The sequence below is a fragment of the Kogia breviceps genome, chromosome 1 (assembly GCF_026419965.1).
Source record: "Kogia breviceps isolate mKogBre1 chromosome 1, mKogBre1 haplotype 1, whole genome shotgun sequence".
Taxonomy (NCBI): domain Eukaryota; kingdom Metazoa; phylum Chordata; class Mammalia; order Artiodactyla; family Physeteridae; genus Kogia; species Kogia breviceps.
In genome coordinates this window covers 1612608-1755596 of record NC_081310.1, presented here as the reverse complement: position 1 = coordinate 1755596, position 142989 = coordinate 1612608, and the positions used below count along the sequence as shown (strand labels likewise).

The window sequence follows — 142989 nt, the reverse complement described above, 5'->3', positions numbered from 1 at the left end:
TTTGTCTTCTATATATGTTCGTTCCATGTTGTTGCACTTGTTATTAGAAGCATGGACTACTGCTATAATGTTCAAAACATTTTTAAAAATTAAAAAAACCGAAACCCCAAGCGTTCCCACACGATACCTCAGATGCCGTAATCCGCGTGGAAAGCACACATCCGAGGGGAACGTACTGAAAACTCATGGTGGAGACGGGATACAGGCATTCGTGGCTGAAAACAGATTTACTTTAAGGAACATAACTCGGGAGAGAAAATAATACCCACATTTAGGTGCATAAATATTCATTTAGGCTCAGCTTGAAAGAATATTCGATAGCAGCTGCTCGAAAATAAAGCATCAGAACGATTCTTAATGCGAAGCAGGAAAGAGGTAGATGGACTCGTGTGGCTGGACATACGATACCGATGATGCAAAGAGACAAAACTGCAGGCTTTAGGGCCTATGAGTGCTCACTCAAGTTCAGTTCAGGCCGCCACAGCCCAACAAGCCAACAAGCCAATGGTATCATTTAGGACGGTTTAAAGAAGCTCACAGACAGACCACTAGAGTCCCAGGCAAATTGTAATGAAGAAAATTTAAATGTGTTCCCTTCCCTCGTGTCTTCCTCCTCCTTGGTCTCCCAATTCCCCTGTCACAGGATGTGGGGGGAGATTTTGTGTCAATATTTCAGTGAAAGCCTCAAGGCTTGGACGACGGGTGACAATGCACCCATATTTAAGAAAGAGACGAGACACATCCCTGCAGGACTAAGAGGTGACCAAACGGACCCATCACTCATCAATACCGTCCCCCATTTCCAGCCTTTGTAACAGAGGAGATTCATCAGTGAGCTTCTTGGCAGTAAGGAACTCAAATGTGACTAGAAAGTCTTGTAGTTTTGCTTCCCCTCCCACCTCCAAACCAAAAGAAGGGATCCCAGTTGACTCCTTTATAGAGATTGGAGCTATCTACAAGAGGCGAGATTGGAATCTCACTTTCCAGCCGGATGTTTTGCTACTAATGTGGAAACATAACGTCTGGGGGAGAAAATGTCCCCAGGAAATGGGGTCATACAGGAGGAAGGTAGGGGCTAGTGTCTAACTCTCCCCTGGAAAATTCATCGGGTGGGGTGGGGAGCCGAGCTGGAGTTGCCCATGGTGTCAGGGCAGGAAGAAGAGGCAGCAACGGGAACAGTCTGCTGTCCGTGGAGCTTTGTCCAATTCTGGAGCAAGGATGTGCGATGTTTCCAGTGGACAAAGTGAGTGCCATGGCGGGTAGCTGGGAAAGGATGGTCTTGGAAGAACCCCATCCGAGAGAACCGTCTGCCTAGATCCCTACAGAGGGACACTGTGGGTGACCCACCAGGGGATGGAGGTGATAAAGGCCAGGAACAGTGCTGTAACAGGACACCCAGTGGGGCTTCCAAAGAGCTCGCTACGTGCTGTGTGAAAGAGCCAGCATTTGGATGCCCGCCACACATTAGGTGGCCAAACGAGAATTACAGACATCACCAGATGTGAGAAATAGACTTTGCCACTTTCCCTCTAATCCCTACCTGCCCCTGTCTCCAACCCGAAAGAAGCCAAGAGCCGTAGTGGGGAGGCTATAGAGCAGGAACAGACCGGACGCCCACCCATTGCTGGCTCCCGAACCAGAGGTCTGGCCTGAGCTGAGGCCAAGAGAGGAGCTCTGACCGGATGGGGGGGTGACATGTTTATTTATATTTAGTCAGAGCCCTACGTTTGCCCTGAAAACTAGGAACCTTGCTAAAAAAGTCACTCAAGGGGTGAAGAGGAGAAATCCTATTTGGAGTATATTTTCAGCAAGTGGTGGTAAGTAAAATCACTTCCTAATTGCATCCACCCAAGTTCAGCCCGTTCGCTACCTGTGAACTCGTATGTCCTTAGCTGGCATTCAAAGCCCTCTACCACCTGGCCCTGAAGTGCTCTTCAAGTTTCCTTCTTTTAAATTTAGTTATTTTGTTTGTTTATTTTTGGCTGTGTTGGGTCTTCGTTGTTGCGCGCGGGCTTTCTCCAGTTGCGGTGAGGGCGGGCTACTTTTCGTTGTTGCGGTGCGTGGGCTTCTCATTGCAGAGCACGGGCTCTAGGAGCGCGGGCTTCAGTAGTTGTGGCGCACGGGCTCAGTAGTTGTGGCGCACGGGCTTAGCTGCTCCACGGCACGTGGGATCTTCCCGGACCGGGGCTCGAACCCGTGTCCCCTACCTTGGCAGGCGGATTCTGAACCACTGCGCCACCAGGGAAGCCCCCAAGTTTATTTCTTAATGACTTATTCCCTCTATTCCAACTAACATTACGTGGAAGTCCCGCACCCGTGCCATCTCCGGTTTTGTTGTTATGCCTTCCGTACCTCCTTCTGCGTGTCTATGCTCCAGTGTTCTTTGAAGGCTTCCCTTCAAGCCACGCCTCCTCCGCAAGGTCTAACCAACCAGCACAGGTGCTTAAGAACCACCCCTTCTTCTGAGCTTCATCTGCTGATTGGCAATGAAATAAGAGGTCCCGCCCCCATAAGTACCCTTAGTCCACAGCGCCCAAATTCCATTTGAAAAATGTGCTCACCGTACACCTAGCCTTATTACTTTACATTGTCATTTAGTTTACGTTGATGACCCACACCTCCTCGGAAACTCCTTGAGGGCAGTGTTTCCGTCATGATTATTTGTCTCTTTTGGTCTTCTGTCTCCAGACTTAGCCTGCAGTAGATTCTTGGGAGTGTTTGTTGGTGGTGTTGATGGTGCTGATAATTCAGTGCTTTCCCACCTCCTGGGAGTTTCCTGCTAGTCCTACTGCCCCGAAATTATCTTCTGGGCCGCCCAGCTCTGAAACGTCCCAACACAAACCGGAACACGGGGATCGGTCATTTTACAACCACTTCCAGAAGGTCAGAATGACGAAACTGTATTTCTAATGAAGGCATTTCCCAACTGACGGCATGAAGCGTTTCAACACAGAGAGCCAGGAAATAGGAAAAACGGTAGCACGTCACAACATGGGAGGCAGGGCTCCACCGCTCACTCCCTGTTGTAAACGCCAGTGATCTGTGGGCCGGGACTCTAAAAGGGCTTTGTGCCACTTTCTCTATTTCTGAGATGGGAACAACAATATATTTTCCTTTGCATAACCAGTAAGCATATTAGTAGAAGCAAATGAAATGATGTGAACTGATTTGCTCTGTAAATCTGATTATATATCATTAGCCTTTTGCAACATAATTTCTGGAGAGATACAGAAATGATCTGAAAGGATACCAGTTTCTCAAAGAAAGACTTTCACTTTTTACTGTTGTCAATTTAAAAATCAAGATGTCAGTCCTTTAGACATAAAATAGCTAGGGGACTTCCCTGGTGGCGCAGTGGTTAAGAATCCACCTGCCCGTGCAAGGGACACGTGTTTGAGCCCTGGTCGGGGAAGATCCGACACGCCGCGGAGCAACTAAGCCCATGTGCCACAACTACTGAGCCTGTGAGCCACAACTACTGAAACCCGCACACCTAAAGCCCGTGCTCCACAACAAGAGAAGCCACCACAGTGAGAAGCCCGTGCACCGCGATGAAGAGTAGCCCCTGCTCGCCGCAACTAGAGAGAGCCCGCGTGCAGCAACGAAGACCCAACACAGCCATAAATAAATAAATTAATTAAATACAGTTTAAAAATAAATAAATAAAATAAAATAGCTGGGCCATGAATCAGTCGTGATTCATTTCAAAGATTTAAATGATGTAAGGAGAGCCTTAACCCAAAGGCTCCTCATTCTCTAAAGGTTGAAACTTGTACCTAACTCCTGTTTTCCGATTCTTTCTCTGTTAGTCACCAGGAGTCTTCTGTGCCCTATGACAGGGCAGGTTAAGTACAAAATCAGCATTTGCTCCCAATGAAGCAAGTAGCCATGCTTTGTCTCGAAAAGCTGCCAAATGAAAGATGATGAGATTATCTGGTGAGCTTTAATTGCCGAGTTAATTGTCTGGCTAATTCAGGAAAACAAGTCCAGAAATGGAATTGTCTCGATTATCTGTCATCACCTGGATCTGAATTTGCCTATTCCACAGATAAGCCAGCCAAGCCTTCATCTTCCCCTCACTTGTTTAAAACTAATTTGGAGTGTTTAAAGCAACATGATCTTTGTCCCTGGTGGTGGAAAGCCCGGGCTCTGACCTCACCTCGTATCTCAGGAGGGACAGTTAAGAGTGGGCAGTGCTGCCTGGGATGCAGGCAAAGAGCCACGGGGGCCAGAGGCCGGGGGCTGATGAAGGGGTCCCGGGAAGAAGGGAAGGAGAGCAAGGCAGGGTCAATACACATGTGATGACAAGTATTTAATTTTTCCAATGAAAGATTTCTTTGTAAAATTGGAGCATGTCTTATATTTCCAAATATGGTGGTTTGGAAAAAGAAACCATCACATCCCTCAGACTTGCATTTAATCTCATGAAACTCCAGCGATAAACCAACTGGAAAATTGTTTCCTTCCTGAGTTTGGTGAATGAAAATAAGAATTCTAAACTTTTTAGATAATTGTTGAAAAAAATCACCTTTACTCCTGAGCCTTGAGCCTAGTTGTTAGATATGACTACCTGAAATTCATACATTTTCAGGTCTACGTTATGATTATACTTGAGAGCGAATGGGGGCCATCGTTTCACTATGAGCACAGGGAGGGAGGTCCGCAGAGACAAATGTGATGAACACAGGAGGCCACAGAGTCCCCAAGTAAGAATGCAGAGGCTTCGTTTTCTAATTTAGTTTTCTTGTTTAGTTGTCTAATTCTTCACACTGCCCCATTCTTGAGGTTCCTTGTGATACCCTAATTACTTATAATAAACCCTTTATATAGTATATTTTCAAGATGGCTTGAGTAGCTTTCTATTGCTCAAAACCAAAACAGTTCTGATTAAGAAACCCTGCCATGTCATTGTAGCTGAGTATTTAGAAGTTGATTTCACCCAAGCACCACTTAAAGGACTTATGACTGTTTTTATTGCTAGTGTAGATGTACATCGGCTCTTTCAAGGTTTTTGGTAGGCAAAGTTGAACCTAAATGCAAGTACTGGAAATTGGTTATTGAAAAAATGATTATCGTTTCAAGTATCTTATTTAAAACACTTTCTATAAAATATTTAAAGCAATATGTTATTGATTTGTCATCAAAATTTCCCTTTCTGAATATTGACTAAGAGTAGTAATTCTAGGACTTCCCTGATGGCGCAGTGGTTAAGAATCCGCCTGCCAATGCAGGGGACACGGGTTTGAGCCCTGGTCCGGGAAGACCCCACATGCCACGTGCGGAGCAACTAAGCCCACGAGCCACAACTACTGAAGACCTTGCTCTGCAACAAAGAGGAGCCACCGCAGTGAGAAGCCCGTGCACCACGACGAAGAGTAGCCCCCGCTCTCCGCAACTAGAGAAAGCGCGTGCGCAGCAACGAAGACCCAACGCAGCCAAAGATAAACAAACAAGTAAATAAACTTGTTTTTTTAAAAAGAGTAGTAATTCCAAACTTCCTTTAAGAGACACTTTAGAATTTAGGCAAAACAATTATAATTGATATTTCATTTTAAGGAAGGAGTTACAGAATGAAGACCTCCTCATCTGCTTTGCTGTGCAGGATAGATGTTCTGCAAGATGAAACCCTTCTTGGCGAACATTAGAGTAATGCCAGGAGGATTAATGCTTCATGTGATAGTTGACTTAGCACGTGTTCAGATTTTCATGCCAAATTTATTAGGAGATATTTGACTAAATGTTGCTGATAAATTCTCTCAATTTAAATAAATATAAAAATAACCTTACGTCATTTACCTTACCTCTCACTGCTTATACTGGAGTTTTTCTCAAGCCTTTTGTATGGCTGTATTTGGAGGTGAGGTCTTTAAGGAAGAATTAAGGTTAAATGAGGTCATAAGGGTGGGGCCCTGATCTGATAGAATTAGTGTTCTTATAAGAAGAGACATTGGGGAGCTTGGTGCGTGTGTGCGCGCACGCGCGTGTGTGTGCGCGCACGCATGCGTGCATGTGCACATGTGCACACCAAGGAAAGGCCATGTGAAGACAGCGAGAAAACATCTGTCTGTAAGCCAGGAAGAGAGCTCTCACCACAAACTGAGTCATCTGGAGCCTTGATCATGGACTTTCAGCCTCCAGAACCAGGAGAAAATTAATTTCTGTTGTTTATGCCACCCGGTCTATGGTGTTTGTCCTGGCAGCCTGAGCAGACTAATATATACTACTAGGTACATGTGATGCAGAATTAAAGTGCTGTTTGTTGAGGAAACTTAGAGGCTGAGAACAACAGAGGGCACACAATCTTTCCATCTCTCATTATCCCTCAGAGAAATGTGCTCAAGTGGGGACTTTGTGATGTGTCACAGGATCCAAAAAGAGGCCCTCCCCCTGTATTGTTCTGCATATTTCTAAGGATGTTGGAAGGAGAGGCAAGGAACATCTATTTTGCAGCAAAACAGTGGGACCTTCTTGATGGAAGAAATGGACATATTAGGAAGAGGAAGCTGGCACTACTAGGATGTGGTATCAGCCTGTCCTTCCATCGAGTTAATCTGCTGAGCTACTTTCTCCTTAAGCTAACGTAGGAGGGAACGAGCCTCAAGGACGACGTGTTTGTCTCTCTTCAATAAGCAGGAAACTTAAAATGTAAGGACACCAAAAGGGTGAAAAGGTAAGATGGGAAAAGCTATGTTAGGTAAATTCTAACAAAAGAAAGCTCCATGATTAAGCCACAAAGCATAATCAAGGACAAAGAGGGTAACTATCCAAAGATAAGAGGAAACAATTTTCCAGAAAAATATAATAACTCTAAACTTGCAGGCACCTAATAACATAGCTTCAGAGTATACAAAGCCAAAATTGTCCAAAGTACAAGGAGAAACTGAAACATGAACAAGCATATTGTTGAGGTATGAATATTCCTCTCTCAGTAATTGACATGGAAAGCAGACAAAAATTGGAAAAGATACAGACGTTTGAAAAACATGTGTCAACCTTAATCAAATGCACATATAAAGAACCTTGCAACAAATAATTAGATAAAATCCAATCCGTCCAAGCATGCATGGAACATATATAAAATACATCACACAGGAGCACAATAAAAATCCTAACACATATCAAATAATCAATATCATACATAGGATGTGCTCTCTGAACATAATGCTTTGAAATTTTTCTTATTAAAAACGCAAATAATTATCATGTCAAGAAAGAAGTAATAATATAAACTAGACAATTTTTTTTTTTTTTTTTTTTAGCGGTACACGGGCCTCTCACTGTTGTGGCCTCTCCCGTTGTGGAGCACAGGCTCCGGACGCGCAGGCTCAGCAGCCATGGCTCACGGGCCCAGCCGCTCCGCGGCATGTGGGATCTTCCCGGACCGGGGCTCGAACCCGCGTCCCCTGCATCGGCAGGCGGACTCTCAACCACTGCGCCACCAGGGAAGCCCTAGACAATTCTTATAACTGAAAAATAATATACATCAACATTTGTGGGTCAAAGACTGAGGAGTTCTTAGAAATTTATGGCCTTAAATAGTCACATTAAAAAAGGAAAAAAAGTAAAGATTAGTGAGCTAGAATCAACTTTAGAAGTAATAAAGAGAACAGCACTGTAAACCCAAAGAAAACAGAATGAAGGAAATAAAGGTAAGAGCAGACATTAACAAGATAGGAAACAAAGGGAGACTAGATCAATAAAAACAAAAGTTAGCTTTTATTTTATTTTTATTTATTTACGTATATTTTGGGCTGGGCTGCATGGCTTGTGGGGTCCTTGTTTCCTGACCAGGAATCAAACCCGGGCCCTGGCAGTGAAAGTGCCGAGTCCTAACTACAGGACCACCAGGAATTCCCCAAAAGTTACTTTTAAAAACTATTAATGAGATAGACGTGCTTCTGGCAAGACTAATCAGAAAATAAGAGAAAAACACAAGGAAGAAATATTGGGAATGAGAAAAGGGAAATAACTAGGAGATTAAGCAGAAATTGAAATTATAATGAGAAAATGCTATGAGCAAGTCTATGTAAAAAATTTGAAAGTATAAATGAAAGGGAAAATTTTCCTAGAAAAAATTTAACTGATCAAAACTGACTCAAGAGAAGTAGGAAGCCTGAATAGACTTTTAACTTTAAATACATTAATTCAAAGGTTAAAATCCTTCCTACAAAAACACTGTCAGGACTGGACAGTTTCACAGGAAAGTTCAGTCAAACTGCCAACAAGGAGATAATCCTATTTTACAGAATCAATTTCAGTTACTAGAAAAAGAATGTGTACTGACAAAATTTATGAAGCTAGTGTAATCTTTATGTTGTGGAAAGAATATGAAGGAAACTTAGAGATAATCTCAATTATGAGCATAAGTGCAAAAATATATTAATCTAGCCCACACCACAAGTGATAATATTCACTTTTTTTTTTTTTTTTTTTTTGCAGTACGCGGGCCTCTCTCTGTTGTGGCCTCTCCCGTTGCGGAGCACAGGCTCCGGACGCGCAGGCTCAGCGGCCATGGCTCACGGGCCCAGCCGCTCCGCCGCATGTGGGATCTTCCCGGACCGGGGCGCGAACCCGCGTCCCCCGCATCGGCAGGCAGATTCTCAACCACTGCGCCACCAGGGAAGCCCCAATATTCACTTTTGATTAAAACAAAACAAAAAACTTTTTGAATAAAAAGGAACTTCCTTAATCTGGTAAAGGTTATCTACCAAAACCCTATGCAAACATGGTACTTAGTTGTGAATTGTTAGAAGCATGACTTTTAAAGTCAAGAACAAATCAAAGGTACCTGTTATCACAACTTACATTCATCATTGTATTAGCAGTTTAAGCCTCAGCCGTAAGAGATGAAAAAAGAAAAGTGCAGAAGTTGGAAAAAAAACTATAATAATTCCCAAATGACCAGTTATCACAGTTATCATAGAAAATCCAGAGAATCAATAAATTACTAGAACTAAAAATAGAGTTTTAGAAAACCAAATTGCATTTCTACATATCATCAATATAATAGTACCCAAACCCATAAGATTCTTAGGAGTAAATCTGACAAAACATATTGGGAACCTGTAAAAAAAAAAAAATCTGAGACTAATCAAAATAAATAAAAGGAGACATATAAATGTAGAGCTATATCTTGTTTATTGGAAGATTCCATATTGTAAAAATGTCCATTCTCTTCCAATGAATCTCTGAACTCACAGTATTTCCAACCAAAATCTCTACAGGGTTTTTGCAAATGAATTCTAAAATTTATATGAAGAGATGCTTTCAGAGAAAAAGAACAAGGTAAAAGAATTTTCCCTGCCATGTAAGAAAGCTTATTATAAGTTATGACTGTGGCTATTGTAATGAATATTGGTTCAGTGATGGGAAAATAGATCAAAAGCACCAAAAAAATTTTGCAGAATGAAACCATTTCTACATGGAAACTGCATATGACATTGCAAATTTGCGGGGAAAGGACAAATGCTTCAATAATTGATGGTGGCAAAACTGATCGATCATGTGGGAAAAAATAAAATAACATACCTATCACACACAATGCACAAAGGAAAAATCTAAATAAACTAAAGACAACTCAAAAGCAAAATGGGTAAAGGATGAAAATAGGCAAGTCACAGAAGAAATTCAATTAACATGAAACAAAAATGACCCAACTCACTTGCGATCAGAGCAATGCAAATTCTAACGAAAATGGTCTTTGCATCTCCATACATTGGATCAGAAAAAATGTAAACATCTGATGGTGTCAAGAGTTGGTATGGATGTGGACCAGGAGAAACGCACACACTTTTTTACAACCGAGGAGACATCTTTTTAAAAAAAAATTTATTTATTTATTTATTTATTTTTGTCTGTGTTTTATATATAAATTTATTTTATTTTTATTTATTATTTTTGGCTGTATTGGGTCTTCGTTGCTGCGCGCAGGCTTTTCTCTAGTTGCGGCGAGCAGGGGTTACTCTTCGTTGCGGTGCGCGGGCTTCTCATTGCGGTGGCTTCTCTTGTTGCGGAGCGCGGGCTCTAGGCAAATGGGATTCAGTAGTCGTGGCACACAGGCTCAGTAGCTGTGGCTCATGGGCTCTAGAGTGCAGGCTCAGTAGTTGTGACACACGGGCTTAGTTGCTCCGTGGCATGTGGGATCTTCCTGGACCAGGGCTCGAACCCATGTCCCCTGCATTGGCAGGCGGATTCCTAACCACTGCACCCGCCACCAGGGAAGTCCCCTGAAACTCACACACTTTTGCGACCCATTGAGAAATACATATTTAGGTTGAAAAGGTGCATCTTTGTAACCCCCAGCAACTCTCACACGCGTGCCCAAGAAAACAGGTACAAGAATATTTACTGTAACACTGTTTGCAATAGCAAATAATTAGAAACCACTAAATATCCACTAATAGTAAAGTGGATCAATAAACCGTAGTATATTCATATAAAAGGATGCTATACAACAATCAAAATGAAAGAACTTAAGTGGGTCAACATGGGTAAATGTTAACATTGAACGATGGTCTGATATCATTAATATAAAATTTAAAAGCATATGTCAGTAACGTGTTTTATTTGTTACACATTCATGTGTAATAAAATTATAAAAAGAAGTAAGGGAAAAAATGTTCAGTGCATAATGTATACATGGGAAGCAGAGGGTGAGGAAGGAGATGGGTTAAACATATAGAAGGTTTTAACTGTACCTGTAACATTTTATTTTTAAAAACTTGGAGCAAATATAGCAAAACATTCAGATTTGACAAAGATCAATGGTCAGTACTTTATGCTATTTTCTGTAACTTTCTGTAATGTTCTTGAAATATTCTAAGTAAGTTTCCTGAAATATTTTAAAACAAAGCAAAACCAGTCCTGCCTGATTTATACCTTCAAATAGTTGCGGTAGTTGCTGAATACAAGTCCTATTATTCTAACATTTTGAACTTGAGTAGGAATGTCTGATGATACATTGATTTAATACTAGCATTTTCTACTAATAACACAGCAAATGAATAAATCATTTAAAATCAAACAGTGTTTTCCGAAATTACTTTACTAGGGTGAAAGAGTGAAGACGCGGTCGTATTTAATAAAATTGGGAGAATGATGAAGGAAAAAGTGAACCAGGCTTGGCGGGGAACCCAGGGATAGAGAGGAATACAGCTGATCGACCACGAGGAGAAGGGAACCGGAGGAGAGGAAAATAACTTGTAAAGACGCAGGCCCAAGACCCAAAATAAAGGGAGCAACTTGAAAATAATACGACTGGGTAATTCTTTTTTAAAGTTCAGAACCTTAATTTTTTTTTTATTTTTCCAATTTTAATATTTTTTATTGAAGTATAGTTGATTTACAGTGTTAATTTCTGCTGTACAGCACCGTGATTCAGTTATATGTACATATACTTTTAAAAAAATATTCTTGTCCATTCTGGTTTATCATAGGATATTGACTATCGTTCCCTGTGGTCCACAGTAGGACCTTGTTATTATCCATTCTGTATGTACTAGTTTGCATCTGCTGAACCCAAACTCCCAGCCCGTCCCTGCCCCACCGCCTCCCCCTGGCAACCACCAGTCTGTTCTCTGTGTCTGTGAGTCAGCTTCTGCTTTGTAGATAAGTTCATTTGTGTCCTATTTTGAATTCCACATGGAAGTGATATCATATAATATTTGTCTCTCTCTCTGATTTACTTCACTTAGTATGATCATCTCTAGGTCCATCCTTGTTGCTGCAAATGGCGTTGTTTCATTCTTTTTTGTGGCTGAGTCGTATTTCACTGTATATCTGTATAGAGTGGGTAATTCTTTACGTAATTATAGGAACTATTTTATTCTTTTTTTTTTTTTTTTTTGTGGTACGTGTGCCTCTCACTGCCGTGGCCTCTCCTGTTGCGGAGCACAGGCTCCGGACGCGCAGGCTCAGCGGCCATGGCTCACGGGCCCAGCCGCTCCGCGGCACGTGGGATCTTCCCGGACCGGGGCACGAACCCGCGTCCCCTGCATCGGCAGGCGGACTCTCAACCACTGCGCCACCAGGGAAACACTAGGAACTATTTTAAAAGGCAGACTTAGATGCCAGATGTGATTTAATTTAACTTAGGCCATTCCTAACGCCTTCTTCAAGCCCCTACTTCGAAATGGGAAAACTGAGTCCCAGTGAGGTAAGTCACCCTGTGGTCAAGTGCAGAGCTGGAGGAACCCATGGCCCCGAGGGCACCTGGGTGCGGTGATTCTCTCTCTTCACAGCACCTCCTCATGCACCTGGGTCTCCACCTGCCACGAAGGGGTGCTGGCTGAGGGTGGGGTGCGAGGGCAGTTCAAGGGACACACCCAGGCTGAGAAAAACCCAAAAATGGCAGTAGAGGGACATAGTGAGTTAAACTTTTACATCTGTGTGGTCGTCTCCGTGTATTTTTAAGGCTTCTTTAAAAAGGCTAATTGGGCGTGCTTCTTCTGTTTTAGGTATTTAAATTGACACATGATATAGGGAATTAAAAATGGGCAGCTGAGAATAAAACAAGTTGAGAACCGTTACATTAATCCATTCTTATACTATTTTTATTTCTGCTTTTCCGGGAAAACATTCTCTGTAACTGATTCCTTGAAATCCAGTAAAGTATCAAAAAGGAATCTTCTCTAATTAGGCCCTAAAATAAAAGTATAACCTGCAGAGGAGAAGCTGGCCTCTGCACACCTCCAAGATGATTGCCTTTTTTAAATTTAAATTTTTTTTTTTAAGATTAGCTTTTTTTCTTTTTGCGGTGCGCGGGCCTCTCACCGCTGCGGCCTCTCCCGTTGCGGAGCACAGGCTCCGGACGCGCAGGCGCAGCGGCCACGGCTCACGGGCCCAGCCGCTCCGCGGTACGTGGGATCCTCCCGGACCGGGGCTCGAACCCGCGTCCCCCGCATCGGCAGGCGGACTCTCAACCACTGCGCCACCAGGGAAGCCCATGATTGCCTTTTTTTAAAAAAAGTGACATATCAAATATAAACAGTAAACTGTGGTTTTTGATGATTGTTTGGCGCTGATGGTTAGGAAGTGGTTCTGTGCTTTAAGACAGAATGTAAAGTTAAAGGAAAAAAGCAAACAAAAAGCCAATTGGGAGCATGATACACTGAGCTTGAAGTGTCTTAGTTTTGCTGAACGGTAAAAGCTCATTATTAGCTAATGAAATAATACATGTGCCAAAATAATTTTGGTCTATCAGAAGTGCAGGGCATGGGCAGATGCCAGGCACACTTCAGTGTGTTTCTTTGCATGCCTTTGCGTTTTCCAGGCAAAGCCCGCTAACAGCTCCAGCAGCCTCATGTTCAGCTGGTGACAGACTGGAGCGCGGGGTGGCCTGGAGGCTCCTGAATGCTTCTTTGTTCCAGGGGCTCCGCTGCCCTGAGGGCTCCGTCCTGTCCAGCACTTGCCATTCAGACCTCCCTTTGCAGAGATGTGTAACTTGGCTGGAACACTTCATTCGTCGTACAACTTTGCTTCAAGGGATTGTTGTGGTGGTAGGTTTTTCCTTTTGTTTTGTTTTGTTTTTTTACAAATTCTGAAAACACACACACCAGGTAAAGCAAACCGAACATGTTATGTGGAGCCTGACTTTCTCCCTTCATTAGTTATGTCCTCACTTTTTATTGTAAGAAGTTTCGGGAAACGATGCAATTAGGAAAGTGTGTGTTTCAAGAAGACCTTTGATCAAAACCCAATCATGCTCTTGGCAAGCCTCTTTTACATAATGTAGTTTTAGTTCCATTTGGGATTTAGAAAGAACTGAGATATTTGCCTGGAAAAAGTGGTAATTTGTTTTCTTTTAGAGAATTTCCTCTGCAGAAAAGTACCTGGGGTCCTACTGAATCAGTTAAAAAAAAAACACCTTGTAGTAAAGACCGTGTAATGTTGTCCTAAACTGAAATAAGTAATAGACCTTTCAAAAACGAGTATGACAAAACCATTTTTATTAACTTTCATGAACCTGTGAGAAGCCGCTGGCGTGTCACAGAGCTGGGGGTTGGACAAGCCCGCTGAGGCCGCTTTCGGTCTGTCTTTCCGCCCGGCTAGACTGTCCCCCTCATTGTTTTATTCAGCATATTGTTCTCTAGTCCCCTTGGAATGTCTAAAGCAACACAACCCAGTCCTTGCAGTTACAATTGTTATTCCAGCATTTCATCAACCGAAGCGGTGCTGAGTGGTTTTGCTCAATTGAATGCGGCCTCTAATCTTCGGTAAGAGATTTAAAATTAAGGCAATGACCCTCGTTTCTTCTGTTGGAATTCTGTTTGGGCCTGGATGTTAGGGTGGTATGCAACTTATAGATTAGCACGGTTCAAACATTTACTGTATTTGGTCACTGTGTTTCAGAAGAGACAGTTCTGTGTGGAGTCACACACTATAATGCGGTCCTGCTACCAACACATCATCATTCTGAGGTTTTATTGCTTTCTTACACACAGTTATTCTGTAAAGTGACACACCATCCTTTTGGATGTTTAGTTGGAAGTGTCTGGTGGAAAGCAGTTTATTGAAGGAAAGAACTTACCTCAAGACACAAAACATATTGTAGCTGAGGGCCCCCAAAGAATATTTGTCAAGGGACCTATTAAAAACAAGGAAGAGGCGGGACTTCCCTGGTGGCACAGTGGATGAGACTCTGCGCTCCCAATGCAGGGGGCCCGGGTTCGATCCCTGGTCAAGGAACTAGATCCCACATGCATGCCGCAACTCAGAGTTCACATGCCACAACTAAGGAGCCCATGAGCCACAACTAAGGAGCCCGCCTGCAGCAACTAAGACCCAAATAAATAAATAAATATTTTTTTAAAAAAGGAAGAGGCAGTTAAGGTGCTTTATTTATGTGAGTGACAGGAGTAAACAAATTGGAAATCTGATTATTCCGTACACTACAGAGGCGTCTTTTATAAGCATTGTGGTCTTGGGTCAGTTGCTCCAGGCGAATCCTGCTGCCGTGTTGTGAGGACACTGGAGCAGCCAAGGGAAGAACCGAGGCCAAGAGAGCTCTACGGCGAATGGACAAGTCTGTAAGCAGTTCCACCACACCAAATGCAAATCTCTTGAAAAGCGGTACAAATAGGCTTGACTTCTGAGCTTTCAGCTGTCCACCTCATCTCTGTGAGCGGATTTTCTTCTTGGCAAAAGACGCATAGGAGGGCTATGGTTCTATTCTTTTCGTCCTGTTCATCAGTAAAAACCAAGGGTCTCATTTGACCATTTAAGGGCCCTGTTTTTGTATTACACTTAATTTTAAACATCCCCTGAGCTATAAATAAGTATCTGTTTCCCCAACAGTTCCTTTGAAATCCTGCGCTGCCCACCCACAGTGGACACAAAGTGATGAACCTCTTAGGAGGATGAAGGGGGTGGGGAGTGCCCCTGCATCCCACGGGAATCTGCACCGTGGAAGTGAATGTTTTTAGCGGGGGTAACACATGATCATAAAAGCTGTGTTCTTCCTACCAAGAATCCAGAATGGTTTATCCAACCCTTCCCATTGCTGTGTGATTGGGAAGAGAAAGAAGGGGGAGAGCGTGACCAGGGAGGGGAAGAAGGGTAAGGACAGGAAGGTAGGGAGGTGAGGCTGAAAGGAGAGGTGGGCTGAAGGGTGGAGGAGCAGGACGGAGAAGGGCACCATCGGCTGTGACATCCCTGGTGGAGGGCACATAACTGCCCAGGTGCCACCTCCAGGAAGCCTCTTCTGACCCCTCCCCTCAACTCACTGTCATCTCCCCTTCCCAATGGCTGAGAACAAATTAACCCCAAACTATCTTACATAGTTTCAGAGGGTCAGGGGTCCGGGAGCAGTTTGGCTGAGTCCCCGTGGCTCGGCCCCCCAAGGAGGCTGGTGGCCTCTTCTGTTGGCTTCCTGGGGACCGGGGCCCAGAGGATCTGCTTCCAAGGTGGTGCCCGCACAGGGCTGCTGGCCCGTGGCCTCAGTTCTCCACCGAGGGGGCCTCTCCAGAGACCACACGCGTGTCCTCACGACATAGCGGCAGGATTTCCAGGAGCAAGTGATCGGAAAGCAGGCCGAAAGCTGCCATGCCTTTTGGGACCTCATCTCCAGGGGCTGGGCTGGTGGCTATGCGGCCCCCTGTGCTTCCTCCCTGTTCCTTAAAATTGAGTCCCTTTTTGCAGGCCACCCTCGAGGCATGGGAATCAGCCTCCAACTTTTGAAGGGCCCGTCACCTGAAGAAGAATTTGTGGGCATATTTTAAATCACGACATCACTTACTGTCCCTGGGCTGGCAAAGGGGTCCCGCTTTGTTCTCTCGTGTGCCGTAGTGAAACGTGGCATTTACAGACGTCGTCACCCACCGGTCCACTATCCGACTCATAGTGCAAACCACTGAAAGAAGTAATCCACACAAAATTAAGAAGACAACAGCCCAGATTACAGACAGTAAAAACAGTAATAAATAAACAGCTGCTTGGAGAACCCCGTTCTGTAAACAAACTTAGAGGTATAAAAATGTGACTCAGGAAAGCTGAACTTGTTAAGTAAAACTGTCGGCCACAAAAGAAAACTTACAACTGCAGGTCGCTGTTAGAATTTGATGTGGCCGACAAGGTCTTACAAAAAAATAAATAAATCTTGTAAATTTACATGGAAAATGGAAAAGAACTAATCCCAATAAAAATGACTTTAGGTAAAACAGCAAAAGAAAATGAACAAAGATGAGAGCGGTTTAACTTCACGGCACAGGAAACTGGCCCAAGATTTAGATGAGCCTAATGGCACTCCCTGTGAAAACACTAGCTTCATAATCAACACGGTTGGTATGCTTCTGACTAAAATGCTTGTGTTACTACATAGAGTAAAAATGCTCTCGAGATCAAAACAGTGCTGGCCCAATACCTCTGCAGACAAAATACCTGTGACAATTCATTCGTGTATTTTATTAATTTATATGTGCATTTATATAACCTTTTGGGTGGGGTGGCAGTGCAGGAACAGCTTTCTAAGTTTAACATCTGAGGTAGAAACTGGAAAAGAAAAGACTGACAGAGTTGACTACAGAAGAGCAAATACATCATAAAAATGCCATAAGTGGTGGGCTTCCCTGGTGGCGCAGTGGTTAAGAATCCGCCTGCCAACGCAGGGGACAAGGGTTCGATCGTTGGCCCAAGAAGATCCCACACGCCGCGGAGCACCGAAGCCCGTGCGCCACAACTACTGAGCCTGCGCTCTACAGCCCATGAGACACAACTACTGAGCCCCCGTGCCACAGCTACTGAAGCCCGTGTGCCTAGAGCCCACGCTCCACAATAAGAGAAGCCACCTGGGCTTCCCTGGTGGCGCAGTGGTTGAGAGTCCGCCTGCCGATGCAGGGGACACGGGTTCGTGCCCCGGTCCGGGAGGATCCCACGTGCCGCGGAGCGACTGGGCCCGTGAGCCATGGCCGCTGAGCCTGCGCGTCCGGAGCCTGTGCTCCACAACGGGAGAGGCCACAGCAGTGAGAGGCCCTTGTACCGCAAAAAAAAAAAAAAAAAAAAAAAAGAGAAGCCACCGCAATGAGAAGCCCTCACACTGCAACGAAGACCCAACGCAGCAAAAATAAATTAATTAATAAATTAAAAATAAATACATTTATATTTTTAAAAAATGCTATAAATGGGAATTCCCTGGCTGTCCATTGGTTAGGACTTGGTGCTTTCACTGCCAAGGGCTGGGGTTCAATCTCTGGTCGGGGAACTAAGATCCCAGAAGCCGTGTGGTGCGACAAAAAAAAAAAAAAAAAAATCTATAAGTAACATTAAAAGAGAAATGATACTACCACGTATAAAATAGACAGCTAGTGGGGACCTGCTGTACAGCACAGGGAGCTCAGCTCGGTGCTCTGTGATGACCTAGATGGGTGGGTGGGGGGAGGGGAGGTCCACGAGGGAGGGGATATTGGTATGCATAGAGCTGATTCACTTCGTTGTACAGCAGAAACTAACACAACATTGTAAAGCAATTATCCCCCAATAAAAAGTAAAATAAAATAAAATGGTGCACCCATTTGGAATAATTTTTTAAAAAGAAGTGATAAATTTGGAAAAATGACTATTTGAGAGACAAAACATATATTTAATATATAGTATGTCTCTCGCAAATCAATAGAAGAAGATGAATACTGTAATAGATAAATGGGAAACTAGTCTTATAAGAGAAAAAAGGCAAATAAAATTATGAAGAAATGTTTAACATCATTAGTTAGCAATTAAAGAAATGTAAATTTAAAAAACAATGTGTACTCTTACATATTGCTGGTATGCACGAAAATTTGTACGACTTCTGTGAAGAGCAGTATAGCATATATATCAAAAGACTTAACAAAAATGAATGGACAATTCACATTTAAGAACTTATCCATATCTAAGAATAATCAGTGAAGTAAGCAAAGATGTATGTTCAAGGGTATTCCTTACGGCTTTATCATAAAAACAAAAATTCTCGAAATAACAAAAGTATCCTGTAACAGGGGTTTGGTTACAAACAAACAAAAGTAATGCATCCAAACAATGGAATTCTACTATGCATTAAATTGATGTTTTAGATGAATAATTATTAATATCAAGGTATATTAATAATACTATTATGTGAAAGAAACAAGGTACAAATGGGATATACAATTGATCTCACTTTGGTACAAAATATATGGAAGTATGTACAAAGCATATCTCTGGGTGGTGAAATTACAGGTCTTTCGTTTTTCCATTTGCTTTTCTGTATTTTCTAAATCAAAGAAATAAATGTGGATTGCTTTCACCATGAGAAAAAATTGTGAGTTTTAAGTATAAAAAATATACTCAATTGCAATTTGAAGAACGTATTCTAAATTGTTTTTAGTATTAATGTAGGGTTCCTTAAGTCATTTGTACTGTTTTCCCTTTTCCTAATGAAAAAATACATACTTTAAAAAGTGCTGGCCAAGATGTGGGAACAGGCTGTGGTTCCGACCATTTATTTCCGAGCCCACACACCTCACCTCTGCTCCGTCTCTCACTTCCGTCCTCACCCCCAAAAGGCAGCCACACTAGCCAAGTGGCCTGTGGAAGGTAAACAGCAAAGCTCATTTCAAATGAAATCAAAAGCTCAATGATGTACAAGTATCCAACCTGCTTGAACCAGCCCCGCTCTGTGAATATTCATGTGGACAAACAAGATCGGAGGCGAGAAAATGGTTTGCTCCTCGCTCGTGTCCAGGTGGTTCCGATCCTATTTACCTGCAACTAAAAATCTCCTGATACTCTTTACAAATGGTTGTTATTATTCTGAATGGTGTCCACTAACGTAACAAAAAGTGTTTAAAATGCAATAACAAACAGGTTTAAGCAGATTTAAAATGGATTAGCTGAAGCTCCAGAGTCTTTCTTCTGTTTTCAAGGACACCTCTTTTGTTTGGGGAGGACGATCTCTGCACACTTTTAACCCACTGGGCCATTTGTTGCTTTTCCTGCCTTTTCAACTCCAGCTTTGACTTCTGTGTGTGTGTGTGTGTGTGTGTGTGTGTGTGTGTGTGTGTGTGTGTGTGTGTGTCACCAGGGAAGCCCCAGCTTTGATTTTGAAGACCCTAAGTGTTTCTCAAGTGGCAAAAATAATGTTGAGTTAGCCAAGCGCAATAAGCAATATCATTTTGGATGCCACAAGCTTTTGCCTTTTCAAATGCTCAAGCTCAAGCTGTAATTTTCCTCTTCCAGTTTTATCCAGAACCTTTAAATCAACACCAGAAGAAACTAAACAGGAAGCTGCATTTCTCTGATGTAGAAAATGAGGAGGAAGATGGGGACAGATGAGAGAACTAAATCCGGAGAAGGAAGCCACCGTATTTTGTTACTGTTAATCAAAATCATATATTCAGTATCCTCCTAGTAGCCTGGCCCAAAAGATCAAACGTCAGAGAGAGAGAGGGTAGTACATTTTTCTAGCTGTCTATAGGGCATCACGAAAGGAACGACCGTATCCTATCTTCAGCAACAGTTCGAAATCCATTTAGAAAGAGGTCCACAAAAGTTGAAGCGTAACTCCTAATGAGGTTTAAAGGAAGAATTGATTTATATTTTTAGTGACTAAAAAAGAAGGAAAATTTAGCCCATATGCCATCACTGGTTCAAATACGAACATATTTGAAACGAGAGTGATAACTGTTTCCATAGCAAATATGATAACACAAAAATAACACATTTGTGCTTTGTTTTTCTCAATGCTATTTGGAGCCATTTTTGTTTTTTTTTTTAACAGCAAAATAATTTTTTTTAAACATCTTTATTTGAGTATAACTGTTTTACAATAGTGTGTTCGTTTCTCCTTTACAACACAGTGAATCAGTTATACATATACATATGTTCCCATATCTCTTCCCTCTTGCGTCACCCTCCCTCCCACCCTCCCTATCCCACCCCTCTAGGTGGTCACAAAGCACCGAGCTGATCTCCCTGTGCTATGCGGCTGCTTCCCACTAGCTATCTAGTTTACATTTGGTAGTGTATATAAGTCCATGCCACTCTCTCACTTCATCACAGCTTACCCTTCCCCCTCCTCATATCCTCAAGTCCATTACTCTAGTAGGTCTGTATTTTATTCCCATCCTACCCCTAGTCTCTTCATGACATTTTTTTTTCTTAGATTCCATATATATGTGTTAGCATACGGTATTTGTTTTTCTCCTTCTGATGGAGCCAGTTTTGTTTAAGAAGCTAGGCAGGACTAATTCACTTAGTTCGGTCGATTAGAGCAGTGACCTCCAGACTGGGATTTCACAGAGCAGCGATGGTTCCCAAATAAGTGAATAAGTAAATAAACTGGAGAGGAGAAAATACAGGGTTGTGCACTTTTCATTTCTCTAAATGAGGATACAAAAAGCCCAGCCATCGTCAATAATCATGGTTATTCCCTGAGAGAAAGGACATTTTAACAGAAAACTATCAGGAAGGGAACAATCTCATAATAAAAAATAGTCCTTCAGAGGAAGAAAACTAGTTTATGGAAAAAATCACTACATTTTCTCACTATAAATTCTAATAAAAATAATAGACTGATATTTAGGAACTAATGGAAACGACTTAGTACAGTATTAAGGAGGTTAACCTTCCATTTTTAATTCCCGTATAAGCTAGTTAAGTTATATTGGTCTGTTTCACGGTCTTAGAATGTGTGTTAATGTGTATTTTTTGTTACCTGTTAATTCACTGATTCTTTCTTCTATTCAACAAATACTTCCTGTGGTCTATTACACATTAGGCACCGAGGGAGGTTATGAAGCAGAATAAGATTGTCTCTTCTCTTTTTTGTTTGTTTGTTTTTTAAAATTGTGTTTTATTTATTTTTTATGCAGCAGGTTCTTATTAGTCATCAGTTTTATACACATGTCGATTTCAATCGCCCAATTCATCCCACCACCGCCCCACCCCACCCCGCTTTCCCCCCTTGGTGTCCATACGTTTGTTCTCTACGTCTGTGTCTCTATTTCTGCCTTGCAAACCGGTTCATCTGTACCAGTTTTCTAGATTCGACATATATGCGTTAATCTACGATGTTTGTTTTTCTCTTTCTGACTGACTTCACTCTGTATGACAGTCTCTACATCCAACCACGTCTCTACAGATGACCCAATTTTGTTCCTTTTTATGGCTGAGTAATATTCCATTGTATATATGTACCACATCTTCTGTATCCATTCTTCTGTTGATGGGCATTTAGGTTGCTTCCATGTCCTGGCTATTGTAAATAGTGCTGCAGTGAACACTGGGGTGCATGTGTCTTTTTGAATTATGGTTTTCTCTGGGTATATGCCCAGTAGTGGGATTGCTGGGTCATATGGTAACTCTATTTTTAGTCTTTTAAGGAACCTCCATACTGTTCTCCATAGTGACTGTATCAGTTTACATTCCCACCAACAGTGCAAGAGGGTTCCCTTTTCTCCACACCCTCTCCAGCATTTATTGTTTGTAGATTTTCTGATGACGGGCATTCTGACCCGTGTCAGGTGACACCTCATTGCAGTGTTGGTCTGCGTTTCTCTAATGATTAGTGATACTGAGCATCCTTTCACGTGTTTGCTGGCCGTCTGTGTGTCTCCTTTGGAGAAATGTCTATTTAGGTCTTCTGCCCATTTTTGGATTGGGTTGTTTGTTTTTTTACTATTGAGCTGCATGAGAAGATTGTCTCTTATGTTGCACAGAAAGAATTATAATTCAAGACAAAACTTAACCATAAAAGGGCACAAATCGATCCGGGAAGCCAAGGGTGGGGCAGTAAAGGCTTCCTGGAGAAGGTGGCATTTGAGGTAGATATTGAAAGATGAGAGGGTTTTGATAGCTCATGTTGGTCTGGTGGAGGGTGTTATGGAAGGAGGTTAAAAAAAAATCATCCAAACCAATAAGCCTGGGAAAGGATTCAGTATGTTCGAGGTGTTGAGAGCGGGTTGGCTCGATTTGTCCTGGAGAGAGTACTGGGGAAATACAAACGTAGCGAAGGCCATTCTGTAGGCGATCCTCAGAGTCAAGGCAAATGTTTAGACCGCGTCTAGGAAGCCAGGCCGAGCACGCAAGCAGGTGTGTGCGGATAGAGAGCTTCCTGACCTTGAAATCAGGAGCCGTGACTTTGAGGGTCCACTCTGTTCTCCCCGTGAAACCTTGAGGAATTCTCTTACTCTCTCTGGGCCTCCATTTTCCAGCTGTAAAATGCGATGAACACCTCGATCACATGCTATCTCGTTATTCAATTCAATAAGCTGCAGAATGTGAAAGGCCTAGGACAGTATCAGACACATAGTCTGAAACCATGAAAGTCTGCTGGTTGTGGATATTTGTTGACTATCCGAATATTCAGGGTCAGGAAGATTCTCACGTTCACCTGCGGGCTCAGAAAGTGAGATGTGGTGGGAGTGGATGAGAGGGAACGGAAGTGAGAGATACTTGGATGGGTTGGGCGCAGGGCTCCAGGACGATGACACATGCTAGCAGCACGTGCGAGTCAGAAGCTGGGACGCGGATTAGGGAACTGCCTGGTCCAGTGATGACAGCTGAAGCCATAAGGACCTCCCTGTGCTGCCACGAGCAGGAGTGTAGAGGAAGGGGGGGCCCAAGGGCTGAATTTTGACCATCTCCTCTGCTGCGCTTGGAAGGACAGCAGGGAGAACACGGGCCTCCCGGAGCCCACAGAACCTGAGAGAGAAGATGGCCTCAGGAGCAAAGGGGCAGTTTAAGTGCCACACGCCACGGGGGCCAAAGAAACAGGAGCACAGGAGTCACAACAGGAGCTCCTGCAGGACTTTTTTTTTTTTTTTTGCGGTACGCAGGCCTCTCACTGTTGTGGCCTCTCCCGCTGCGGAGCACAGGCTCTGGACGCGCAGGCGCAGCGGCCACGGCTCACGGGCCCAGCCGCTCCGCGGCACGTGGGATCCTCCCGGACCGGGGCACGAACCCGTGTCCCCTGCACCGTCAGGTGGACTCTCAACCGCTGCGCCCCCAGGGAAGCGCTGAAGGACTTTTGCGAGCACAGTGTCAGTGGTTCGGGGGGGAGCCGAAGCCACATCGCAGGAAAGAGTGAAGAGGTGAGTTTAAAATAGATTAAGTTACTATTTGGAATAAGTAAAGACGCGTGTGAATCAAAAGGTACCAAAGCGTTTAAAGAGAAAGCTAGGTCTCACCTTCTCCCCCAATGTCTTGTTCAAACGTTCAGGAATAGCCATGGAGAGTCATGAATCTGTATTTTGGTTTTCGGTTTTTGGTTTTCGGGGTTTTTTAGTACTGAGAATTTTTTTATTGTTATTTTATGATAGATTCCCACATTTTAATATATACCCGATGCTTCATAATCTGAATTTATAGTAACATATCAGGCACGTTTTCGAAATACCAACTAAAACCTACTACTCTGCACCCCTCTTTCTACTTGACCATATGATGTCTTGGGGATCTCTCTATATGATCCTGATGTACAGCGTAATTTATTTGATCAGCCTTGACACAATCCTCTACTGGTGGATATGTGGGACGTTTCCATCAAGAACTTGATAAAAAGAACAAAATCTTCATGAGTGACTAGGGGATGTTCTAAAACTCTAGACCTTGGTGACTCTAGTAGCAGAACGACTGGATTTACCCACAAACAGCTGCACCCATTCCCTCTTGCTACACTCCTTCCAGTTTTTTTTTTGGCGGAGTCATGCAGCATGTGGGATCTTCCCCCACCAGGCATTGAGCCCGTGCCCCCTTCCCTGCTGCGTTGGGAATGCGGAGTCTTAACCACTGGGCCGCCAGGGACGTCCCCTTCCAGTTTTTATTTGGTCCTCGCCTTCCCTAGAGGGCCCCAGTTCTTGTCCTGTAACCTCCCCTAGCCTTTTTGCATTATCCTATCCTAATGCTTTCTGGAAATTAAACAAAGTAACTTCTGCTCTAAAGATTTAAATCTTGAACGCTAGCCAGCGGACTGACTAAACCTTCAGTTATGGTCTGGTAAAGTACAGAGATGTCACCCTCGCACTGTGGACTGTTGGCTTTGGCGGTACCTTAGAATTTGCCTAACTCCACCTCCTTTGTTTTACAGAAGTGGAAATCGGAGAGCAGAGAAGTGACATGTGTTCCCCCAAATCACGTGGCCAAACAGTAGTGGACCCCAGGGTCCTCACTCCTTTTTTTTTTTTTTTTTTCAAAATAAATTTATTTATTTATGGCCGCGTTGGGTCTTTGTCGCTGCACGCAGGCTTTCTCTAGTTGCGGCGAGCAGGGGCCACTCTTCGTTGCGGTGCGCGGGCTTCTCACTGCGGTGGCTTCTCTTGTTGCGGAGCATGGGCTCCAGCTGCACGAGCTTCGGTAGCTGTGCGCAGGCTTAGTTGCTCTGCGGCATGTGGGATCTTACCCGACCAGCGCTCGAACCCGTGTCGCCTGCATTGGCCGGTGGATTCTTAACCACTGCGCCACCAGGGGAGCCCTCACTCCCTTTCCTTGTTTTTTGTTTTGTTTGTTTGCTTTTTGGCCACACCATGCAGCTTGTGGGATCTTAGTTCCCTGACCAGGGATTGAACCCGGCCCCGGCAGTGAGAGCTCAGAGCCCTAACCACTGGACCACCAGGGAGTTCCCCCAGACTGGTGTTCTTTCTGTTTGCTCCAATATCCTTACCCGTCTTCAATGATTCTGAAAGTGGTAGAAGCATTGCCCGTTACTGGACACTCAGGTTTGAGCAGGGAGTAAATAAAGGACAAATGTCTTAGGTATCTGGGGAACGGGAGGCCGCCCCTGGGAAGCTGAGGGCCAGGCTTCACGGTTGGGTTTGGACACTGACTTACGGGGCCCCGCTGGGAGGTTTCAGGGGTCCCCGTGTCTCAGCTGCCCCAGCTCCACACTTGGCCTCAGAGCACACAGGCCTTGCTGGAGTCGTCGTGAAGGTTGATGAGGTAAAAATCCTTGTAAAACTGTCAGCTCTGCGGACACAAACCACAGCCGCGTCCAGAAACGATGGGGGCCCGCCGTCCGGCCACACTCTTCTACCCCAGCTTTTGGTTTATCAGATGCGGCTGCACTTCAGCTGGTTTAACGCCTTATTGTCATAGGTTAGCTTAGCATTCTCGTCTTTCTTAAACCTACCCCACCCCTGCCGGTCACTCTTAACCTGCTTGATGCAAAGGTGACTTATTCTATTTCCTTGAGCTTCAAAATAACATAAAAGTCTCCACCGCTTCCTTAAGTCCTCTGTACCTTGGTTACCCCATTTGCCAAATGAGGAAAATAGGGCTGTGGTGAAGGTTAAATAAGTTAATGTATGTGGAACAGGGCCTGATACACAGAGAGTGCTCAATAAGCATTAGCTCCTGTTAGGGTAACGGATTGAAAACGGATGACAGCATGTGAATACATGCGCTCAGTTAAAGAAGTAACGTGCGGGCTTCCCTGGTGGCGCAGTGGTTGAGAGTCCGCCTGCCGATGCAGGGGACGCGGGTTCGTGTCCCGGTCCGGGAGGATCCCACGTGCCGCGGAGCGGCTGGGCCCGTGAGCCGTGGCCGCTGCGCCTGCGCGTCCGGAGCCTGTGCTCCGCAACGGGAGGGGCCACAACAGTGAGAGGCCCGCGTACCGCAAAAAAAAAAAAAAAAAAAAAAGTACCGTGCATTCTTACAGTAGTGCTTAGTGTACTGTAGTGTTTCTCTGTTTCCAAGGGGACGCAGTGACGATTTCTGTGGGTGAAGTAACAAGGCTCTGAGCCTACGAAGATGTAATCATGGCAACGGGAGGAGAGCTGGGCTGCCCAGGCCCCGGGATCTCTCAGTTTTCCCATCAGAATTTGCTTTCTCAGCTGTCTTGCTCGACACTGCAGCCTTAGCACCCAGGTACTCAATCAATATTGGCTTATGAATGAATGAATAAATTTATGAGTCTATCCAAAGACAGAGAAATGGAGGATGGCCCCCAGGAAGGAAGTCTGGCTGACATTGTGGATTTTCCAGGAGAAAGGAGATCAACTTTTAAAACAGAGAGGAGGGGGAATAGACATGTAGGAATAGTGTAACTGTTGCCTGATGGATAGATTCCAAGCCTGGAGATAAAAAATAGAGGGATGGCTGTGCAGTCGGACAAGCTGGCCCAAAGAATCATTGGGTTTTGTTTCTGTTTTTTAATGAAGTCAGATACCTCAAGAAGGCAGCGGAGAGCGTTTCTTTTTGACAGCGGTACTCTGCAGAGATTTCCAGTTGTTAAAAGGGATCATTCGGAAGGTATCACAAAGAGCACCCTATTAGAGTGTCTGTCTCCCTGAAAGTAAATCCTTCTTCTTTGTACTCAGGGTGTTTCTCTGTTAATAATAGCCTCCTACTATGACCCCAAGTTTCACAGCCTCCCTGAAAGTAAAAGCTGCTCTTTGTGTAGGCATTTTTTTTTCCCCCATTCCTACACACACTCCTCCCCAATTGGGGTCAGAGTTACGCCATCGCTACTAAATGCATCACCAGCGAATCAAAGGACAAGCAGAGCAACTGTCTGTGCTTCCTTCTCTTCCTCATCGTGTTTATTTAGGTTGAAATTGTTTTCAGTAAAATTCAGCAAGCGTTCACCCAGCACCCTCTGTGAGCGAAGGTCACAAACACAGCATAGAGCTGGGTGGGCGTGGTTTCTGGCCTCGAGAATCTTGCGCTGGTTTGCAGATGGCCACGGTGCCTGGTGAAATGCTTTGGCATCTCTCTTCAACCTTTCCGGTATATGGGTTTCTCTTAATTTGACTTGTCACTTTAGGATTTCGTTGAAGGTGAACTTGAGGACATTCGGTTTAACAGAAGTCTCTACGAAACCCTCCTGATCCTTCTATCCGGATGTTCCCTCTGCACTTTTTGTGCAATTACCTCTTTTACGTCATTGTATTATATTTATTTATGTACATGTCAGCCTCCATAATCTGGGGAGGGAACAGGCACAGGGAAAGGAGCCCGGGGAGTGGAGCCAGAAGGCCTGTGCTTGTTTTTGTTTTTTGTGGGTTTTTTGCGGTGCAGGCCTCTCACTGTTGTGGCCTCTCCCGTTGCGGAGCACAGGCTCCGGACAGCGCAGGCTCAGCGCGGCCATGGCTCACGGGCCCATGTGGGATCTTCCCAGACCGGGGCACGAACCCGTGACCCCTGCATCGGCAGGCGGACTCTCAACCACGGCGCCACCAGGGAAGCCCCTGTGCTTGTTTTTGAAGCCAGACTCAGGTGTGAAGCAACCGTGAAATCTTTACCCACGCAGCTTAACCCTTCTGGCCCTCAGTCCTGTATGTAGAATTGGAAGATAGTAATAACGCCTATTTCACAGCACGGATGTGAGAATTAAGGTAGTTATCGTATGAATGTGCTGTGTCAACTATTATTCATACGCTAGTTTTATTATCCCCTGAATGAGCTCGCAAAAGGCCTTGCCCATGAGAAATACCTCATTAATATTCATTCACTTATTGAAGAATGACATCATCCACCCTGTGGTGTATTATTCTTGTCGCCCATATTGTTAGTAGGTTTATCTGTAATGCCCTACTAGGTTCCGGGGGAGTATTTGTAGGGATCAAAGGCGCCTGCTTGGCAGTGGAGCTGCCCTTTTAGATAGTAGGGTCCAAAGCCCCCTCCCCACCCCCAACCTGCTTCTATCTTAAGGGCAGGGGGCGCCGAGTAGTTAAAGCATGGGCTTTGGCGTAAGACAGTCCTGGGTTCAAATCTTGGGTCATCCAGCTTACGAGTTGTGTGATATGGGGTAATTTTCAAATTTTTCTGAGCTTTCCTCTTCTGTATGTGTGTGAAATGGAGATAACACAGGTTGGACATGATTAAAATTCGATAGTGTGTTGAGAGGAGATAATGCGAGGAATTCTGAGTTAAATAAGCTCCAAGAGTGAACTACAATGATATCCATCCCGAGTCCTTGTACATTAATTGAGCAGGTACTACGGGTTGGGCCCTACACGGGTGCGGGAGATATAGACGCTATCATCAGTGGGAAGACAGACGAGTCCTAGATGACTGCATGGACAGTATGTGCGCGAGAGCCGGGACGGAACAAGAGCACGGTGCTCTGGGAACAGGAGAGCAGCTGCCTGGCAGCCCTGACGGGGAGGACCAAGAGCTGTCAGGGAAGGCTTCCAGGAGGAGGTGATTCCTGTGAGAGCCTTGCGGGCCGAGTAGGAGTGAGCGAAGGGGACAGAAGGAGCACGGCCGAGCCGGGACACTGACATCTGAGAAGATACCCCTTCGGGAAAACGGAGCGGCTCTGACAAAATGCAGCCACAAGGGTTTGTGGACGCCAGGTCTTGCGGTTGGCTTCGTGCAGGAACTGATGCTTCGTTCGGAGGCGCTGATGGATGTGTCGCCTCCCGAGAGACGACATTTAAGTGGAGAGCATGGAGGAAAGTATCCTGAAGTCATGAAATCAACACTGCGGAGCTTCCCAGATCCTCAGTCCTGGTCAAGCCCCACGTGTGACTTAATCACCCCACTTGACCTCTATACCTCTGTGGCCAACCGGCGATCACACCCACCCCCTCGGGTTACTTCGAGGACTAGATGGACTTGCTTAGGCTCACGTTGGCAACAAAGTGTGTGTCACCGAATAAGCATTTTAATATATATCAGTTCTCTGTGCCTCAGCACTGCGTCGCGAAAACACGAAAGCCACGGCGAGGCCCGTCTCCCGCTCCCTCCCGGCCTCTCCAGCAGGGTCAGCGGCCGCCCCACGCCGGGCCAGGACGCCAGGACGTGCACCCGGCTGACCGGCAGAGCCGCCGCCGCCACCGCGCATGCTCCGCGGGCCGCCTGGACCCCCGCGGGGCGGCGGGCGGGGCGGGCCGCGCGAGGACGCATGCGCAGGCCCGCGCCGCCGCTCGGTCCAGTGCGGCAGCTGGAGGACCGCAGCTGCGGCGGCGGAGGCGGTACAGCGCGGGCGGCCGCAGGGGAAGCGCGGGGCAGGGCTGGCCGGGCGGGGCCCGAGCGCCGGGCTGACTGCGTCCGCGAGGCGGAGGGCGCGGGGCGGCAGCGCGGCGGCGGCGGCGGCGGCGGCGGGGAGCGGACGCCAGGAGGGACGGCTGTCGGCGCCCGCGCCGCAGGGACTTTGACGTTCTCCGCGGCGGCTTCGGCTGCGCCGGGTGGGGGCCGCCCGAGTCCCCCGGCCGCGTCTCCGGCGAGTCCCAGCGGCCCCGCGCTCCGGCCGGCGGGCGCCCCGAGGGCAGGGCCGCGAGCTGAGGGCGGCGCTGCGGGCGGCGCGATGGCGGGACGGCCCCCGCGACGTGACCGCTGAGGACGCCCCCGCCGCGCCCGGGCCCGGCCGCGCCGAGACAAAGGGGAGGCGCCCGCACGCGCGCTCGCGGGAGGCTCGCGGGACAGCCGGACGCGGCACCGCCTCATCCCGGGCCGGGCGCGCGGGGCCGATGCTCTGAGCGACCCGGACCCAGACCCCGACCCCCACCCCCCAGCGCCTCCCCCGCGGCCGGCAGCACCATGTGAAGGGCGGGCCGGCGCCCCGAGCGCGTGAAGATGGGGGATGCTGCAGACCCCCGGGACGGGAGGAGGACGTTCATTGTTCCAGACATCAAGCCCTTCGACCACTACGACTTCTCCAGGGCCAAAATCGCCTGCAATCTGGCCTGGCTGGTGGCCAAGGCCTTCGGGACAGGTACGTGGTGCCCGCCCCCCATCCCTCCGTCCCTCCGTCCCCGCAGGCTGCGCGCGTCCCCGTTTTGTTTCCCGTCCTCTGGTCCCCCTCTCGCGTGTCTCCGCGCACAGGCTCGGGGACGCGATGGGAGAAGAAAGGAGGGGGGATAACGCACGTTTGCTCTTCAATCAGGAGCCCTTGATTTGGGCAGGTGGGATGCGGCCAGATTTCCTTTATTGGATAGCAAAAGTGGGTGTTTTTTTGTTGTTCCCCCCCCCCAGTGACCAATTTTGTCATGTTTTTACGTGGGGTGGTTTTGATTTGTGGTATTTTCCTCATCGTGCTGCATTCACTTCCCCCACAGTCATAGTTGTGATTACACCACCGAGAAATCTCAATTGGTTTCGTTATTATTGGAAGGAGGTGGATGGCACACAGACTACGGTGATTTTGACATTTGTAACCATGGCTGCGATTCAGGATGCGTGGACTGTGCCGTGGCCTCTGTCGGAGCTCGGTATTAATTTTTGTCGTCATTCTTGAAGCCCGTGTCCTCCCGTACACGTTTCAGGCTCTGTTAAACCAGTTATTTAAACCCGATATTCAGCTTGCTGACTGTTACGTCCTATTTTTACTTCGTGTTCAGACACATTCCTTTTCCCAAACATTTTGGCTTCATAAATTAAGAAAAACAACAACTCCCAACTGTGGAATTTTTTTTTTTTTTTTTTAATAGAAGAGTTTTTTGAGGGCATGTGCTGTTGACACAAATTGTGTAGGACAGTAGGCGTCAGACGCTCCCGCCTTTACCCAGTCTTTGCAAAATGACAGGAAAAGGGCCTCCTGTTGTCCTTAGCTGTTGCTTTAGGAGCCCATGTTGTGGAGCTCTGAAAGCATTACCTTCTCACGTGGAGATGCTCCTGGAAGGTAATTTAATCTGTTAACTTTGAGTTGTTTTGTAAGATTTCTGTGGCCTACTTAATAAATGTTGGATGTGTAAAATATTCATTGAGAAGTTTCTTAGTATTTACAGACTTTTCTCCAGATGTTAAATACAGGGTTTTTGTTCTGTTTTGTTTTGAGGGGAAGAGGATGGCTTATTTCCGATTTTAGGACCGTGAAAATTTGTGGGTAAATGTTTTAATTCATTCTTACTGTTTAAACATACACAGCTGGATACATACACAGGTGACTATCAGGACTGCATATTTAGTTAACTAGCAAATGAATCTCAGTGTTTAGAAAACTCTTTGAATTAGTTTTGAGGGACACTTCACGTTACAGTGATTTTGTGCTTATGACACCTTTTGTTTTATTTGAATTATCATGCTTTGATATTGAAGTAGAAAGATGTTAAAGGTTTTATTTATTTATTTATTTTTGGCTGCATTGGGTCTTCGTTGCTGCGCGCAGGCTTTCTCTAGTTGCGGCGAGCGGGGGCTATTCTTCGTTGCAGTGCACGGGCTTCTCTTGTTGCGGAGCAGGGCCTCTAGGCATGCGGGCTTCAGTAGTTGTGGCACGTGGGCTCAGTAGTTGTGGCGCGTGGGCTTAGTTGCTCTGCAGCACGTGGGATCTTCCTGGACCAGGGCTCAAACCCGTGTCCCCTGCATTGGCAGGCGGATTCTTAACCACTGTGCCACCAGGGAAGTCCCAATGTTAAAGGTTTTAAAACTAGCATCAGGAGTAAGTATAATAAAAAATTTATTTTGAAATAATTCAGATTTTAAAGATTTCTTTGGAACTAAATGTGTAGAGAAACACCTCGGAGGAAACACAAAGTGTTAGTATATTTTTGTTTTCTGGCACCACTGATATCGGTGGTGAAAATAATTGATGTATTTTGGTTTTAACTTAAGCAGCATACTGAAGCTAATATCCATTTAGAGGAGAAATGAAAGCTATTTAAGTTTTTTTTTTTAAGAGTTTTCTTTTTGATGTGGACCATTTTTTAAAGTCTTTATTGAATTTGTTACAATATGGCTTCTGTTTTATGTTTTTGGTTTTTTGGCCGGGAGGCATAGGCATGTGGGATCTCAGCTCCCTGACCAGGGATCGAACCTGCACCCCCTGCATTGGAAGGCAAAGTCTTTTTTTTTTTTTTTTTTTTTTTTTTGCGGTATGCGGACCTCTCACTGTTGTGGCCTCTCCTGTTGCGGAGCACAGGCTCCGGACGCGCAAGCCCAGCGGCCATGGCTCACGGGCTTAGTTGCTCCGTGGCATGTGGGATCTTCCCGGACCGGGGCACGAACCCGTGTCCCCTGCATCGGCAGGCGGCTTCTCAACCACTGCGCCACCAGGGAAGCCCGGAAGGCAAAGTCTTAACCAGTGGACTGCCAGGGAAGTCCCTATTTAAGTATTTAGAAACGATGGAGAGAGTGAAATTGATGTAGTGACCTCTGTGGAAAAGCAATGTGTACAAAGTGGAAGGGAGAGGGAGTAGCAAAAGCATTTTCTTTCCTTCTGAAACTGAGAGGAAGCTCGTAGTACAGATGCCACAGTGTTGCCCTGGATTCACAAGGGTTCCTAACCAGAGAGCGGCCTACTCTCTGGATACGTGTCAGGCAAGTTTACTAGATCCTGGACCACTTGAGAAACAAGTGCTGAACACGCTCGGCAAAGAAGAGAAGAGGAAGGAAGAGAGCATCAGTGGAATGTGGGGTGTGCCTGGGTGCTGCGCTAGGTGCTCTGCCTTATGTTGTGTATTCGGGACTTACAGCAGCTCTGTGACGTAGGTAGCGTCCTCCCCATTTAAAAAAGAGAGGCCGCCAGAGCAGAGAGGTTAAACAACCTCCCCACGGCCACAGTTTTAGTACGGGCAGACGTGAGCTTTGACTTCATCGTCTGACTGAAGGGTGGGTATGGCGTTGGTGAGGGCAGGCATGCCTCTTGCATGCCCGATACCTCAAGCACATTGCTTCGTTTATTCCCACAGCCTCCCTCTGGAAGGATAACGTCCTCATTCTGCAGGTGAGGGAAGACGCTCAGGTGAATTTGCTCAAAGGTTGAACACCTGGCGAGTGGTGGATTGTGCGGACCAGCGCAGGTCTTTCCGACTCTTCAGCCTGCGCCGTTTACCCCGCCCTGCAGAGTAAGCCTCTCACGTGCCGGTGTGGAGCACGGGCATACGGCACGCGTGAGAAGTCTTACTGACTTCTTTTCTTTAAAGGATGGGCAGCTCTTAACACACTCTCAGATGGCTTAGATGAACTTTGTTGGTACTTACAGTTGTCTTGGCAACAGTTAGAGTGGATGAAAGTCATATTCAAAATGGAATGAAAATCAAGCTTAGAAGGCCTTACGAGTCCCTTAGTAACAAGAAATTATATTATTAAGAATGTTATCTTTGTACATTTTGTTTATTCTTTAACCAACAGTCTTTCAAAGTATACATTTATATGGAGTGAGTTGAAAAGATGTAATGTTCCATTTCTTTTGACGTAAATTTTCTGCATTTGCTCCAGACACTGTTACATGGCAGATGTTAGCAGACAACATATTTCAGGGATATTGCTAGTGGTATTCGGTTAATCATTCAAAACATCAGCCCGAATTTAAGTTAATGATTTACTAAAATCACTTCTTTAATGATGGCATGTCCGGTCCTCAGGCACCAATTTAGTCTTTTTCCGTGAGAAAGTTTCTAACTTTTGACATATTAAAAAGAAGTCAATTTTAAACGGTATGTTGGAAAATTCATTAAAAATGATAGCTAGAAATCAATTTTGGGCACAGAATGAAGTTACTGAACTATAAAAGGTAAATAAAGCGCCAGCATTGTAATACCTAGAAAGCAAATAGAGTATTAACTTAGTTTGAAGTCTTCTATCAGCGCTTGGAATCATATTCTTTTTCTTTACACTAAAAATATTCCAAATAACCCAAATCTTCATAGTTTATTTTGTGGAAGGATGCAGGTACAGTTTTGATCAAATGAAGAACAGGTTTGTTTAGGTGAATTTTAATCTGTAAACCAAATAGATACTTTAAGCAAATTGTGGAAGAGGGGGAAGTTAAACTGTGCTGTGTCTACTGTATTTGAACAGCTTAACCCATTTAGCAGTGATATTACCGCGTTTGCTTTAAGTGCTTTGGGGAGAACGGTGGGTACAAACCCTGATATGACCTTCTTCCTTACTAAGTTCTTGCATTTGGAGGCAGCTCTGTGAGGCTTGCAGGATCTCAGTTCCCCAGTCAGGGATTGAACCTAGGCCATGGCAGTGACCCCTGGACCGCCAGGGAACTCCCAGCATTTGGAGTTCGTAACATGGAACTTAAGGCCCGATTCCTAGTGTCACTTTATCATTTCAACCTTATCGACTATCGTTCTCCCTTTCATACCGTGTAGTTTGATACAAACTACAAAACATATAGCAGAATATAAAATCATGTGCTATTTTAAATACCCCTTATTTCATTTCTTTGTATATCCCAACACGTTTTCTCAAAATCTTGTCTCACACCTGACTCTGATGCACGTGTGAAGGATGTGCTGTCAGGGGACAGCACCGTGGTTAAGAGAGACTGATTGCAGAGAGAGAGGCCTGTTCGGGAAGTTCTTGGAGGGGTCTGGGCAAGAGACGGTGAGAGCTTGAAGCAGCTGCGCGGACATGCTGCTGGTATTTATTGAGCACTTACTGTGTGTTGGTCACTTTGCGTGGATCATCTCGTTCTAATCCTCATGACAGCCTTGAGAGCTGGAAACTGTCCATCACTCCGGTGCTACTGATGGGGAGATGAGGCCCGGAGGGTTAGGGACTCACCCAAAGCCACCCAGCTCATGGTGCTGTGTTCTGAACCTGATTTCAGGCTGCCCACTTTACCATGTGCTGTTTGGGGAGAAGTCAAATTAATGCAAAAGAGGCAAAAGGTAGAAAAAACATTACAAAGGTATAATCCCTAGTGTTTCTAAATGACTGAATTTGGGGTGCGTGGGGAGAGGATGAGGTCCCCTGAGGTTGTGAGGAGAATGAGGTTACCTGAGCGTCTGAGATTTGGTGCCTGGGAGGGTGAGTCCAGTGCCGTTGGCAGAGATGGAGCGCAGCAAGTTGAATGGCAAGTCAGCTTTGTTCTGGGGAACCTTGAGCTCGATGTGTTGGCCGGATACCCTGCCTGAGAAATCTGGCACGGCAGGAGCTGTGAATGTGGGGAGGCAGTATGACTGAGCAGGTGAGGCCACCAAGTAGCAATTTGGGAATCTTCTGCGCGTAAAGTGTAATGGAAATCAGAGGTGGGTGACCCCATAGGGCAATAGGAAAGATTTGAGACAGAATCTAGGGTGGTGAACACTTAGAATAGTTTTGAGAGGAGGCTGAGGAAAAGAAGGTGGAATTAGAGCAGAGCGTTAGGAAGAGAATTAAGAAAGCGTAAAGACACTGAGGCCCCTGGAAGGAGAAAGTTTCCAGGTGGGTGGCCTTATTCACAGTGTCAAAAACTACAGGTATTTAAACCATGCCCGAGTGGCAGATACGGGTGGGTGGCGGGTGCAGCACGTGGCCTGTGTGCCAGCGCAGAGCTCAGGGCCCGAGTGCCGTCAGGGCAGCAACACAGACCAGTAGGATTGCAGGGGGTTTATGTGACGTGTGCTGGGAGATGCAGCTTGGAAGGTAAATTGGGATTGTTTGAAGGGCCACGTTAGGGAATTTGGTATTTGTTTAGGAGATAAATAAATTATCCTAAGCACATTGGATTTTTGAAAAAGCTACTATGATTTATTGAGCACATACTTTGTGTTAAGTACAGTTTTGAACATTTTATATGCCTCATTTTAATTCTGAGAACGACCCTATTAAGTAGATATTATTTTATTTCTTCGTCTGCCACTCTAAGGGAGGGTTTCCCACTGCAGAACTACTGGCTGGCTCCTTCCCTGTCGAGGGGCCCGTCCTGTGCATTGCAGGATTTTAGCAGCATCCTGGCCTCTACCCACTAGGTGACAGTGGCATTCCCCACTCCTGCTTCTTCCCCAGCTGTAACACCCAGAAATGTCTCCAGACATTGCCGGTGTCTCCTGGGGCCAATAACGACCCCAGCTTAAGAATCACTGCTATGAAGACTGTGAGATACACCTTCAATTTAAAAAGGTTTTTCGGACATTAAAGTACAGATTTGTTACAACATGTCCTGATTTCACAGATGTTCAAATGGAAAATAAGAATTCAGGAAATATGATAGTTTGCCCTTTTTATAAACGAGGAAATGGGTTTGGAGGGGTTAAATAACTTGCCCTTGAGAGTCAAAACCTTTATGATGCTAAAGTTTGTATTTTGACCTCTGTGTTATACTCTTCCTAGAGTTCATTACAGTTTTGTAGTACTGGAAGTGAAGGCACAAAGAAAGCGTGAAAACCTTTCAAATGTAAGTCTTACATTTTTTGTGGAATTTAAAAGTATATTTACTTTTTCTTCAGCAAACCTGTTTGTATTTGATTGGTTAGTACAGAAATAGGAAACATTTTTAGTATCGGTCTGTCATTTCGGGGTCGTTTCCCCCCCGGCCCCCCAGTGGATCTAGTTTTTTAGGTACTAGGTTATGGACTTTTTCTATTGGTAAATTACAAGTAATGATCTTTAAATTGATATAACACATTTGTTAGTAGTCGCAGCGTGGTGCTTCTGCTGAGATAATAATTGTATTCGCTGATCACGTTTACCATTGTCCTTCCTATGCCTTTTGCATGTTTTCTCCTTTTCTTTTTAAACACGCGTTCTGCATCAGTGTAACATCCTGGGTTCAAGGGCGACACCCCGACACTGTAGTGTCTTCCCAGCTCTCCTTCTACCAGCTGCTCCCTTTTTCGGGGGCTTTTTCCTAAAGTCTTTGTCTCAGTTCCCCTGCTTGCCAAATAGGCATGATAATAAGCATCTGTTTTGCCTTCTTTAGAAGAAAAAGCGTATACGTTGAAACATGAATTGATCCATCTCACACTTAGGCTACCTTTGGATATTCTGTTTCCCATTGTGGAATGGGATCGTATTTCTTTAATAATTTCAAAGAATTCTTTTTATTACAAATACTTTTTTCAGGAACGAAATTGGGTCATTTGTAGAGACATGGATGGGCCTGCCTGTGAGCCTGTCATACAGAGCGAAGTCAGTCAGAAAGAGAAAAACAAATACCGTATATTAACGCCTATATGTGGAACCTAGAAAAATGGTACGGATGAACCGGTTTGCAGGACATAACTTGAGACACAGATGTAGAGAACAAACGTATGGACACCAAGGGGGGAAAGCGGGGCGGGGGCGGGGGTGGTGGTGGTGGTGGGATGAGTTGGGTGATTGGGATCGACATGTAGACACTCGTGTATAAAACGGATGACTAATAAGAACCTGCTGGATACAAAAATAAATAAAATACAATTCCAAAATTTTCTTAAAAATAAACTTTTTCAACTATGAACTGGGAAAAATAAAACAGAGGCTGGGAATCCAGCACCAGAGAGAAAACCGAACTCCCTCTGTAACCCTCTCGGTCGCACCCTGAGTGTTAGGCCTAGTCGTGTTTATGAAGCACCTGAAAATGGTTTTTTGAGGTAAAGACATAGAATTTCAGTTCACTGAAAAAGTGTTCGTCTCCTTTCCCCATGTTTAACAAATATAGGTTCCTGGGAATGTGTGTGTATGATCTTGAAAAGTTATTTTGAATCTACGCCCGTTCCCACTTGCAGCCCTCTCCTTCAAACCATTTTCTATCTCTAAAATGGGAATTACAAGGAAATTTTAAGTACTTTAGGCTCGTGGAATAAAAAATATTTGAAATGTTTGAAATACTTTAAAAGACATTTGTCCTCAGCAAAGGAAAGTTTCAAAGTAGATGGTTTCATTTTTTTCTGCTGGCATTTTAGTGCTACTTTCAAGATTCTCTGGTTTTCCATTCTCTTTTTTTATGACATTCATATTACGAGGGTGCTGACTTGTAAATTTTTCTCTAATTTACGCGTTTTGTAGAATTTTGTACTGTGACAGATTTTGAAACAGCAGAAATAACCTTTTTTCTTTTTCAGCTACCTCCATTTTTTTTTAACAGATTTTAGAGGTCTTGATTATAAGTTCTTGAAATTTTACTTTTGACACTTCATGGTTTTTGAAGAGGGGAGACAGGCACGGATTCAGAAGTCCAGAGGTATGAAAGGCTAGTCTAGTGGGAAGTCTCCTTCCCTCCTGGGCCCCGAGCCACTCGGTTTGTGTTTTAAACTTGGTAAGGTTGTTGCAAGACTGCTTCTCAAAAGGTCTCTGGGAGGGCACTTACAAGTGCTTGAAACGGTGATTTTAACGTTACGTGTATTTGACCACAACAAGGAGACAGGTCTCCTGGATACAGAGCAGAAAGTGCGCTGGAGGGAGACGAAGGGCTGTGAAGGGGGAACAGTTAGGAAGCTGTTACGGTCCAGGTGGGAGGGGGCGGCGGCTTGACGGTGGTTGGATTCGGAGGGCAGTGGATGCACGTCAGAGATGAGAGCTGGTCGTTGGCTGGACACGGCGGAGGAAAGATGATATTGTGCGGCGTGTGAAGACTGATTTTCCTAACCGAGGACCGGGACGGCGGGAGAGGGCCGGGTCGTGTGCACGCGGGAGAGAGGGCGGGAGAGGGCAGCGCCGGGACGGTGGTGTGTGCGTCGGGCCCTCGAAGGGTCCCGCGCGGGGCGCCGAAGATCTCGGGGATGAGAGGCGAGGTGGCGATGGAGACACACAGGGTGGGTCAGTGCCAGTCACCCCGCGGGAGGGCGTGGGGGGGCCCCGAGCAGGAGAGCCGCGGAGAGCGAGCAGAGGGGAAGCGAGGAGGCGGCACAGGAGCCCCAGCCCGGGGGGTGAAGTCGGAGCCCCCGGCCACCGGGGAGCCCCCAGGCGCTCCCTTTCCAGCCTTCGCTGTGGCCCTGCCGCCGTCTCGCCGCTCCGCGTCCGCAGTCATCTGTTTGTTTTCGCTGTTCTGCTCTACAGCTCGTTTGTTGCAGCCACCGTCTAAATAGGGGCCTCCTTTGCAACTTGCTATGTCTCTCCAAGGTGTTTAAACATATAGGCTCCCCTCCGTCTAATTGTGTCTTCCTTGCACTTGACCTACTGGAGAAACCACGGTACGTGTCCTGTCGTTTGCCACGGCCCGGGTCGCCATGCGATTGTTTAACAGGTTTCTTTGGTCCCCTGTGTTTCTTATACATCGACGGTTAAACGCAGAGAAGAGCACAGCTTCGAGGTTGATTTTTTTTTTTTTTTTTTTTGCGTACCCCATGGGTTTGTGCACTTCCACGGGGGGGGGGGGGAGGCACTTAACGTCTCGTTATTTCTCTTTGCGTCACGGCTTCTTTGTTTGTCAGTGGGAATTCTCTTCGCTGTGTTCAGTGTCCGGGCGGCCTGGGGGAGACGCTTCCACGGCGAACCGCCAGGCACCCACCGTGGGGGTCACGAGCAGGAAGACTCACAGACGACATCAGAGCGCGCAAACCGCGTGGGTTGTTCAGTCGGTTTACGGTGAGACGCGAGGGGAGCGAAAGAGGCGGCGTGAACGAACACACCCTCCGCGAACCCTGCAGCGCACCTCACCTCGCCCTTGGTCCGCGTGTCTCTGCCCCGTCAGCCGTGCCCGCAGGCGGCGCGCGTGCAGCAGCCAGCGCCGAGGTCTGAACGCGGAGGCCCCCGGTGACACGAGGCCGCCCGCGTGCGCGTCAGAGGCGCAGGGGACGGGCATTCGCCTGCCACGGCCGCGGCTCGCTGGGGAGCCTGACGGATAGCCTGGGGTCCCGTGCGCCCCGGCCAGAGCGTGCGTCGCCGACGGCGCGGCCCAGCTCAGCATTCGCGAGCGTCAGGTGTTCACGTGTGTTCAGCGCTCGTTGCCTGTTGTCTGTCTAGCCTCGTGTGTACTTAATATATCGTGACTATTTATTGCCCGCTGTATCTTGTGTATCACGAATAGTTTGCACCTTGGGACCTCACGAATATTAGGTATCTTTTGGTTTTTCCATTCCTTGTCACGTTTAACGTACGTATGCCGCTAACCACTTACCTTTTTTTGGTACATTCTTTGAGTTCTGTCCGTGATTAACAACTTTTTGCTTACTAGTACTTATCTATACTTCAAATATCTTAAACGGTTTCACATACATTTTACAGACTTGTGCATCTTTTATAACAGAATTGGATAGCCTCGGAAGTAAAAGTCCATTTTCTGAGGTACAGGAAAGGCAGGATAACTGTTCTGTTCTTTCCCTTTATTGGGGGGAAACTGGACCAAACGGAATGGATCACTGGCCCCCAAGAATCTGGAAGGGAGTAGAGAAGAGGGAGAAAGAGCATTTGAACGGTGGTGACGAGAATGCAAAGGCTTCGCAGGGGAAGGGAGCTGCGTGGTTGCAGGAACGGAACGGGCCCGCAGGGCCAGGGCCGGGTCTTTCTCGTGGGTCAGAGGAAGCCTCGGAGCCCTTGAAGAAGCCGAAGTCGTTGGAGACCCTGAGGTGAGGCAGCGTGTGTGACATGCTCAAGTCGCCTGCGGGAAATAAGCAGATTCTGGCTGCAGTAGAGAACGGTTTGGAGTGGGGACCGGTGTGAACATTGCAGAGACAAGTTGAGGAGTAATGCAGTAGTGCGGATGCAAAGTTCCGAGAGCCAGGACCAGGGGGTGTGAGTCGAGATGGCGAGAAGGGGAGGGTTTGGTCTGGGGCTTGAGGGACGCCTGGATGCCGCTGTGCTTCTGTGATGCGGGGAACCCTGGGGAGAAGATGGATTGCGGGCGTGTTGAGGGGTCATGACTCTCTTCAGCGTAATTTCAAATGTATAAGAACAGTACCAGGAATTCCTGCATACCCTTTCCCCACCGTTACCGGCTGCTAACCTTTTGTCCCATTTGCTTTGATTCTCTCCCTTTCCCTTCACCCACACAGATCCGTGTGTGTCCGTATACACACACACACACACACACACACACACACACACACACACACACACACACACACACACACACACACGTCATGTTTCCTGAGCTGTCTGAGAAAGAATAAGAGACATTGTACCCTCTACCCCTAAATACTTCAGGCTCTCTCCTGATGAGAGATGAACGATAAGTCTCAGATAATCTCAGTAAAATTATAAAGATAAGGAAATTTAACTTCGACGCCGTATTATCTAATCCACATCCCCTGTTCAGATTTGCCATTGTCTTAATGTCCTGCGTTGCTGCTTTCTTCCCCATTCCAAGGCGCAGCCCACGATCGTGCGTCACGTTTAGTGACGTTTAGCCGTCTCCGTCGGCTCCTTGTAACCTGGAACGGCGTTTCGGTCTGTCTCTGTCTCCCGCGATACTGACGTTGTGGCGCCTCAGCACCCCAGCCGCGTGCTGAGCCGGGTGGCAGGCCCCTGCCCTGGGCCCTGTCTTTGCCCTGTGGCCCTGGCACAGGCCTCAGTTCCCGGCAGGTGCCAGCTGGCCACCTCCTGCCCCGTGGTCCTCTGCCCTCTCTGGAGCGCTGGGCCCTCATCCCGCCCCTGGGCCCCGTGACTGCGACCACGATGAGATTCCGGTGTGGCTGCGGGCAGCGTCCCAACAAGAAAGCCCAGGCGGTCTGAAGGAACGGTGCACGGACCCCTGCCCCAGACAAGAGGTGATGGAGGCCCAGGAACCAGAGGTGTTTCCCGACCCCTCCCCCTCCTGCCCCCTGGTGCCACCCCATCTTCTCTGGCTTCCTTCCTTCCTGTCCTTTGACCACCACTCTCTACTCTCCCTCCTCCCCTCCCTGCTCACCTCCAGCTGACCCGCGCTCGCACCCCTCTCACCCCTGCCGCCTCCGTCACCTGTCTCTCCAGCAGCAGGTGTGCTTTGTTGCCCCCTGCCTGGCAGCACCCCCGCCTTCCTCGGGGGGCCTGGGCAGGGATGCCCAGGCGGCCCCAGAGGAGAAATATCTAGACGGGGCACAGTTCCTTACCCTCTGTTCCTCCCAGGATCAGACAGCTTGACATCCTCCCTCCTACGCCGAGATGCCAGGGAGGTGGGGGCAGGAAGTAGGGAATCCCAGTTCTGAGCGCCCCCAGGATGTCTGAGCCCGCAGTGTCGATTTGTTCCCTTAATTAACATGCATTTTTATCTTATGAAAGCAGTAGGCCAGTTATTTGATAGAATGTCCGTGTCTTCTTGACGGACGGATTCAAGTCATACAAACCTGGCGGGACGACCACAGAAGAGGCGCCATGTTTCCAGTGGGTTGTGTCAGGAGCACGCAGTGTGCGTTCAGTTGGTGACGCAGACTCTGATCGCTTGCTTCAGGCGGTACCTGCCACTTCTCTCCGCTATAAAGTTAACATTTTCCATCGTTAATTACGAAGCAGTTCGTGGGGAGATAATTTGAAATACCCTGTTCATCAGACCCACCAATTTAGCATCCAGAATGATTCTGGCTTGAATCACTTGTTATCCCATTTATTTTATCCCATTTTTAGTTGGTATTCTACTACAAGGAAGAGTTTTCCCTTCTTTTTCTTTCACGTACGTATTCATTTATTTGTTTACATCAGCGTGGACATTCTTGTTTTATCCAGTGGGTTATAATCTTTTATTGTCATTATTTATTTTGATGTTCAGGTTGTCTCAGATTTGGTCAATGGGAACACACACACACACACACACACACCCCTTAGCAATGGGAAAACACACACACACACACACACACCCCTTAGCAATGGGAAAACACACACACACACACCCCTTAGCAATGGGAACACACACACACACACACACACACACACACACACACACACACACACACACACACACACACACACACACACACACACACACACACACACACACACACACACACACACACACACACACACACACACACACACACACACACACACACACCCTTAGCTGATCTTGCAGTTTTCCTGCTCCAGCCCGGGATGAAACAGCCATTTCTGGATGGAGGAGTCCTGGTTCCCTTTAATGGGAGGCGTATTAGAAACTGAGATACAGGTGCGAGGCTTATCGCCGCTGGGATTTAGCAGACGGAGCCAGGAAACACGCACGTGCGGAGGTGGCATGCAGCCACGGCTCCCTCCCTCTCTGTCATAGACACGTGTTCATGCTGACACATCCCTTCTCAGTCCAGCTGCACAGAGCTCACTCTGATTCCCCCCTTCCCATGTTTCTTACTGCCCTTGTCTCTGAGAAACCAGGCTCTGCTTTTGGGTTTGGGGTTTCTTTGCGACTTGAAGGGTTGTGAGGATCTGGAGCTCAGGGGAGGTCTCTGCGCCTCTCAGGGCAGGGAGAGGAGTGGAGGAGGTGACTTCAGCAGGCGTCTTGGGTACGTGGAGGGAGCAGGGGCGCTAACTTCACTGGCACCTTCTTTGAAGGCCAGGCTCAGTTTAGCTACTTTACCTTGTGCATCCTTAAATATTGGAGTGCCTGCTGTGTTCCAGGCACTGTTCTAGGTGCTGTGACAGAGGACAGGAAAGTATCCTGCTCTCCTCGAGGCTGCGTCGTAGTGGGAGGGGGTAGAAATAAGCTAACCTGAACATTATGGGATAGTAGTAATTGAAACAGGACGACCGCCTGGGGTCAGGGAAGGCGTATCTGGGAGATGACCCCTGACTGAGCTCCCGATGGGAAGGGCCGGGGCCGCAGGAGGAGGCTGAGGGCAGGGGAGCAGCTGGCGCCCGGGCCCCGAGGGACAGACGTGGCATCCTGTAGCCTCTGCGGTGTGGTGGGCCCAGAGGTGGAGGAACTTGAAGTCAAGAGCGGCCACGGCTGCAGGCCTGTGCAGGCTGGGGAGCCTGAACCCAGGACAGACGATTCCTGCACTCACGGCCCCGGGCCGGGTAAGACACCGCTTTCAAATCCAGAGCCCCAGTCGGCCCCACCCCTTCATGCTGCCTCCGGACGGTAGTGAGTGTAGGTTAACTTTGGAAAAGGTTTGGTTTTGAGAGAGAGATTATTGCAGAAGTAGAGTGGCCTAGGGGAAAACTCGGGCTTTTCAAAGCAGGCACGAGGAGTAAATTAGGATTACTGGTACAGAATCTGGGAGTTGAGGGGAAATTTGAAATCTGGGAGTCCCTTTAGGACAGGACTAATGACTAAAATTTTAAAAAAATAACATTTTCATTCATCAAATATTTATTTCGTGCTCGCCATGTATCAGGTACTAAGATGCTACGGTTTGTTTTATGGGGAATAATTATGGTCCTTGCCCTCTGGTCACGTAGGAGGTACTCTTTTTTTCTTTCTTTAATTAATCTTTATGGGAGTATAGTTGCTTTACAACGTTGTGTTAGTTTCTACTCTATAGCAAAATGAATCAGCTATACGTATACATACATACCCTCTTTTTTGGATTTCTGTGAGGTACTCATTTTGAAACATCCTTGTCAACAGTGGGTTTAAAAATTATTTGCCATTTTGATAGGCAAAGTCTCATTGTAACTTTCTTTGATTACTGGTACTATGATTTTTTAAAAAATGTTAACTGACCATTTTTGTGTCTTTTGGTTAATTTAGAGTTCCAGGTGTAGGGCTTACTTTTACTTGGAGTTTTTGAAACTCACAAATTCTGTCTTAGTAATTGCCGTAGACATAACTTTTAGATTTGGAAAATAAGGCAGTGTCCCCGTGGTTGAGTGGTGATATTTCTGAATTGCATTCCCCTTGCACCCCCTGACCGTTCACGGTTGTAAGGGAATCTGTGTCATTTGCTGGTGTGTGGATGTAACTAGTACTAACTCAGCTTTATAGAAAAGTGCCTTGAGCAAGACTGTTTCTGTGCTCTCTGCCTGTGAGCAGGCAGTTCAGGTGATTGTTCATTTCAAAGCTTAGCTCTAGTCAGGATTTATAATAACATGAGTAAAGTAGGTTCTTGCTTAAGTCCTGGTGCACAAGAAAAACTTGTCCCTTATCCTTTGCAATTCTGGGAGTGGAGTTTCAGTTTCTTGAAGTATTAATTTCTTACCTCCTTGTACTCTGGAGGTGAGGGGGAGGGTGAAACCTCTTATCTTTGATTTTGCCTGTTTATTTTCTAATATGTGGTTTCAGTTCATTTGTTTTAAAAATGTGATACAACTCCAAACTGTTTGTCTTGTACTGTTGGCAAAGTGATAGACGTTTTCGAAGTCTTCTTTTTAAGCATATTTAGTTCTTGAACACTTGTTCTTAAAAGTGACCTACTTTACAATACTCAGTATGCAGTTTTGCATTCTTTTGGGGTGGAATAATCTGTTTTTGTCATATTCTTGAAACATTCTTTGACTTGCTGTGGATCCCTTCCCTTTTCCTTGCATTGAGATCTTTTTGAAACTTACGCTTTCATCACTTAGATTTGTGGGTTCATCGTCATAAAATGAAAATAGCCCCTAAGCTATATGTTTTCCACCTTCCAGCTTGGTGATCCTGGCAAAAAACCATTGTTATTTTTGAATCTGTTTAGCTACAAGGTTTAGAGCCAAGACTCTGCATTTGTCAGCTCTGTGTCCTTGGGCAAGGTAACCTTCCTTGAGCTCCTTATCTGTAAAATAGGGACAAGAGGGTGGTTAGTGTTGAACGACAGAACGCGTGTTTGTGACAGCGCCGGCACATAGAGGCCCTTTACTAAGTATTACACGGTCCTAATATTTTCCTGCGTGTTGTCTGGTTTGCCAGTTCTACCAAGTTGTAATAAAGATCACGGGTGAGGATGGATGTAAAAGCCGTAAATAAATGGAAGCGGATGTACAGGTGTGGTGACGTTTGCAGTCCTGATAATGAGCAGTCACTTTTCTTTGCACAGCTAACGGTCAGGTACCAAGTCACCTGCATTAGTCACTTTTTATTGTTATGGGGGAAAAAATCTGTCATGTATACATTTTATAATAATTATCTTAAAATCAGATGATTTCCCTTTGAAATTTGCTCTACGAGTAGCTTCCATGTAGCTCCCGTGATACTAAAATTTAAGTGAGTGCCCGCCCCGTGTTCTGTAGCTTACGACGGAGCTCCTGTATCACGCTGAGGCAGCTACTAAGTTTCAGGCTGGCTCACTACTGGTTAATGCAGCTATGAAGGAAGGAAAGCGTTTTCAGTTATTAAGTGAGGATGATATTTTTAGATGTCTCCAAAATCCCAAATTGGTACATCTACTCTTGACCTCTTTCCAGAGTCCTGTATTCCCAGCTGCTTTTTGGATATTTCCACTTGGATATTTTTGCTATTGTTTCAAACTCAGCATATGTAAAACTAAGTTTATAAGCTTGCTTCTGGAGTTGATGCTTCCTCTGATTTTCTTTTCTCTTTTTTTAAAAATTTTACATTTATTAATTTATTTTTGTCTGCGTTGGGTCTTTGTTGCTGCGCACGGGCTTTCTCTAGTTGCGGCGAGCGGGGGCTACTCTTTGTTGCGGTGCGCGGGCTTCTCACTGCGGTGGCTTCTCTTGTGGAGCAGGGGCTCTAGGCACGCAGGCTTCAGTAGTTGTGGCACGCAGGCTCAGTAGCTGTGGCTCACGGGCTCTAGAGCGCAGGCTCAGTAGTTGTGGCGCACGGTTTCTTTGCTCCGCGGCATGTGGGATCTTCGCAGACTTGGGCTCGAACCCGTGTCCCCTGCATCGGCAGGCGGACTCTCAACCGCTGCGCCACCCGGGAAGCCCCTTGATCATTTATTGCTTAGTGTTGTGTCCAGTTTCTGAATTGCTGATCTTTACCTGTCTGTCTAGATTATTTGTAGACTACTGGCTCCTTGAGGGTAAGGATTATTTCTAAATCCTTGAATTCCCCAGAACCATACATAAAGTGAACGTGCAGTCATTATGATACTATTATTTGATGAAAATATTTTTCTAAATGATAGGACTTGTCAAAAACTTCAAGGTAAGATTGCTACGGAGTACATTAATACCGGCGAGTGCACTTTTTGGACGGCTGGCGTCGCTGAGCGCTGTGGCCTTCTGGAGCTCATGCTGAAGCTGCCTGTTCAGGGGGCCCCTCGAAGCCGTGATGGGCGGCGGGTGGCCCCGAGCCCTCTTTGTCCGGAGGAGGCAGGCGCGGGCCCGGCTGGTGTCGGGCCGAGCTGCCGGGTTCTGTGACTGTGGCTCTACGCCAGCTTCCTGCTCAGACGCCCGCCTTTCCTCGTGGGGGGCGACGCCCATCCTTGCCTGGCGTTCTTCCCGGGGTGGGGGGGGGGGGGCGGGTGGCCTGGCCGCCAGAGAGAAACTCAGAGACGGTCCGATCGCCCAGCTGCCCTGTCTGTCTCGCTCGAAGGGAGCAGCTGGGGGCCCGGGAAGGCTTTGGGGAGGGGGGGAGGCGGAGGAAACAGGGCTTCCCGGTGTCCGGGACTTGTAAGGTAGGTTGTCCGTGAACCGCAGGCCAGCGGGGAGGGCGAGGCCCGGGCGCGCGGGAGGCACAGCGGAGGGACGGCGCACCGTGGGCGGGTTCGGCCGGCGAGCTGGGCGGCCTTGGGCAGAGCGTCTGATGCTCCCAGGCGTGGAGGCCTGGCGGGCCCCGGAAACAGCTGTCATCGTGCACTTCCCGCTGGCCCGCTGGGACGCGCCGTCTGTGTTCGAGCGCGCGCGCGCGTGGGAATACTTCCCGCAGCCTCCCTGGACTCAGGAGACGTCTCTCCTTGATCGCTTGGTGGTCGCTTTTTAGAATGTACTCGGAACCGTGTCTTCTGTAAAGGAAAATTCTGTCTCTTTCTCGTTCCGGATTACCTGCCAAGGTCGAATGCATCATCTTTTCAGTTAAAGGGTTATTGTTATCTTTAGAAGGGATCTTAACTTCTAAGACATGAATAATTATTAGATAAACTGTTTCTTTTATAAAAACCTTGTAAGAAATTGTTTCCCCTTAATCTTTGTAGAAAATGTGCCAGAGGAACTTCGAGAGCCATTTTACACCGATCAGTACGACCAGGAGCACATCAAGCCGCCTGTCGTTAATCTGCTGCTCTCGGCTGAGCTGTACTGTCGCGCTGGGAGCCTCATTCTCAAGAGCGACGCTGCAAAACCCCTCTTGGGACATGATGCCGTCATCCAGGCTTTAGCGCAGAAAGGTCTTTATGTCACTGACCAAGAAAAATTGGTAACAGAACGAGATCTCCACAAGAAACCCATACAGATGGTGAGTCTTTATACACCCAAGACTATTTTGTTTCCAGTGTGTACGTTTGTGGATTGTATTATAATACAGAGGGACGTAGGTTTACAGTTGGATTGCCATCTCTGCCTAGAGTTTAAAAAATACCTTTTTCCTTACAAGCCTCGTTTTCAGATTAAGGAAGTTTTTTAAAATTGAGCTATAGTTGATTTACAGTGTGGTGTTTCAGGTGTATAGCAAAGTGAACAAATTAAGGAAGATTTTAATAAACTATTTTGGAATGTTTGGTGCTATTCTAATACCTGGGAGAAACAATGACATAATTTCCAACTAAAGTAAAGTGCTTTCTTTTTTGATTTAAAAACGTTTTTCCATCATGGAGACTAGAAGAGATGTAAAGTGCATCCTTTTATTCTCATTAGGAAAGAGATGGGATTTGTAAGTGTTCATTTACATGCTTGAATGACCTCTTGGTAAATGTCTGTATATCAGATATTTTAGTTTATTTAACAACTTGAATTCTTTATTGTGGAAAACGCACAGTGAAGGGCTCCGCGCTGGCTTGGGACTAGCAGGCCGGCCTCTCTCATGATAGTCTCTGGAGACACACAGATCTGCTCAAGTTCATCGTACGCTGCTTCAATCTGCGGTACCGCTTTAGCTCAGGTGTACAAAACCCCGGGCATCGTCGAGAAAGGCATTAGAACAGCGGATTCGCACATTTAATTAAATCACGCTCCTGTATGAGACATTCCTTACTTCGGAGGAAGGAGAGAGATATACAAGAAGAATATATGCAATTTTGAAATTGAAGAATTTCAAAGAATGAACGAAAATTAGTTTACCAAATATAGTGCTGAACGATCGACCCACTTTTGCTTTCTGCCTATTTTCCTTCTTAAAAAAGAACACTGTTACTTTCAAGAAACGGAGAATAATGTCTAAAGAAAAATTTAATGAGTTTAGTAATAGATTCATAATATATATATTTTTTTTATTTTTTTTTTTGCGGTACGCGGGCCTCTCACTGTTGTGGCCTCTCCCGTTGCGCAGCGCAGGCTCCGGACGCGCAGGCGCAGCGGCCACGGCTCACGGGCCCAGTCGCTCCGCGGCACGTGGGATCCTCCCGGACCGGGGCACGAACCCGCGTCCCCTGCATCGGCAGGCGGACTCTCAACCGCTGCGCCACCAGGGAAGCCCTAGGTTATCTATTTTAGATCCTCTTTAATAAAGAGTGAAACAAACTTAGCACATTTTCTTCATTACTTTTCCTAGTGCAGCTTGTGTGTGTGAAGATACAGGTTTGGTAGACGACCAGTCGCATCCCTGTCAAGTTTCTTTCACTCTGTATCACTCCTGCTATTAAGTCTGACTCCAGTAGATGAGATTTAAGGAACGTGATATAAATGATACGGCCTCTGGTTCTCTGGGTCTGGCTTCCGTCTGTGGGCATCAGGCCCTCGTGCTTGACTATGTCACCTTCACCCTTGCAGTGTCACACCTACTGAACTGTGTTTTAATTGTATACTTTCAGTTGTTCTTACAGTTTGATTTAAAGTTTCCCAGTTGCTGTGAAATCTTGATTGATGATGCTATAACTATTTTTCTAAGACCTACGTGAGAAAATTTCTGAGAGTACTAGTAAAAGCTTTGTTTTCTGAGAAACTGGTCCGGTTTTAGAGTAGTAAGAATCAGTTTCCTGCCTTGTCCTGCTTTTTGAGAAGTATAATGAAAACTGGTATGTTTAACCATACTGAATATATTGACCCCTACCACACCTCCCACCTCTAAATTATCTTGGTATGTTTGAGATCTGTTATTGCTGTATGCTGCCTCCCAGCCTTTTGGGGGAAAGAAATGTGTGGTGGTAGCAGAAATATTCTAAGGCAAGTTTGACTAACCAGATTTTATTAACTTGGCGTGGGTGGGGATTGAAAGCAATGCCTTTTTTTAAAAAATGAGAACACCCGTTGGAGAGCATATGCTTTCTATCACAGTGCTTTTAAAGAGAGATTTTGAGAGTATAGCCTTTAAAACGTTTTCTTCTATATTTATATCCATAGGCAAGTATTTCCAGGCATTATGTTTCAAAGCCAGTTAATAGTTATGATGTATTAAAGTTTATTCAGCTCCGAATCATTATCTGTCAGATTGCTAGAAGGGGTTGTAGTTTTGGTCTGCCTGATGGCTGTCACACATACGTGAGTAAAGGACAGATGTGAACCAGGCACGGTTGCAGGGCTGGAAGCACAGGCTCTGAGAGCTGACACTAACATGTGAGTCAGCATTAAACGTACGGCGAGTTGTGTGCATAAAAACATGCAGCTCAATAACAAAAAAACAACCCAATCCAAAAATGGGCAGAAGACCTAAATAGACATTTCTCCAAAGAAGATATACAGATTGCCAACAAACACATGAAAGAATGCTCAACATCACTAATCATTAGAGAAATGCAAATCAAAACTACAATGAGATATCACCTCACACCAGTCAGAATGGCCATCATCAAAAAAATCTAGAAACAATATGGGGCTTCCCTGGTGGCGCAGTGGTTGGGAGTCCGCCTGCTGATGCGGGGGACACGGGTTCGCGCCCCGGTCCGGGAGGATCCCATGTACTGCGGAGCGGCTGGGCCCATGAGCCATGGCCTCTGGGCCTGCGCTTCTGCAGCCTGTGCTCCGCGACGGGAGAGGCCACAGCAGTGAGAAGACCGCGTACCGTGAAAAAAAAACAAAAACAAACAAATAAAAAATCTGGAAACAATAAATGCTGGAGAGGGTGTGGAGAAAAGGGAACACTCTTGCACTGCTGGTGGGAATGTAAACTGATACAGCCACTATGGAGAACAGAATGGAGGTTCCTTAAAAAACTACAAATAGAACTACCATACGACCCAGCAATCCCACTACTGGGCATATACCCTGAGAAAACCATAATTCAAAACGAGTCATGTACCAAAATGTTCATTGCAGCTCTATTTACAATAGCCAGGACATGGAAGCAACCTAAGTGTCCACTGACAGATGAATGGATAAAGAAGGTGTGGCACATATATACAATGGAATATTACTCAGCCATAAAAAGAAATGAAACTGAGTTATTTATAGTGAGGTGGATAGACCTGGAGTCTGTCATACAGAATGAAGTAAGTCAGAAGGAGAAAAACAAATACCGTATGTTAACACATATATGGAATCTAAAAAAAAATGTCATGAAGAGACTAGGGGTAGGACGGGAGTAAAACACAGACCTACTAGAGCATGGACTTGAGAACACGGGGAGGGGGAAGGGTAAGCTGGGACAAAGTGAGAGAGTGGCATGGACATATATACACTACCAAACGTAAAACACATAGCTAGTGGGAAGCAGCCGCATAGCACAGGGAGATCAGCTCGGTGCTCTGTGACCACCTAGAGGGGTGGGATAGGGAGGGTGGGAGGGAGGGTGACGCAAGAGGGAAGAGATATGGGAACATATGTATATGTATAACTGATTCACTGTGTTGTAAAGCAGAAACGAACACACCATTGTAAAGCAATTATACTCCAATAAAGATGTTTTAAAAATAAATTAAATAAATAAATAAATAAAAATTAAAAAACAAAACAAAACACAGGGGAGCACCTCCAACCAGAAGTGTGTTCTGGCCCAGATCGGGTTAGCTCTCAGATTATTTGTCAGCACAATACTGGTATGTAGGATGGCTTGAAAGTTGAGGGACTTGCACGGCGAATGGAGCCAGATGTTCAGAATGATAGCTTTTGAACTTTCCTCCACAGCAAAATGCAGTTGCATGTGGACTGTGTTCCGTGTCGTCAGGTCGGGCTGGGGGATTTGATCCATGTCCTAAAATCTTAACTTCGTAGAACTTTAGAGCCAGAAAGAGCATTAGAGATCAGAAACCAGTGTGTCGTAGAGAACTTCCCAGTCAGGGGGGGCCTGGGGGACACGAGTCCGTGGGGACTTTGAACACAGAGCCCCTGGCCCCCGAGGCAGAGCTGCTAGCTTAGAGCCTTTAGAAGAGGGGTCAGCACATGTGTTTTCAAACAAGTGTTCGAGGCGATTTGTATGATAAGAATGTGATCTGGGAAATTTGATCTAATCCAGAGTCATTTCAAATATGTAAAACTTAGAATTTAGAGAGGTTAAGTGATTTGCCTAGGGTAGCACTGTTATTTAGTAGCAAAAGTAGAATTAGAATCTGAATGAGCTAAAACTGTGACTTTCTAATTTAGAGTGCTGTAATTTGAAGCAAATTTGAGCACTTAAATATTTGGACTCATACCGTCTAAACCGTCGACTGCGTATGAATCAAACTCTTGGTTGTAAATCAGCTTTCCAGCCATGTTTGTATATGTAGGAAATAAGAGTTGATATTTATAAAACTCCACTAAAGTAAATGTATATAGTATGTGTGATATGAAATAAGGAGATGGATTTTCATATTTGATTTCTAAAATAATGTTTATCTAATCAGATCTTGTTTTGGAACAATCATCATCATATAACAAAAATTTTATTTTGAAGTGCTTTATTTTAATGAGTAGCAAAAAGATTTAATACTCTGCTTAATTAATGGAAATGAAAGTGGACTGATAAATCATTTGATAAGTAAGGCTTAAAATGTCCTCTCAGTGAACTGTCAGGATTGTTATAAGGGGTGTTTTTGGATATTCAGAAAACGTAAGCTAAAAAGTTAGTATGTATCACTGCTACCGTCTGTTACACTGCTTTGTAGTAGTGGCAGGCCAGTGAAGCCGTGTTTGAAACACAGAAAGATGATGGAAATATTTGTTTACCCTCAAGAAGGACATTCCTGTAGGTAAAGAAGTGTTACTTTATTTGGTTACGTTTTGTGGTCTGTGCATTCACCTGACCACTGACACCTCCAGTTGAATGATGTGGAACTTAGAATCCAGTGAGGAAGAAGATTGGAAAAAATGCTAATTAGCATGAAACAAGGGCTCTAAGTATGAGTTTAAGCAATAGGCATTGGGAACGTACAGATGGGCGTGATGATTTCTGCCGGGGAGGACGAGGAAAGGCTTCACAGAGGATGAATGATTAATGGGGTTTCAGTGGTTGGGAAAAGGGGTGGGTGACAGAGGTGACTGGCCTGAAGGAATTCTTGATCCAAGTTTGAACTGAAAGCATATATGTCACTAATTACAGTGTTGCCTGTGTGGAGGCATAAGTGTGAGATGAGGCTAAAAAATAGGGTGGGCTTCCTAGATGGGGAGGAGGCTATGAGCCGAAGTTGAGGGTCTGTAGCTTTTGTTGTGGTTACAGGATCATGGAATAAGTTTTCCTGGGGTTTGTCGGTGATGGTGGTGGTAGTGGTGGTTTGTTGACTTTTTTTTTCCAGCCTGCGTCAAGCAGACAGAACACGGCAGAACACTGTGAAGCGCTTAGTGTGCGGATTTGCTTATATCCATCTGTATACATGTTCACGTACCATCCCACCTGGAAGCCCGTTTGGTTTAGCTTATTCTGTGCCAGGCAGTGTGCCTCCACGTTTCATCCCCCGTCTCACATAATTTAAATCTTACAACAATCCTTAGAGGAAAGTGTACGGTCCCCGCTGCACGGATGAGGCTGCTGAGGCTTTGAGAACGCGGCCACCGGCCACGCCACGGAGCCGGCGCAGGGGCGGGGCGGAGCGCAGGGGCGTGGCGGAGGGGCGTGGCGTGGCGGAGGGGCGTGGCGTGGCGGAGGGGCGGGGCGGAGGCGGGATTCAGGCCTGTTGTGCTGCGGCTGGCTGTGGTTTCGTCTGTCCCTGGGTACGGGAAGTCCTGGGAGGAGGTGGGCCGACGGGAGCGGGTGGGAGGAGAGGGGGGCTGTAGGCGGGAGGGAGCCGGGCCGTGGGCCTCTGCAAGTCCGCGCCGCCCCCTGCCCCGGCTTCTGGTGCTGTAGCCCTGTGTGAAGGGCTGCGGACGGAGGGCGGGCGAAGCAGAGCTGTGCTCAGGTCTTCCTGGGGGGTGGTTCAAGACTGCTCTTGGTGATGCCCCGCTTACCCCCGATTCTGCCGGGCGTGCGGGAAGCGTGGAACGGACGAGCCGAGCTGGGGGGAGCATCGTGTAGTCCTCCCTCCTCCTCGTTCTCCCTCCCCCTCCCTGCCAACTGCCGACACACTGGTCCGGTCAGCAGCTGGTGTTGGGATTTCCTTGGCACCTCTGTCATTGGAGCTCAGGGTCCTGTACCCATGTAGAAGCTTTAAAAACTCTTTTTCCCGGGCTTCCCTGGCGGCGCAGTGGTTGAGAGTCCGCCTGCCGATGCAGGGGACACGGGTTTGTGCCCCGGTCCGGGAAGATCCCGGCTGGGCCCGTGAGCCATGGCCACTGAGCTTGTGCGTCCGGAGCCTGTGCTCCGCGACGGGAATCTTTTCCCCATGTAAGAAGGCTAAAAATTACACTTTAGAGGAAAAGTATTATATAAATGTAACATTATAGTAGTGGTTGAGAAGGTACTTACTTCTAGTCACCCTTGTATACTAATGCCTTACAAACTTATGAGCAGAGCTGGTCTGTGAAAAATTGTTTTCAATTCTCATAGCCGTTGTTGAGCAGGGTTTTTTCTTCATGCATAGTGCCGGGTCTTTCTGTTTCCCATGGATCGTGTACCTAGTTTGGGCTCCATTAGTATTTCGAGGTAACATATATGCCTCAGTTACAAATTCACATGATCTTTTGATATCTTACAACCGTGTTTATTGTGTCTGAGTTTATTTGTAGCAGTTATTTAGAACTCCAGATTACTTTCTCATAGAAATAACTTGATGACTGGTGCTTATTTTACCAGATGATCTCACAGTAACCTTTATAATAAAACTGAAGTCAGTCAGGCCGTTTATCAACTTATTCAGTTTAGTTACAGAGCTTCTGTCGTGTGCTCTGTATTACCTGCTGTGATGAAAAAGAGTCCGTGTCCTTCAGTGGCTCACTTTCTCCCGGAGATGATAGAAACATAAGCACACTGTAGTGCGTGCGTTTCAGGAGTTCAGAGGCACCAAACTCGGTCCTACTCTTAATCTGAGTCTTGAAGGCTCTGAAGGGGTTGCCAGGTGGGCACAGAAGTGCCTGTTGTAGGTGGTGCTTGAGCGCCAAGGGCGTGAGAGCCGTGTGCACCATCACAGCTTTAGCCCAGGGTACGTGTCGGGGCCGGTGAGAACCGAGGCCAGGGCGTTGGATGGGGACAGGGCACAGATGAGCTTCTGTGTCCCCCAAGTGTCACTTCGTCCTGGAAGTGATGGGGCTTTAAACCAGGGAAGAGGGCATCAGACTTGTGTTGCAGTCACTCTGCTGTGGGAGAGACACCGCTGGAGGCCGTGGAATTTCAGGAGAAGCGTTTTGGAGGTGGAGTTGAGATGATTTTCTTTTTTGAATCTGTCCCTACCCCCCACCCTTCCCCCCTGGTAACCGTAAGTTCCTTCTCTAAGTCTGTAAGTCTGTTTCTGTTTTGTAAATAAGATCATTTGTATCATTTTTTTTTAGATTCCACATGTAAGTTTTATCATATGGTATTTGTCTTTCTTTGTCTGACTGACTTCACTTAGTGTGATAATCTTCAGGTCCATCCCTGTTGCTGCAAATGGCATTATTTCATTCTTTTTAATGGCTGAGTAATATTCCATTGTATATATGTACCACATCTTCTTTATCCATTTCTCTGTTGAGACACTTAGGTTGCTTCCATGTCTTGGCTATTGTAAACAGTGCTGCAGTGAACATTGGGGTGCATGTATCCTTTTGAACCAAGTTTTTCTCCAGATATATGCCCAGTAGTGGGATTGCTGGGTCATATGGTAGTTCTATTTTTAGTTTTTTAAGGAACCTCCATATTGTTCTCCATAGTGGCTGTATCAATTTACATTCCCACCAAAAGTGTAGGAGGGTTCCCCTTTCTCCACATCCTCTCCAGCATTTATTGTTTGTAGATTTTTTTGATGATGGCCATTCTGACCTGTGTGAAGTGATACCTCACTGTAGTTTAAATATGCATTTCTCTAATAATTAGTAATGTTAAGCATCTTTTCATGTGTCTCTTGGCCATCTGTATGTCTTTGGAGAAATGTCTCTTTAGGTCATCTGCCTATTTTTTGATTGGATATTTGGGGTTTTTTTGGTATTGAGCTGCATGAGTTGTTTGAAAATTTTGGAGACTAATCCCTTGTAGGTTGCATTCTTTGCAAATATTTTCTCCCATTCTGTGGGTTGTCTTTTTGCTTTGTTTATGGTTTCCTTTGCTGTGCAAAAGCTTTTGAGTTTAATTGGGTCCCATTTGTTTGTTTTTGTTTTTACTTCCATTACTCTGGGAGATGGATTGAAAAATATATTGCTGAGATTTATGTCAGAGAGTGTTCGGCCTGTTTTCCTCTAAGAGTTTTATGGTATCAGGTCTTACATTGAGGTATTTAATCCATTTTGAGTTCATTTTTGTGTGTGGTGTTAAAGAGTGTTGTAATTTCATTTTTTGACATGTAGCTGTTCAGTTTTCCCAGCACTGTTTATTGAAGAGACTCTCTTTCCTCCATTTAATAGTCTTGCCTCGTTTGTTGTAGATTAATTGACTGTAAGTGTATGGGTTTATTTCTGGGCTTTCTGTCCTGTTCCATCGATCTATATGTTGGGTTTTATGCCAGTACCACACTGTTTTGATGACTGTAGCTTTGTAATATAGTCTGAGGTCAAGTCCTCAGTTGGGAAATGAAGAAGAGAACCTAGGATAAGGACTGGCCAAAAGATTTTAGCCCTTATATCAACTTCAAGTAATTAATTGTTGGCTAACTGCCAGAAGCTGGGAAAACCAGCCCTCTGGTTTCGCTTCGTTCTGGGAGCCTCAGGGTCTAGATTTTAGCTCCCCATCCTCTGTTGCTTCTGGTGGTTTTGAATGCTGATACTTTTATCTAATAGGTTAAAAAAAAAACCAAAATAAATGAAGGGACAGCCTTTTAGTTTAAAAATCTTGAGCTGATGGTCTTACGTCTTATTTTTGGTCAGAAAGATAAAGGTTACTCTAAGTCTCATCTTAAGCTTCTCTTTTCTTCTTAGCACCTGTTGAAAAACATAGGGATGTATGTATGTAAGTGAAAGTGGGTCTCTGTTGTACTAAGGAATGGAGTAAGATTGATATGCATTTTGTTAGAAATGTCTGGCTTTTTAGTTTATGTTACATTTATGTATTTACCAAGAAGATGGATGGGAATTCACTTCTTTAATGTACTTACTGAGTTCCCACTATGTACTCTAGGCTAGGCGTTGGTGATGAAATCTGTGGTCTCTGCCCTAAAGATGCTCCTGGAGACCTGCTGTGAGGAGTCACATGGATTGAAGGATCTGTAGTGTGAAAATGGGATAGGACCAAAGGTGGAGAGTTGTGGAGATGAAGTCAGGTATGAGGAGAGTTGAACATACTTTACAGATGTTAATTATCCATGCAATATGTGATACAGGTGTCAGTATCACTGTTTTATAGATGAAGAAACTGACACTCTGAAAGGTGAGTTAACTTGCCCGAGTCCAGACAGGTGAGAAATGCTGATGCTCGGGCTTAGCTTGTATCTGCTGACTCCCAAGCCCATGCCCCTCCCGTTTATACGTATGGCCTTCCAAAAACCCTAACGCACACACACAAAAAACCCCTACTATTTCTGTAGTGCTTAACAGCTTATAAAGCATTTACACTTTTTTTTTTTGGTAACAACTAGGAAAAGTAAATAGGGCAATTATTACCATCTCTTTTTATAACAAGTAAGGAAACTTTATGGATGGATGTTGTTTGTAACTACTTGTTCAGTTCCTACTGGAACAGGTGGGCAAAGAGGCAGTGAACAGATGGTGATTGTGTAGCCAGTTGGTGACAGAACAGTGACAGGCTCGGGCCTCCCTGACTCCTGACCCAGTGCTGGTTCTGCACTACACTGTGCTGCCACCTTTGTTTCTGTCCTTGTGGATTTTATTCTGCATGGATTCTGGGGAGGCCAGCAGAGAATGTCAGCATGAAGCAGGATGTGACACAGCGAGAGGATGTGCAGCAGACACACGGAACGGTGAGGGAGGGGGGTGGGAACCCCAGGAGCAGGGGAGCTCGGCGGGAAGGGGAGGTGTTCTGGTCGCACAACCGAGGGGCTGTCTTAGTCTCTTCAGGCTGCTATAACAGAGTTCCACAGACTCTGTGGTTTATGAACAAGCGAAATTTATCTCCCCCAGTTCTGGAGGCTGGGAAGGCCAAGGTCAAGGAGTCAGCATGGTTGGGTTTTGGTGAAGGCCTTTTCTGGGTTGTAGGCTGCCAGTTTCCCGCTGTGACCTCACGTGGGGGAACAGGCAGGGAGCTCTCCGGAGCCTCTCTTTCAAGGGCACGAATCCTGTTCACAAGGACCCCACCTGAGGACCTGACCACCTCCCAGAGGCTCCACCTCCTCGTACCATCACCTGAGGCTTTAGGGTTCAGCATAGGAGTTTGGGGGGAACACAGACATTCAGATCACAGCAGGTAATCTTCTTACATAGGGACGTCTCATTTAGTGACAGCTGACATATGAAGATACAGACTTTTAAAAATAGAGTGATTCGGGCTTCCCTGGTGGCGCAGTGGTTGAGAGTCCGCCTGCCGATGCAGGGGATACGGGTTCGTGCCCCGGTCCGGGAAGATCCCACATGCCGCGGAGTGGCTGGGCCCGTGAGCCGTGGCCGCTGAGCCTGTGCGTCCGGAGCCTGCGCTCCGCAACGGGAGAGGCCACGGCATTGAGAGGCCCGCGTACCACCAAAAAAAAAAAAAAAAAAAAAATAGAGTGATTCACTTTGCAAAATAATTTTTAAATTTTAAAAATGCTTTACACCAGGATTTATTTTCACAAATTGCTTTGGAAAAATATGACTTCTGATAACCCAAGTTTCTAAGAATATGTGAAATGAAAAATATCGTCCTTATTATAATGTTCTATGTAATGTTCATTATTTTAAAAGACTTGCTCTTACATATAGTGCACAGTCTCCTTTATCTGTTGAAAACATATTTTATATTTATTTTTCTCCAGCTTTATTGATAAAACTTGCATATATTTAAGGTATATGATTTAATGGTTTGTTTTTTTTTTTTTTTTTTTTGCGGTACGCGGGCCTCTCACTGTTGTGGCCTCTTCCGTTGCGGAGCACAGGCTCCGGACGCGCAGGCTCAGCAGCCACGGCTCATGGGCCCAGCCGCTCCGCGGCATGTGGGATCCTCCCGGACCGGGGCACGAACCCGCGTCCCCCGCATCGGCAGGCGGACTCCCAACCACTGCGCCACCAGGGAAGCCCTTAGTGTTTTAATATACACACACACTATGTATACTGATCATATCGAACCAAATATTATGCCTAGTACATAGTGCTTAAAAATGAAATGTTAATTTCTGGCCATAAAAATCAGATGTTTTAGACAAATTGGGATGGTGGAGAGTTTGTTTCCCCAGAGACCGTGTCTGCACTCCCTCCCTGCTGTTGCTGGTTTATCCGGGTGTCAGGCTGCCTGATGTAGGAGGGCTGATCGCATTGTGTGGCGAGAAACGCACAGCACTGTGGGGGAAGCCGAGGCCCCGGAGCCCTTGGGTTTCTGTCCTTCCGGAGCCCACGGGTCTGTGCTCTGCTTCAGTGTCCCGTCAGTGAGGCCCAGTTGTTGTTTAAATTAGCGTAATTACTTCAGCAGACTCCGTTGCCTGCCATTAAAAGAAACGTAGCTAAACATTAAATAAAGAAGCCACTCATTTCCCTCTATTTCCAGGTGAGGACAGATTTAACCGTAAAAGTAAAGTTTTAGAGCGAAAAGAGACCATCGCAGCCATCTCGCCTGGAGTTTTGAAACTCTCTGGACTGAGACTCACAGCTGGAAATACGTTCTGCCTCAGGACCCACGCCTGCTCTAGCTAGATACACGCGTGTGACAGTTAGCCTTGTCACTTGATTTTTTTCCTGCTCTACTTGGAAAAAATGTGGACTGCGGTTGACTGAACCTACTTCACACGTGCCCATGAGCGGGGCATAAACCCACGTTTAAAATCGCTTCTTTAGTTAAGTTGTTTTTTACAGGGAAGAATGGTGAACTGACAGTGTTGGTACTGAAAACTAAACAACCATATTCATGTTTTTCTTAAAAACGTATCCTAATATACAAGTTACCAACGTGTATCTGTTTTAATGAAAAGAACTGCGGGAATAGAGTTTGTATGTGGACTTGCCTCCTTAAGATTTCTGTTACCTGGGGGCTTCCCTGGCGGTCCAGGGGTTAGGAGTCAGCGTTCTCACTGCCGTGGGCCCAGATTCAATCCCAGCTCTGGGAACTAAGATCCCACAAGCCACACGGTGAGGCAAAAAAATCTCTATCTCTGTCTCTATCTATCTATCTATCTTATCTAATTTCTATGGTATACTCCTGCCAGATTAATTTTCCTGAAACAGCACTTTGATATGTCTTATTTTCCAATTAAAAAATTTTAATCATTTTATTTGACTTGAAATGCAGTATCTATTACAGATTCAGATGCGTATTCTTTTAAAAAAATTTGACTTTCAGAGCTAGTGTCTAAAGTGTGGTGTAACAAATTACTTCAAACTTTGTCTGTAAAATAGATAATTCACTTGTAAATAATGAAAGTTTTATTCTTTCTGTTTGTATTCTCGTCTCCATAACATATTCAAAGTAGCAAAAGCTAATATATTTTTAGGAAGTTGTCTGATATTACAGACCTGCCAGCAGTACTTTTTGATGATTATTGAAGGTGAAGTAAATGTATATTAACTAGGACTTTTCATCTTTTATTTTATTTTTTTATTTTTTATTTATTTATTTTTTTTGCGGTACGCGGGCCTCTCCCTGCCGTGGCCTCTCCCGTTGCGGAGCACAGGCTCCGGACGCGCAGGCGCAGCGGCCACGGCTCACGGGCCCAGCCGCTCCACGGCACGTGGGATCCTCCCGGACCGGGGCTCGAACCCGCGTCCTCTGCATCCGCAGGCGGACTCTCAACCACTGCGCCACCAGGGAAGCCCCTCATCTTTTAAAAAGAGAAGAAAGGTAACTATTCATTGTAGGTTACTAAACTTACATAGGTAGTACTGTAGAGGATGATTTTTCTTTATATGATAGGCAGCATTAGTATATGTAATCGGAGCACCGAGATTGAGCTGCCTTAGCAGGTTCGGTGTAGAAATGCGGATTTTTCTAATCTGCACGTTTGCAGCCCGGTGCTGTCCGGCGGCGCACGGTCCCAGCAGTGGTTCGCAGCCGCCGACACCCCAGTCTGCGTCGGATGGGTTCATCCCCCATCCCTGTCCCCGTGATACCGACCCATTTTTGTAGCTTGGTAGATTGTAGTCGTTTAGCAGATTGTCTTTAATTAATGTCAGTGATGAGATTTAAAGAAGGAAAATAGATGATGATTTAAAAACGTTACCAAACAAGAAACCAAACTTTACAGACTGTTCCATTTGAATGCTTGCCTGTGTTTTAGACACCTGGATAAATGAGCTTCTGTACTGGGGGAAAAAAAATCTTTGTAATACTCGGTTTCTTCTGAGCTCGCACTGTTCTGTGGTTGAAAAGAGGGTTTTAATGAGCTGTGTTACAAAGTGAGCTGTGTTACAAAGCTGTCCCTGGGGCCTGTCTTTTCAGGAAGTTCTTACATACTTTCAGGGATCTAAGAATGCTGATTACTGCTTTCCTGAAGCTAAAATATTTAGTCTGTGGTAAACAGTCCACCTAGTAAACAGATTAAAAAGGTACGTTTAGAGGGCGATGAGGACGGTGGAGCAGATAAAAGCGGGATAGTGTGACGGAGCCGCGAGGGAACTGTATGCTTGTCCGTCGTGGATACAGTGGTTGGGCAGCCTTGCGTGCGAGGATGCGCGGAGGTGTCCGTGAGGGGTCGGTGAGGCCGAGGTAAGGGGGAGAGCAGCGCTGACCGAGGGAGCCTCAAAATAAACCCGCTTCACGTCTGGACGCTAAAGTTCCCAGTAGGAGTTTCCTGGACGAAACATGTCCAGGAACTTGACATTTTAGGGCCACGTTTGTTTGACTTGTAATTTGTGCAGTATGAGCTGTGGACTCATTCGGTAATCCTGGCTGAGAATTACTGTGGGCCCAGGCGATAGCAGACAGTGATGAGAACACAGGCCAAGCGTTGCTCTTACAGAGCTAGTATTTTAGTAGCAAAGGTGAGCGATGAAAAGCCAAACAAATTTTAATAATTGCAGATGGTAGTAAATGCTCTGAAGAAACCAAATCAAAAGGAAAGAGGTAGAGGGAGTGAAGCGTGCTGTTTTCATAGGAGGTGGTCAGGGAAGGCTTGTCTAGAGAGTTGACATTTGAACTGAGACCTCAGTACCAGAAGGAAGCAGCATGTGTGACATCTGGGAAAAGAAAAGTCCAGGGAAAAGGGACAGCAAGCTAAAGGCCTGGGTGTGTGTTTCAGGAACAGCAAGAAGGCCACTGAGGTTGGACATGAGCAAGACGATGAGTGACGTTGAGCATCTTTTCATGATGCCCGTTGGCCGTCCGTACGTCTTCTTTGGAAAAATGTCTATTCAGGTCCTCTGCCCATTTTTAAATTTTTGTTTCTGGTTGCTTTTTTTTGGTCTTTTTTTTTTTTTTTTTTTTTTTTTGCGGTATGCGGGCCTCTCACTGTTGTGGCCTCTCCCGTTGCGGAGCACAGGCTCCGGACGCGCAGGCTCAGCGGCCACGGCTCACGGGCCCAGCCGCTCCGCGGCACGTGGGATCCTCCCGGACCGGGGCGCGAACCCGCGTCCCCTGCATCGGCAGGCGGACTCTCAACCACTGCGCCACCAGGGAAGCCCCTTTTTTTTTTTTTTTTTGTCTTTGTTTTGTTTTTGATTTGAGTTGTATGAGTTCTTTGTATATTTTGGGTATGAGCCCCTTATCATTTGCAAATACCTTCTCCCATTCAGTAGGTGGCCTTTTTGTTTTGTTGACGTTTCCTTCACTGTGCAAAAGCTTTTAAGTTTGATGAGGTCCCATTGGTTTATTTTTGCTTTTCTTTCCCTTGCCTGAGAAGACAGATCCAGAAAAAGATCACTAAGACCAGTGTCTAAGAGTTTTCTGCCTGTATTTCCTTCTACGAGTTCAGGTCTTTAAATGATTTTGAGGTTTGTTTTTGTGTACGATGTGAGAAAATGTTCTAATTTCATTCTCTTACATGAAGCTGTCCAGTTCTCCCAGCACCACTCACTGAAGACACCGTCTTTCCTCCGCTGTATTTCTTGCCTCCTTTGTTGTAGATTAATTGACTGTAGGTGTGTGGGTTTATTTCTGGGCTCGTCATTCTGTTCTATTGATCTGTATGTCTGTTTTTGTGCCAGTACTGTACTGTTTTGATGACAGTATAGTCTAGTCTGAAGTCAAGGATCGTGACACCTCCAGTTTTGTTCTTTTTTCTCACAATTGCTTTGGCTGGAGTCCATTTCTTATCAATATTTCTCTTTCCTGGGTATGGACTAAAGGGAAGGATGTGAGGGCTTAGAAGAGAGAGTGTATTTCCTTTTCCTTAAGCCAATTGTATGATTAAAAGGATTTAGTGTTTTTTTTTTTGGTCTGGATGATAAAGCTACTTCAGAAAAACACTTAAAACTAACTGGAAAAGCAATGGTGGAAAATCTTGGATAATAATCTGGAAGGAAATAGAATACCGTATTTATCTCCATTTTTTTCTTATGGTGCTTTATTGAGATACAATTGACATATGACATTGTGTTCGTTCTAGGTGTACAGCATAACGATACGCGTTTATATTGCAGTAGGTTCAGTTTTATCCCTGCTGTGGAGCCGCTGGTTGTCTCTGTTTTGGGAGATGCACATGCAGAGATAGTACTGACCGTCCACACAACAAGCAACAAGCAACGGCCTTATCTGCTCAAGCTTTTTTCTTTTTCTTTCTTTCTTTTTTTTTTTAACTCTGTGGGAAGTCATTTTTTTAGAAAGAGTGAATCACAGAGTTCAGCTAATTTTTGTATGCTGGAGCCAAAATGAAATTCCTCAGATGAAGTTTTAAATAGGGAAGAATCGTTCACTACTTCACAGTTCTCCGTCCAGCCGACAGAGGGCGCGCTTTTTGTGCAGAATCAGCTGCACAAAATCAGGGCCGTGCTCATCGTGTCGTACTCCCAGCTCTTGGCCCAGGGAAGATGCTGCCTCAGCGAAGGAAGGAGAGATGTTAGTGAACGTTTAAATTAGGAATTAAATCTAGGGCTTCCCTGGTGGCGCAGTGGTTGAGGGTCCGCCTGCCGATGCAGGGGACGCGGGTTCGTGCCCCGGTCCCAGAAGATCCCACGTGACGCGGAGCGGCTGGGCCAAGAATTAAATCTATTTTGAAAGAGAAGTCATTCAGAATTACAACTGAGAGAGTGGTAGAAATGTGGTTTTGGTTTTTGTTCGCCTGCAGATTTGAATAGCGTGAGCTGTAATGATTCATGACGCGACAGGCATGTTTACTGAGCTTCCAGATGAGGTCTTCTGGGGGAGGGAGGCCCTGAGAATCTAATGAAGTGATGAGATTGTTGGCTTTCTACTTTACCATTTTAATATAGTAAGTGCCTGTCTGCTTTCAGAAAATCGGCTGATGATCCTGTGTTGACTTCCCTCTCTACCTCTGCCTTCTGTATCCAGCTGTGCTGTTTAAAACTTCACAATTCATATTCATATATCAAATCACCAGGATGTACATTTTAAATGTCTTAACAATTTTATGTCAGCAATACCTCAGTAAAGCTGAAATTTTTTAAAAATTCACATTAATTAATTCTGTTTATAACACAGAATTATTAAAGCATTTTTACCAGTTTGTTTTCATGAAGTGAAGTATGCTTGAGATATAATTAGGTCTATTAATACCAAGGTTATATTTTAGAAACTAAATCCAGTTACAGTAGATTTTAGGTTGTTGCTCAGATTCTTTCATTATATAGTTACGTGGTATTTCTCTAGAAATATTTTAATTATAAAGTAACTTCAGAGGTTTATTGCGTTTGGCCAGAGCCAGTTTTGGGTAAGAGCAGATTAGACCCAAGGAGTCGTGGACCCCTAGCTTCTGCCTAGTTGCTTAGGCCAGGACGGCCAGGGAAGCCACCGAGAGTCTCTGCTTCAGAAATCTGAACAAACCGTGGAAGGAATTTGCTTGTTAGCAGATTGAGCAGCTAAGCAGGGAGTCCTGAGGAGGGAGAGTTGGGGCTGGGAAGGCGTGGCAGACGGTGGCGTTAGGGGCAGGGAGGGCGCCTGGAAAGGGTCATAACCGTCCTTCCATAGTGATGACTCTAGACCCAGGCCATCATTTTTGAAGACTGTACAATGCTCTGGTGTGAAAAGACCATAATTTATTTGCCCAGTTCCTTGATGGATGTTTAGAGCCTCCCTGCACTGAAAGGTTTGTAAGTATACCGGTGACATGACCAGAGTTCCATGTTTAAAACATAGAAATAATGAGACTGTGTAACTAAGACAGAGCAGGCTGGGTGCATATTGTAGTGACCTTTACTGAGACAGGGAGAAGGGGAGAGGAGGAATTGCCCTGCGGGAAATGGCCATGCTGCAGGGAATCGAGGCTTCGGTTTAAGATGCCTTCAGGACATCCAGGAAGAGACGCCCCTTGGGGTGTGTGCTGAAACTAGAGATTTGGGAGTCACCTGGATGGTTGAAGCCATGGGATTGAGATGACCGGGGAGGCATGTTTTAGAGGAAAGAGGGAAGGTTAGGGATGGAATTGTTAGAAGCAACAAATATTTAAGTAATGCACAGAAGACACTGTGGAGAACAGGCAAAGGTGTAAGATGAAGAACTGAACATTTCTTGAGAGTATCGAGAGTCTTCTTGTTCTGATGGCACGTGTTTTTCTTAATGATTTTTATCCTCATTTTGCTCGGTAATTATTTTCTGGTCTTATATCCCAGACTGGGAGAATATTTAAACCTGTCTGTGTAATATGTAGAGCATCATGATATATTAAGAATGATCTCATAGATTTTTCTAAAGTAGTTTTCAAAAAAAACCTTAAAACTTTCCTTTAAAAAATGATGAGGCATATAAGTTCAGAAGTGCTTTGGCTCTTTTGACATTTTATTAATTGCAGTATGTGGTGCACTGGTACCACTTGTTTATATTCAGCTTTTCCGTCCCATCTTTGGCAGAATTCACGCCGCACCGCTAGTTTCCATGTAGCTCTAAGAACGTTACTGAAGGGAGCCTGAAAACACAAGGAAAACTGATTTTTTTCTATCTTTCTTTTGTTAGACAGCATTGTTATTGATAAATAATAGCATTATTTCTTGAATTTTTTAATGATCTAAATTAGAATTTCGATTTGAATAATTTCAGTACTTAATGGGTCATTAAAAATTAATGTTGTAAAGGAGTTATGTTTAGGGGCTTCCCTGGTGGCGCAGTGGTTGGGAGCCCGCCTGCCGATGCAGGGGACGCGGGTTCGTGCCCCGGTCCGGGAGGATCCCACGTGCCGCGGAGCGGCTGGGCCCGTGAGCCGTGGCCGCTGAGCCTGCGCGTCCGGAGCCTGTGCTCCGCAACGGGAGGGGCCACAACAGTGAGAGGCCCGCGTACCGCAAAAAAAATAAATAAATAAAAAATAAAGGAGTTGTGTTTGTTATGATCTACCAAAATTATAGTGGTGGCATTTTATGTGGACAGTAAGGTATTGTATTACTAGCTCAGAGGGTTAACAGAAAAACTTGATATAGTCTTTTGATCCCTTTACACATTTCTTCACCTTAGAATGAGCACAGGGGAGATTCGACAGTTTTATCGTAGGTAGGAGCATGTCTTGAGAGTTGTGTCACCACATCAGTTTGGGGGTCTCGTGGCTGACAGCACCTGTTCTAAGTGCACTGGCTCCTATACATATTTAAACTCCTTTCACGTAAGCACTCGTTTCCCTGCCAGTTCCCTAGTGAGGTACCTCCCAGATCTACAGCTCTTTACCTCTGGCCAGTGTCTATGTGCAGAGGCCGTGATGCCGCCTCAGTGAAGTTTGGTGTCTTAGTTCGGCCGCCGTGGCACGTTTGTCTTGGCACTGCTTGCCAACAGGCCTTCATCGGGAAGGAAATGGTGACCTCTGCTCGGTGGGTTGGAGGAAACGTGTTCCTGCTTCTTACTTTGCTGTTTGAGTTTCTGCCGTAGCTGTGTCCAAATCTTGTGAAATTTTGCCCGCTGTGATTCACGTTTAACTTGTCTTTGTAGTTTCTAAAAACCTGGGTGGTAACCTTGCCTGTCAGCAGGGAGGGACGTCATGACCTTCCTTTGTCTCTCCCCCACGGGCAGTGCGTGGCCGATGAACCCCCACAGCACGGTGGGCAAACTAGGCAACAGCTGTGATTGTGTCAGAGCCTCGTGTGGTTCACCTTTTTTCTTCTGTTAAAGCTGGTACCGTCAGGTGCGTTTTTCATACACACCCAACTGAAAGAAATTTGCCGACACACCTCCTTTCGGGTGATTTTTTGAGCGTTAACGGGAGCTTTCACGGATGGTTATTTTTATGTGGTGAAGCGTATTTCCGTGTCTTTTATGCAACTTGTTTTAGATTCTGAGATTGGAAGCAGTTTTTGGCTCAGCATCCATGCGCCTGGGAAGGAAGCTCTAAAACACAAACATAGTCTGAAGCACACCATATGTGACTGGTTCGGCGATACTAGGCCTGTCACATTGGTTAGCAAATGAAAGAGCATAGCTGTCGTTTTGCGTTGTTGGCACGAGGTGGCAGCCGTTATGTTGAGGGGCGCTGGGCAAGCCTGAGCCGCCGTGTATAGCCGGCCGCAAAAATAAACCGCGCCCAGGCCGCTGGCTGGGACGTTTGAAAAACACCCATGTTCTGCACTTAAACCGTGATGTGTTGGATATAATCGCCTACTTGTGTGGGTTCTCCGCCCAGCGGCGCACGCTTCGTGGTCCCCGGCGGTTGTGTCTTTTCCTGCCTCCACCGTCTTCGGTGGCCCCTTGCAGCCCCACTCTTAGTGGGCCGGGCACGCCCCTAATTTCATTCCTTAAAGTATCGATCCACGTAGCATTTGTTTGGGGAAACGTAAAAATAAATGATTACGGTGAAGTTTGAAGATTATCTTTAGGTAATAAATTATTCTGCAGGCTAATCCCATAGTCATAACACTGGCTGTCTAATGCCTGAAGTAATAAAACACTATAAATCATTGTGTCACATAGCAGCCGCTAGAGTACTTTGATGTACTTTGGTCTCACCTGATGCCTTGCGGGGTGAGAAACTAAGTATTATCCACATTTAACAGACGAAGAAGAGGACGCTCAATGAAGTCCGAGTGACTTCCGGGTCAGAGCTTTCTTTTTAAAAATCAGCTTTGTTGAGGCATAATTTGAATAAAGTGTATCTATTTAAAGTAAATAGTCTGAGTCTTGACAGATGTATACACTCATGTAAATACTACTCCAGTGAAAATATAAAACGTTTTTACGGGCTCCCGAGATTCCTCTGTGCCTCTTTGCCGTCAGCGCCCGGTCTGCACCCCATGCTGGAGCTCCGTCAGTCTGTCCCGGTGGGTGAGTTTTGCCTGTTCTAGGATTTCATATAGATGAAAGCATAATGTATGAACTTTTATTTTTTTAATTTCTTTTTTTTAGAAATGTCGAATTTATTTATATGCGCCGTCAAACGGTGTCACATTTTGTACACGGTTACCAGAAGAGAAATAACACTTGGATGACACCGTATTGCTTATGCTGCAGAGTCGGGAAACACTTACTTTCCCCTTTAAAAAAATTTGAAGCTCAGTTTCCAAAAGGTAGTTTTACCACTTATTTTCCTGTTTAAGAAGCTGGGAAAATGCTGAAATAAAGGACGAAGGGTGCTTCCTTCACTCCTACCCCCGCTGAAGACACTCCGTGGGGTTTGCAGTCAAAAGGCTCCTCTTTGAAATGTGTTTGGTTACAAGGTCAAACGAATCAGTAGATGGGAGAGGCCTTAAGTATAGATCTTTAGCATACAAACAAGGAAGACTAAAAACTTGATCACCTGCTGCTGGCTAACTTCTTCGCAAGTTGCCTGTATGTGCGCATACGGTAACACGGGCTCATTTTCTTTGGCAAAGCTCACCAAATAGAAGGTCTCTTCTAACACGCTAGTAAAAAATATTTAATTTCCTTTCAACTTTCAGATCAAGTGGCCACAAATCTGTCCTTTCTCCTAAATACTGTCCTCCGTTTTTCTTTTCAACCTTGTAGGAGAGCAAAACCATAACAGTAGCTCGAGTGATGTGAAATCCACGTTTCAGTGATAGAAGGGAATGGGGGGAGGAGAGGGCGTGAGACAGCTAATCGCGAACACAGTTCGGGGTATTTTCTTGAGAATTACTGTATCAACGAGTTCCAGACACAACTGAGTTCTACAGATGTTTTAGAAGTACTTTTCCCGGTACAAATATGTCATTCAATTCACAATGACACAGAGTCGTTTTTACAAAAGGCAGTAAACTGCTGACAGCTCAGGAGGCTAATGCTGCAACGATAACAGAAGCCAAAAAGGGCGCCATGGATTCTGCCTCTGGCATAAAGAGGTAGAGACAGTCATCCTGTAGAAGAGATGAACAATAAAACAACAAAAACGGTAAAACAAAACAGTGCACACATGGGCTTCCCTGGTGGCGCAGTGGTTGAGAGTCCGCCTGCCGATGCAGGGGACGCAGGTTCGTGCCCCGGTCCGGGAGGATCCCACGTGCCGCGGAGCGGCTGGGCCCGTGAGCCATGGCCGCTGAGCCTGTGCGTCCGGAGCCTGTGCTCCGCAACGGGAGAGGCCACAGCGGTGAGAGGCCCGCGTACCGCAAAAAAAAAAAAAAAAAAAAAAACAGTGCACACACACGCACACCCCCCCAAAAAAGCAGGAAAAACTCCACCGCGTTCCATTTCCAAGGACTAGTTCTGGAAAGCCTGGGCGGCATTCAGTCGGCTCCCGTGTTGAGATACCCACTGCCCGCAGTCACCTTGCTGTACTCCTTGTGTGGCTCTTCCTTAAAGACGTCCCTCACCCCGGCGCTCCTCGGCCCTCCATCCCAAGGCAGCTCCGTCGACCCTCCTTGTACAGCAGTAGCAGACTTAACCCTATTAGCAAACTGGACTGCATCTTCTCCTTTCTCTCTGGTCACGGGGGGCGTGTACCACGCAGCACAGACAGTGGCCCAGCTGGGCGTCCCTCAGAGCAGGTAGCTCACCGTGTTGTATTTACTGCTGTTCCCGAATGCATCGCCGCACTGCGGGTTATACTTAATTGCAACTGGATGTATGGTTCCTCCAGTTTTAAAGCTTCCCTTTTTAAATACCACGACTGAAGTATTGTTGATGCAAGTTCCTTCAGGAAGGACGGGTATGGGTATTTTTCCTCATCAGCAATATGTTCTTTTAGTCTGTTGGTAACCAGGTGTCAGTCCTTCCTTTCTGAGCGTTCAGACCAGCCGCGTGGAGAAGCCTGGACCGTGGCCCTGAATAACTTCCGTCCACCATGCTTGCAGCTGGCCAGCCGTAGCGTAGCACCCATCCGTCGTCAAGAGGAAACACCTACAGGGAGGCCCGGTTGCAACACAGATGCCTGCCTCCCGGGGTCTGTACTGCCACTTTGAGAGGCACGGACGCAGATCCCGCGGGGGGGCAGCTCTCACTCAGCCGGCTTCTAAGGCCGCGCACTCGGGCGCTGGCCGTGGCGAGCCGCGGGCCGAAGTCTGGGAATTTACGCTGGTCCTTGTGAGGAGGGTCCGTGGCACTCGCTCCTCTGAGGAGGACCGCTGGGCCACTGCACCTTCCGTAATGGCCTCCGGTACCTTCTTGGAGCAATAGAACACGTCAGACAGCGCCAAGTGCCTTCCTCACAGGCCGCACAGCCCGCGCTCCGCGGGTGACTCATCTCTGGACAATACCAGCAGAAGCCGAGTTTTTACGAACTGACTCCTTTGAGGCTCCCTTTTCAGTCTGTGACGTGGTCCCCTCTCCAGTTTTCACCAAGGTCTTCACGCCGAGCTCGGAGATGCCCAGAGACACCCCAGAGGCCGGAGTTCCGAGCATCAGCGAGCCCGGTGTGAGGGATCTTCCCGGCCAGCCCCGCACCACCCGTGGTTCGGCGCGCCCAGAGGGGTCCACGGAGGAGGTCCGAGCGTGACAGCTGTCCCTGTGCCCGTGCCCGGCTCCCAGCAGTCAGCGCCGCCACCTCCCAGCTCTTACCGCTGCAGGGAAACATGAACTCTTCTGAGATCGGGTTCTTTCGCTCGTATTTTGTTCATTCAGTCATGCTGTTATGTGTCGTCTGTTCCTTTTTATCGCCTAGTATCATATTCCGTTTTATGAAAACCACGGTATTCATTCACCTATTGCTGTGCACTGATGTTCACAGGGTTTGACCTATTATAAATAAAGCGGCCGTGCACATTTGTGTACATTTTTGTGAGCACATATATTTTCATTCCTCTTGGGTAGATACCTAGGAGTTGAATTGGTGGGCCATATGTAAGCACGTGTTTAACTTTTAAGTAGCTGTCAAGCAGTTTCCCAAAGAGGCTGTATTTTTAATTTTGCCACCAGCAGCGTGTGACAATTCCAGTCGCTCCACATCCTTGTCAACACTTTTGGTGTTGCTTTTTCAACTTTAGCCATTCTAGTGTGAATCAGTGTCTCCGTATGGTTTTAATTTCCATTTTCTTGATGACTAATGTAGTTTAGTGTTTTTTATATGCTTATTGGTCATTCATATGTTGTCTTTTTTTTTTTTTTTTTTTTTGCGGTACGCGGGCCTCTCACTGTCGCGGCCTCTCCCGTTGCGGAGCACAGGCTCCGGACGCACAGGCGCAGCGGCCACGGCTCACTGGCCCAGCCGCTCCACAGTACGTGGGATCTTCCCGGACCGGGGCATGAACCCGCGTCCCCTGCATCGGCAGGCAGACTCCCAACCACTGAGCCACCAGGGAAGCCCCATACGTTGTCTTTTGTGTGTTAAATCTTTTTCTCATTTTCTTATTGGGCTTTTTATTTTCTTACTGTAAGAATTCTTTTATATTCTGATTATAAGTCCTTTGTCCATTGTATGTATTACAAATATTTTCTTCTAGTCTGTGGTTTACCTTTTTATTTTCTTAATAATGTCTTTCCAGAAATTTTAAATTTTGATGAAGACCAATTTATAATTTTTCTCTTTTATAGTTAGTGCTTTTATGTCCTAAGAAGTCTTTGCCTATGTCATGGTTGTAAGAGTTTTTTCTCTGTTTTTTCTTCGAGAATTTTATAGCTTTAGCTTTTACATTTAGTTCTGTGATTCATTTTGGATTGTTATTATTTTGTATAATGGGAGGGAAGCATCACGGTTTATTTATTTATTTAACCAGAATATTTAGTTGTTCCAGCATCATTTGTTGAAGACTGTCCTTTCCTCAGTGAAGTGACTTTGACACATGTGTCTGTTAGGCCAGTACCACTCAGTCTTGATCATGGTAGTTTTACAATAAGTCTTAAATCTGGTAGTGTCAGTCATTGAACTTTGTTGTTCTTTGTCAAAATTATTTTAGTTATCCTAGGTTCTTTGTATTTCCACATAAATTTTAGAGTCACTTGTCAATTTCTACAAAAAAAGCTTAGATTTAGCTTAGATATCGATTGGAATTTTATTGAATCTATACATCATTTTAGGAAGAATTGATATTTTAGCAATATTGTCTCCTCCTGTGTGAACATGCTGTCTCTTCCCAATTTACTTAGGTCTTCTTTATTTCAGCAGTGTTTGTAGTTTTTAGTGTATGAGTTCTACACATATTTTGTGAAATTTTACTTTATTTCATATTTTTATTTTGATTATAAATGGAATTTTAAAAAATTAATTTCCAATTGTTCATTGCTAATATGGAGGCATACAGTTGAATTTTGAACATTGATCTTTGTATGTTGCAACCTTGCATTTGTTCCTGGTAGGTTTTTTGTGGAGTAGTCAGAATTCCCTACATGCACAATCCTGTTGTTCATGAATAAACAGATTTACTTCTTCCTTTCCAGTATGTGTGCCTTCTTTTTCCTTCTCTTATTGAACTGCCTGAGATTTCCAGACAATGTTAAATAAAAGTGGTGAGACCAGACATCCTTGCCTATTCCTGGTCTTAAGGAGAGTGTATTTGGTTCTTGTTGTTAAGCATGATGTTATCTGTAGGAATTTTTGAATATCTGTAGGATGTTCTTTATCAAGTTTAGGAGGTTCTCTTCTATTCCTGGTTTGCTAGGAATTCTGTGTATGTGTGTGTTTTAAATCGTGAATAGGTGCTGTATTTTGTCAAATGCTTTTTTGGCCTCTGTTGATATGATCATATGGCTTCCTCATTTATTCTGCTAACATGTGAATTACATTGATTGATTCTCAAATATTATACCAGTCTTGAATTCCTGGAGTTAAATTCATTTGGTCGTGATGTATTATCTCTTTTATATATTGGTGGATTTCATTTGTTAATATTTTCTCAAGGATGTTTGCAGCCATTTTTATGAAAGATATTTTTCTTCTAATTTCTTTGCCTGGTTTCAGAATCAGAGTAATACTGACCTTACATGTTGAATTGCAAAATGTTCTTTCCTCTTCTGTTTTCTGAAAGACTTTGTCTAAGATTGGCATTGTTTCTTCCTTAAATGTTTGATAGAATTCACCGGTGAACCATCAGGGCTTGATGTTTTCTTTGTGGGAAAGTTTACAACTTCATTAAAAAAAAATAGGTTTAGGTAGGTGGTGAATGCTATAAATGCTGTAAATATAATTATTTATAAATATTTTTTTGTTTCTTATGTCAATTTTGGTTATTTTGTGTTTTTTCAAGGACTTTGTTCATTTCATCTAAATTTGTCAAATTTACTAGCACTAGGTTCATAATATTCCCTTATTATCCTTTTAATATCTGTAGAACCTGTAGTGATGCCCCCCTTTTTCTTTTCTGATATTATTAATTTGTGTAGAGGTTTATCAACTCTATTAATCTTTTCCAAGAACCAGCTTTCGTTTCATTATTTTTATTTTTTTTCTTTTTTACTGTTTCATTAATTTCTGTTCTTAGTTTTATTATTTCCTTTCTTCTCCTTCTTTTGATTTAATTTGCTCCTCTTTTTCTAGCTTTTTAAGGATGGAATCGTAGGTAATTGATTATAGAGTATTCTTTTCTGTTATAAACACTGAAAGCCATAAGTTGCCCTCTATGCTCTGCTTTAGCTGCAACCTGCAAATTTTGACATGGAGTCAAAAACCAATGAATGTTGTTCATTACCATTCAGTTCAAAATATTTTCTGAATTCCCTGGTGATTTCTTCTTTGCCTCATAGAAATTCAAATGATTTAATTTCCAAGTACCTAGATGTTTTCCAGATACCTTTTTAAAATTATTGATTCTAATTTACATCTGTTGTGGTTAGAGAACATACTTTGTATGATTTCAGTCCTTTTAAATATGTTGAGACGGTTTTATGGCTCAGCATTTGAATCTGTCTTGGTGAGTGTTTATGTATACTTGAAAAGAACTATTCTTTGGTATCGTGTTCTGTAAACATCAGGTCGTTTTGCTTGATGCTTTTCAAGTCTTCCATACCCCTTCTGATTTTCTGTTCAGTTATTCTACTGATTCTTGAAAAAGAAGTATTAAAAACTTCAACTAATTGTGGATTTCTCTTTTTAATTCTGTTTTTCTTCATATATTAATATTTTGGCTTCTTTCAAGATTTCCCCTTTTTTCAGAAGTTTGACTGTGAGATGCCTATGTGCGTTTTTCTTTATATATATTCTGCAAAGGGCTCACTTAAATTTTTGGTTCTATGGGTTGAAATCTTTCATTGATAATGGAAAAATCTTGGGGTTTTTTTTGGTTGTATGACCAGTTTATTTATCTATTGATCTGTTTATCATAAAATATATAAAACATAGAACTTACCATTTTAAAGAGTACAGTTCAGTGGCATTAAGTACAGTGTTGTGCAGTCATCGCCATTACTTAGCTCCAGAACTTTCCACCACATACCTGAAAGCCTATGCCCATCAACAGTTACTCCCGAACCTCCCCACTCCATTACCACAACCCACAGCAACCATTAGTCTCCTTTCTGTCTCTGTGGATTTGTTCATTCTAGACATTTTATATAAATGGACTCATACAATATGTGGCCTTCTTTTTTTTTTAGATGTTGGGGGTAGGAGTTTATTTATTTTATTATTTTTGGCTGTGTTGGGTCTTCGTTTCTGTGCGAGGACTTTCTGTAGTCATGGCAAGCGGGGGCCACTCACTATCGCGGCCTCTCTTGTTGCAGAGCACAGGCTGCAGACACGCAGGCTCAGGTAGTTGTGGCTCACGGGACTAGTTGCTCCGCGGCATGTGGGATCCTCCCAGACCAGGGCTCAAACCCGTGTCCCCTGCATTGGCAGGCAGATTCTCAACCACTGAGCCACCAGGGAAGCCCTGTGGCCTTCTTTTGATTGGCTCCTTTACTTTGCATAATACTTTCAAGGTTCTTCCATGCACATAGCCATACTTCATTCCTTTTTACTGCCAACAAGCATTCTATTGTAGGGATGGAACACATTCTATTTATCCATTCATAAATTGATGGACATTTAGGTTGTTTCTACTTTTTGGTTACTATGAACAATGCTGCTATGAATATTCATTTGCAAGTTTTTGTTGGAATACCTGTTTTCAGTTCTCTAGGGTGTGTCATGAGAGGACTGGTTCTTCCAGTCAGTGTTACACTGTATGTTTCCTTTTTTTTTTATGGTACGCGGGCCTCTCACTGTTGCGGAGCACAGGCTCCGGACGCGCAGGCTCAGCGGCCATGGCTCACAGGCCCAGCCGCCCCGCGGCACGTGGGATCTTCCCGGAATGGGACACAAACCCGTGTCCCCTGCATCGGCAGGCGGACTCTCAACCACTGCGCCACCAGGGAAGCCCCACTGTGTGTTTCTTGCATGCGCATTCATTCGGCAGGCACTTCTCTGTTGATCACCTAATGTGTATTAATACAGAGCTACGCCATGGGAACACTTAGAGTCCAGCAGGAGGGACAGACAAGGAAGAGGCAACTGCTTCATGGTACCTGCTGCTGCTAGGTGCTGTGGAACCTCCCAGAGAGGCACCTAAGCCTAATCTAGTCAGAGGTGGGGAGTAGTGATCAGGGAAACCTTTCTGGGTGATGCCATGTTTAGTCCATGACCTAAAGAAGAGTAGAAATTAGCTTAGATTCTTTTTCTCACGAGTTAAAAATAGTCAACTGAAGCTTATATACAACAGCTAAGATGTGCATCTTATTCATTGCCTGACAAGTACTTGTGAAATCTTTAAGGCCTGGCATTTTTCTGTCTACGTGTTCAGGTGCACCTGTGCGTGTGCTCGTCTGTTTGGGGCTGAGCACGCTTGGTAGGAAGTGGGTAACCCTTGCGTGTACGGGTACCTCTGAGCCGCCGCCTCCCGTCGCCACTGGGAGAGCCTGACATGCCACTGAGAGCTGGGGCGGTCTGTTACGGTTCTAGACTTCTTCCTGTGCTGCCCATCGAAGATGCGTTCCAGGGCAGCTACCACCTATAGTTATTCTCTCCTTAAACACCTTCACAGACATTTACCTTTCGTATAAGCTGCTTAGGTTAAGAATTCAGTTAAGGGCTTCCCTGGTGGCGCACTGGTTGAGAATCCGCCTGCCAATGCAGGAGACACGGGTTCGTGCCCTGGTCCAGGAAGATCCCACATGCCGCGGAGCAACTAAGCCCGTGAGCCATGGCCGCTGGGCCTGCGCGTCCGGAGCCTGCGCTCCGCAACGGGAGAGGCCACAGCAGTGAGAGGCCCGCATACCGCAAAAAAAAAAAAAAAAAAAAAAAAAAAAAAAAAAAAGAATTCAGTTAATACTGGGCTTCCCTGGTGGCGCAGTGGTTGAGAGTCCGGCTGCCGATGCGGGGGACACGGGTTCGTGCCCCGGTCCGGGAGGATCCCATTTCTCCACATCCTCACCAAGGGCTGTTACTATCTGACTTTTTAATTATAGCCTTCCTGGTGGGAAGTGGTATCTCAGTAGGGCTTTAAGTGCTGTTTTCCTTGTATCTCCATGTGAATGAAGGATAAATGAAAATTATGGTGAACTTGTTTATATAAATGACGTGTAAAATATTAATTTCTGAAGAATTAACTTTGACAGACTACAGTGTGATGTGTGTATGCTGTTGTGTGCCATTTTAGCAGAATAATTCCAATTCTTCGTGTTCGTGTCGGTGTGTTAATTAAGTCTGTTCCCTCCCGTGTCCCTCCAGGAGGGCTTGGACGCAGCTGGTGCACTGGCCACTGCGCCACAGGCCTGAGTTAAGTTTAGGAAATATTTTCTTAGTGCTACATCTGATAAAAGAATAAAAAAGCCATGAAATAGTAGAACTTGGATGTTATTAATCTGTGAGGCTCATCAATAGCCTTCTTACCTACAGCACTTCAGTGCTCTTCTTTATTTGATAGCCTTAACCTTCATTTCTGATACCTAAATGTAAATCACTTTTGTCTAGACTCCACTGGTCGGAGGTAACAAAGATGTAACCTGTAGGCCAGAGCTAGAAGCTAATGGAGGCCTCAGTGAGTTCCCGGGCCCCCTTGTCCTTGCCTTTGTCACTAAAATGCAGGAAGCCTTCCTGCGTCCCCTTCCTAACTAGCCTTTCTGCTGCAGCCCCTCGTGGGCGGCGCCCAGCCCTGGGGTCTGCAGGCTGCCGGTGGGGCGGGCCGTGGGAGCTCTGCCCCGGCTTCACGCCGCTCGCCGGCTCGCCTCCTGGCTCTGTAACCTCGGACCGGTGGCTCCCTTCTCTCATCTGTAAAATAGGTTTAACAACAGTGCCGTGTTATCGAGTGAGCTGACGCAAATGCGGGAAACGCAAATGCAGGAAACGTTGCCTGGAGCATAACATTCAGTGCTATTATTCTGACCTTAATGCTTTGGGTAAAAAATTAAAGGCGTGTATTTTATTTAGAGACATAAATCATTCCAAATTGATTGATTGTAGCCTACAGCTTGTTTTTCACTGTCGATGCTGTCTAGATTCATTATGTATATAGTTTCTGTTATACATAATTTTAAAATTTACTTCTACCTCATAAAGTTAAGGGGTAAAAAAAAATCATAATAAAATTTGAAGGTTCTTAGTTTAAAAGTGGGTGAATATCTTATAGAAATATCTGTAAACACAGCAGTGGAATTTTTTTAAATCTGTTTTTAGATTTAGGAAGTGAAGTAATCAGTGAGATGAGCTTTGTTCTGAAAATGTATTACTAATTATACTTAGTGCTTACTATCCTAGTTTTTGGAGTAAACTAGATTTTATATGTATTTTTTGTATATTATAACAAGGTCATTTCTAAGTAAGTTTTATTTTTATTCATTCCTTTTCCCTTCCTGTTTTTTATATATATTTTATATATATATATATATTCAAGATGTATATGTACATGCACTTATGTCTGCCCATTTATATGTATATATTTATTTTGAGCATTGTTTTTTCTAGTCAACATTGTCGTGTGCACATTTTCCCTGTTGTTAAACAGCTTAGGATGGCCTACATGGCCCATTGTGCTTGTAACATTGCTTCCTTTCTTGTTATATACAGTTCTGTAATGGTCAGTTTCATTCATACAGCTCCTTTTTCTCTCGTAAATTGTATCTGTAGAACAAATTGCCAAGAGAAAGAGTCTGAGTGGAGAGGAGGTGAATGGTTTTACAGCTCTTGAGGTGTTTTCCCACATTTTTGTTCAAAAGAGTTATGCTTTGTAATGCTGTATATACTAATTACTCAGACTTTCCCCTCAAAACCTTGTGCTGGGAACAAAGATGAGAAAGGCAGGACCCCGCTCCTTAGGGCTCGAGTGAATGGAGAGGACACAGAAATCGCCTGAGTGAAAGGGCGTGCTGCGGTTGATACCGTGTCCACTCTGAGTCTGAAGAAGGAATTGGGGTCTCTGGACAGTAGCCACCTGAAAAAGAGGGAGAATGTGAAAATATGACTTGAGGTCCAAATAATTATGATTCTTTTTCTTTCTTGCACATGATGTCTGTTTATCATTTCCGGAACATATTTCTTGCCTAACTATTGATACGTGACTTAGCTTCTGCCAACTGCGTGACACGGTAGAAGGAGCACGTGGGTTTGGACAAACCATTTCACTTCAGGAGCTTCAGCTTCCTCACCTTAAAAACATAAATGACGCTTCCTTCAGAGCTCTAAGGGGTATAACAAATGTATCTAATCTCCAGCCTGACTTCCGGAAAGATTTGAAAAGGAAGAGCTAGTCTGTTAATAAAGCCCTCAGCTCAGAACCTGGAGTCACCACTGGTTTTCCGATGGCCGTTATCAGGCCCTCTGCTCCAGACAGGGCACCTGCCTTCCCGTAAACACCGCCGAGGCCTCAGGACGCTGGCCCGCCACCTCCGGGTCAGAACCCACTTGCTCAGCCTCCACTCGTCACAGTGGGCGGCGGACCGGCTCCTTTCCTTCCTCTGGCCCTTGCTCGCGGTCAGGTACCGCGTGAGCTGTAGGGAGTGCGGAGGTGCTCAGACCGTGCCCTTACCGTGGGGTCTCACCGTCTCCCGGGGAGATGGTGCCTGTCCTGCAGCACGACGGTCTGGGGTCCTCCGCGAGCCGCTCCGCAGCCTCACCCGGGGAGCTGCTTACAGGCACCGCGTCCTGCGCCCTGCTTCGGAGAGTTAAGTCAGAACTCAGCGCGCGTGTCGCCATTTCACGTTCCCTGTATGTCCAGTCTTTAACTTGCACAGCGTGGTATTTCAGTTACGTCGCAGTCAAACTGAAAGAAAAAAAGAATCTCACGCAAGTCTAACTACTATACTCACTCGGTAGGAAGAATGACCCATTTTGATTGGAAAGGGGGTCGGAGAGAGGGTGACAGTCAGACCAACGCAGGACTTAGTCTGCAGTGTGAGGCGGCGACGGTGGGTGAGGGCCTGGGGGCTGGAAGCCTGGCGACAGGTTTGGGGAACAGCAGACGCTCGTCTGAGGCTGTCCTAAACGGAATGTAGCTTGGGGGGAAGGAAATGCAGGCTGTAAAACTGGGTTGATAGGGAGGGGCCTTAGACTTTCTTATATAGGAGATGAGGTAGACTTTATGGGAGCGTGCTATGATGACGTCTCTGATTTGGAAAAATAAATAGTCCCCAGTTGATAACATCTTCAAAAATAAATTCCACGTGCATTTAAAGTATCAATAATAGAAAAAGTAAAGGATACTATTTCTATATACTTGGGGGTGTGCGGGGGAGCCTTTTGTAAACTTGGGAGAAATTCCAGAGTCGCGAAGGAGAACGTAAAGATTGACAGGTTTTACCGAGTAAATACTTAGAACTTCTCTGCAGCACGCTACATTCCGAATAAAGTTGAAAGTCCAAAGACTGGCTAGGAAAAAGTATTTGCTACCTGAATGGTACAGAGCTAATGTACCTAATAAATAATGAGCCCTTACAAATCAAGAAATAAAGAAAGGTGAATATACCTAAGAGAAAAATAGGCCAAAGATATGAGCAGGCAGTTTTCCAAGGAAAAAATACAAATAGCCAAACACACAAAAGATGCCCATCCTGAATCAGAGAACGCGAAGTCTGAACAGGAGTGGGGTTTTAACCTTCAGACTGATACGGATGACAGACAGCAAGCGATGTCTAATGCTGGCGGCGTGGGCAAGCACCCTTGCTAACGGTCTTGGGGGACGTGAAGGTCGCTGCAGCCTTTCCAGAGAGCAGATGAGTGATGATTCGTCAAAACTTCGCGTGCGGTTGCTCTCGGGCCCGGAGCCCCGCGGTGGAGAATCGGCCCTGGAGAAACACAAGGTTGTAGCGTTGTTTGTGATGCCAGAGAATAGGAAGCGGTGTAAATTCTTAACCACAATTACACGTTTGGTAAGAATACGTACCAAACCGTGGACACTGCTTGGGAAATAGGAGGGGGAGAGGGTACTTTCGACTTTAGATACTTTGTATCTAAAGGGAAATGTTAAGAAACCCCCCCGCCCCCCATATAACGTTTCTGTTTGAAACCACCACTCCCAAAACGCAGCAACAAAGGAAAGACTAGAAGTCCCGTGCTGGATGAAGAGGATGAGGAAGAAGATGGAGCCAGGAAACTCAGGATTTTTGCCTTACTCGGGGGTGAGACGTGGTGACGTCTGCACGGGAGCAGAGGCCACCAGACCAGGAGGGCAGCCTTGAGAGACAGCGTACAGGCAGCATGTGTGGTGTACGTTTCCAGCACGTGGTGTACGTTTCCAGCACGTGGAGGAGAGGCCTGAGGAGAGCCCTTACTCAGCGACTCTGCTCTCAAGTTGGAGGTTGTGTTGCCGAGCCAATGGTTGCGACATTTTCAAAGGCAGGAAACGCAGGAAAGGGCGCGTCCTTTGAGCAGAAGATAATGAGTGTCTTGAGCATAGATCCTCAGTAAGTATCCGGGCGATAAGGAGTCAGTTGGGCTCCGTTAGCTCACCTCCGGCCGGCACCACTTAGGCCTCCTTATCAGGGCTTGTCCTCCGTAGCCTTTGGTTCTGCCCCTGTTTCTCGGGAAATGTTATTAATACGTGAACACGCCTAAGCAGCAGGGTCTAACGGTTGCTCCCGGCTTGTGTCTGCAGAGCGCCCACCTGGCCATGACGGACACGCTCATGATGGCGTACACCGCGGAGATGGTGAGTGTGGAGAAGGTGGCCGCGTGTGCCCAGCAGTACTCGGCTTTCTTCCAGGCCACAGACCTGCCCTATGACATTGAGGACGCCGTCACGTACTGGATAAATAAGGTACGGAGGTGCTCCCGCGGGTGGAAGACGTCTCAGAACCACAAAACCTCACACGCCCCCACTCTGCTGCGCACTGACTGTCTGTGTCCCCTGCCCCCCGGCTCTTACGTTGAAGTCCTAAGCCCCAGTGTGGTGGCGTTTTAGGAGGTGGTTACATGCGTGGGACCTGTGCCACTGTCTTTATAAAGGGACCCCGGAGAGCTCCCTCCCCCCTTCTGCCGCGTGACAAAGCAGGCCCACCGGACACAGTCTGCTGGCGCCTTGATCTCGGACTTCCCAGCCTCCAGAACTCTGAGAAATACGTTTCTGTTGCTTACAGACCACCCGGTCTGCGGTATTTTTGTTGTAGCAGCCTGAACGGACTGAGACAGATTCCATTACTCTTTTTTTTTTTTTTTTTTTTTTTGCGGTACGCGGGCCTCTCACTGTTGCGGCCTCTCCCACTGCGGAGCACAGGCTCCGGACGCGCAGGCGCAGCGGCCACGGCTCACGGGCCCAGCCGCTCCGCGGCACGTGGGATCCTCCCGGACCGGGGCGCGAACCCGCGTCCCCCGCATCGGCAGGCGGACTCCCAACCGCTGCGCCGCCACCAGGGAAGCCCTAAAAATGTTCACCTTTATCGTGAGTTCCAAACCACCGAGGCCTTTAGTTCTCCCGGTCTCACCTGACTTCACAGCTCTCCTTTCTGAACTTAGATTCTTGCCTGGACGGTCAGTTCTGCATCCTTCTCCTTCCCTTGCGCTCATTTGATAGAAGCCGCCGAGCCCGGTGGCCACCTTATCCCGTAGCTGTGCCTGCGAGGCTCACGCCGCTGGGCCGCCGGGGGAATTCACGCGGGGCGGCCAGTGTACGTTCCCGAGCGCCCGCTTCGGGCGGACACGCAGCCCGACAGGCGCGCCCCTGAGCGGATCCCTTCCCCGCGCGTCGGCCGAGGGCCTCACGGGTGCTTGACTCGTAGCGTGGGGACGGGAAGCCTTCCGGGGGGAGGCCCTCTCCTCGCCGCGAGTCTGTCTGTCGGCCTGTCCTCATCGGCACCGCTGCCCTCGCAGTGGAGGGCGTCCCCTTGCTGTCCAGGGCCAGCCCCCCTGCTGGCTGCTCTGCAGCTCCTCTCCCTTCCCCGCGCCACGGCCACTGGTCCTCGGCCGCGGTTTGTCTTTAATACACGTGAATGTGTATAAGGGTGTCCTGGGCGCTGGCCGCTCTGGGCTGGGGTGGAGAGTCTGCGTTTCTGAGGCGCTCCGGGCAGTGCTTCCGCCCTGGTCTGTGGGCCGCGCTCAGCTCCCCCGTCACCCGGCCGCCTCCCCGTCGCATCGTCCGCGGGAGAATAAGACGGCTCTGGTTGGCGTCTCCCGTCCTGGTCCACAAAGCCTCCCCGTCCAGGCGGGACCCTGGTTCTCTGTACACAGAAGAACCTCTCCGCCCCCTTCCCCACGCCCGCCCGCCCGCCCTGAAGCCGCTGCCGAGGCCACCGCAGGCTCCCGTCTGGACGGATCCAGTGACCGCTTTTCTGTCCGCGTCTCGAGTTCACGCGTGAGCCTCGTGAAGCCTCGGCCGGAGCGCCCGGAGCGCCACACCGCCCCCTGCCGGCCTCCCCGCCGCTGTCCCCTCCCCGGGCTCCGGGGCCCTTTCCCGCCCGCACGGTGCAGGCGGCCGAGGACCCGTGGCCGTTCCCGTGTGGGCCGGGGTCTCCCCCATTAACGGGTCCTGGCTGCCCCCCCTCCTCGGCGCCCGGCCACGCCCACAATTTCGCCCCCTTTGCGCCCCAAGCCGCAGAGGCGGGTCCGGCCACCCAGCCCCGCGCGGCTTGAGGGCGGAGCCACGCGGGCCGGCCGCCCTCCCGCTCCTGCTGCCGCGTCCAGAGCGGCCCCCGGTGTCCCCGGGAAGCTCCGGGTGACACCTGCTGCTCCAGCAGGACCAGAACCAGGGCCCCCAGAACGTTGCTTTCAGGCCCCTCGGGTCCTGCCGAGTTCACATTCTACACGGACAAGTCAGAGTGCCGTCCAGCCCGACCCCTGCGTGCACCTCCGTCCTAGGCCAGGACCTCTGTTCCTCTTCTTCCCTCTGTCCCTCCATCCCGGCCGTGGGGCTCGCCGCTGGGCCTTTGGACGCGGTGCTGCCCGTTCCTGGCCGGCCCGTCCGTCGTTGCCCAGCTGTCGGCGCGGCTCAGTGCCTCTGCGCTGTCGCTTCTCAGCTTGGATGGCGCTTTCTCCTCACAGCCTGTCTGAAGTGGGCACCTGGCAAGTCTTATTTTCTGTGATGCTCTGTTTCCTTTATAGCACTTTTCAGAGTTTAATCATTTAAACAAACGGGAATAATCGATATGAGGACAACTACTGTGCCCACTTTCTTTTTTGGGGGCTAGCGCTTGGGCCAGTGCCCTGTTTGGCAAAGCGATGGTGTTTAATACATCGAAGAGGGAGCTCAAGCCACAGAGTCGGGCTCGGCACCGTGGAACTCCGGGAGTCTAGACTCCGCTAGTCTACGGAAAGATAAGGAGATCACCTCGTTAGGAACGTCCAGCACCTTTAGGCAGCCGTGTCCGCCCGCTTCAGTTTTCAGATCATGATCGGAACCAGTTGATTGAACCTGCACCTCAGAGTAGCTCAGAGTAGCTTTTTCTCGCTTGGTCCCCCAGCCCCGGCATCGGTGTCTGTATTCTCTGGTTGTGACATCACCCTCTGCTCTCCAGTGGCGTGTGCACTGCTGCTTCTGGCTCTTACCTTGGCTCATCCTGACCTAGTTGCCTTTTCTTCTGGATAATACAAGTATTTTTTTTTATAAAAAAAGCTACCATAGAAAAATGGGAATTTCATGGCTAGAATAGTCGCCAGCATTGTTGACTGTAAATGAGTTTAAGCTTAAAACAGCGAGATCACAGAGGACAAGATTGTAGCTTCTGAGTCAGGCGGGGAACGCGAGGGCTATGAGTACAGGAGCCTTCTGTTACTTGGCCCTGCCGCTCTGTACTTCCGTCTGTAGCCTCCCTTGGGTTCACCAGGCTCCAGCCTTACTGGTCTTTCACTCCCTCGAGCACACCAGGTTTCCCCACCACAGGCCCTTTGCTTGTGTTTCATCCTCCTCTCTGTGTTGTGGCTGCAGCTTCAGAGGCTGCCTCTGGGACAGCGTCCCTGCCAAGATAGGTCTCCCCACTCCCGTGACTTTCTACTCACCTCTTTATTGATTTGCACCACTCCTTACAGATTGCTTTCGTGTGGGGGAGCTTTTTACCCTTTTTTCCTTTTTTGTTCCATCTCCCTTGTTCCGTGAGGACAGGGACTAGACTGTATTTATGTACCATTGTGTCCCTAGCCTCTTTTTTTTTTAACATCTTTACTGGAGTATAACTGTTTTACAATGGTGTGTTAGCTTTTGCTGTATAACAAAGTGAATCAGCTATACGTAAACATATATCCCCATATCCCCTCCCTCTTGCGTCTCCCTCCCTCCCTCCCTATCCCACCCCTCTAGGTGGTCACAGAGCACCTAGCTGATCTCCCTGTGCTATGCGGCAGCTTCCCACTAGCTATCTATTTTACATTTGGTAGTGAATATATGTCCATGCCACTCTCTCACTTTGTCCCAGCTTACCCTTCCCCCTCCCCGTGTCCTCAAGTCCATTCTCTACGTCTGCGTCTTTATTCCTCTCCTGCCCCTAGGTTCTTCAGAATCTTTTTTCTTTTAAGATTCCATATATATGTGTTATCATACGGTATCTGTTTTTCTCTTTCTGACTTACTTTACTCTGTATGACAGACTCTAGGGCCATCCACCTCACTATAAATAACTCAATTTCATTTCTTTTTATGGCTGAGTAACATTCCATTGTATATTTGTGCCACATCTTCTTTATCCATTCATCTGTCGATGGACACTTAGGTTGCTTCCATGTCCTGGCTATTGTAAATAGAGCTGCAATGAACATTTTGGTACATGACTCGTTTTGAATTATGGTTTTCTCAGGGTATATGCCCAGTAGTGGGATTGCTGGGTCGTATGGTAGTTCTATTTGTAGTTTTTTAAGGAACTTCCAATACAGTTCTCCATAGTGGCTGTATCAACTTACATTCCCACCAGCAGTGCAAGAGGGTTCCCTTTTCTCCACACCCTCTCCAGCATTTATTGTTTCTAGAGTTTTTGATCATGGCCAATCTGACCGGTGTGAGATGATATCTCATTGTAGTTTTGATTTGCATTTCTCTAATGATTAATGATGTTGAGCATTCTTTCATGTGTTTGTTGGCAATCTGTATATCTTCTTTGGAGAAATGTCTATTTAGTTCTTCTGCCCATTTTTGGATTGGGTTGTTTGTTTTTTTGATATTGAGCTGCATGAGTTGCTTATAAATTTTGGATATTAATCCTTTGTCAGTTGCTTCATTTGCAAATATTTTCTCCCATTCTGAGGGTTGTCTTTTGGTCTCGTTTATGGTATCCTTTGCTGTGCAAAAGCTTTTAATTTTCATTAGGTCCCATTTGTTTATTTTTGTGTTTATTTCCATTTCTCTAGGAGGTGGGTCAAAAAGGATCTTGCTGTGATTTATGTCATAGAGTGTTCTGCCTGTGTTTTCTTCTAAAAGTTTGATAGTGTCTGGCCTTACATGTAGGTCTTTAACTCATTTTGAGTTTATTTTTGTGTATGGTGTTAGGGAGTGTTCTAATTTCATACTTTTACCCTAGCCTCTTAATATAATGTCCGGAGTTCAGTAAATAGCTGTTGACTGTGTGGATGGGTAAGTGAAGGAGTAGTGGTTTAGAATGTTCACGTGTGACCAATTTGCTTTTCGCAGAGAATCAGATAAGGACTTGTTAAAAAATCATGAAGATATTTCCAAACTGACAGATCAGTTATAACTACCTGATATTGAATTCAAAAGTGTTTCTTTTTTAACTTAAAAAAAAAAGAAAAGAAAATGCTGAGAAAAAGGATCAAACCAAAAACCCAGAAAAAGTTACAGACTTTCCCAGGTTTGGGCCCTATCAACCCCTACCCCCCATAATTGGTAAATCCGTCAGAAAGCTTCAAGATGCATGGACGTTATGACGCCTTGTAACACACGGTGCCAGGACAGAACATTTTAGTTATTTTGGCAGCGTGTCAGATTCAGCAGTAGCCCTTCCTGTTACAAACTCCTGGACGTGTTTGATAAAATGCAGTTGGAAAGGTTTATGCTACAGAGCTGAGCATCAGGGACAGAAAAGGAAACTGTCGGGTGCCAGAAACAAAGCGGGGCTGCAGGCTTTGGTGGCCTCTCAGGGGCCGTTGAGCCTCTGCCGGGGCTGGAGAGTCGCTAGATGCCTGATGAGGCCGCTGGTTTTGCCGGTTACGGGAAGTTGGAACCGTGACCTCTGTGTAGACCCACCAGGAGCTGGCGCCCCCGGTGGAAACGACGAGCACACCGGCCGCGATGTCTGTGCTCTCAAGGGCCGCCCGGAGGCGGGCCGTGTCCCTGTTGGTGCCATCAGGAATGCAGGGGTTCCGGCTTTGCCGCGGGGCTACTTCCACGCGTGGTTTTACGACGGCTGCGGCGATTCCAGAGGTCGGGCGCGTGCGGTCGTAACGGTGTCCCCCGAAGATGAGCGTACGGTCTTCTGGGCGCTGCTAGTAGCAAAGGAGCCTCCCCCCAGAAGGTGAGTGGTCCTCAGGCCCACGCCTGAACCACCCCCTGGCGAGAAGACGCGGCCTGTCGGGTCGTCGTGGGCTGACTTTGCGTCTCCCTCCGGGTCTGGGGAGGAGGCCTCCTGGACCGAGCGTGGCGTGGGGGGCGCCAGATGACCAGAAAGCCCAGTGCCAGGCCAGCGGTATCTTCCTGGCCCCTGGCAGACCCGCAGAGGTAAAGTTGCTCTGAAGGTGACTTCTACACCCAAACCGTGAGCGTCCGCAGCAGTGCGGGAGGGATGCTCTTCTCGCAAATGCAGAAGTACCAACAGCCGGCGTTTAGGAAATGATGGAGAAGCCGCCACACACACGGGAGCGTCCGCAAACCTGACAAACAGGGCCCACGCGCCAAGAGCTGCAGAGAGCACAAAAGTAAATGCTTGCGTGGCTGAAAATAAAACACGGAATAAAGGCCATAGGAAAGAATGAGGCAGCGTGGAGGGCACATTGGAAAAAGAATAAAATACAACTTTAGAAATTGAAAATTGTTGTCATTGAAATAAAAAGATTAAACAGAAGATTAGACATAGCTGAAGAGGGGAGTTAATTAACGAGAAGAAATGACCCAGAATCAGCCCAGAGAGGTGAGATGGGATATATGACATTGAGGTGACGGGATATATGACATTGAGGTGACGGGATATGTGACATTGAGGTTAACAGACTTGCCTAGAGGCCTGATTGGAATTCCAGAAGGAGTTAACAGGGAGGGGGTAGGCCGGGGAGAGTACAGTTGAAGAGACAATGGATGAAAATGTTTTACAATAGATGAAAGGCATAGACGTTCAAATTCAGGAACCATCGTGAATTTGAAGCAGGATAAATTAAAATAAATCCACGCCTACATATATAGCAATGAAACTGCAGAATACAAAGATGAAAGACAGTCTCTCTCAAAGGAACGTGATGGTAGACATCTCAGCAGTAATAGTTGAGCCAGAAGACAGTGCAGCAAAATCACTAAAGTGCCGAAGAAAAGTAACGATGAGCCTAGAGTTCTGTACTTTCGCCCAGGACTACAGTTGTAATCGAGGTTTGTTCAGAGGTGTTTTATCATCAGACCTTTGCAGAAAGAAGTACTGAAAGGTTGTACTTCAGGAAGAAAGAAGTGGAACCTAGAGGAAAAGGTGGGGTGTAGGAAGCAGTGATAAAAAGGGGAGTCGGTGTGCACATGGGTGAATCCAAACAAGTTTTATTAAAAAATCATCATCGCGCCGCATTCTGAGGCCCTTAAAAAGGAAGAACTGTGTTGCTCGGTTAAAGTAACATGAGGGGTGAGAGGAGGTGATTTGAATTAAAGCCCTTCTAAGGTTTGTGTATTATTCAGGAGGAAGGAAAAAATATTGACTGACTTTAGACTTACATCAAGGCAAGGATACACATGACTCTTCCGTATTTTTAAATGAAAAAAATTAAATAAAAGCTAGTGTACATTTTTAAATTAATGGATATTTAAAAATGCATGTGAGGGTTTAGGACATTTATTTTTAATTCATATGCCGGCACCCGCTGTTTGCTGTATGTTCTCTAGTTCACCGGCCCTCAGTGCTTGTTCCAGCGGTGAACCTGCCTCCAAGGCGTGAGGGGCTGCCTGATACACACACATCTGTAACTTTTATCCGTGACTTGCACAAAGCATGTCATGACTCAACTTTAGTGCTAGAACTTTCTAACCGGCATCTGGGAACTGGCTTTAGAATTAACTAAGCTAATTATCTCATTTATCTGTCTCGTGTACCCAGGTAGGTTAAATAACTTGAAGTGACCATGTCTTGTACCTTTCATGTAATTTCCCTATTATGAAAATTAATGAATTATCAACGTGTAAAATTTCCTTATAATCATGAGTTTGGTATTTTGGATGATTTATGCCATTACATCAACTTAAAGTAGTTTGAGTAGGATTTGTTAAAGCCCTTACAGACATTTAACTATCTGGAATTACATTGGGGTTATATTGTTTCTAAGTAATGGCGGTAGTTTCTATTTATGGGGTCTGTGCTCTGTATTATGCACTTTACTTGGTACATTTTATACATTCTCTCTTTTATTCTCTGTATGAGTTGTTTTGCTGTAATAATTGCCACAAACCTAACTGCTTAAAGCTTCTGTTAGCTCAGTTATTTACGTACTTATTATAATCATCTCGGTGTTACCGGTGTCCGTGGGTCGGGGATCCAGACCTTGCTTTTACCTGCGTGCTCCATCTTCGGGGTCTGTCACAAGGTTGGGTCAAGGTGTTGCCCGGGCCGGGCGTCTTACTGGAAAGTTTGGGTGTGGAGGGTCCGCTCCAAGCCCACGTGGTTGTTGGCAGGGCTCAGGTCCAGCAGTTGGACGGGGAGCCTCGGTTCCTTACTGGCTGCTGGCTGGAGGCTGCCCGCAGCTCCTGACCACGCAGGCCTCTCCGTAGGGCAGCTCGGGGGATGGCTGCGTGCTTCCTCAAAGCCGGCGGGAGAGAGGGGCGTAGTGTGCCAGACGTAAGCGCCAAAGTGGCATCCCATCCGCTTAGCTCTGTCCTGTGGGTAGGAGCAAATTATGGGCCCTGCCCACACCCAGGGGGACCATTGGGGACCGTCCCAGAGCCATAGCCTCCAGACCTCTCGTGAAGCGGGTTTTACTCCAGCAGCGGAGGCTCAGGTGTCCGGAAGTTATTAAGGTCGTGACTTGTGAGTGGGGGTTTCGAGTCAGAGCCGGGTCCCTCCAGCTCCCGCTGTCTCTTCGGAAGAGTGCTCGACACCCCGCCAAGTCGGTGCCCTGAGGCCTTCGAGCGCCGCAGCCTACGTGGCAGTACAGACCAAGATGAGTCTGTGTGTTGGTTAAATGCCTTCTAACGCCTCGGAGCGTATCGTAGCTGGTAGTTAAGTTTATCATACATTCAAATTCTTCAGTCTTTTTTTCTTAGGCACTGAACTGAATTTTAAGCAGCAGAAGAGGTTAGAAAATTATTGATTTCGTTTAGAGTTACAGTGGTTGAAAATACCATTCAGATTTTCCAGAATGCCATTATTAATTAACTTGAACATTTGCTTATTATTACTGGACTGACCTTAAAATCAGTAACTCCGAATCCAAAATTGTCTAAACTATTCTGAAGAAATACTTTTGCACTAGACTGATTGTTTCTTAATCATCTTGAGTGATGGGCTGTTTGAACAATCTGATAGATAAATCAGACCTTCTCCCTAAGAGGTTCCCATATGCAAAAATTTTTCATGTATTTTAACCGTGGCCTTACGACGACACTAAAACCCACTCACGATCTGGGGACACGCCTATGAGATCACAGCCTCAGAATCTGATTCAGGGCTTCCCTGGTGGCGCAGTGATTAAGAATCCGCCTGCCAATGCAGGGGACACAGGTTTGAGCCCTGGTCCGGCTCAGAGATCCCACATGCCGCGGAGCCACTGAGCCTACGTGCCACAGCTACTGAGCCTGCGCTCTAGAGCCCCTAAGCCACAACTACTGAAGCCGGGGCGCTCAGAGCCCGTGCTCTGCAACAAGAGAAGACACTGCAATGAGAAGCCCGCGCACCGCAATGAAGAGTAGCCCCCGCTTGCTGCAACTAGAGAGAGCCCGCGCGCAGCAACAAAGACCCAGCGCAGCCAAAAATAAATAAATACATTTATTTTAAAGAAAAGAATAAAAGACAAGGAAGGTATTACAAAAAAGAAAAGAATTTGATTCAGAGTGTTTTTGAGGAAAATAATTTTCACTTAGTAGTCCTAAAAGAGATTGTAAACTTTTTACTGAAAAAAGTTTTATTGTTTCCCAAGCATTAAAACGGAAGTTATCAGGTACCTTTTTTTTCCCCCAGCACTCCAACTAGTACCTGACATGTACTAGGTACTCAGCAAGTATTTGGTAAAGTCATGAATTTTAGAATTTCAGACAAAACACCTGTAAAATACTTCTTTCTGGTTGGGAAAATGAAATTCTGTTCACTTCCGTGGTACTGGTGTTTGACATCAGAGGTCTGAACACAGGCATTGTAAGGTACATGTTATTTTACTGTTATATTTGGCTATAAATTCAAATTAATGTTTTTATATTTTAAGGTAAATGAACATTTGAAAGACATAATGGAACAAGAACAGAAATTGAAAGACCACCACACAGTGGAAGCTGCAGGAGGTCAAAAGGTACATGTTCCTAAGAAAAAAAGGTGCCTTTGTGAGACCCTGTGTTCATATGTGTGTGCCGTTTGGGGAAGCGTTAATAGTGTGTTTCATCAGATTGTTTTTTAGTGATCTTAACTGTATCCTAGAAAGCCTTTCCATAAATACCAAGTAAGTAGCAGTGCAAAATGAAGGTTAATTGGATGACGGTGTTTAGGAAAAATTGTTAATGACTAGAGCTCAGCTTCTGACATTCTTCTGGCAAAAAGTAATGGGTTTGCCTTTGTTTGGTAAAATATATGAAACAGGAAAACAGTTTTCAATGTATCAGCCTTATAATGACTTGTAGTAAGACCAGCCTCTAAAATTACATTCCAGGAATTATAAGTTGTACATATGGTTATTTTGTGGAGGAAGAAGAAACATTGACACGGATTAATTCTTTAAACTTCGTGAACAGCCTTTTAGAGGTTTTTTTTTCTCCAAACACTTGTGTGTTTGTGTTTGTTATACACCAAGACCTAAAGCATATTTCCTACATCTTTTAAAATATATCATAATGAGAGCCCTTTAAACATGGTGTCTAGCATTTGAATTGAGGTATAAGAAATTATCTTCTGCAGAGACTTTGTTTTCCGCCTGGGTTATTGTAAGTATCTTCATCATTATACAGCACTTCTGTTCATTTGGGGCGAATGCTGCTAGTCACTGATGCTCTGTAAGAGAGGAGGCCAGAGGAGGGAAAGGGAAAAAGCTGCTTTGTGCACCACCAGCTTCGCCAGGCGCGCTGTGCGGAACCACCTGCGCTGCTGTCTGCATCTGGCGCCTGGGGTCACAGCGGTTTCCCTGGGCTTGCCTCTCGTCTTGGCCGAGCACCTTCCCCGGTGGACACCCGCACCCGCTTCCCTGCTTCCCCCGGCTCCGCCCCCGCCCTGTCCCTCGGGTCCCCCAGCCCTTTCCTTCCAGTTTCCCCCCTTGCCTTGGAGATGGACTTAATCCTGCCCCCCCCGCCCCCAGCTTGCTCCTGGCTCTCATCAGGAAGAAGGTCCAGCAGCACCCTACGTTACAGGACTTCCACGGAAACCTCGTCCATTATATATATGATTTAATTCTGTAGTTTTGCACACACATTATGAACTAAATGGGGGTTTTATATGCTGACGTAGGATCCAGTAACCCTTGTTTCTGTGGGAAAAAATGCTATTTGTGTTCCAAACAACTGCACAGACTAAGTGACCTCTAAGAAAAACTGTATGGTATCCAAACACTACTGGGTCATGTCACTGTGACTTTTTCACGGCACTTGGCCCGTGGAATCGTACATACTAACCTCACAACCAGGATTTGCTGAGTCAGTGACTGAGTAAATGAATGAATGAGCGTGCTTCACTTAAATATTTGGGTTAGTACACGTTTTTTATTTTAGCACAAACATAGCATTTATACCTTCATTTTCTTTTTTTCCTCTTTTATTGTTTTTTTCATTTACTTTTTTATTGAAGTATAGTTGATGTACAAAATGTTGTGCTAACTTCTGCTGTACAGCAGACTGACTCAATTATACACGTGTATACATTCTCATTCATACTCTTTTCCATACGGTTTATCCCAGGGTATCGAATATAGTTCCCTGTGCTGTACCGTACGGCCGTGTTGTGTATCCATCCTATACGCGATAGTTTGCACGGCTAATCGCAAACTCCCAGTCCATCCCTCCCCCGTCTCCCCTCCTCCTTGGCAACCACAAGTCTCTTCTCCGTGTCTGTGAGACGCTTTCTGTTTCATAGATAAGTTCATCTGTGCCATGTTTTTGATACAATACCTTCATTTTCAGATAAATGTTATCCTTTTTCTCATTGTTAAAATCTTTGTGAAGGTAAGTGTTCATTTCGCGTAGTCTGTGAAGTACAGGGGCCCACACACAACACACCGCCAAGCACAGAGTAGGTTATGAAGTCTTGCTCTGTTACCCAACTGTGGGATTTTTGCCATTTGAACTGTTTGGTTTGGCTAGAAATACAATCATTTTATTCTTGATTTACATTCTTGTAAAAACAAAATTCTTCGTTATAAACTTTCACATTTATGTATATATTTAAACATTTTAAAAATGCAGAGATGGTACCGTAACTTTTTTTTCTCCAAGCAATATTTTATAAAGATGATTTGGTCTGAAGAAACTTACATATTAGTTAGATATCCTAGTACCGTGATTTTAATCTTTGCCTAAGAGTACTATAAAAATTAGATGGCTTCAGCAGCTTTATAGATCAATAGTCTTGTGCATTTGGATACAAGACCCTACAAAGATTTGGATTGGTATGGATTTAATATAACTTGTTAAGAACACTTATTTTGAAATATTTCTGATTTAACAAAAAGTTGCAAGGATAGTTCAAAGAACCCTTATATGTTCTTTCCCCAGATTCATCAGTGTAACATTTTGTGTGCTCTGTGCATTTCGTGTCGCACACACAGACGTATATGTGTGTAAATTTTTCTGAAGCATTTGAAAGAAGGTTGCATGTATCACACCCCTTCACCCCTTAATATTTCAATGTGTATTTCCTAGGAGGAAAGCTGTTCATTTACACGACCACAGGATAGGTAACTTAATGTCAATAGAGTGCTTTGATCAGACTTACAGCCTATGTTCCAGTTTTGTCAGTCATCCCAATTGAACTTTATATATTTTTCTAGTCCAGGATCTAGTCCAGGGTCATGTAAGGTATTTAGTTGTTGTATCTCTCGTCTTTAAACTGGAACCGTCCTTCTTTAAACTGGAACAGCTTTTCTTTTTCATTCGTGACCTTGATATTTTTTAAGAATACAGGTCATTTTCATAGACTATCCCTCAATTTCAGTTCTTCTGATATTTCCTCATAGTTAGAATAAGTTGTGCTTTTTTTTAGCCTGGAATACTATGTAAAGTGTGTCCTTTTCACAGTATTGTATCCAGAGGCATGTGATATCCATTTGCCCCTACTGGGTGATACTAATTTTGATCAGCTGGTTAAGGTATTGTTTGGGTTTTTTGACCGCGTGATTATTATTTTTCCTTTCGTAATAAGTAATTTGAGAGGAGGGTACTTTGAGACTGTAAATATCCTGTTCCTCTTCAATGCTTCCCCCCCTCCTAGATTTAGCATTTATTGATGACACCTACTTCAGGTACTTTTTACTATGGTGGTTACAAAATGGCAGTTCTCTAACTTTATCGTTTCTTCTACGTTTATTAGTTAGGATTCTGTTATAAGCAAATCTGACCTCCTCTACGTATCAATCTACCTATCATCTCTTTATTATCTGTATGAACTGATGGATTATTTTATTTCATGGGTTATAATCTGTTTCTGTCCGTCATTATTCATTTGTTCATTGATTCGTTCATTCCCAGTTTTATTGAGATCTAACTGACATACAGCCCCGTGTAAATTTAGGGTGTGCGCCATAATGCTTTGACTTACATACGTGATGAAATGATGACCACAGTAGGTTTAGTGAACATCCATCATCTCGTATAGATACAGCATTAAGGAAATAGAAAAACGTACTTGTCCCTTGTGGTGCGAACCCTTGGGATGTACCCGCTTAGCCGCTGTCCTGTATAACATGCAGCAGTGTTGACAGCACGCGCACGTCCCATCCCTGGTACTTATTATCTCGTAGCTGGAGGTTTGTGCCTTTTGCCACCTTCACCTAATTTCGTGTGTATTTATCTTTGAAATCAACTGTATTGTGGAATAATTTTAGATTTACAGAGAAGTTCCAAAGACAGTACGGCTTCCTCCAGTCTCCCCCAACGTTAACATCTTATGTAATCGTGGCCCAGTTGGCAACACCAAGAAAATAACATTGGTGCGTTGTCACTGAGTAAACTACAGACTTTATTTAGATTACACCAGTTTGTACTGGTGACCAGGTGTTTGACCAGTGTCCCTGAATTGGGGTTTGTCTCCTGTGTCCTGCGGTGAGATTGGGCCTGTGGGCCTTTGGAGAAGAACATCACAGAGGTGGCTTCACGCCTCATCACATCACATCAGGGAGCACGCGACGCGAACACGATTTGTCACAGACGGTGTCCACCTTGGTCACCGGGTTGAAGGGGTCTCCTGCGTGTTGTACGGTTTGTTTCCCCCTCCGGTGCTCTTCTCTTTGGAAGTGGGTCACTAAATCCACCGCACGTTCCAGGGGAGGGAAGTTAAGCTCCCTCCCCGAAGCGAAGGGTATATATAGCCTCTGGAATTCTTCTGTAAGTGAGATTTGTGCCTTCTCCGTTGATTTATACCCTTCAGCCTTTTATTTGCCTCAGTAGGGGTTGGTGTGTGTGTGCTCTGTGCTTGGGGTTACAACTCGGTCCGTGTTCATTTGTATTGATAATGGGCTCCTGTGTATGTACCGTATGGTTTGGATTACAGTCCAATCTGTGATATTGGCTTGTTGCTCAGTGTTTCCAGCTGCAGCCATTGGGAGCTCTTTCAGGGTTGTCTGAACTGGTGAAAAGTTCAAGTATTGAGTATTTGCAAGAAATGTGGACTAATTGGAACCACGAGAGACTCGTTTGCTCATCTCCTGTGTTGTATAATCCATAGTAATTTCTTATTATCCTCAGTTTCTGTGTTATGGATTCTTCTAGTCTCAAAAACAAGAAAACTCGTGTTTTTGAAATTTCTGTTATTCTTTGGGAACCCTGATGCATTCACCGGGGCTTCCTGCTCTCGCACTTTTGATGGCTACTGGAACTGCAGCTGCCAACAACTGTTGGTTAAACGAGAGATTCAGATGCATGCAAAACAATTGTTAAGGTGGTTCTTCCTGATGCAATAAGAAAAATTTATTGGAAATATTATCTCTATGGGAAGCTGGTATTTTTCTGATTCTTGAGATGACATTTTTCTGATTTTTGAAGTTGTTGAAAATACCTCATTGATATTATTTTTTCCAAATAATGTTATTTTTACTATTAATTTCTGTAGGAAAAACTTTCTGCATAGAAGTTGAATATGAATTTTAACTCAGACCCCATTTAGTTTGGTTCACTTCAACAAATATTTATTTAGGGCTGCCAAAAAACTGTGCTAGGAAATACAAAGATAAACAGTTACAAATTATTCTCATATTATCTGAAATTATGGGCTTATTGTATATTCATCTTCTTAAAGGCATAAAATTATATTCTTTGGAACACCCCTAGATAGTAAAATTAATAACATTTATATTCTCTTTGTGTTAGTAGCTACTTGCCTTAGAGACTCTATAAAAATACTAACTATTGAGAATTGCCAACTGGTTTTTTATCCCCCATTAATTGAAAGAAATTCTTTATGTCATTGAAAGAAATGATCATTGTGTTCAGTTCTACCTTGTTATTTGCTTTTATTCATGCACTTATGAAGCAGTCTTTCTTCCTTCCCTTCTGGGAGGAAGGCTACCGTATCAGACTTGGCCTCCTAATGTCTAAGAATTTGAATGACTGCAAGTCCTGCCCTAGAATCTTTCTACTCCCTCTTGTGATATAAATTTAGTTTCTAATGTGATGTGTGATCCCAGAACTGGGAGGTAAAATTCTTTGCTGCCGAAGTACACAGCATGTCCTGGGTACCCTAAAAACGCACATCCACGTTGGGAGAGGAGTGAGGGGAGGGAAGGGGGTGGTGTTTCTCGTTAGGAACCTCTATAGTGTAAGCTAAATTGTAAAGTATTAACATTTAAAAAATGTTTTGAGATCTATAAACTTGGAACTCCACTGACAGAAACTTTACTATAACTTGTTAATTTTAAAAACTTCTGATGAATTTTCCCTTTACCTTTTGCTTCCCCTTTTTTCCTGCTGCTTCCTCCGAAGTCTCCTTCCAAATGGTTTTGGAAATTGGTCCCAGTAAGTTTTCACAGCTTCTTCAACTTGCTCTCCAGACGTGTAATTGTAGAATGGTATCGTTTATGTCTTGCCGATACGGTCATTACATATAATTCTGTTAGTCACAAGTAGAGATTGGATTTTAAGGTGTTTTTGATCATAATGTAAAACAGGAAGATTTTAAAAGTCTAGTCAAAATTTGGATTAGAAGCTTTGAAAACAATTCAAAGTGTAAGCTAGTCTGTCAGAACTCAGACCGTCAGTAACTAGGTGACAAAAAAAAGTATGGATATAGATTTGCATTAGTTTTAATAATATTAGTAAAAGTGAATATGAATTGCACATGTAAATTATTTGTATTGTAAAGTCATCTTTGTGAAAGGATCATTTCCTTTTGGCCTGAACTGTAGAGGATACTTTCTGTGTAATAAAGAAGTGACGGATTCTGTGTCCCTCCCAGTACCGGACCTGAGCTAGATTCAATTCTGGTTGGACTTGAAGAGTTGGTATCTTTCACGGTGACATCTGGGGGTTAGACCACCTAAGTATTTTACGCCCTCAGAAACAGAAATGTAACTTAGAAGTGCACCACAATGTTGAAAGATAGAAAGTATGTCCCTTTTAAATGCCAGATTTCTCCATTTGTAGAAAGAGCAGTAAGTTTGTAAAGCATAGAGCATGTTCAAGTATAAAAGACTCTGTAACCTTTGTGAACTGCAGATGAACTTTCAGGGAGTCCCACATGACTTCAAGATTAAAAGTTGGTAAAAAAAAAAAACAACAAACATTACAAGTTGGTTTATCTGATGCCTCTTCTAGTATATAATCTTCAGGAAGATGTTTCGGCATGCCGCGTCTAAATCTCTGATCGGTCTAAGCCGTGGGCCTCGGTGGCTGCAGCCTTATGAAGCTCTGTGTGTGTGTGTCTGTGTGTGTGTGTCTGTGTGTGTGTGTCTGTGTTTGTGTCTGTGTGTGTGTCTGTGTGTGTGTCTCTGTGTCTGTGTCTGTGTGTGTGTCTGTGTCTCTGTGTGTGTGTCTGTGTGTGTCTGTGTGTCTGTGTGTGTCTCTGTGTGTGTGTCTGTGTCTGTGTCTGTGTGTCTCTGTGTGTGTCTGTGTGTGTCTGTGTCTCTGTGTGTGTGTCTGTCTGTGTGTGTGTCTCTGTGTGTGTGTGTCTGTGTGTCTCTGTGTGTGTGTCTGTGTGTGTCTGTGTGTGTGTGTCTGTGTGTGTGTGTGTCTGTGTCTGTGTGTGTCTGTGTCTGTGTCTGTGTGTCTGTGTGTGTGTGTGTCTGTGTGTGTCTGTGGGTGTGTCTGTGTGTGTGTGTATCTGTGTGTGTCTGTGTGTGTGTGTGTGTGTGTGCGCCTTGTGTGGCAGTGCTCCTTGGCGGGTGCAGCACAACACAGCACACAATCCAGTTCTTTGTCCCACGACTCTGGGCACTCAGCTCAGCCCAGTTCAGACCGCGGGCCGAAAACGGGGGTAGACCTGGAGATCTGGGAAGTTTGGCCGTGAGCGCAGCCAGTGTAGGGGATTCCCAAGAGGTGCCTATTTTGTGTCTGGCGGGCCCAAGGGAGGCCCTGGAAGGGTGCTTACTGCCGAGGGTGAGGGGCGGCCCAAGGCCAGAGGAGGCCGCTGGCTGATGGCTTTCTCTCTCTCCCTTCCTCCCCTCTCTCCTCTTTTTTCATGGCTGATTTTCAAACTGTCTGCCAGCAGCAAAATGAGGAAGTTTTCTAAGGATCATGTAAAAGTCGGTAATCAATTAAAGAATTTATGTAGTGTATCTGTGTGACTTTTTTTCTGAATATAGGCAGTCTGTGAGTTTGGATCATGCCATTAGACACAGATGTCTAGTCCCCGCTGATTCATAAGAACAAGCTCCTCTGAAAATCTTCGGAGGAAAAGATGTTCCATGAATCCTGTTCTTGAGTAGCCAGTGACAGGGAAATAGGGCTAAATGTCTCCTTGAATGGCTACGCTCTTCTGAGGGATATCATTGAGAGGAAAGCTGACCTCACCACCAAAAAGTAAATTTTCTCTTTCAGTAAATTATAATATTTTTCTATTATTCTCACAAAAGTATTATATTTCATAATTGTATTTAAATTATGAAATATAATCAGTTGAGATGGAGTTAGAAGAAAAATTAGGGTTTTTTTGTTTTGGGGTGGTTTTTTTTTGCGGTGTGCGGGCCTCTCACTGTTGTGGCCTCTCCCGTTGCGGAGCACAGGCTCCGGACGCGCAGGCGCAGCGGCCACGGCTCACGGGCCCAGCCGCTCCGCGGCACGTGGGATCCTCCCGGACCGGGGCTCGAACCCGTGTCCCCTGCATCGGCAGGCGGACTCTCAACCGCTGCGCCACCAGGGAAGCCCCGAAAAATTAGTTTTGATTACTTTAAAAAAAACTGTATTTAAATATCAGTCACCACTATAATTGTAAATTTTGCTAATAAAGTACTTCAGTGTGCATCTCCATCAAGCCTTCAGCATTATTTTTCTTGGCCTGAGGAGAGGTAATAGCTAGTAGCAGCTGACCTCTGGCAGTTACCCGCCGCGTGCCCGTGTGTGCATCGTACTTTATGTCCGTCATCTTCTGTACTCCTCCGTGCAGCTGTGAAGTAGGTGTCCCCAGTTCACGGATGGGGAAACCGAGAAACGAGCCCTGAAGTACCTTGTCCAAGATCACAGAGCTGAGAAGTGGCAGAACCAGGATTTGAGCCTAGCTAATCTGACTTAAGATGGTTCTCGTAACCTCTGAGTTTTACAGCCTTACACGTTTGTATCCACTCACACCAGCCAGTCTTTAAAAAACAGGAATTTCATCTGTTTTTCTGAGAGGGAGCAGAAACCCTTGTACTTGCTCTGTTATTGGTTAATGAAACCTCAACCAGGAGGGGTTTTGTCAGTTTCAGAGTCATTACACTTTGTTTGCATTGTCTCAGCATTCAGATGAGAAGCCAGAATGTCTTCATGGTGTTGAATATCATTCCCGGTCCTCAAACTGATGTTTCTAATCGCCCCATTTCCTCTAAGAATAGTTTCACATTCTTCTGCCTGCTCCCAACTCGGATGCCTCTCCTCATTCTTTCAGCTCGAGTCTCACTCTTTCCATATAAGAACGTGTGGTCTAAGTGAAGTCTAACCTTAAAGTGAATGAATTTCTTCATCTGCAAAAGAGCAGAACTGATGATGTGGATAACAGATGTTCAGAATCCATGTTGTGATGCTTTTACATGTAAATTCTTAGGCTAAGGGAATTTCACATAAACAAGCACTGTGATGTGATGTGAAGCACTTAGCTTCAGAACCAGAGTTGGTAAAGTGCGGTCTAGTGGTAGTGTTTAGAAAAGAAGGATGCTGGTGAGTAGTTCTCATTTCTCTTGGCTTATATGTTATTTTTTATTACTGATACATCGGAATCTACAATGCTGTTTTTTTTCCTGTATGTTGCTTAGTACTTATTCATTTTCACCTTTATTTTTTTTATTTTTTTTTTTATGTAGGCTCGTTATAGGAAAGAGCAGACATTGCTTAAGCAACTGCCTTGCATTCCGTTGGTAGAAAATTTGTTGAAAGACGGCTCGGATGGCTGTGCGTTAGCTGCCCTCATTCACTTTTACTGCCCTGGTGTCGTCAGATTAGAAGGTAAGTTTCCATTGAAATGTTTCTAAACTGTGGATAGATGGTAAGAAATATTTAAGACAGTAAATTTAATAAGTAATGACGGCTTTTTTTAAGAAGGACATTTATGTATAATTCTAGGAAGTACTTGAGTAAAGGAGTGCTTGGTCTCTAAGCCTCTGTGTAGCGATCACTGCCGTTATATGTGTGGGTCAGACAGATTCTGCGTAGTTGTATATCTGTATTAAGGTAATAATTGCAAAATGAATTTGAAATGTTCGTGATCAGAATTAACCCTTGCTCTTTTCCTGTTTGAAGATATTTGCTTGAAAGAGACCATGTCTTTGGCTGATAGCCTCTATAATCTGCAGCTGATTCAAGAATTTTGCCAGGAATATTTGAACCAGTGTTGCCATTTCACCCTGGAAGACATGCTCTACGCTGCTTCCTCCATCAAGGTATTTCCATCATCCGTTTCCCCTTTGTTTGTTCAAGTTTGTTGAAAAAACATACCGCTAGGTACATCAACAGTATAGCTGCTTTAAGCTTACAAAATTAACTGTAATTTCAGGCAAAAGAACTCTTGAAAAAATCGTTTTTGTTTGATTTTTCTGCTGATTTTATTTTATTCTTAAAAATCCTACACTGTTAGCTGCAGGTTTCTTGTATAGTACAAAGCTCAACCTAATGTCATAGTACAGAATTAAACCGTTGTTCTGATGTTGTTAGCAAAATAGAGGGCCAGCCGGTAAGCGTTTCTGGGTCCTGGAGGGGCGCTGCCTCCTGTGGGGGGCGTGCAGGAGGTGTGGCCGCTCTGGACGCTCAGCAGGACTGCGGACTCGGTCTGGGAAGAAGGGCCCTCAGGTCCCAGAGCTGGAGGCAAAGCCTTGGGAAAGGAAGAGGGAAGGAGATGTTACGGTCAGCTGGAAATGAGCCTTGTAGGGAGTTAATCGCGTTTATTAGCCATACGCCTGTCCCTCGCTTCCGGACGTCACACGACCTCTTAGCTTCGGGCCGTGCCTTAGTGCCCTACTTCAGGGAATGTGTACTGAGCACCTCATAGTGTTCTAGGCGGTTGGGATAAGTCAGCAGACAACACAAAGGCCCCCCCCCCACGCCGTCCGTTTAGGGCGTGTTCTTTCTGGTGGTGGAGACAGACGCGTGTCTCAGGCGTGATGGCTTCTGAGCTGCAGGTTCCAGAGCTTCATGGTGGGAACACTGCCTTGTTGTCAGCGGCAGCTGCAGCCGCAGAACTCCTTCACGGCTCTCGTACACCTGCCTGAAGTTAGCACTTCTGTTTTAACGGCTTTAGGAATAAATGATCTCACAGTCGATGTGTCTGAATTCTGAGGGGAACAGCTTTATGTCAGGCCTAATTGTAGGACTTCATAGCTTCATAGAAGCTGCTAAAGGACCCATCCCAGAGCAATGCTAGAGCCTCGTGACGCTTTAAATGCTTGTTCTTGGTCCCTCTCTTTTTCCTGTTCCCGTTTCTCGTTTACCACAAGGCAGACTGACGGAGCCAGGGGTGATGGCGTTTCCAGAATAAGCACCTGCCCCTGTTGACCAGAGCAGTGCCCACTCCCCGCTGCCCAGCACATCGGAAGAAAAACCTTGATGGATTTTGAATGTTTACACTTTGCCATTTTTACCAAAATGGAAGTTAGGAGATATATTTATCTTCATACTTTTTCTGGTGCTTCCTATTAAAAATATTAAATACTTTTACTGAGATCTCAAAGAAAAAAAAAATGATCTCATTAAATACGTTGAGTTGTAAGGTTACCTTTGCTTAAGTTGTATACCTTGGACTTCCAGTAAATGACATATATCCCTGATGTTTAGACCAACTTAGTCTGGGCATGATCCAGATACAAAGACATTTGCTTAAATCAGGCACTTTAAAAATAGATAATCATCTGCAGAGAAGACACAGAAAGGGTCACTTTCTGTGTTCTCTGCTAAATCATTAGAACCACAGTTTTGACCTCAAATGAGTGTTTTCAGACTCCAAGCCCGCAAAGAGACGTTGCTCGGTCCATGGTGCCGGCCGCCTTGTCACTTGTTAACGTGAGTAACGGCTGTTTGTGGGGAATAGGGAGGAGCCCTCTTTTCCCCTCGTGGTGGACTCGTAAACCGGTGGGATCTTCTGAGAGGGCAGATGGGCATTCTCTAACCACATTTAAAGAGCACAGAAGGACGTGTAAGGGTTGTTCGTGGCGGTGAAGAGTTGGCGGCAGTTCACCTTGGGAGGGCCACACTTGGAATGCCTTGCAAAGCAGCCGTTTGAAGGAGGCAGGGGTATCTTACTGATGCGGAAAGCTCACGAGGAGTTATAAGTGCAGCGCGCAGGGAGCACACGTTATATACGGCATGGTGCAATTTACATATATTTAAAAATCCTTTTTCTGTTTGTATGCACATCTGCACACACACATGCGTGGGGAGAGGTCTGTAGAGGGAGAAACACAGAACTGTTAACAGCGGTTTCTTCTGAGTGCACTATTAGGATTTGAGGGAGAGGAGTTAAAGTATACTTTTACTTTTTTTTACTTGTTTCAGTTCTTATTTTTATTTTTTTAACATCTTTATTGGAGTATACCTGCTTTACAATCTACTTTTACTTTTTATTTTATGTTCTGTATATTTGTATTCTTTGATATCATTTGCAGTGTTTAAGAACGTTGATGTATAGCTTCGTGACTGTCTTAACGGAAAGAAGGAAAGAAGAGCTCTTAAATGAAATTAATCTGGTACCGTTCCAGGAATATGGTGACATTTATTGCTGTTTAATCATCGTAAATTCAGAAAGAAATTCTCTTCATCAACTAGTTACTGGGAAAGTTATTTCTTACTATGCTGACCTCTAGTGGCCAGACACTGTACAATCATGTTATTAGGACACAGCTATCTTACCAAGGTGCTTAAAATAAATTTTTTCCAGCTTTACTGAGACATAACTGACGCGTAACGTTGTGTAAGTTTAAGGTGTGCAGTGCGTCGATTCGATTCAAGAGCAGAATAAGTATCACCGTGGCATCAGTCAGCACCCGCGTCGCGCCACAGAATTACCATTTTTGTTGTGAACATTTAAGATCTACTCTTTCGGCAATTTTCATGTGTATAATACGGTTGTCATTAACTATAAGTATTAGATCCCCAGAACGTATTCATTTCATGATTGGGAGTTTGCACCCTCGACCAGCACTCCCGCATCTCCCCTGCCCCGGTCCCTGGGAAGCACCACTCTGTCCTCTGTCTCTGTGGGTCTGGCTTTTCCGGATTCCGCGTTCAGGTGGTTGCAAATGGCAGACTTCCCTTGTTTCTCGGGCTGCGCGTGCACCACATCTTCCTCCATTCGCCTGCTGGCGGACGCTCGGGTCGCTTCCGCGCCGTGGCTGCAGTGAACGTGGAAGTGCAGAGATCTCTTCAAGAGACCTGTTTTCATTTTCTTTGCTTATGTACCCAGATGGGATTGCTGGATCATAGGGTGGTTCTGTTTTTAATTTTTGGAGGAATCTGCATACTGTTCTCCACAGTGGCTGCACCATTTTACATCCCCAGCGGCCGTGCACGGGGATCCCTTTTCTCCACACCCTCTCCAGCACTTGTTATCGCCTATCTTTTTGACGATGGCCATTCTGACAGGGGTGAGGTGGTATCTCCTTGTGGTTTTGACTTGCGTTTCCCTGATGGTCAGTGATGTTGAGCTCCAGGGTCCTTGAGATAGTAATTAATTTCCTATCAACAGACAATTATGGGGTACTTACACAGTGTTTTCCCAAAAGATGCACATAGCTTTCAGTGAGCTGTACTAGTAGAGCTGGAACCTGGCACCAATGCTTTAAATATAATTTTGTACTTTGGTTTTAGAAAGTATACTATGAGATAAGTATAAAGAAAAACTATAAATCACAATCATCTTACCACCCAGAGATATTCCATATCAGCATTTCGACACTTTGCCAGTGACTGGCCTTTCTTATAATATGCTTATTCATTCATTTATATGCTCATCCAATAAATATTTATTGGACACCTATTATGTGCCAGGCAGTGTCTGAAACACTGAAGATATAGTGGTGAGCACAGCCTTGTCCCTTTGACCATATAGTCTGGTGGTTAAGTGGGGAACCCTGGAGAATATGGTATTAGATGAAGCTGGAGAAATTGAAGAGGGACCCAGTCAGGTACCCGCTTGTCAGCTACAGTCAGTCCCCCGAGGGCAAGGGCAAGGGGGGGGGGGCGTTGCATTTTGAGAAGTGTGGCTTCATAAGCCGAGGAAGACATGACTGTGTGCTGGCCAAGAGGCGGAGGCAGCTTGAGCGAGGGCAGAGGGCAGTTCCGATGCAGCTGGAGCGAAGTGGGTGGGCTCCCGCGCTGTCGAGGCGCCTCGGGTGCGAGGGGAGAGCGAGGCCGGCGTCGCGTGCCCCCCAGGTTTGCTGTGTGCGCCTCGGGGAAGTCAGGGTGGGGTCCGGTCAGACTTGTGGGGAGGGCCAGAAACGGTGCGTGCAAGTGCAGTCGCGCCCTTGGGGGCCGCTCGATGGCTGGGGGGTGGGGGTGGGGCGGCAGTTTTCAGACATCAGGAGTATCGAATGCTGCTGAGGGCTTGGGGGCAACGAAGACGAAAAGGGCTGTTTCGTTTAGCGACACGGCCATCGGTGGCCTGCGCCAAGGCGGGCTTGGGGCGAGGGCGCCCGGCTGCCGGACCGGAGTGCATGAGGGAGCGGAGGGCCGAGAGCAGAGGCTGTTGGGAGGGGCCGCCGTCCCGGAAGTCTGAAGCGCGAGCGGGCCGGGCGGACGGAAGCCGGAGGGTGAGCGCGGGGCGCCGCGTTCGGCCGCGCTCGGAGGCAGAGGCCTGAGCGTGCGAGAAAGCCGAGCACCAAGGGCTCGGCGGAGGGGAGAACACGTGCAGGAGCAAGAAGTGTAATTGGGAGTGGAGAGCTTCCGAGAAGGTAACACCCAGCACAGCGTAGGGATTATAAGCTTTACCATTTCTTTAAAAACAAAGAAGTCACGGGTTCTGAAGGGTGAATGGGATTCCGAGCTGTTTCAATGGGTAACTAACACTGTGTCGCTGCCCGCGGCCGGGCGTCACGCGCTCTCCCCCTAACGCGCTGCCTCTCGCGCAGAGCAATTACCTGGTGTTCATGGCGGAGCTCTTCTGGTGGTTCGAGGTCGTGAAGCCCTCCTTCGTCCGGCCCCGCGACGCCCGCCCGCAAGGAGGCGACCCGTGTCCCCGCAAACAAGCAGGACGGAGCACCCAGAGAGCCTCACCTGGTGATTCTCTTACTCGGAAGCCTGTTGCCCTCTCCTAGTCTAGCCTTGAGAAATTCTCTCTCAACGTTTAAAGCCGTTCAGTTCTCCGGGACGGACACGGTGTCGGGAGGAGGAGGAGGTGGCGAGAACAGCCCTGCGTTCCACGGCTCACGTTGTGCACCTTGCAGCTTTAACTGTTTTCCCACTTCCCTCTTTTTGCATCGTTTACCCCCATCCCTAGCTTTTGTTCCCTGTTAAGAGTCTGAGTGTTTAACATTGTGGCCCAGAAGCCACTGAAATTATGGCTTGGCTTTAATCTGTAATCGGAACTTGCCCTTAAACCATAAAGGGGCTTGTTATATGTTTTTAAACCTAGTAGGGGGCTTCCCTGGTGGCGCAGCGGTTGAGAGGCCGCCTGCCGATGCAGGGGACACGGGTTCGTGCCCCGGTCCGGGAGGATCCCACGTGCCGCGGAGCGGCTGGGCCCGTGAGCCGTGGCCGCTGAGCCTGCGCGTCCGGAGCCTGTGCTCCGCAACGGGAGAGGCCACAGCAGTGAGAGGCCCGCGTACCGCAAAAAAAAAAAAAAAAAAAAACCTGGTAGGTTTTGTGATTGTTGCAGTACCATGATCTATTGATCGCTCATAATGACACTGGTAAGAAATAAAGGGGTGGGTTACTATAAAGATCTCTGGAAATGAAGAACAAAAAAAATCTTTCTGTATTTTCTCTAAAGCAGAACAAATTTTCCACCGGCTTCCGTCATAAAACAGAGTTTTCTTTCTGTGGGGAATCAGTCCCACGCGATAAGCGCAGACCCACCAGAGGACTCGCCTCCGTCGTAACTCTGGGTTCCTTCCGCTGCCGGTGCCCTGCCCAACACCAGCTGGGCTTACTGTGCCTCCCGACGGGCCAGCTGCTTCCCTGGTGCCACATTTTTGTACTTGCCCGTATTTCTCCCCATCCCCACCCCTTCCCTCAAAAAATATTAAAGAAGAGAAAGATGAAGAAGCAGGGAAACATACGTGCTCGGGCAGCAGTGGGTAAGGGACGTGGGAGGGTGACGCCACTCTGGTGAGTAGAATGAGCTCCCTTCAGCCAGCTGGCCCTCTGCGTCCCAGGCCAAATTCTGTAAAACATGCAGGGGATGAGTGTTTAACCTGTTGTGTCTCTGAGCTGCTTAGGGCAGAGCTGTCATGTAACGAGGCAGACCTAGAGAGCAGCTGGGGCCCTTCCCGAAGGCCACTGCATAAAGCCAGGTGTCTTCAGTAGTTACCACAAACGATCTTGTCCAGTTTTCACCGCTGACATAGGGTTTTCATGTACGTTGCTTTGTATGATCTCATCTTTGAAGCCCACGATTCAGAATATTCAACGGCTGTTATATTAGGTCTCCAAAGCAAAAAATAAATGAGCGTTATTTACAAAAATGTAAACTATACCAGTGGTTTTAATTACTAACCAATGAAATTCTTTCTCTAATTGATTACCAAAATACCAACTATTTCACAGACGTAAAAGTGACCACGTGTAACTGAAGTTCTGTGAAAGCTTCTAGCGAAATTAGACACTCGTTTATTTTTATTTTAAATACGTGTATTTATCTTATATTAAGCCTTTTTTTCTCCCAGTTAGCCTTAGACAAGTGGATTTTTAAAAATTCACTTATTTATTTTTGGCTGCGTTGGGTCTTTGTTGCTGTGCGTGGGCTTTCTCTAGTTGTGGCGAGTGGGGGCTACTCTTCGTTGCGGTGCGTGGGCTTCTCATTGCGGTGGCTTCTCTTGCTTCAGAGCACAGGCTCTAGGCGCGTGGGCTTCAGGAGTTGTGGCATGTGGGCTCAGGAGTTGTGGCTCGCGGGCTCTAGAGCACAGCCTCAGTAGTTGTGGTGCACGGGCTTAGTTGCTCCGTGGCATGTGGGATCTTCCCAGACCAGGGCTGAAACCCGTGTCCCCTGCATTGGCAGGCGGATTCTTAACTACTGTGCCACCAGGGAAGCCCCAATCAAGTGGATTTTTTTAAGCCAGAACACTTCCAAGAACAGTTTAAAGAAAATTTGTCCTTTTGAAAATTATTTAAGGAGAAAACTAAATACGCTAAGATTTCCCTATAAGTAATAAGGGAAATTGCAGTTAAACTTAAACATTTATCTGTGGCTCATAATTCTCGAAGCAGCGTTGGAAGCATGCACTAACTATGTAATTCTGAGGTTTTGTTTTCCTTTCCTGTAGCTGAACCTGTGGACGATGTGCCCTCGGTTCCTGTCTTAACTGCCGCCCAGAGAGATGCCTTGGACGGCCCTGGCTTCACCCCAAGGTAGAGTCCAGAGCATCGATTCCCTTCACTAAGGACATCAACATTTTATTACATTAGAGTTTTTAAAGTTTCAGTTGGACTTTGAACGAAATAAGTTTCAATTAACTTACCCTATTAAAGCCTGTTTTAACATCACCGTAATTGAAATTTACACTGAAATGAATGTTTCATAAATGGGCTTTTATGAATCACACTGAAAAGTGGGAGAATATTGTCCGAAGGTCCAAATAATCAGCCTAACACTAAACTTTTGCTGCATAACCTGTTTATAATTGAGATTATATGATGACTCTTAGGCCAGGGGGAAATTTTTAAATTTTCGATTTTTTAAATAATTTTTTAATTTTTGAGGCAGTTTTCCCTACTGTTTTGTTTGCTGGTTACTGTAGCTATTCATAGAGCACAGTGGAATGTTTATTGTGCTGTTGTATCTTTACCTAACGCTTTAGTTCTTAGTATCAGGAACTGAATCGGAAGCAAAGTAAACATTTAATGGCAGGATAATCCTGACTTCTGACCCAAGTATGTGATAGAGACATTAATTTGTTTAAAAATGTCTTTCAGCAGGTCCTATAAGCACTTTTAATGTGTGTTTATTAGAACCTAAAATGTGTATTGTTACCTGATTTTTAAGTTTAAAATGGATGTATTTGGGGATTTTTTTTTTTTTTTTAGAAATTCAAGCAGATCTATTAAAAATACATGTTAAAAATTATGAGTAAGAAATTGAAAGTTCTTTCTGCATGAAATATGAACTTGCACCGAAGCTGTCACCCCCTCCTCACATCTAAGAAGTTTCTCTCTCTACTCTGTGCTAATGAGCACGGACAGAACCCTCACCGTACTCTTACCGCCTTTGTAGGGCTTCTTTGCACTGTGAACTTCTGATCTCGCTAAGTATTTCCTTCAGATTAAGAAAGCATTTTCCTTCCCTTACCCTCTGATTTACTCCTCTAAATCTTCTTACTTCCACTAAGTTTTCTATTTCGTAACCACCCCTGAGATTTACCACAAAGAGATTAGGTTAGAATGCGGCTGATCTAGGAGCGAGAGTCTCTGTTTTATCCCGTCGGAAACTTCTTTGTACACGCTGCTTCCTCAGTGCTTTCCTGGGTTGGTTAGATAGTGGCATTGCCTTCCCTGAAAATTTAGAAAACACTCAGTATTCTAGGTCGTAACTCTTGTACTGTTAAATCTTTAAAACCTCTGAAACTTTCCAGTTAGACTAGGTTATTCCATGATGATTATTTCTAGGAACTTGAGGGGACGATCTTCCACCTTCCTGACACTGGGAGGTGCCTTCAGATGCTCTGGAAGACTCATCTCTTCTCTGCCTCTCAGATATCTGAGCGGCTACCTGTTTCCTTTCTCCCAGCACAAGAACTTCCTATATAACCAGATGGATGTCTCAATCCTCTTCTTTGAAGAGTCATTGTGTAATCCTTTCATTTCTATGAGTTTCCATATGGTCCATTTGTAGTTCTCCCATTGTAGAACTTTTGGGGAAGGATTCAAGGATTTCTGCTCTTCCTGAGAATAATGCAGCCACATCTACAAATGTTATCGCACCTGAATGGTGACCTTACGAGGAAACAAAGCCAAAGGAAGAAGACAGCAAAGCAGGACATTTGTCGCAGCTTCTGCACACGCTTGGCTACTAACCTGGACGGGACTCACCCCTCCTCAAAATGCTCTATGCAGGCGTGAAGTAAGGCAACTGTAGGAAGGTGCAACAGTGTAGCTGTTACTTGGGGAAGAAGAAAAGGGTGAACCTGTTTTACTAACCGAATCCTGAATCCTCTTCAGAATTACGCTCCTGTTGTAGATGTAGGAAGGGTAGAGGCTGTGGAAAGGCTGCCGGAGGGGGGATGAGAGAGACGGACGGGACAGGGAGCAGCGTGGGGTCCTCGCCCTCGGGTTTCCCAGGAGACGACCGGGGACGCGAGCGCGAGGACGCTGATGTGCGGTGCAGGGGTGGGGGCCGTGGGAGCTAAGCGACAGCAAAGGCATACGCGTGCTCCGGGTGTTGTTGCTTTTGGAAAGCTCGTGAATTAAGCTTTCATTAAATAATAGGGGTGCAGCATTGCGGTTTACCTTTGTATCCTTCAGTTGCTTGTTCATCTTCGCAGTTTGCATTAGCCGAGAGGTAGTGTGGTCGCAGAGAGCTGCAGAGGTCACTGCGCCCTGCTCCCAGCTTATTCTCGGGGATGGGGTCGGGGTGCTTCCTTTCGCCTGCTACAAGGTAGGCCGTGGTGGACTGAAAACGTAGAAAAAGAAAAACTAAGTTGTGGCCAAATGTCATCAGAAACTGAGAAGTAGACTGTGTGACCCGCTGCATTAATTGGAACAGGGTGGAGTTAAATCAGAAAAAATGTTAAGTGTTAAAGCCGTACAGACAGGCCCGCGAGCAGGAGGTGCCAGAGGCTCTTTCGCAAGGGTCATCGTTCCTGTACTTTTAGAGATTGAGATTCGTCCAGAATATTGCAAGTTGATGACTTTACTTTCTTTAATCCTCAGTTTTTCTATTCGTAAAATGCAAATAATGTGCCGTATCTTATCTCACGAGGACGTTGAGCTGCACATGAAAGTAGTGTTTCAAGCTCTTGGGCTAAAAGACACGAAATACATAGAGATACGTATAATCACCACCATTCTTTGGTTTAAACACTATATTGTTTCCTTATTTTTTTTTTTTCCACTTAGGATGGAGAGTCGGAAGTGACAGAGTGTTGTTTCCGACTTCAGCTGTTGTATCTAAAATGTATATGCGAGAGCCAGACACTTTATGGCATTTGATTGACATGTATTTTACGTTGCAGTGGGGAAGGAGCGGCGCTTACACACTCTCGTCCTCGTTTGCCTTCTAGACACTCACGCCCCCAAGCTCATCCTTCAGCCTCAGGTAATGTAGTCGAAAAAGCCTAGAAAATGCCATTTAAGTGGTTAACTGGACAGTGATGGAGAATAAATGTAAATTAAAGTATCCAGTTCTGTTTTCTCAAAAGTGTCCCATATGACACACGGAAAGGGCTCTGTTTCTCTGTGCTTGCTTTTCTTAACAAAATGATCTTTATTTCTCCACATGTACTTCCCTTATGTGAAACCTGTTACATTGTTGTAAGTTACATTTTTTTTACATGATTTCAATGACTTTTACTTTCATGCATTTGTAGGAGGAATAAGAAGGTCTTCATCTATGTCCTATGTTGACAGCTTCATAGGAACATGGCCCAAGGAGAAAAGGTACACAGAGACTCTTATGTTTAGTGACCTCACGTTCTCAAGAGCTGCTCCCCCCCCCCGCCCCCCGTTAGTCAGATTGCAATTTAATTAGTACCTGCATTTGACAAGGGCAACATGGGCGGATGATAGAGTGACCAAAGGGGCCAAATGTGACAGGTGGGCCGACAGCCTTACCCTCGCCTTGAGGACAGTGTGATGATGAGAAATGGGAAAGAAAGGAAGCATAATTTCAAATAACTGTCGTTGTTCAGTGATATCAGATTGTTTCCTTTCTGGGATGATTTAAAGATTTTCTCTTTAATTTTTTTTTAGATCATCAGTGCATGGCGTTTCATTTGATATTTCTTTTGATCAAGAAAGCAGTATACAGAGATCCACTCCAAACCAAGGAATCACTCGTTCTATAAGTAATGAAGGACTTACTCTGAACAGCAGTCGTGTATCCAAGAACATTAGGAAAAATCTGTCCTTCAAGCCGGTAAATGGTGAGGAGGGAGCGGGAAGCATTGAAGAGGAACTTCACGTGGGCTCTCACGGCCACCCGACGGGCTGCGCGCCCCGCAGCACAGACGAACTAGATTCCAAGCAGAACGTGCGTCACAGGCTTCCGAACGGAGCGCTGCAGAACAGAGCGTTCCTCGAGGAGTTGGGCAGTCAGGTCGGGACGCCCAGCATCGAAGAAGCGCTACAGATAATCCACGACACCGAGAAGCCGGCCCACACCCCTCGGCCCGACCAGCTTGCCAACGGCTTCTTCCTCCACAGCCAGGAGACGGGCGTCCCGCGCAGCCAGTCCAGCCCCGAGGGCGTGGCGGACGCGAAAGGTGCCTCGAGCCCCGTCACCGACAACACGGAGGCGGACACGGGGATCCACGTCCCTTCGGAGGACATTCCGGAAACCATGGACGAAGACTCTTCCCTGCGAGACTACACCGTGAGTCTGGACTCTGACGTGGACGACACGTCCAAGCTCCCCCAGGACGACAGCGCCCGGGAGGCCCTGAGCCCCTGCCCCAGCACCGTCAGCACCAAGTCGCAGCCCGGAAGCAGCGCCTCCTCCAGTTCCGGCGTGAAGATGACCAGCTTTGCCGAACAGAAATTCAGGAAGATGAACCACGCCGACGGAAAAAGCAGCGGCAGCAGCTCTCAGAAGACCACGCCGGAGGGCTCGGAGCTCAACATCCCTCACGTGGTGGCCTGGGCACAGACCCCGGAGGACACGGGCCTCCCGCACGGCCGGGACACCACGCAGCTGCTGGCCTCTGAGGTGGTGCATCTGAGGATGAAGCTGGAGGAGAAGCGGCGGGCCATCGAGGCCCAGAAGAAAAAGATGGAGGCGGCGTTCACCAGGCGGAGGCAGAAGATGGGGCGGACGGCCTTCCTCACGGTGGTGAAAAGGAAAGGGGACGGCCCCGCCCCGCCCCGGGAGGAGGCGGCCGGCGCCGAGGACGGGAGAGCGGACGCGGAGCGGCCGCCCGAGAAGGAGCCGCAGAGGGCGAACGGGCCGAGGAGCGGGTCCCCCGCGGACCCCAAGGAGGGCGCGGAGAGCCCCGTGGGCAGGTGGCCGCCGTCCCCGAGCGCGCCCGGCGACCCCGAGGGGCCGTGGAGCCCGGCCGGCCCCGCGGAGGAGACACCGCAGGACGGCGAGCTGCTGGAGCACACGCGCTCCATCGAGAGGCTCAACGCCTCCCTGCTCGTCCTGCAGCGGGAGATGCAGCGCCTGGCGCTGCAGCAGGAGCTGCTGATGCACATGCGCGAGCAGCAGGCCTGGGTCATCTCCCCGCCCCCGCCCTCTCCGCACCGGCCGGCCCGCGCCGGGAAGCCCCACCGGCCGCCGGCCGACTGCCCCCGCCCCGCCCACCCGTCCCCGCAGCCCGCCGCCAGGAAGAGCGCCTCCTTCTCCGTCAAAGCTCAGAGGACTCCCCGGCCAAATGAACTAAAACTCACGCCCTTGCACCGAACGCTGACGCCCCCTCGGTCTGTGGACAGCCTCCCTCGGCTCAGGAGGTTCTCCCCGAGTCAGGTCCCCATTCAGACCAGGTCCTTCGTGTGCCTGGGGGGCGGCGGGGAGCCGGAAGCGAAGGAGTCCAGACGCGAGGAGGAGGAGGAGGAGGAGGAGGAGGAGGAGGGGCAAGAGGGGGAGGGGGAGGGGTCCGCGGGCCCCGGGGAGCAGCGCGGACGCGTCCCGGAGGAGGAGGAGGAGGAGGAGGCGCGGGCCCCGCCCTCTGCGGCTCCCGAGGGCCTGGCGCAGCCCGCCACGGAGACCGCGTGGCCCAGCCTGAGCGAGGACCGCGTGACTCAACCTGCAGAACCTCCTTCCAGACCTGCCTTCCCACCTGCTCCTCCCAAAAGTGCTAATCTGATTGAAGTCTCCCTCTCAGATTTGAAAGCCCCTGAAAAGGCTGATGTGTCGGTTGAAAAATATGACGGAGAAAGTGATAAAGAACAAGTCGATGATGACCAGAAAGTATGCTGTGGATTCTTCTTCAAGGTAAAGCCAACCCGCGTGGTCCCAGGTCTCTCCACTGGTGGGTGTTTTCAGCCGGCGCGCTTGCTTCTTTAGCAGCAGCCCGGCTCCTCACAGCCCTGCCATTAACCCTGAAATGTATTCTGGCCCGCCCCTTGTGGACTGCAGTTCTGTTCGGGCACATGGGTTTCTAGAACAGTCCTCCTTTCTTCACATCGTGGTACATGTGTAGACGTGCTGTTTTTGTCCCTCTGACTCTTTCACTTTCACCAAAGCCTTTTGAAAACCAAGTGACTCACACTCTTCCAAAAGATGTTCAGTGGCCACTTTGTAAAAAGCTCATAACTTGGCATTGCATGTAAGTCTGTTTTAGTTTATTTTCTTAATATTGACCATCTTCCCTTACATGTATTGTTTTTTTAAAAAAAATCTTTTGAAAACTGACCAGACAGACTCTTGCAAGGTGAAACATTTAAAAGTATGTAATTGGTGCAGTTGTCATTGAACTAGCTTCTCTAGAAGCATTGGCGAAGGTGTAGCGTATGACCCCTAATCGCAGGATCGATGTTGGATATGACATGTTTAAACAATACTACAGCCAACTAACACAAATACTGAACAGTATCACCTCGTGATGGTAAGATCTTGAAACTTATCATAGATATTAGAACCAGAAAAGCCTAATATTATTTTTAAATGTTTCTCCTGTCATCCCTTTTTTCATCTTTATATTTTTCCAAATTCCCTATAGGGAATAATATGTTTTTTTTTCAATAATCAGAAACATGTATATGTGTGCTACTCATGTTTCTTTTTCTAGCTAAGGGACTAAAGTAGATAGTTTGTGATCCTGAATAGCTCCACGATTGGGAATATAGATAGAAAGACAGCACTCGGTGGCAACAGTTTATAATTTTGGGTTTTAAATGAAACGTACAGCAGTCCTATTGGGGTCAAAACCTGCGAATACTGAAGTGGTTACAATCGCTAGTTTTACTTAGGATCATTAACTGTTGGAACCTGGTAACTTACTTTGAAGTTGGTCATAGAGAGATGGCCCTCTCAGCCCTTTTTTTTTTTTTTTTTTTTTTTTTTTTTGTGGTATACGGGCCTCTCACTGTAGTGGCCTCTCCCGTTGCGGAGCACAGGCTCCGCGGCCATGGCTCACGGGCCCAGCCGCTCCGCGGCATGTGGGATCTTCCCGGACCGGGGCACGAACCCGTGTCCCCTGCATCGGCAGGCGGACTCTCAACCACTGCGCCACCAGGGAAGCCCTCTCAGCCCTTTTTAATGTTTAGAAATTTGAATGTGGGTTGTGTCTTGTCTCTTAACTGTGTAAAACTACTATTTTTTAAAATAGGCTGCTACTGTAGACAGTAATAGATGTGTTTAATATTAGAGACCTTGCTACCTCTGCTCCTGCAGAGAAAGGAGAACAGAGGGGCATCCTTGGGTGTAAAACATAAAGTCCGTCTCTACCCTCGTTTCCTCACCTCAGTTTTCACTGCCCAGTACTCCCCCCTCGGGCCGTGGTCGTAGCTCATTCACGGGGCTCCCTGCCTCTGTCATGGTCCCATTCGTCACACTGCCACTTGGTAGCGTAACTCGATGGAGTCTCTTAGAGTTGCCTGTTGGATAAACTTAAACCCCTCAGCATGTATTCAGGGGCCTTTCACAGACTGATCCCAGCCTGCTGGTCCACCCTCTCCCCCCATAACTCTGTTTGGGATGTTTTGTAAGACTAACTTCAGGCCTCATCTGCTTGCTGCAGCCTTTCATGATTCCTTGGGTCGATGTGAATATGTTCTCCTCTGTGTCTCTTGTATCCTAAACATCCTCACAGTAATGCTGCTGGCCCAGAATTTCCAACTACCTTGTGATTTGCCTCTGTTACGATTTCCGTTAGACTGTGAACTCCTAGAGATACTGCGTCTCCTTATCCCCAGAGCATAGTAAAGTGCCTGGCAGATTGCAGTGTGTGTAGTTTGTTTGACACAGACGTGTGAATGTTTGGACTGACTGTTTGAATGGTATCTTCTGACTTTCTCCATTCAGAGTTCATCTCTCTCTGGGTTTCTGTGCAAAGCACCTTGTTTGTACCTCTTCCCCGTGGGATCTAGAAGCTCCTTAACCTAAGGTGCCCTATCTTTTTCATATTTTAGTATCTGTAATGTCTGACACTATGTTGTGAATGTATTAGACACGCAGGAAACACCTGTTGAATTAATAAGCAAGGCATCATTACGACAGGGAACCACTTCTACAGCTGGTTACTTTCCTGACTTCTGAGCTCCCTGAGCATTCAGGTAGAAGCTGGGGCAGGCTCAGGACACCTACAGGTCATGAACTAGCTCTGGGGTTAGGAGTATAAGTATGCCCGTCTTCTCTTCAAAGGAAAAACCTGTGGTATAGTTCAGAACGCAGCAAGCAAACTGTCAGGACCTCAACTTTTTTTAAAAAAAATCATGCAGCAGTAGCTTCATTTATGTGATACAACTTCGGGTAGCTAATTTTTTTTGACGCTTTTACTTGAGTTTTCTATATTAAGCATGTATTTAAATACAATTTTACCGCAGTTTTAAAAATTGTGGGGAAACTCTCCACTCTATCAGTTATTTATCAGGGCCCCCAAAATCTTTGTCTTTTTTGTTCCCTTTTTATGTTGTTCTTTGCTTAACTTCCTAAGTTTTGAAAACATGTAATCAAAGAAGTTTGTGTCCTTTGTTTCTTGATAAAAGTATTACCACTTTAATTCATTTCTTCCCTCATAATTTTGGAACATGTCCATCTATGGTGCAGTTGGAGTGAGCTTCACTAGACAGTTTGGATTTTCAGTTATTAAGAGTGACCCCTCCATGTGGCCACAAGCATTGAACATGAGGATATTGGTGCCTCAGATGTTTCCTCTTTCTCAATGACATTCACTCTTAGGATGATCAAAAAGCAGAAAATGATATGGCAATGAAACGGGCAGCTTTGTTGGAGAAACGATTAAGAAGGGAGAAAGAGACCCAGCTGCGGAAGCAACAGCTGGAAGCTGAGATGGAGCACAAGAAAGAGGAGACCAGGTGGGGGCCGTTGCGTGGGGTCCGTGGGAGGTAGTGTCCCCCTGACTCTTGTTAACGGTGTTTAGGGACCTTTGCAGAATATAGAGACAACGCTGATTTGGGGTGCTTTTTAGAAGTTATTTTCCCAGAGTGTTACTTGATTGTATATTTTTATCCTGAGTTTGAGGCGTCTTAAAGTTCTCCAGAAACATGAATTGAAAGTAATTTCCCTGGGTTTTACACACACACACACACACACACACACACACACATTTTTTAAGTAGTTACTTATTAATGGTATATTTAAGTGACCTAAATTATCTCAAGTACATTTTAAATGAACCATTTTCCCAGGGGCTGAATCATTCTTCCTTCTCACGTAAGCGCACACCTGACAGTGTTAGGCACAAAGAAATGTACCCGCTTGTTTTCTAGGCGTAAAACAGAGGAAGAACGTCAGAAGAAGGAAGATGAGCGAGCCCGCCGGGAGTTCATCCGGCAGGAGTACCTGAGGCGCAAGCAGCTGAAGCTCATGGAAGACATGGACACGGTCATCAAGCCTCGGCCTCAGGGAGCAAAGCAGAAAAAGCAGCGGCCGAAGTCTATCCACAGAGACCACATTGAATCCCCCAAAACACCCATAAAAGGTCCTCCAGGTAACACGTGCATTGTGAGGAGTCTGTTCATAGCCACAGCAGCCCGGGCAGTCATGCTGGCTGGGGGTGCTTGGGGTTGAACTGCACACTCCCTGTGTGCAGAACCAGAACGAGCAGAGGATGCTTCCGGTGACTTGAGTGTATTATGTATGCATGCATATGGCCAACAGAGCAAACGCAGGGGCTGAACATCCAGCTTAAACACTAACCTGGCGGGGAGCTCGCCCTCAGACGTCAGCTCCCTGGATCATTAACTGCCCTTTCTGTACTGGTAAATTTAAGGATAAGCGTTGTGTGCCTGGAATGTGTACAGAACATGTCAGTATAACCAGGAATATAAGATCGGGAGTTCATGAGTCCCTCCTTTAAGATATAAATGGTCAAAAATCCAAATTTATAATTTCTGGAGTTGAGATAATATTTTTTTTCTAAATTCAACATGCATACTCTTATTTTTTTAATGTTTATTAAAACTAAATGCCATGGAAAATTTTAGAGAATTCCTAGAGTAACTCTAAAACTGAAGGAAGATAACATAACATTGACTGTTTAAAGAGACCTCTAATGCTCACAGACATAGAAAACAAACTTATGGTTACCAAAGGGGAAAAGGGGCGGGGTGGGTGAGATAAATTAGGAGTTTGGGATTAACAGGTACACACTACTATATATAAAATAGAGAACCAAAAAGGACCTACTGTACAGCACAGGGAACTATATTCAGTATCTTATAATGGACTTATAATGGAAAAGAGTCTGAAAAAGAATGTGTAAATATATATATATAATATAACTGAGTCACTTTGCTATACACCAGAAACTAATACAACATTGTAAATTAACTATACTTCAATTCAAAAAACAAAGAGAACTCTGTGTTTTCTAGTCAGTGAAAATTTTTGATACCCAGTATTGGCTGAAGTTAATAAATTAATTTTCTACCTGGTAATTAGATATTCCTAAATATATTTTATTCTTCTTGTTAATTTTTCTTATTGTTAACTTTTTTCTTATAATCACTGTATTATATCCCGTATTACCACGTTGTTTCTGGAATAAATCCTAACAGCGATTAATTTTGTTATTATCTTTTTTTTCTTCCAGTTTTATTGAGATATAATTGGCATACAGCACTGTATAAGTTTAAGATGTACAGTATAATGATCTGACGTACATACATCGTGAAATGACGACCACAGTAAATTTACTGAACATCCATCGTCTCATCTCGTATAGATACAACATTAAAGGAAAAGAATAACATATTTGTTCCTTGTGATGAGAACTCCTAGGATTTACTCTTAGCGGTTTTCGTGTCATGTATCACACAGCAGTGTTAGATAAATTATAAACTGTAATCATCTTGCTGTACATCACATCCCCAGGACTATTTGTCTTATAACTGGAAGTTGTACCTTTCCACCACGTTCTTTCAGTTCCCTCTCCCTCCCGCCACCTCTGGTAACCACAAATCTGATCTCTTTTTCTGTGAGTTGGTTTGTTTGTTGAAGTGTCTTGATCTACAACACTGTGTTAGTTCCTGTTACACAACATAGTGACTCATTTGATGTTTCCATGCGTTTCAAAATGATCACCAGGGTTAGTCTGGTTACCACCTGTCACTGTACAAAGATACTACACAGTTATTGACTATGTTCCCCACCCTGTACATTTCACCCCTGTGACTTATTTATCTTCTAACTGGAAGTTTGTACCTCTTAATTCCTCACTTATTTCATTATTTCTCAAAAGTAGTTCCTTGCTAATTTTGAATAAATTGTGCGTATATGCATGCAAACATATTATGCATCTAAAAAGGAAAAGAAACTACCTGAGCTCCATTTTCATATGCTGGTGTTGCCTAATGAGCAGACTCTTTTCTAGTTGTTCCTTTTGAATTTCCAATCTTGTTTTTATTCAGGATCATGAATTTATCGTGTCTTTTCAGTCTCTAGCCTTTCTTTGGCGTCACTGAACACAGGCGACAGCGAGAGTGTGCATTCAGGCAGGAGGACCCCGAGGTAAGTTGCAGCGTAAGCGTTTTCGTAGCAAACGTTATTTTATATTTCCCAGCGAATGAACCACAGTCACAAATGTTTATAAGTGTTGCTCACTAGGACAGTTTGGGTTTCTGTTAAAAGAAATTTATATGTAAAGAGGTCTATTATTCATCTTTCAGTTTTTTATCTTTTAGAATTTTAGAATTATGACACCAATAAGACATTGACCGTAATTGAACATCAGTCATTGCCACTACGGTTGTGATACAATCATGGTAAAAACAGAAAGTACCTCATCTGTGTAGTGCCGGCCTCTAGTTTTCTTCCCCATTAGAATAATTCCAAAGTAAGTTGCTCGCGACTTAGGAAAGATCTCTTTTGTACGCTGTCTCTTTCTTTCTCTAGGATATATGTACCTTAGAAGCTAAAAATCAGTATTTCAGTGTTTGATACAGTAATGCCCATATAAAGGAAAGAGCGTTTCTAGTGACAGTCCTCGGCTCGGAGCTCTGAGCTCTGCGTCACCACCCTACTGCCTTAATTGCCGACCGTCACGAGGGCGAGCCATTCGTCCTGCCGTCCAGCAGACACTTGCGGCGAGCCTGCTGAGTTCTCTGGACTTGGATGTACAGCTGTGAATGAGACGAAGTTATCACCCTCTTCTTGTTTTAAAGCCTCTAGGTTGAGTCTGGTTGGTGCCCACATACACCCTTCTGAGCCCCGAATGTTTTTCTCTATCTGAGGCATTAAAATGTTATTTCTTATTTAGATCAGAGTCTGTAGAAGGCTTCTTATCTCCAAGCCGTTGTGGCAGTAGAAATGGCGAAAAGGACTGGGAGAACGCTTCGACCACTTCTTCTGTGGCTTCTGGAACAGAGTACACAGGTCAGTGCCTGTGCGTTTTTAGGGAAGCAGTTTAACACGGGGCTGAGACTAGCTGCAGGCTGTGCTAAGAAAGGTTCACTGACTTGCCTCTCGGTCTAAACGCGGAAGACTGATCCGAAACAGTGAACGCAGGTGGGGCCACCTTCAGGTAAGTTGGTTTCAGTGATACGGTTTGTCCCAGAAGAATTAAGGTAAGTTTCTAAAAAGTAGTAGTACCACTTACACCTCATTCCTCTACTTCTCCCTTAAAAATGCAGGCCATTTCTGTGTTGTAGTTTGGGTTTGAAGAAGTTTTAGAGAGGGTCCCTCAGCGGTGCATCGGTCCTGAGTACTGGGAACAGCTAGAGTCCACCGAGGCCCTCCTCTAACACTGGGATTTCATGTCTCTGGAGCGGTGCGTCTTGAAAAAGCGTTGAGAGGCTCTAAAAGACATGGGAATGCATTGGGTCTAGTCAGGCCCTCCTCCAGCCTCTGTTTGCAGAGGCGTTATTGAAGGAAAAGCTCATAGAATGGAAAGTAGGTGAGAACTAAAGAAAAGAAGCAGGAGAGGAAGTGTGAGCGCGGGGGAGAGGTAGGTGGGAGGACAGGAGAAGAACCGGGGGGAGGGCAGAGGCCGCGGAGACCGCCTGCGTCCCGCCTGCGACCGCCTGCGACCGTGCAGCCCTGGGAGTGGCCCCCAAGGCCCGAGGGGCAGAGCTCGCTGACTCCGTGTGAGCTTTTCCTCCCTGTCCTGTGGCTTCTAAGACAGCCTCCTTCAGCAGCGTGTCAGCCTCTAAGGCCAGCTTGACGGCCGGGCGGCGGCACCGCTGAGAGCCCAGAGCTGCAGGCTGTGGCGTGCACCTGACCGGCTCAGGCCAGCTCACGGGCGGACTGTTAAAATCCCAGGAATTATGCGGCTGCAGAACAATTGCCGGCCCTGAGTCAGCCATGGTAGGAGTAGTTTACTCTAGAAGTAGGTGAAACTCAGGGCTCAAGTTTTTTCCTTCCCAAAGAACCAGTGTCTCAGCCCGGCACCCTACCGAGGGCCTTTGGGGGCAGAGCTGAGTTAGTGTGAGGGCGAGGGGGCCCGCCAACGCACCGCCCTTCGCGAGCGCGGGTGTCCCGGCAAAGCGGCAAAAGGGGCTTCTGTGCGTCACACACACCGTTGTGGGAAACACATGCTACGCAAAGACCCCAGAGGTGTGGAAGAAGAAAAGGATGAAGCTTTTTCTTGTCTCTTAAAAGCTAAAATTACTCGCGGTCCCATTGTGCGTTAAGCTCACCAGTAACCTTACCAAACCCGAGAAAGGGGTGAAACGGGCAGTGTGAGGGTCCCGGCGAGGCCTGAGAGCCGCCTCGGGAGGCCAGCGGAGGCCCCCAGGGGTGTCCCTGCGGATGCAGCAGTGCTCGGACCGCCACAGAGCAGCCAGAGGCCCTCGGGCACAGCGTGTGGTTTTCTAGTACAGGGTTTAATCAGTGTAGGGACGGTCCCATCGATTAAACACAATCGTATTTCTGACTTAGGAATGCTGTTTTTGTTTTATTACTGTTATTAAATTCTGCCATAGGACCAAAGCTCTTCAAAGAACCCAGTGCAAAGTCCAATAAGCACATAATACAAAATGCTCTAGCTCATTGCTGTTTGGCTGGAAAAGTAAATGAAGGTCAGAAGAAAAAAATACTGGAGGTAAGCGTGTTTGCGTGAGAATTAGATTTGGCAACATTGTAAAACCGTCGGAGTCTCTTCTCTTTCAATTCAGGAGGAAGTACTCTTCAGGGGCTCCTAGAATTTCAACAGCATGTGACAGATCTGTAGCTGTGTTCTCACTGTTAGACTGAGTTTACTTTCCAACGGGATTCTGCAAGACCGCAGATTTTATTAAAGGCGAGGCATAGACTTAAGATGATAATGTAAAATTATAAATTATTTTCTTGCCCAGAGTCACTCATTCGCGTTTCATAAATGTAGACAACACGGTCTGCCTTTCTAAAAATGAAGCTCTGTTGTGAAGGAGATCACCAGTGCCTGATGGTTAGTGGTAGAGACAGTTTGACTGAGACACCGGGCGTTAGCAGATCCTGCAGCCCTTTAAGTCCCTCCAGGATTACAATTCCGGCACGGCCAGCAGGACCTCGGCGGTAAGGTCTCTGCGCACATCTCCATCCCCGCGTGCTGGACGTGTATCGCATGTCTCATTTTGGCTACTGAGAATTTATATTTTAAATTACATGTCATGAAACTGGCCAAGAAATGTAACACAGTTATATAAATTACATTCAGCAAAATGTGTAAGGGCTTTTATTTTTGTTTCTTATCCTAAAGGAAATGGAGAAGTCAGACGCCAACAACTTCCTAATCTTGTTCCGGGATGCAGGCTGCCAGTTCAGGTCCTTGTACACTTACTGCCCAGAGACCGAAGCGATTAGCAAGCTGACTGGGATAGGCCCCAGATCTATCGCTAAAAAGATGATCGAGGGCCTTTACAAATATAATTCTGACAGGAAGCAGTTCAGCCACATTCCCGCTAAAACCTTATCTGCCAGTGTTGACGCCATTACCATTCACAGCCATTTATGGCAGACCAAGAGACCAGTGACGCCCAAGAAACTTTTACCCGCTAAAGCGTAGGGACCGGGAACTACCTGCTTCAGAACATTCATGCTAGATTTGCACCTCATCTTTCCTGCCTGTAGAAAACCTTTCTAATTGCCAACAAACTCTTATTAACTGAAACCGGACATCCAGCTCTGTTGTCACGACAACTGGAATGTAGACCGCGGTGTTTGGAGCGCGGGAGACTCACCCGGGTGAGAGGCCAGGCGGTGGCGCGCTGTGTCCGGCTCACAGGCGGAGCTGCGCCTGCTTGGTATTCGATACAGCGAAGCACTGAGTTCTCGTGGACACTAGTTGAGATACGGCTAAGATTACGAATTGTGTGTTTTGTTCGTTGCTTTTTTAAAAAAAAACTCTTTAATGTACGTGCCTGTCTTCAGATGGTTTATTTTGCTGTTTTTTTCTCTCCCGGGGGTTTGTTCCAAGACACCTTTGTATTTTGTTTCACGTGGAGATCATGCAAGTAGGAAATAGGCCTTCAGAGGTTAACTTGCGTCTTTCTTAAGGATGCTGAGAGAAACACTAGTGTTGAGTTGTATGGTAACCCTCATGTTTTAATGGTGTTAGAGCATTTGCGAGAGTTATTCTGCTAAGTATTTACAATTCCATATTTATTATTCACTCAAGTATTAATGTTTCTCTATTAAATAAGAGAAGTTGTGAAGAGCTGCTATAGGTTCACTTAAACCACATGAGCTTAACCAAGAAGATGTTGTAAGAAGTTGCTGATTAAATCAGTGCTGTTTTTACACCACCTCTGCCCAACTCAGAATAATTTGGATTTTGTTCTTTTAACAAAAAGGCTTTCTATCTCTTTTAAAGTATGTCACTTTATAAGCCGGCGGAAGTGAAGGACACTTGGAGAACAGTCTCGGAGTCTGAGGATGTAAGACTTCCCGCCATGAGTTCTCAAGAGGTCTTTACATTATATTTATAACTGATATAAAAAATTATATTTAGAATTTTTAAACATGTACAAAGGGCTACATTTTAATTTTAAGATAGCTTCACATTCTTTTGCTTATGTTGAGTTTTTCTTCTTCTTTATCCTTTTCAAGTGGTTCAGCTTAGATTAAGTACACACTTGAAATCTTCTCTATGTGGTCTTGGTTCCTTTAACAGTGTATAACCAGAGGGTTAGTTGGGGAAAAACTTCATTCTCAGGAAAAGACTTGAATGATTCTGTGACCCTGTTATGTTTCAGTGTTGTGACAGCTGTGTAAACTTAGAGGGAGAGACAGTATTGTAGTATATATGAGACGTGTAGTCTGTTTTCTTTCACGGGAAGTAGAGACTAAAATATATACATTTCTCTAATTGAGTTGTTTAGAGAAATAACTAATATCTCATATGATGTATTTACTTATTTTTTAAAAAGAGTAGGAATGAGATGTCCCTGAACTGTACTTTTCTATTATTATAAGGCCTTTAGGCATCAGTGCATCTGGGTTATCAACATTTTCTCAAATGCTGTCAATATTTTACTGTAATTTATGTTCTTATATTTATGTATATTTGTTAAAACTGTAAAAAAAAAAATTTCACAGATTTTTTTCCAGTACCTGTGCAAGATATATGTGTAGCTCAGAACTATTTGTGATCTACTGTTTGCATGTAAGAGACCAGGATATATGTAACTCTTATATTTTAAGTGTATACATATTGTGTATATAATATATGGAGATTTAAACTGGGGGACTGCACCTTTTACCTTTCAGACAACCATTTCTATCACAATGAGAAGGAAATGATTGTCAAATACATGTTTAGATTGACTAGTTTTAAAAAAAAAAAAAAAGTAGGGCTTCCCTGGTGGCGCAGTGGTTGAGAGTCCGCCTGCCGATGCAGGGGACGCGGGTTCGTGCCCCGGTCCGGGAAGACCCCACGTGCCGCGGAGCGGCCGGGCCCGTGAGCCGTGGCCGCTGGGCCTGCGCGTCCGGAGCCTGCGCTCCTCAACGGGAGAGGCCACAGCAGTGAGAGGCCCGCGTACCGCAAAAAAAAAAAAGAAAAAAGAAAAAAAAAGTAAGTGAATCTAATCAAAATGTGGTAAATAATAGAGAGTCAAAAGGAAATTAATAAGCGTTCTACATTACTAAATTTGTTCTTTTCAATCAATTAAATTTCCTTTATCAAAGCAATCTTCTTGGTGATATTGCTTGGCCACTAAACGTTTTTAAATTGGCTGCCGGACAGTGGAGGAACTAACTCTGTCAAGCCAGACGGGCCGCCCTGTTCTCGAATTTGTGGGTGTCCAGTGGTGCCCACAGCGCCTGAAGGTAGACTGTGAGTATCGCCACACAAGCTCCTTGCTCTCAGTACGATGATGTTTCACTTTCTTCGTGCAGAAAGAATATGGATGTATTTAAGTCTGCAGATTTTTTAAAATTACACAGATGAAAATTGTGCTCTTTCATAAAGTCTGGAGACCCTCGTCAACCTTATTGAAACACATTGGTGCTTCTCATCATGGGAGGGTCACATTATTAGGATAATTATTCAATTAAGTTTGCCAAACAAACTTGTAATGGTTACCAGTGTGGCCTGTCAAATTCTGCCATGTGACACAGCTTTGGAAAGCTTTTCATTCCTCTCGGCTTTTCAATTTTGTTTTAGAATGACTGTTAGTTTTCATTTGGCTGTTTTTAAGCCAAATTCCTCTTTTTAATTGTGGTTTCATGGACACTTGGGGCGGTGTACAGTGTCTGGCGTGCTTACTGTCCGCTCTGGAGCGTTGCTTACAGGTTTTTTTACGACGCTGTGCTGTAAAATACGGTCATATTTGCTACTTCCTGGTACAGTGTAGTTTCTCCCCTTTCATTTGAATAAAAGCATGGCACCAAGTGAGCTTTTCTGTTTCCTGAATAAAGTGTGGGTTTTTTGGTAATACTTGAACTTGGGCAAACCCATCATATAGTTTTTCCTATCTCTTAGCCTCTGTTTAAATTGAACGGTTTAGGTATCCATAAGGGGTAACTAATAGTAGATATTGTTTGAACCGTGACTTAGGCGAGGCTGAAAGTCTGTTGCCCTTCTGTGCTCGGCTCAGACCGTCTGGGTGGTGGTGTGTAAATGCGTGTGCCCATCCGACACTAACGTCGTCCACGTTGCTTCACTTTCTTCCGGTGAGTTAGTGATCAAATTGTGTCAGAACTCGCCCTCCGTACCTTGGGAACTGAACGGCTGCCGAGGCGACCCCCTCACCCCCTACCCCGCGGTCTCGCATGGCAGCGGCGGGAGGCCAGGTCTCGGCCATTATTCTCTACGTTTCACTTTGATTTCGCTGATTCTCCCTCCTCATTCAGAGCAGAGCAGAGCAGTTAAAACAAAGAAAAGAAAAATCTCACCGCTGTGGACCAACAACAGAAATCCTTCCTGCATAATTGCACACCGAAGAAACGTGTGCAGTTGCCGAGCCCCGAGCGTGTTCTCCGCCTCTGGGCCTTTTGACACGACCTTCAGGCCTCAGCACAGAGTTGCGCTTCGTTTGCAACACCGGAAAGTATTTAACCATGAGACTCGGGTGACGCCAGAGACGCGCGCGCGAACCGTGGTGCCCGGCCGCGAGCCCCTGGCCCGGCTCGCCGGGAGTCCGTCCTTAGGGCGGAGGCAGGTAGCCTGGCGGATAGGAACAGGCGCCTTTGTTTCGTCACCTGTCCACACGGAGAGAGAACAGCAAAGGGAACACGGCGCTGAGGCCCGGACCCAGGAGTCGGGCGTGAGTCTGGAATTCCGCCCTCCCTCAGAGGTTACGGGTGCTTAAAAAGTCGACCTGCCTCTCCTTAAAACGGCAGTGTTGCTTTTCAGAGAGTTTGTGCCGTTCGGGGGCGCACGTCAGCTGCTCTTCCCAGCGGCGCTCTAGAGCCTCGTCTCGGTGGCCCGCCCTCTGCACCTCCGGGTTCCCTTCCACGTGCTCCGACGAGAGTGAGCGCCTGTTTATGTCGGAAAGAAAGAAAGAAAGGATTTTTTTACTTTTCACTGAAGAGGGTAAAGGCAATTGAGTTAACAAAAAAATACTGTAAGGCCCACTAAGGCCCACTAAGGACTAAGGGTTTTTTGTTGTTTTGTTTTGTTTTGTTTTACCATATTAAGCAAAGCCACTGTGGAACCTCAGCGCCTGATGTATTTTATTCCGCTTCGCCCCAGTCCGTGACTTGAGGCGGTTGGAGCCTCTGCTGGGGTGCAAAGCGTCGCAGGCGGCAGACACGCAGGATGGCGCGTGCGTCGTTGACAGTGACTCTCGGCTGCCGCGGTTCGTCCTCCGGGCTGCGCACGTCGATGTGAGAAAGGAAACGTGGCCCTCAGCCCCGAGCAAACAGAAGCCGCCCCCTTTCACATCGCCCGAGGACGCAAAAGGTTCTCTGATTTGCCCTCTGTGGAGACGCGAGCATCGACATCTCCATTTTACAGACGAGGGTGAGGAGGCCTTGGAACGTTGGCGACTCTGTCGGGGACACAAAGCTAAGAAGTGGCGGCCTCCCAGCCGGCGAGGCAGCCCGCGGGTTTCAGATCCCCTCCCCGCCCGGGCCGCCCGGGGCAGCATTTCCCGCTGCCGCTGCCGTAGGTGGAGTGGGACGGTTGCGAGAGGCGGTCACGCATTGACCGGCGGTGAGAAACAGCCGTCGGGGTTGCGGCGGGCTTCCCGCAGGCGCCCAGTTCCCTAGGCGACACGCACACAGCAGCAGCAGCGAAAACCAGGCTGCTGTGTTCCCGTGGCCTTGAGCACCTGGGTTCACAAGGGTGGGAGACGGAGAGGTTGCGGGCGAACTGGCGATAAACGGGGGCCGCCGACGGGTGGACCACGCGTATCGAGGAAAGAGCCGTCGGATGCGCGGGTCGCCACGGGAGCGTCCCTCCCATCAGGGAACTCGACTGCCTTCAGGCGGGCGCACTCGGGCCTTGAAAACAGCTGCTAGGGTCTCTGCTGTGAAGGGGGCGAGTGAGTCCTTTTCTCCTTAACGGGCGGCAAGTTCAGTCTCATGGAAGCCGGTTTTGTAAGGAACGCAGGACGGTCCTGCAGGGAAGACGGGCGTGCAACGTGGTCTCGGACCTGAATTTTGAGTCGCCGCAAGGGCCTACGTTTACGACCGCAGCACTTCGGCGAGGTAGCGGCCGGCGAGCTGCGCCCTCTTGACCTGGGCCCAGAGGCGGGCAGCGCGGGGGCCGCCCCACGTCCCACAGGGTGTGAAGGCGGCGGGGCGCGGGGTCCCGGGGGGGGCGCCCAGCTGGCTCTGTGGACACTGGAGGTCTGTGCGTGCGTCCCTGACCCTGCGATCCGTGCGTAAACAGTGCTGAGTCTGTATTCGCCAGATGAGTCAGTGGAGGCCCAGCATTCAAAACCAGGCCCAGGCTTTTGGTCTCGGCCCCGCTGGGCCACCCCTGCTTTCCTACTAGAGAGATTTCTGCCCTCAAAGTAAGAGCCCCGCGTCGGCCTTGCTGCTCCGACCCCTCCCTCCACTTCCCACGCCATTCCCTGGGCCCCGGGGGCAGCCCGAGATTCCAAACTGCGGGGTCATCACGGCGGTGACCTTCTGACCTTCCCTCTGGCCCCCCCACCTTCCCCCGCGACCACCTTCCCCCGCGCCTCAGAGCTCCGCCCCCGCCCCGCCCCCCGCCCCGCCCCCCGCCGCCACCGCGCGTCCGGCCTGGGCCCCGACCCGAGTTCACGGCCACGCCCAGCTCGACCTGCACGGGACCCGAGGCGCAGCCTCGCAGTGGAAGCAGCTCCCTCCCGGCAGCCTCGGGCCACCGAGGCCGACATTTTCTAGAGCGTCCGTTCCTCCTTCCCCCGCGCAGCGCGGAGGGCGCCCAGGCCCGGCCCCCCGTCGCGTGTCCCGCCCTCGCCTCCCTCGGCCCCCAGCCTCGCGTCGGGCGGCCCTCGCAGCTGCGCCCGGGCTCCCGCTGCATCTCGAGCGTGTGCCGCCCACAGCCCGGGCCGCCTCGCCTCGGGCCCCCCAGCCGGCCCGGTCACCGCCGCGGCGACCGCAAGGGAGGTCCCCGGCAGACGCCGCGGAAGGAAGCGGGGCGGCCTCACCTTCCCAGGTAAGGCTCCGAGGTCGCCGTGGGCAAGGCCACCTGTAAGGACGGCCTTGGGCTTATCGCAAGGGCTCCTCTTGCGTCCGACGGGCCGCGGGGAGGCTGGTGCTGCGGGGACCGACCGCTCGGCGCGGAGGCCACCCGGGACATCGCCCCGCTTTTCACGTCGCCCCCGACGCAGCCCTGTGCCCTGCGAGGCCGCCCCGCCGCGCGCACCCGGGACGGGATGCCGCGGTCCGCCTGGGGTCGCGCTGATCCGTGCGGTGGACCTCATCCCCCCCAGTAACGGGAGGGCGGTCCTCAAGGAAGCACGGCGTCATTTTCTTCCCGTCTTTTGTCACCTGAGAGGTGGGGCGCCCACCCCGTGGTAGGAGGGGCAGGACGGCCCGGGTCACAGCACCGAGGGAGCCGCCCCCTCCCCCACCCCGCTCCAGTTCCTACTGAGACGGCTAGAAACGTGCACCCACTCTCCCGCGCCAGCGTTAAGCGAAATCGCTGGAAAGTAATGGCAGGTCCTAGTGAGCAGCCTGGGTGAGCTGAGTAATCGCTGCCAAGAGCTGTGGCTTCCTTTCCAAACACGTTCTGGGGTCCTGGTCCTGCCGAGGGACTTCCCTGCCGCCCTGTGTGCGCCCCGTGGAGGGCATGGAGTCTCCCTTTCCTTGAAAGCCACCCTCCGCCCCCGATCCCCCCACCCCACCCCCAGGCCTGCAGGCCGGCAGTGAGGTCGCAGCCCCGAGGTGCTTTCACTGTGAGTCACCTCGGCCACCTGGGGTACACCGATGCCCCTTCCCAGCCACCCAGGTTCAGTTGCTGAGAGTTTCAGAAACAGTCAAGCATGTGACACATTGCTCAGCCCGGGCAGCCAGGGTGGGGCCCCGCCCCGCGGCCGGGCAGGGGCAGGACCACCGCCTTCCTTCCCCGGACACCCCTCCCTGCCCTGCACACGCACACAGGCACACATGCTCGGATGCACACGCAACGCACACACAGGTACACACACGGGCCGTTAACCCGTCGACCGCACAACTGGCAAAATGCCACCTGTCTGTGCCTCAGCCCTGTCAGCATCTGCAGCCGAAGCCCGCTCACCCCGTGGAGTTCACCACCCATGAGCCCAGGCCCAGGGACCTGTGGCGGTGGAGGCTAGAAGCCCCCAGATGGGGATGGCCCCTTGGTAGGTTCCCAGAGCAATTCCAAATCAGTACGCACCACCCACTGTGTGCACAGAAAGCAAAGAGGGGATGGGGCTGGGGGAAGCTGAGCCTGGCAGCTCCGGGGTGGGCGGGAGCCCTTGACCCCCTGCTCAGACCCTGCTGGAGGGGGGCCTTCCCCAGGGCTCTCTAATGTGATCCTCACCTGCTCAGGGACACCCTCTCCCGCCCGCTCTAAGACACGGGAACTGGAGCCAAGCTGCACACAGCTGTCAAGTTGTAAAACTGACGTGGGAGCCAAACTCAAGTCAGTAACAATCTGACCTGTTTGTTCACTGGCCGGAAGCAGACACTCGGACACAGCGTGTGAGGCGTGTACATAATGAACTTGACATCACAACACAGCAGGGTTTTAAAAAATATTGTTAATTTAATGGTGTTGGGAAAGTTCGACAGAAATCTAAAAAAATAAAAAATAAAATGATTACACTCTAGGTGGATTAAAAAAAGATACAGGGCTTCCCTGGTGGCACAGTGGTTGAGAGTCCGCCTGCCGATGCAGGGGACGCGGGTTCGTGCCCCGGTCCGGGAGGATCCCACGTGCGGCGGAGCGGCTGGGCCCGTGAGCCACGGCCGCTGAGCCTGCGCGTCCGGAGCTTGTGCCGGATCCGCAGCGGGAGAGGCCACAACGGTGAGAAGCCCACGTACCGCAAAAAAAATAAATTAATTAATTAAAAAGATACAAAATTTTAACAAGAATAGAATTGAATGTTTTTAGATCATCAAAGAGAAAATAACACTCTAAAGCTGAAACTGCTAAAAGCAACAAATGACTATGGAAATGTAAAACAAAAAATTTAAAATCACTAAGAAAAAGGTCTGGAAAAATATTTGAACCAAATGGGACAATGTTTTATCCTAAATAAATAGTTCATACACATTAATAAGAAATACAAAGAATTATAATAGATATATGTCTGAAAGACGTAATTAGGCAGTTCACATAAGAAGAATTACATCTAGAAAGATTTTCAGTCTTCTTGTTTTCAAAGACATGTAGATTAAAATGAGATACCATTTGACCTCATTACCTATTAAAGTGGAAAAATATATTTTACTGATGAATATCTCTAACAAGATTGCACTGAACCCGTACCCTCCTGCAATGCCAGATGATTACTGATCACTGCAAGCATTTGTATCAAGCCAAGAAAATGCTCCTAGCCTTTGCCCTTCACGAGGGAATCTACACCCTGAGAACAGTGTGAAAGAAGAAAAAAGCCATAAGTGCAGTTATTCATTACAAATCTCTATAACAGCAAAAATTACTGCAAACAACCTAAATGTCCAAAATTAAGGGATTAGAAAATTCAGCAACATAGAAAAATGTGAATTTGCATGAATTGAGAAAAGCAGACTATAGAACAGGGCACATCCTGATTACATACATGCCTGTGAAACAGTTGCGTAAAATATATGTACGTGGAGAACATCTGAAATGGAATGTTGACAAAATAGAAAACCCAAGAATAATGGGATTACAGACGAATTCTCCACTTTTGAAAATGTCTTTCACTGGTAGGAAAGAAATTCACCATGTCATGCTTCACGAGGGCTGGGACGCTTTTTCTTCCTCCCCCTCCGGTACGCGGGCCTCTCACCATCGTGGCCTCTCCCGTCACAGAGCACAGGCTCCGGACACGCAGGCTCAGCAGCCACGGCTCACGGGCCCAGCTGCTCCGCAGCACGTGGGATCCTCCCGGACCGGGGCACGAACCCGCGTCCCCTGCATCGGCAGGCGGACTCGCAACCACTGCGCCACCAGGGAAGCCCCTGGGACGCCTTTTCTTATTCCACGTTACGTGATGTGACTGTGGTTTTTATGATGAAAAAGGCGAGATGATTTTCACAATTTTTCCAAAAGACTTAAGACGATGATTTGTACAGAAAAATTAACATCGAGGGGGAAAGTGGTAAGAGCTTAACTATACAGCCCATAAAGGGCCAGAAATAAAATAAAAATACTCCTGGAAGCCGTCTAGTTCAAAGCATTGGATATTTACTTACTAAGTATCTCCTCTGATCTCAGGCTTGTACCAGCCGCGGTGAAGGCGAGCCACCCTCACCCCAGGAGCTGATAATCCCACGAACAGGGTGAGGCTGACCCAGGTGACCAGCCCCCCCTAACCCCGGGCTCCAGCCGTCCAGAGGGAGGAGGGCCCGTTGGCGTAGGAAGGCCCCGGGTGGGATGGAGAGAGGGAGGGCCGTTTCCTCTCTGCTGTGTTGACACCCATCAGCAGTGGCCTGGAGTCTCAGCTGACTGCAATGAGTTTCCATTAATGGACTGTTTCTAACCCTGCGGGCAGAGGAGAGACCGGTGTCATGGAGTTGGCCTGAGCCACTGAAGCCAGGCTGGACACGCGGCAGGCCAGGCCCACAGCGGGGCCCCCAGCTCTGGCCCGAGCTGCTTCCTGCCACCAAGAGACGTGCGGAAAGGCCCAACGCCCAGGCCCTGGCAGAGAGGATCCGCCGTGCGCTCGGGACCACAAGGCCACAGCCCAGGAAACAAGAATCTCTGTGTTTTTAATAAACAACCCACTGCCTCCCCTCCACCCCCTGCCTCCATGGCCCTCTTGGTCCCCTTTGCCCGACTCTCTTTCACCTGGAGGTTTCTGGCTGTTCATCTCGAGCTTTCAGAATCACGCCCCTTCTATGCCCCAGGCTGAGAGGCTGTCCCTGACTGTCCCGGGCCCCTGCGAGGCAGCACCACCTCGGCCGGCCTTCTGGGGAAGGAGGCTGTGGCCCCCAGGCCCCCCACGACGAGAGCGTCCCTCGCCAGCAACCACGTGATCAAACATCAGGAAAACTGCTCCACGTTTCCCGTGGCCCCTCGGGCGTCCACACCGCGTGTGGCTCTGCCGGAGAGACCCAGGCTTGGGGGCTGGAATGCCGTGGAGGGCTGGGCCAGAGCCATCCATTCCCCGGCCTCTTCTCTTGCCTGCCTTTCCCGTCTTGTAAGTGGCCCAGGAGAGAAATCCCTGACCGCCACGGCGTGGACACGCGCACCCACTGCTCCTTAGGCTTTGCCACCCCTGGGGATCTCCATGGACCAGAGGGGCCACAGCTAGGGTGACCTCGTGTCCAGTTTGTGCAGAACGGGCCAGGGTGATGGCCCGGGTTGATTGTGATAATGCTTCTTTCACTCTCAGAAGTGCCTGCTGTGGCTCAAGAATTATTCCATCACCCCGCCTCAGATCAACGTGCAACGGGATGCACACACAAGCCTCTCTGTGGCCCCGACCTCAGTGGACGGGCGGCGCCCGTGGCGTTCCCCACTGGCCGTCCAGGCCTAGCCGACTCCTCTGCACTGAGGTCCTCGATGCCACAATTCTCTTCGACGGCTCCTCTCCTTTCCGTCCCCTCCTCCAGTTCCCTATGTGCGACCCTCCCTCTCCCCAACACAAACAGTGACAACAGCCCACAGCGGGGGGGGGGGGGGTCCCCCGGCTGGAGCTTCTCCCCGTCCAGCCCGCAGTTCTGCGCTGACCTGTGCAAAGCAGATGGGGGGAGTGCCCTCCTCAACGTGTCCAGTGGCTCCTCCTGGTGACATCCAAGTCCCCTCCTGCCACCCTCCTCCCCCCTGGGCTCTGCTGCTCGAAGAATTCCCCCTTCAGCTCCTTCTGGAACTGACCTCAGGCGCCGGGAAAGATTTCTGACTTACTCCTCCCATCAGAGGCAGCTGCTTCTCGTCTGAGCTCCGGGGGGACTTTGTTACCATTCACTCCAGGCCATCTGACCTCTAGCACGCTGGCCACTGCACACGGATCTGCCTCCCTGGCCTCCTAATCAGTGACCCTCCAACGTCAAGAACGGCGTCTCTGCGACGCCCAAACGGGGCCTTGCACACGGAGGAGCTCGCTGTAACGGGACGGTATGCTATAAAATGGATAAATAATCCACCTCAAATTTTTAACGCCAGACGGCCCAACAGTTCATTCATTCCTGGTGACGATGGGGCGGGGGCTCTGGGGGGACACACACACTGTCACATCAGTTGCTACGCAGCAGCTCATGGGAGGAAGTCTGCTAAGAAGAGTTGGGACCTAACCGGAGTCTTCGGGCATCCCCGCGCGCCCTTCCCCACCCCCTCCCTGGCCCCGCCGCCTCCTTCAAGGCCGGGCTTCACGCCCACTCTCTCAGTCCACGAGGGACCTCGCCCTCCTCTGAGCCCCTGAGCCCTGGTTTAGGAGAAATAATCTGCTGCTGAGTCAGGTGCCGCCCCGTGTCGTCTTTCGCACCGAACTTAGGTCTGTGTCCGGTTTAACCGGTAGGTTTTGCCGATGCAGGAGGCGAGTTAGAGCCGGCATTTGGATTCCAGGCTCCGCCCCTTTCATCTGGACACGCTGACCCTCCCTCTCCAGGGTCCAACCCTCCCTTGTGGCTCCCTGAGAACCTGAGTTGCTCAGAAAAGCCACTCTTTGGGCTAAAGCGCGCAGCCCAGCATCTCGGGGAGCCATTTGAGGGCCCCCCAGGGGCGGGCTCCCCGCAGCACGCCCGCTGTGCACAGACGCAGAACCCCTCTTTCCTAGAAGGCAGGGGAATCGCGGCGGGAGGCCCCTCCCCAGATAAAACCCTCACCCCTGGTGCCGTCTCCTCGCAGAGACAGACAGCAGCGGGGGGCAGGGGCCAAGGGGGGATGAGGGCCGCCTGGGCTCTGGGCACCTTTTCAACCGGCCACCAGGCCCCTGAGACGGTTGCCGTTCTTGGCTCATGAACAAAGAAACCGAGATACTTACGGAGAGGGACAGGCCAGGCTCCCAAGGCAGGCAGGGCGGTGTGCCGGCCCTGGGGACTTTTCCTCCAAGGACCCAGCTGGGAAGCCCCCCGCCCCCAATCTTCGGCCACCGTCTCCGCCCCAGGAGCCTGCCCCTCCCCCCTCCTCCCCCTCCCCCTCCCCCCCCTTCCTGCCCACCCAGTCGCCTCGGCCTGGGGGGCGGGGGGTGACAGGAAGGGAGGTGCTGGGCACCGGCCGTGAAGAGCCACCCTTCCTCTCGACGCCGCGTCCGCCCGGGCCTCGCCGGCCATGCGCCCCACCGAGCCCTGGAGCCCCAGCGCGGGGACGGCGCCCTGGGACTACTCAGGGTCGGGCGCCCCGGAGGAGCTGGAGCTGGAGCTGGAGCCGTGCGCGGCCCGGGACCTGCCCTACGGCTACGCCTACATCCCCGCGCTCTACCTGGCGGCCTTCGCCGTGGGCCTGCCGGGCAACGCCTTCGTGCTGTGGCTGCTGGCCGGGCGGAGCGGCCCGCGGCGGCTCGTGGACACCTTCGTGCGGCACCTGGCGGCCGCCGACCTGGGCTTCGTGCTCTCGCTGCCGCTGTGGGCCGCGGCGGCGGCGCGCGGCGGCCTCTGGCCCTTCGGCGAGGGCCTGTGCAAGCTCAGCAGCTTCGCCATGGCCGCCACGCGCTGCGCGGGCGCGCTGCTGCTCGCCGGCCTCAGCGTGGACCGCTACCTGGCCGTGGGCCGCCCGCTGGCCGCGCGCGCCCGCCGCACCCGGAGCTGCGCGCCGGCCGCGTGCGGGGCCGTGTGGGCCACGGCGCTGGCGGCCGGCCTGCCCTCGCTGGCCTTCCGCCGCCTGCGGCCGCTCCCCGGGGGCCGCGGCAGCCAGTGCGCCGAGGAGCCGTCCGACGCCTTCCAGGGCCTGGGCCTGCTGTCGCTGCTGCTGACCCTGGCGCTGCCCCTGGCCGTCACCGTCGTCTGCTACTGCCGCGTGTCGCGCCGCCTGCGCGGGCCGGCGCTCCTGGGCCGCGCCCGGGGCCGCCCGCTGCGCATCATCGTCGCCGTCGAGGGCGCCTTCGTGGGCTCCTGGCTGCCCTTCTGCGCGCTGCGCGCCGTCTTCCACCTGGCGAGCCTGCGCGCGCTGCCGCTGCCCTGCGGCCTGCTGCTGGCGCTGCGCTGGGGCCTCTCCGTCGCCACCTGCCTGGCCTTCGTCAGCAGCTGCGCCAACCCGCTCATCTACCTGCTGCTCGACCGCTCGTTCCGCGCGCAGCTGCGGCGGCGCGGGGCCTGCCGGCGCGCGGCGCGCCCGGCGCGCGGGGGCAGCTCGGCGTCCTCGGTCTCCCAGGACTACGGCCCCGTTCCGGAGCCCGGGCGGCGGTGCGGGCCGAGCGCCGACGACGAACGCCTCCTCGGCCGTGCGCCCATAGCCGGCCGGCCCGGCGGGGCGCGCGGAGAGGGGCGGGAGGCAGAGCGAGGTGGGCCGCCCCCGACCCCCTACCTGCCTGCCCGAGCGAGCGCGGAGAGCGGCTCCGCCGGCACCGCCTCCACCCTCCGGGGCTCCTTCACCAGCTTTCCCAGAACCTCAGCGTCTTCACCTCCCCCCACGCCAGGCGGCCGAGACCAGCCCTTCTCCCGCTCGGCCCCGTGGGCCCCTGGGCTCTTTGTCTCCAGCCCGAGAAAGGTCCTGCGAGATGGAGCCGACAGCAGCCCGGACAACGCAGCGTCCGCCAAGTAGGGGAAAGGGAAGTGGGCCTCCCTTCGCTGCCCCGTGGGTAGAAGCCCTGGCTGGAGCCCCCCCAAAAGCCACTCTTGTCTTGGGCTCTGTTACCTTTGTTCCCTACGATCGCCATTGCCTTCTGAGAGATACCTCCTCCAAGCCAGACCCTCTGCCCCCTCCCTCACTTCCCCCAAATCCTGCAGGCTGTGAAACCGACAGCCCTTTTGGCGGCAGAGTTTGCTGAATCATTAGTCACCGTCGGTTCAGATCTTCATTTTCAAAGCTCGCCAAAGCGTGGGAACCAGCCCTGCTGTGGCTCAGGCGGCCCTTGCCCCTGACAGTTTCCCCAGAAGCCCGGGCCTGCCCCGGGTCTGTATCTTCTCCCCGTTCCCAGCAAGCGGCAGGACTCACCCTGGAAGTGATCCTGGACAGAGGGTTCCGGCATCTCTCATCGGGTGTTTGCCTTCTCTGTCCCCCAGCCCGGACACCAGGCCCTTCAGCGTGAGTTCCCCTTTCTCAATAAATACTCTCGCCTGACAGCAGTGTCTGTCTTTACTTGAGCGGAGGCGAATGGAACAGTGGGTCAGACAAAACTCAACCCAGGAGTTGAGGTTGACCTCAAAGTCAGCCTAACTTAGAGTGAAGTCAGGGGCCCGGAGAGTTGATCCCACCGTGGGCACAGCAGCCCCACGGGAGGGCGGCACATGTTTTTATTCTCATTATTTTAAAGGACGCTCATCTGCCAGCCGGGTGTCACTTCAAAGAGGAAACGTGTGATTGTGATTCTCGGATCAGCACGGAGCTTTTTTTCCTACCCCTTCTGAGACCATCCAGCACAAATGTTGAGGGTGTCCATTTTCTGACTCTGTGACATCGTTTGAGGCTTCTGGAGGGGTTGAAATGTCAGTGTTTCTACGTTTAAGAGGATTTGGCCTGAGGAAGTGTCCGTCATTGCGGAAAGGAGCTCAGAATTTCTCTCTGAGGGCCCCCCCTACCCCCACCCCGCCTCAGCCAGGCCCCCGGGGCAGGCGTGGAGTCCAGTCTTTGGGGCTGATGGGTTAGAGCGGCTCAAACCTGCCTGTCAGCGGCCCCGGCAGGTCAAGCTGGGAGGCAGCACACCTGGGCACGTCCTCCCCGCGCACCCGAGGGGGGCAGGCCTCGCAGCCCGGGGGGCCGCCGGGCTGGCAGGACCGAGTCCAGACACTGTCACCTTGAAGCCCTCGGTACACCGGGGCTCCTCTCATCCTCACCTCATCGCCCTCCGAGGCAAGAGGTGACCGTTTCATATGGTGAGGCCTCAGCTTACAGCAGAAGCGCTCTTCTGGGCTGTTCTGACGGAGCCCCTACCTGGACCCCTGTCACCTTGCTTCTCCCGACTCGCTGATGCACTGAGTTCCCTGAAGACAGACAGACAGACAGACAGACAGAAAACTTCTCCATCTCCCCGCAGCACAGTAGCTATCAAAACTCAGCATTTCCCTCCGGCTGCTGGGAGATTGGAAAATGCTGATAAGTGAAAAGGAAAAAGGGGGTAACAGAATTGCTTGTGTTAAACCAACACCCCCACGCTTCGAGGCTGGAGGACATAAAATAATTGTTAGCCTTGGTGGTGTCGAAGCAAAGCGTGAGGAACCGCAGAGCACTTTGGGTAAAAACCACCTTTTGTGCTTTTCTTTCTCTAGTTCCAGTTAAGCGCCATCGGCGTCTCTCTTCTCAACGCACGGGCAGCCGCCCGGGTTCTCGCTGTTTCTGTCGTCTCTCCCTGAGAGTGCGAGCTCCATAAGCCAAGGGAGTATGTCTGTTTGGTTTGAGGCTGTGTCCCCAGTGCCTGGTGGGGACGGGGACACGCATAGGGCCCCGTCGTCGTCCGAAATGAAAAGAAAGAAGGCGAAGGGTAAAAGCGGGGTCCGTTGCCTGCTGTTCCGATCGACAAGGAGGGCGCGCGGGAAAGGGCTGTCGGAGGGAGGCAGTGGTGGCCCTTCCCCCCCATTTCTCCGCCATGGAATTTTCTGCGAGCTTCTTTTCAGGGCAGTGAACAAGGAGCAGTCCCAGCGCCCCAGAGCTGCAGCTAAACACAGAGCCGGTCCCGGCCCGGCTCGGTCCCGGTGGGGCCGTCCTTGGGCACCTCTGCCAGCTCTCTCCAGCCTCTCGTTCTTCACCTGAAGGACGGACACGGTTCTACCTGATCGGCTCAGACGCGTCACAGATCAAGGGGAATCACGTCCTTTCCTTTAAACCGTTCTGCATCGGGGTCCAGCCGATGCACGACGTGGTGACGGCTTCAGGTGCCCAGCAAAGGGACTCGGCCGTACGCGCGAAGTCACAGGGGCCGCACCGTCGGGCTCAGCTGGGTCCAGGCCCGGCCGCGCTGGCCTCTCCCCGTCCGTGGCCGCCCCCTCCCCTTGCCCGAGTCTGTGGCCTGAACGGGGGTGGGGGGGACAGGGCGGAGCTGCTCTGGGTTTTTTAAAGGTCAACATCTGGGCAAAGGCTGGGCACGTCAGCCTGTGCGACTCTGATCTGAACTTGTGACTAATTCTGGGCTTTCTCGGGCCCTTTCTCAGGGCGCCGTGCTGTCACCCGGGCGCCTGGGTGAGTGATCTGGGGAGTTCACGGGGATGGCACGGCGGGTGGAGCCACCCTCGGGGAGGTGACTCAGCCCCGGCGTCCCGCTGGACACGGTGAGGACACCTCGTCTGCCAGAGCTCACGGGGTCTAAACGCTGCCCTGCCTTGGCTGGGTGGCCTGCAGGAAGCCACCCACCACCCCTGCCCCCATCAAGACGCCCGCTCGGTCCAGTGGGGCAAAGGACGGAAAGGCCCGGGAGCCAGAGGGCAGGGGTGCTGGGCGCGTGGGACGGCGGGAGGAAGCGAGGGGGTGAAGCCACTCTCCTCCTGCTGCCACCAGAGTGACAGCTGAGCGTGCTACTGCGTCTCTCTTGAGGCTGGGCGCTGGGCGCGGTCCCCGTGCGTGCGTCCGTCACGGGCCTGCAGAGCCGGAGGCCCGTTTCGCCCGTTCCAAGAGGAGCACGGGGAGGACCAGACCCAGGGAGTCACCCGCTGAAGGTAACAGCGACCGGTGGCCTCTCTGCAGCACAGCACACGTTTGTAAAAGGCACAGAGACATGCTTTCCTTGGTCCTCGTGACCCTCGGGCGGGCAGGAATGATCCGTTCATTTTATTGATGGTGGGGCTGGGCTTGGAAGCAGCCTGGGCAGGGCCGCGGACGGGCAACAGTGCAGCCTAAGCCTCTGCCTTCTCCCTCCCGACTTCTCTGGACCCTGCCACCCCCTCCCGTGCACCACGCAGCTCACGCCCAGGGATGCCCAGGCCCAGGCCCTCTCTTACAAATGGTAAGTTCCCCTCCCACCGTGATTGTTTAAGTAATGCAGGTTCTTTTGTTTTTTTTAAAAAAGGAAATTACAGGAAAATAGAAAGGAAAAATACAGAAAACATCCGTTACTCCACCGTGAAGAGATACCTTCTTTTTCTGTGTATATAATAATACACATGTGCATTGTTTCCCGGCTAAATTGGGGGCTTCCCTGGCGGTCCAGGGGTTAAGACTCCGCGCTTCCACTGCAGGGGGCATGGGTTCAATCCCTGGTCGGGGAACTAAGATCCTGCCTGCCACGCGGCCAAAAATAAATAAGTAAATAAAGTAAATCGAATTAAAATAAAGAAATAAACAAGTAAATTGGGGTCAATCTGTATGAGACCAAAAACTGAGTCTATTGTGTTCCCAAGTGTGTACCCAGTGCCTGGCACAAACTTGGCGTTCAGGAACAGTTTGTTGAATATATGTTATATACATGATTTTGTGGCCTGCTTCCTTCACTTGCAAAATGCCATATTTTATCAGGTCGTTAAATATTATTCTAAACATCTTTTTAAGGTTACATCACATCATTATGTGAAATGTAACCGCATTTATTTAACTAAGCCCCGAAACTTTTTTTCAAGTTTTCATTCTTATACGTAATTCTGTGGTGAACATCCTTTGGTCAAAAATCTTTATATTCATTTCTGATTCTTTGTTCAGGACAAACGCCTAGAAGTGAGATTATTCATCAGAGATTATGAACAATTGGAGACTTTGGTACACTGTGCCAAAAACGTTGACAAATTTACATTCTCTCTGGAGGTATGTGGGCGCCCGTTCACCACACCCTGAACAAACACGAGGTGTTATTATCGTGAAAAAAGTATTTGCCAATTTGCTATCTGCCCAAGTTTAAAAGAATACAATGTTACCATCTTATTATGTTATTTCAAATACCTTTTTTATACAACATATTATTACAATATCGCTCTGAAGTAGGTGTTAAAATAATGGCTAATATGTATTGAGCACGTACTGTGTGAGAGGTGCTGACCGAAGGGTTTTACATCTACTATCTTAGTAATCCTCACAACAACTTTATGGCATGTATATTATTCTCCGTGTTCACCAGATGGAAACACTGAGCCTTGGAGAGTTCATGTAACTTGCCTTAAAGACTCGTGTTATTACCCCCACGTTATAGATGGGAACTCAAACACCAAGGTTTGTGGACTTGCCGAGGTCACGCGCAGGGCAGGACTTAAAAAAGCCCACATCCTGGTCCACAGCTCAAGCTGTCCTCCACCTCCTCAGTTTGCTAGTGCCCGGCTTGCCCTGTTTCTCACCAATTAGCCCTAAACCAAAGGGTGCCCTGGGGAGAGGGCCACCATCACTGGCCCAGCTTCTGTTCTCAAAAGCTCAGGTAGGTGACGCTTAACTTCACGTGTCAGCTCGACTGGGCCACCGGGCGCCTGGGTGCTGGGTCAGATGTTACTCTGGGTGTTCGGGGATGAGATTAACATTTGAATCAGACGCTGAGTAGAGCCAGCGGACGGCCCTCCATCACAGGGGCAGAGGCCTGACTAGAGCACAAAGGCAGAGCCAGAGAGAACCCACTCCCCACCGACCAGCTGAGCTGGGACGCCAGGCTTCTCCTCCCTTCGGACCCAGGCTGTGGCACTGGGACCCCTAACATCGGCTCTCCGGGGCCTCCAGCTTTGCCTAGTGCAGATCTGGGACCTCTCAACCTCCATAACCGCGGGGGCCAGTTTCTTTGTTTTGTTGTGGGTTTTTTTGGGGGGAGGGGGTGGCCGTGATGAGCGTGTGAGATCTTAGTTCCCCGACCAGGGGTCAAACCCGTGCCCCCTGCGTTGGGAGCACGGAGTCTTAACCAGCGGACTGCCAGGGAAGGCTGGGCCAAGTTCTTGTAATAAACATCTTTATGTGTATTCTGTTTCTCTGAAGAACCCAAGCTAATACAACCAGCGTCCCCTCAGGAGATGAAGTTTGGGCATCCAATTAAGGGGGAAGGAGGCTCTTCCCAGGCGTGCTGGGGTCGGGGTCAGGACTGGGAGAAGCGGTGCTGAAACCCCCCCCGCCCCCCGCCAGGGCTGCCTGGGTGACCCCACAGGCGGGTGGAAGGTGCTGGGCTTCGCGGGGCAGCTGAAGCAGCTGCAGCGTCTGGGAGGCTGTGGTTCGCCCAGGAAGAGGTGCCAGACGAGGGGTGATTCATCTAGCTCGCCCTGCTCTGAAAATGACTGTCTTCGGGTGTGTACACTCCCCGTTTCCCCTGCCACACAGATACCCTAAACCAAGCAGCTCACGCCCGGGCTGTCCCTACACCAGCTCCCGTGCCCACAGAGTCACAG

The 142989-nt window shown here is 47.4% G+C and overlaps 2 protein-coding genes, 1 long non-coding RNA gene and 1 pseudogene across 5 annotated transcripts; 3 read left to right on the top strand and 1 right to left on the bottom strand.

Annotated features, from left to right (window-relative positions):
• Positions 1-29723: 29723 nt before the first annotated feature.
• Positions 29724-126509, top strand: CAMSAP2 (calmodulin regulated spectrin associated protein family member 2). Of its 3 annotated transcripts, XM_067027410.1 has the most exons (18): positions 29724-30103; positions 47877-48136; positions 81760-81921; positions 91634-91717; positions 97539-97571; positions 101048-101189; positions 101484-101623; positions 106298-106445; positions 108650-108734; positions 111554-111636; positions 111908-111977; positions 112290-114468; positions 117376-117512; positions 117927-118147; positions 120096-120168; positions 120917-121032; positions 122580-122698; positions 123335-126509. In XM_067027410.1, the coding sequence occupies exons 1-18, from the start codon at positions 29965-29967 to the stop codon at positions 123638-123640; spliced, it is 4497 nt and encodes a 1498-aa protein (XP_066883511.1). In that variant the 5' UTR covers positions 29724-29964; the 3' UTR covers positions 123641-126509. The 3 variants fall into 3 exon arrangements, with proteins under 3 accessions (XP_066883511.1, XP_066883509.1, XP_066883508.1); XM_067027408.1 differs by lacking the exon at positions 97539-97571 and having other exon boundaries at positions 117927-118138; XM_067027407.1 differs by lacking the exon at positions 97539-97571 and having other exon boundaries at positions 29725-30103.
• On the bottom strand, positions 70057-79862 carry LOC136793104 (glycerol-3-phosphate acyltransferase 3-like; annotated as a pseudogene).
• Positions 126510-129399: 2890 nt separating the features above from the next.
• LOC136793165 (uncharacterized) lies at positions 129400-134787 on the top strand. The gene is made up of 2 exons (XR_010838051.1): positions 129400-129664; positions 132899-134787. It is a non-coding gene; the product is annotated as an uncharacterized lncRNA (long non-coding RNA).
• Positions 134788-135868: 1081 nt separating this feature from the next.
• On the top strand, positions 135869-137012 carry GPR25 (G protein-coupled receptor 25). Its single transcript, XM_059040306.2, is given in 2 exon segments — positions 135869-136938; positions 136940-137012. Coding segments are annotated over 2 exon segments (1119 nt in total). The 5' UTR covers positions 135869-135892.
• Positions 137013-142989: the final 5977 nt, after the last annotated feature.

Excerpts from the sequence above, each read along its gene's own strand:
- CAMSAP2 (XM_067027410.1), top strand. The coding sequence starts at position 29,965 with ATGGGGGATGCTGCAGACCCCCGGGACGGGAGGAGGACGTTCATTGTT. Across the intron at positions 101,190-101,483 it reads TGGTGTCGTCAGATTAGAAG|ATATTTGCTTGAAAGAGACC; the intron begins GTAAGTTTCCAT and ends TCCTGTTTGAAG. Across the intron at positions 122,699-123,334 it reads AGAAGAAAAAAATACTGGAG|GAAATGGAGAAGTCAGACGC; the intron begins GTAAGCGTGTTT and ends CTTATCCTAAAG.